Here is a 126,154-nt window from a genome sequence, read left to right as displayed (position 1 = left end):
ACACACAAAGTTCACCATCAGCTCGCACACAAAGTTCACAATCAGCTCACACACAAACTTCACCATCAGCTCGCACACAAAGTTCACCATCAGCACACACACAAAGTTCACCATCAGCACACACACAAAGTTCACCATCAGCTCACACACAAAGTTCACCATCAGCTCGCACACAAAGTTCACCATCAGCTCGCACACAAAGTTCACCATCAGCTCACACACAAAGTTCACCATAAGCTCGCACACAAAGTTCACCATCAGCTCGCACACAAAGTTCACCATCAGCTCACACACAAAGTTCACCATCAGCACACACACAAAGTTCACCATCAGCTCGCACACAACGTTCACTATCAGCACACAAAGTTCACCATCAGCTCACACAAAGTTCATCATCAGCTCGCACACATTCACCATCAGCTCACACACAAAGTTCATCATCAGCTCGCACACAAACTTCACCATCAGCTCGCACACAAAGTTCACCATCAGCTCGCACACATTCACCATCAGCTCACACACAAAGTTCATCATCAGCTCGCACACAAACTTCACCATCAGCACGCCGCGACAAAGTCAGGCGGCGAGGAGAGGGGGCAATGACCTCCCTTGAGTAAACAACACAGAGGCCCGACTGATGATGAACTCTGTTGTTCATCAGACTGACGAAGAGCTCTGTTGTTCATCAGACTGATGATGATGAGCTGTGTTGTTCATAAGACTGAAGATGATGAACTCTGTTGTTCATCAGACTGATGATGATGAACTCTGTTGTTCATCAGACTGATGATGAAATATGTTGTTCATCAGACTGATGATGACGTCACTCCACATGGCGTCAACTTACAACCCTCACTACAAAGGCAGAACCCTCACGTCACGCGATCTCCGTCACGCTGTTGAGACATCGAAGTAAAAAGGACGTCATGATGAACAAGGGATAATAACCCTTTAAATGATATCAGTCTGTGTCACCGCGCCCTTACAAATTGCACACGAATTGATGCAATGCTTATTCGCTTGCAAGTTTCAGATTTACTGCAATACACCCGTCCTTGGATGGGCAAAAGGCGAGGATACTAAGGGTTAGCCCGAACGCTGTTGTTCTCCACTTGGTATTTTCTAAAAGCACAACCATCCGACTCTGTAGCCACGACTAACTCAAAAGTCTGCGTTGGGATCATCGCTCGAGTCAAATGTATTTAGCCCACTCACGAAGATTGAAACATTAATTTTGTTTTATCAGTGTAATTTTGTGAGAGAGGCCAACAGAGATTACTTTATATGTTTTGGCTGAATGCGTAAATCAACTTCAGTTCTGTGCAGCAAGGCCGTGGCCATGGATTGAACATTGGGGGTGGACCAAATCTTCCAAGGGGTACCTCCCCCAGAGGAAAAAAAAAATCTAAATTTGAAAACTCATTTCCTGCCTAAAATATTAAAAAGTTCACTAACAAGTGGCATGCACTTTATTTTTTACAATAATGTCTAATAGTGCTTTTCTCTTGTTTCATTGTATGTAATGGCAAAGATTAGGAATTGATCAAGTACAACCATAACCACAATCATATGAACAGAAATCTATGCATTGTTATATGAAGACAAGTCCAGATATTGTGGCCAAGGTTTAGCAAATTGTGTTTTTATTTACATATTTACAAGTCAACTTGGGTGCGCGGCAGGGGCGTTTGCTCTGCTCTGCTCCCCTATCTTCTCCTCTGCTCTGGTCCCATCTTCTCCTCTCTTCCCCAGTCATCTCTTTTCCTCTCCCCTGATCTGCAATAATTTCTGCTCCTTTCCTCTCCTATCCTCTCATCTCCTCTCTCCAGGCAATGACAAGTGTTGTGACTTGCCATTCTTCAAGCAAAGGATCCAAAGGCCTTTTTGTGCTTATCGTTGACACCGATGAAAGACTGGCATATTCCTTCAAAGTCCAGTCTGTCCAGTTTCTCCTGGTGCGCGTGACACATGGCCACATTATTCAGCCTTGTTTGACTCATCGAAGATCTAAGTCATATTATTTGGGTCTTTCGGTAAAGCCACGTAGATAGGAAAATAATAAAGATAATAAAATTAATCACAATATCACGACGTTTCGATCACAACACAAGCAATCGTCATCAGGTGGGTGCTGCTGAAGCAGGAAAAAAATAAATGTCGGGAGCGCTGCTAAGGCAGGGAGTTATAAAGGTTTGAGATGGGTGTAGCCCAAGGGTCATCATGAATCTGGTCACCTGAGTTGGATTCCCGGTCACGGCTTAACATCAGTGGCGAGTGGTGTCTGAACCGGGTCAATGCCCCTTTCTTCCTCTTTCACCAACCCACACTAACCAGCTCGGTGAAGTATTGTTACACAAAACTATGGTCAAACAAACCCCTCGACCGACATGGCATGGGAAGTCCCTCATCAAGCAGTGGAAGTTCCGTCACGTAACAACCAAAATCGCGATTGAGATGCAGGGCTTTGTCGTATCACTTTTCACGGCGTAAACAGTCGAGGTTCTTATACAGAGTGGAACATCTTTAAATCGGTACACTTTGTCTCCAATTCCACGCGAGTCATAAAAACGCACAACTGCCCACGTCTAAGATGTTTTGTCTGAACGATAGTCGTGTAAATAGAACAACCGACGTATGCAGAGGGATATAAAACAACACGACGTACCATAGTAAAACTAACACCAGCCCACCATAAAACAATCACCAATATGCGGCACAGGTTCACGTAAGTTAATGTTTAAGGCTCTTCTTCAAAGCAAAACTATTGGCTAAAGAGATCAAAACGACACCAACTTCATCCAATACAGCTCAGAGGCGGCCATTCACCTCCTTATCACTCTGCAACAACCTTGACTTAACTAAGTTAAAGACATAACGCGTCACACACTGTCACCTATTCGGACTTTTAACGGTGCTTTTCGTTGCTGGCCGATCCGCGTTATTTCTGTGTGTGCTTTGGGCCCGTGCTCAGCAAGTGTGTTACGAACATAATACATAATCCGCGGTATATTTCTTCAAGCTGTTCTGTGCTTCATATGGATGGATAACAGCGTGTGTTACCGAGACGGCAGTGGGGTGGGGGGGGGTAATAAAGCACATGTGCGAATGCGTGTTTCACAATCACACTCTTTCTTTAGACCACTCGAGGGGGTGGCAAATCCGATGAGCTGTCAAGCTCTGCATCACAGCAGCACAATGCAACACAACAACAAGAACACGATAGGAGTACAACATATAGGACATGGTAAGCAAGTCACGACATGTAAATAACACGTGCATCCATTATATTAGACCCTTTGATCAAGCTTGGCAGCCAAAAACAACTTAAGAGTCCCAGGCCACACCAAGATAACGCCATGGTAGTAGTCCCTCAATTAAAGTGGCACATTAACATTGAACTATAGATACACAGGTACCCACAATAAACATTCCACAAATATGCCACTCATATATTATCATAGCTGTCAACCCCTTATCAGTGTCCTACCTTATTACAGACAAATTCAGACCTCGTTTGGTCACCCCGTGCCCTTATCAATCTCAACGTTCATCCCTACAAAGTCCCATCACAAGGGAGAAACACAAACAAACAGACCAAAAAAATGTGTTTTTTTTCTCCCGCATTGAAACGGCTGCACGCAGTATGGACCCAAAAACTAAATTTTTCCTGGACAAGAATAGGCTGTCGACGGTATGGGTTGACACGGTCAGGACATGCAGGTTGGAGGGGGCCGTTGAACGTTGGACACGGCCCCACGCCCGCGCGCGTGTGGTTTTGGCGACGTGGCACGGTTCAAGTTCAAGTTCTTATATTAGGTATGGCCCTGTGAGCCATTCGGCTCTTGATTCGGGTGCAACCGCAACAAACAAAAAACAAAAACATGAACAAAAAACATCTTAAAGTGAATATGTGACTAAGTGCAAACAGAAAATCCAAGAAAAGACAGCAAAACATTGCAGAAAAAACACCGTACAAAAATCCCAGTGGGATGCAAGTCAAACAACAACAACGGTGGTCGGAGCACTGCGACTCGCCTTGAAACGATCGCTTTCATTTGTTCTCAGTGGCCAGGTCCGAGTGCAGCCGGTGCGCTCGGCGATTCGCAAGCAGGTCACTGCGGCCGTTTGCTCTCTCTGGGTAACACTGGAGCGAGAACTCCCCCAGTGAACGGGCAACGCTGTGTTGGACCAGCGGTGTTGGCGCGTGGGTTTGAACCGCTTGACCCAATACGCACTGAGCGGTGAAGTATGGTCAAACAGCAATAGATCGAGAATGGGATGTGCACGTGTATGGATAGTCACGAACTCTTACTTGTTTAACCCGGGAGAGGCCTCGTTTTTTCAGAAGGGCAATACTTAGTTCTTTACAGAAGGGGGCGACAATTGCTATCTTCTGTCCCGTATTCCCCAATTTTAGAAGTTTGCGATTAATTTATCAATTGTGGATCAAAACGCCGGCATCCAATGGTCTACTTTTCTTTCACCGTGAAGATGATTTCATGCACCTGCAGTATTAATCAAGGCCGGCCTCTTGGTTTCGGATAATAAGAAAAAAATCAAGTGTAAGTCTTCTCTCCTTCAATTAAATACTCCACTGCACTGGGTAATGTATGGGAATCGTGACATCAGCACCCCTTAGTGAGTCAACTTAAATTGCTACTAGCTTTTAAACTTGTAGTTAATTCTGCGTTGTATGTTTTCGCCGTTGTGCTGGAGTGGAAAGCTTCCCGAACCTAAATCGTTCTGAACTGCATTGTTCCTGAAGAAGCTCCCAGCACGTGGAGCGAAACGTTGGACATTAAAACATGTCGGAGAACCGTACAGCACAGACGCAAAGACCTACGGAGTAGAAATAAATGTGATACGCGCTGAACTGGTGAGTAAATATTTAGTTGCTGCCTTCCTTGAAGGCTTTCCGCTAATATGGTGTTCAATCTCACTGCGACGCTTCAGGCTTAGCTTGGTAAGTGTGCTTGTGTGTGCATCTCCCCGCCCCCACCCCATGGCTTGAAGAGCGGGCAAAATAGAGACATGATGCGGTTAAATGAATATATCCCCATTGTCAAGACAATCATCATCTTTCCCTTCTTGTCAGCTCGTTAGCGATGATGGGGCCGATATTATTTCCGCAATTAATAGGTTCAAGCTATGCTCTTTGGTTCTTTCGGTAAAGCCACGTAGGTATAAAATAAAATAATTCACGACGTTTCAAGCTAGCCTGACTCTGCTGATGATACACTGCATGTCAAATACGGTCCAGAGTTTGCTTGTGTTGAGCCAATGCTGCAGAAAATATTTTCTCCCAGAACGCTGTGTAGCTGATGGGTTGCGTACAAATTACTTCGATTTTTCTTCTTGGTTCTTTCGGTAAAGTCACGTAGAAGGGAAATAATAAAAAAATAAAAAGAAAACATAATAAAATGCAATTCTCACGACGTTTCGACCCCAACGCAAGCAGCCGTCCTCAGGTGAAGAATGAAACACCACCAAGCTTGGAGCGTATATTTAAGCTGGGTTGGATCACCAAGTATGGGAACCTGTCCGAGCTCATTCTCGTAGCATGTACAGACCATTGTAGTTCTTGTTTCCTTGTCACCGCGGTACTTACAGCATGTAGGGAAGTAACTGTCACAAAGAGAGTTGTCGTTTACTGCCACCGTCTCCGAAAATAACCCAGAAACAACCCAAATCTCTCATGTCACCACGTTCAATAGATGACATCGGTTCTTGTCAATGTTAAGCAATGAGCTCCCAAATGTGTTGTCTGATCCTGCGATGAACATCCAATACCACTGGCAGAAACAAATGAGTTAATAATAAACAGGTGATCAGGAGTGATGATAGCCACCCAGGGATCTTAATTAAAAAAATAATCGTTAGAATAATAATGTAATGCCTTTCGTCAATCCACTGCTGGACGAAGACCGCGACACACCGTGTGGATCGTGGGTGTCATTCGCCCATACTTCATCGCAGGTTGGTGATGCGTGTACATATGTATGTTGAACTTATTTCACACCGTACACAGCCAACTGTATGAATCAGAGGTGCGGGGGAAGGACCAGAAACTAAACACGAACATCAGTTCTTGAGAAATCAGTTTTCAATCTCGACTTAAAAATGCACATCTCCAGAGGCATCCTGATAGAGCATCGATGTGTACGCAGCATAGACGTGTGAACGTTGACGTACAGACCAATGGATTTTGCTGCACTGGCCTCTGATGCCCACAACGTAGCCCCGCAGCTGCCTGTAACACCGCTTTTGTCCATGGTGACTGCCCATCCAACCGCTGTCCAGGCTCGCACATGCTTAGCATCCGAGATCTGACGAGATCGGGCACAGTTAAGGTGATTCGTTCGACGTGAACCAATGTGCACATTATTGTCTCAGTTAAGAGATTATGGATAACAATCATCGCCCATGCTGGCAGACTCTTGCTCCATGTCACTCTTGCAAATGAGACTCATACTGGTCTCTTTGAGTTCTCACCTTTATCGAAACGTGTACAGGCGAATTGATAAAACAAATATCATTTGATTTCCCATGCATGTAATATACTACATTATCGATGTTGTATATAATTGCTTCAAAAGTTGATATCGATACGAGAGGGGGAAATACATTTAGACTGATGGGGGCCAGTGAAATGTCTTGCATGTTGGTGAAGTTGAAATGTATGAGGCTATCCAAATGAAACTATTTGGTGTTAATACACGAGGAATGGTGATGCAGAGGATGACGGATGTTAGGAGAGAAAATAGCTCTCTCAATTCAAATCCTGAAGAAGCTCCCAGCACGTTGAGCAAAACGTCGGACACGCGGCACGACCAGAAATGTGCATCAGGGAGTTGTACGGCGTCACGACCGTGAAGATCTACGCGGTCGTAGCGAAGGTGACCACGAATGGAGCAGGACTTGAATAGTGGATTTTAACAAAGCGCAAACAGCGCTCTGCTCCGAAAGGTATCTACAGTTGTGCGAGGCAGTGAGAAAAAAATCATCATCAGCAGCTAAACGCTGAGTGCTCGCTGAGGCAAACGAGCGGTGAGAAGGGAGTGGATTCCACACAAGGGCAGTGTGCGATGAGCTGCAGAGTGAGATGTGAGGGAGGAACTCGGCAATTGCCATGGAGGACCCTGAAAACAAAAGCGCCGTAGAACTCCTCTTTATCTGAGGCCCTCTCACCCTGCTACTAATAGTATGCCCGGGAACTATCGGGTTCGCTCAAACTCGGCCCAATTGTTACTAATCACTTACAATGCACATTTTTTGTTTCAGTTTTCTAGAACATCTTCCAATGATACCGAATTTTTCATTTGCAAAGCAACCCGATTACCAGCGATGATTATTATTGTCAGTGATATTTTGCTCTCACTGATACGTGGAGTACATTCAGCAGGAACCTTCGAACTGCGATATTCGTCCATTACTAACATTACTCAAATGAGATTGCTTATACTGTATTAAATGTATTGAGGATGAACAGGTTAATTCTGAACCAACACGCTCTGGTTTTGAATGTCCAAAACCGGAATTTTTTGCTCCAATCCAGAAGCCAATCTGCCTGTGACACAAACTGGATTCAGATGACATACTGAGATGATGTCAAACATACAACTGCCATGCCAGTGTAAACAAAAACATATATTTTCTCATTTTCGTATAGCTTATTGTAAAATCCCATATTTTAGATGTGAATGTCAAAATATGGCCCGTGCACCTCATGTGTTTAGTATATCACCTATCACTGCACATAGCGACAAAGGCAGAACGTACAAATATAATGTCTGAAATTTACGGCCAATGTTAATGGTTTGTTTGCAATCTGTACGGCAACATATTCAGTCTGTGCCGTGATGTGTTTATGAACCCAATTGCATTAAGTGTGGATTTTAATTGTGCCGTGTGGTATTTAGGTCATTATAAAAACCGCATAAATTTTGTTCCCTCTCTGTTAAATGTGTATCTTAGATTATGAACGCTGCTGAACACCCATAACTACACATTTTCGGAATTATTCTCGACTGAAACTCAATTATAATTCCCAATTTCGTTATAATTTCTGTACTGAAATGGATTATAAATATCTTATGTGTCCTCTAGTTCGTTCTAACTGCGTCCCCTTGAGATCTACATTTAATGTATTTACAGCATTTACGGTGGTATAAAAGACCGTACGTGTGTACAGTATGTGGTAAAACTTTGATTAAATAGCACATCATTCCATGTAATTATGATTATTACTGAGCGGAGCTTGAGGTTTGTGGTGGTTTTGTTCGACGTTAAGTAAATCATTTGGAATACGTGAGGTGGCAAGCACTGCATGCGTTTGATATCCAATTCTTGTCGTACCACGTCGTTGTGACGAGTGGCCATGCATTTGACGGTGTGATTATTGAGGACGTGCCATTGGGACCAAGGTGGTCCACGTTGTCACCAACAGCATTTGGGTGGCACGCTCGTGATGTGTTTCGAATGAGCGCAGTCAGATTACTTTGCATTTTAAATGTAATTATCAGATTATCCAAGGCGCGATGGGTTGTTACTAGTTACTGTAGAGCGCATTCCCCTTGGATATTCAAGCTGCCGAAAGCGATGCTCACGTGGCTATGACGCCTTCACGATACAGTGGTGCAATCGTTAACGTATGGCCTGCTGCATGGTCCATATTTTCCTCCACCAATTACATGGAACATGCAAACGAGCAGCCTGCGTATAGCGTGTGCATGCGTGTGTGCGGTGCCCCAATAGTCTGCTAAGGCTACACGAGGGATCTTTGTGTTTTGTGTGGTGCTGGCCACAGCAACCCCCTTGTGTGTTCTGCTGGCATTCCTAGGTGCTCGTTCACAGCCCTAACTCCAACAGTCTCTATGTAGGCTACACGAGGGATCTTTGTCTTTGGGTTGTAGGTGGAGCGGTGATGTCGTGGTTGGCATATTCTGCTTTGAGCCCGGTCACCTGAGTTCGATTCTTGGCTCATTATCTGAGCCAAATTGCAGCCTCCCCTGGGTCGACTCAGCCTTAAATTGTGCCATGCTTAAGCATTAGCACTGGGGAGACAAAGGCGGTCAGAAGTGGTGTTAGCCAAACAAACCCCCCTTGTGTTGCTGTGCCGGCACTTGCCCCAACAGTCTGTAGCCTGTAGGGTTTTTTTTGTCTTTTGTGTTAATGTCAAGTGGCCATTCAAATGGCAGTGAGATCACGACACCACCATCTCAGTGTTCAGATCTTAGCCACGTAGACCAGTGGCAATTAGTATTTGAATCTGGCCTGGACGCCTCCTGAAATAGATATCTTCTGAGTGTCAACATCAGCGCCGGGGAGACAAAGGCTGCGAGTTAGCCGTGATGCCAACCCCCACCCACATCACCCGTCTGTGTATATTATACCAGCTCTAATGGGTTGCTCACGGACGTAATTTAGCCGCAGAAGCCAATGAAATCCAAGCCAAATAAAGGGACCTTAGCTAATATCAAAAACAAAAGTGTGACTATATTTACCGCTCACTCACGAGTGTTGTGTCCTGGCTGCCGACGACGACGACGATGATGATGACGGGTGTGGTAGCGCGCTTTGTGAGTGTGTGGGTGGGTGGAACGCAGAGGCGTGTGCGACTGTGCAGGGGGACGAGAGGTGGGGTAGGGGATATTGCTCTTTGTCACCGCGGACTCGGCGTGAGTGATGCAAACAGTCTCATGGCGTCTACGAAGACGACAAATATAGCCCATGTCCACGACAGAAGCATATTCTCTGTCAACCCGTTGCATTAAGTGGAGCATTTGGAATTTAATAAAACCCTATTTTTTTGGGCAAGACATTTGCACCGACCAGCAGCCACCACTTATTCGAATGTTGGAGCGTTTGAAAGCATCGGGCAGATGTGTGGATAAAGCGACGTTCCCTCCCCCACCGCCACCACCCCCACCACCCCACACACAACACAGAGCTCCACTGCGCTTCCCTGGAGGGTGCGGATACAGGAGAGGAGGGGACTGCGATGCAGCGGTGAGGGACAGATTGGGGTTTAGGATGGACACCCGTGCAGTCCACTCGACGGTACAACGTCTCATGTCTTTCCGTCACATAATCCGGACGCGACCAATGAATCGCCTGTGCCCAGTGCATGCACAATGTAGCTGTCATTTAAGATCGAGATTCGCATATCCGACCTTGCCACGTGTCCGCCTATACCTCAGCGAGTCAGATACATGACAATGGGCCGTGCATGGCGTGACTAGGAGATGACACGTCATCACCAGCCATGGTCAATCCACCGCTGGATGAGGGCCTCCTTAAGCCACCGCCACCTCTCACGATCCTGCGCTGTAATCATTCACCCGGCAGATGTGACACATTTCATCTCGAAAGAGGTTTACATTCCAGTTGTGGCGTTACATATCACAACACACGTATACAGCAGCCCGATGTATGCACACACACACACACATCGTATGTATATACACAAGGTAATGAGTGAGCAGAGGCTTGGGGTGAGTGGGTGGGTGGGTGGGGAGAATGGGATTGGGAATGAATTTTACTTTGGGGAGGAGGGAGAGCGAGGGGATTTGTCGGCTGGAAGAGGACGGGGGGGAGGGAGGCTGGGACGTGGGAGGCGGGGGCTGATGAGTGGGGCAGGGTGGCGCGTGTGGGAGGAGGAGGGGGTTGAGGTTTGTGGCTTTGACATGGGATGGGTGGATGATGGATCAGAGGCACAGAACTCGCTCTCGCAGCGTTATCGAGGCGCTCGCCACCGCTACGCGCAGAACCGTGCCGCGTGGCGGAGCAGAGTGCCGCGTGTGTGCGTGTCGGGATGCCGTGGAGCGTCTCGGTGTCACAAGCCTGAGAGCCACCTCGGTGTTAATGGAAGAAGAAACGCGGACGTCGGGGAGTTAATTATCCACCGAGGGGGTCTTGTTTGATTATTTCTGTTACCTCGAGCCAAAAGCGAGTCGCACCCTCGTCACATTTTCCTCGAGTTCTCTACCCCTCTCCTTCTCTCTCTATATGTGCGCACTCAATTAAACGCGTGCGGTGTCTGCCCCGCACGTTGGGGCCATAAAGTTCACGCGGAGGCCACGCTTGTGAGTGTGTGAGAGAGAGAGAGGAAAAACAACACACACGCATTTATTTTTTAAGGCTCAGCCCATTGACATAGCAGTTGTCGGAGGACATGCATCGGAGGGGTGCGTCTCGTCTGGCTCTCATCACCGCCAGCGTCAAAGTCGGCAGCATCGCCCTCCTCGCCATCCTCGCCATGTGCGCACCCGCCCGCCTCGCCGGGCTCGCCGTGCCAGAGGCGCTCCCAGGGAATGGAAGTCTCTGCTCCTCGGAAGGTGGCCTCTGTACGGGAGGTACGTGAGTGTGAGTGTGGAGTGAGTGTGTGCGAGTGTGTGAGTGAGTGTGTCAGTGTGTAAGTGAGTGTGTGAGTGTGTGTGAGTGAGTGTGTGTGAGTGAGTGTGTGAGTGAGTGTGTGAGTGAGTGTGTGTGAGTGTGTGAGTGAATGTGTGTGTGAGTGAGTGTGTGAGTGTGTGTGTGAGTGAGTGTGTGTGAGTGTGAATGTGTGTGTGAGTGTGTGTGTATGAGAGTGAGTGTGTGAGCGTGTGTGTGTAAGTGTGTATGTGAGTGAGTGAGTGTGCATGTGAGTGAATGTGTGAGTGAGTGTATGAGTGAGTAAGTGTGTGTGTGTGTGAGTGAGTGTGTGTGAGTGTGAATGTGTGTGTGAGTGTGTGTGTATGAGAGTGAGTGTGTGAGCGTGTGTGTGTAAGTGTGTATGTGAGTGAGTGAGTGTGCATGTGAGTGAATGTGTGAGTGAGTGTATGAGTGAGTAAGTGTGTGAGTGTGTGAGTGAGTGTGTGAGTGTGTGTATGTGAGTGAGTGTGAGTGAGTGTGTGTATGTGAGTGAGTGTGAGTGAGTGTGTGAGTGAGTGTGTGTATGTGAGTGTATGTATGTGTGTATGTGTGTAAGTGTGTGGGTGAGTGAGAGTGTGTGTGAGTGAGTGAGAGTGTGTGTGAGTGAGTGTGTGTATGTGAGTGTGTGTGAGTGTGTGTGAGTGTGTGAGTGAGTGTGTGAGTGAGTGTGTGTGTGTGTATGTGAGTGTGTGAGTGAGTGTGTGAGTGAGTGTGTGAGTGTGTGAGTGAGTGTGTGGGTGAGTGTGTGAGTGTGTGTGTGAGTGTGTGTATGTGAGTGAGAGTGTGAGTGAGTGTGTGTGTGTATGTGAGTGTATGTGTGTGAGTGTGTGAGTGAGTGTATGAGTGAGTGTGTGAGTGAGTGTGTGTGTGAGTGAGTGTGTGTGAGTGTATGTATGTAAGTGTGTGTGTGAGTGAGAGAGAGAGCACATGGTGCACTCCGGGCGCCGGTGTCATGGTTGAGGCGTGAACGCTTCTTTGTTTTTGTTTTCGACGCGATGCAATTTGTCTCGTCGGGAGTGGTGGCGCACACCAAGGCTGCACTCCTCCTGCACAGTGGGGGGTGGGTGCGGGCCCATTGTCACCCCCCACACCCCCCACTATGCAATTAATTAAATCCGAGCGAGATGACAGAATAGATATATAGCGGTCATTAGACAAAGATGAAATTGAGATAATAGCAACGTAGACAAAAAAAACATATCGAAGATGTAGAGGTGGGAGAATTTAAATGCGGACAAGATAAAGTTGAGGGGGATGAATTGGCTTATTAATGTCCATCAGTTATTAGGTTTATTCGAAATTAAATTTGAGCTGATATATGATTCACACCCCGATTGTTTCCATGAATCCGAGGCCCTTTGCCTCCCCGGAGCCCTGCGCCGTCGCTTGCTTGGCTTCAGCCTCGCGCCTCCTGCCACAGTCCCACCAACTTGGAGGTGGAGTTGGTGGACGACGCTGAGATTGAGATGCAATGTGTCAGACACAATGGCCTTCGGGCATGCTGCCAAAGGGCAACAGCAGCACGTGCGCGGGTGACTTATATTTGCTCTTAAGGGTTGTCTCCTTGTTTTGGGAGGTTTTTTCCAGCCACTCCAGTCTCCTCCCATATGTAACAAAAAAAATACTCAACGATATTGGCAAACTATCACAAGCAAGGAATCCTTAAAAGTTACGAAACACAGTGACGTTGTTCTGGATAAATGAAAGAAATTTTTGTTCGTAAATTTAGAGACGATGAAAAAGTTTTAACAGCAGAGTGCAAAATGTGCCATGAGCACAATTGTGGTCTTAAATGAGTAATTATAAAAGGCCACTTAAACGCGTTTACAGGTCTACATTTTTGTGTGTGATGTTAGTTATATCGGCATTTTCCACCCACTGATTCATGACACAATCCCTTATGCATGTTCGATTCTGTTTCTCTGAAATTTCTGTTACCGCAACACTTACACGCATTGCTGTTGTGGCTCTATCTCTGCCTTGGTGGTCTTACAATGCGTCATTTATTTATTGGATGTTGATTATTGCTGTATTTACGTCTGATCGCTTTTCACCTGAGTAAGTGATGCACCTGGCTGTGCTTCGTTTGTTTTTTGACCACACTCATTTCATGGACACATTTTTAAAATCCAAATTGTTTGTCGTACACTGCATACAGATCCACGTTGACCTTCGTCAACACTAGGAACAGTGCCTATAGCTCTCGCTTAGTCGCCCAAGCCAAGGGTTCCACGCTTTAAACAAGCTCCGCCACGTTGGCCTCCTTTCACCTTTTGCGCCACCCAATCCCTTTGTCGCAGTGCCCCCGGGTTTCCTCTGCGCGTGTCACGGCTGACAATGACCGCGTCCATTGATTGAAGACGTTTCTCTCTTGACGTGTATTGCACACGCGCTCGCGTCTTTTTCTCCTTCTCAATCGCCTTCAAGGCCCACCGGGGCCGGCCTGGGGGGGGGGGGGGGCGGGCACCCCCCATCACGAAAACTTTCCTGGGGCAAGAGGCATGGAAAGAGCGACGGGGGAAGCCGCGTGAAATGTGGCGCGCGCGTGTGCCAAATGTCACGTGCGTGACGTTACGATTTACACGCATTTTGTGCGGTCCCATCGACCAGTCGTATTCATTCTCAGCCAGCTTCCCGTTGAAGCAATGACATTTCTGCAGACCCACGTAGCATGTCGCAGACCATAAATCGGCGGTGACATATTGACAATCTATGAAGAGTAAACGGGCTTGGGCACGGCAGGGCACGATGCCGGACGCCTGTTACGTGGGGGCGATGGACGAGGCTTGATGACGGAATTGCAGCCCAAGGAGAGAGAGAATGTGTCCACAAGAGGACGACCACCACGGAGACGGAGTGACGACATCAGTGCATGGCGCAGGAGTGAGACGGGTGGCAGCGCGCACTGAGGCCCGTAGAGGGGTGGCGATGGCGTGTGGGGAGGCCTTCATCTGGCAGTTGTATAGACAACAGCTGGTGGCGATGATGACGGTGACACAGCACATACACAAACATGCATGTCATAATAATGGCATTGGTCTCTCTCGAAGAAAGCCTTAACGAGTCCCAAGACTCTTATTCAGGAGGGTTCTGCAGTGGCATGTTTTTTAATCAGTGGTTTGCGTAGGGGAGGAGGAAAATGGAGTCACCAGAGAAAGCCCAGTTTAACACGTCGGCTTTCGCGACCAATATTATTCATAATAAAGGTTTTTGGGTTAGATCGCGTCATTTAAAAATGTGTCGTAACCCTCCACCACCCGACACGGCCAAACAGTAAAAAATGTGTCACGTTTGCAAAGGGCAAAATAATTCACTTCTTTAGCCCACCGGTGTCTTGAAGAGCGAATCAACATCATTTAAAATTTGAGTAGCACGACGTTTCGCTGGTAATTAGATCCAGCTTCATCGGGCGATTCACGAGAATGGTGAGGCTCTCCTCTTGCTCCCGGTCTTAAATAGAGCAGCAGCAGCAGCAGCAGCAGGGTGACGTCATCATTTAATTCAATAAGAGAAACCCCACCGTGCGTACACACACGGGTGTTAAGGGACCAGAGGTACTAACGGGCACGTCCACGACCCGCTTGCTGTGCTGCCATCGCTTGGCCACCTCGCAGGGCAGCGACGTTTCGCAGCCTCGCACGTCCGAGCGTGATCCACCAACCCTCAGCTTTCTAAAGCTCTGCAATGCGGTCGGCTGCCAACATGCCCGGCTCGCGTCGCTAATAGTCAAACACCGTTTGTGTGCGGGCTTTTACAACGCACCGCTGTTGTTAAACAGAACGCCCGGATAGCCTGCAGACACATTCAAAGACCGCCACGCATGTCACAACGCCGTGGTTTTCGTCTCAAGGTTTTTTGTTTGTTTGTTAGTTTGTTTGCTACGGCGAGATGCCCGCAACACAAAACGGGGGCTCCCTTAGCGGACTGAAACTCAGCAGATGTTGGGGCACGCAGACGAGAGGCAATTGATTCTAGCGCTCAGCAGGGACACTGTGTGTGTGCGCATCGTGGCAGAGGGAGCGAGACGCGTAGATGCCCCGTAGCATCCGTGTCCTTTGCATTCTGCTGCATTGATTGGGTCACTGAGCGCTGATGTTGATCATGGCATTATCTCTATTGGCATATTGTCTCTTCAAATCGCATCAATTGCACGTGTATATTGTACTGCAATTTGATACACAATTCCCCCAATTTAACCTGAGTTGAATTAAAACAAATATATTACATGCACTTATATACACTGATGATTACCCTCATAGACTGCCGGGGCGAATACTGGTAGTCAGCCCATATTGTTCACGAATTACGGACAAAAAATAAAATAAAAGGGATTCCGCGTACGACCTACACAGACTGAAGGCAAGTGCCGTTCACGAGCACCTCGTGAGGCTGACACGGCGCTGGAAGCGGTGGTGTGGCCAGCACCACCACGCGCGGCTGTCCTCTGTCCCCACAGTGCTGATGTTTTACACAGGCCACACCAAGGTGCTAATGTAAGGCCGAGTAAACCTAAGGGTTGCCCAGGACTCGTTCAAACATCACTTCGCCACTGATGTTAGCCGTCGTCGGGAATTGAACCAAGGTCGCTGGGTTAATAGCACACAATGCAGAGTACATGTAGCAAATACACACAAGAGATGACATACACAGCATATTACAAAGACAAAGATCACCCGTTTTAGCCTTAACTAAATGGGGCAAGTGCTGTTAGCGAGCACCTACGAAGGCCGGAAAGCCGCCCGTCTCCCCAGTGATTGTGTTTACACACCGCACCAGGTACTCATTTGAGGCTGAGTCGACCTAGATGAGGCACAGGACAGGGTTAAAATAATCCTCACTGGTGAGCGGGAATCGAACTCGTGTCGCTGGGTTCATAACGCAGTGCGCTCACCGCTAAACGGCCGCTCCCCGCTAGCATATTACAGAGTATATACCAGAGGTGTGGACTCGAGTCATGTGACTTGGACTCGAGTCAGACTCGAGTCATGAATTTGATGACTTGCGACTCGACTTGGACTTGCATAACAATGACTTTGTCCCACCTATGAGATGTGGACTCGAGTCATGTGACTTGGACTCGAGTCAGACTCGAGTCATGAATTTGATGACTTGCGACTCGACTTGGACTTGCATAACAATGACTTTGTCCCACCTCTGGTATATACATACATACACACTCGCACGCTAATTGACTTGTACACTGTAACAGGCATTACAGAGGTGTACGTGGAAATATGGTCATTGAGGCCCCTTTGTTCAATCTCAGCATTCGACATGCGAGGCTCGTGAACTAACGGTCCCAGGATGAGACAGAGAGAGACCTCACCCATCCAAGAAAGTCGAAGACAAAGATCCCCCGTATAACCTTAACAGACTGTTGGGGCAAGTGCTGTAAGCGAGTACCTATAAAGGCCTGGGACGGTACACGAGGGGGTGGATAGCGAGCACCACGCCCGGCCGCCTTTGTCTCCCTAGTGGCGACGTTTACACATAGCACAAGGTTCTGTACTAATTTGAGGCTGAGTCGACATAGGGGAGGGCCAGGACCGGTTCAGATAATCGTCACCGGCGTTGGCCGTGAGCGGGAATCGAACTCGCGTGGCCGGGTTCGTAGCGCAGCGCGCTGACCACTGCACCAGCGCTCCCCACCTCACCCATTCCACACACAGACACACAGACAGACAGACACACAGACACACACACACAGACAGACACACAGACAGACACACAGACAGATACACAGACACACACACACACACAGACAGACACACAGAGAGACACACAGACACACAGAGAGACAAACACACAGACAGACACACAGAGAGACACACAGAGAGACACACACACACAGACACACAGACAGACACACAGACACACAGACAACGCCTCAGCCCACGTTTCACGGTTTTTGTGCAATAGTAATCGGCGCATTAACGAGGCGTACAAAGCGCCGCTCGCCCTGGCACGAGCCCCCGCCGCCGCCTTCGTGGTGCTGCTGCTCTGAGTCGAGGCAGACAAAGGGGGAGGGGAGGGGAGGGATGGGGGGGGAGAAATAAAATCAATAGATTTTATTTTCAATAGACCGCTCTAGTAGAGCAGCAGATCCCGCAGAGACCTCGCCCCGTCCCAACCCCCAACACTTAACTCACGTGACGCGTGCCCTCTCCGCTGCCCGACCCCCCACGCGCCACGAGCCCGAGCAGGTACTGCCCAAGATGATGGAGCCAAAAAGAATAACCCCTCAGACTCCATCGAAATCAGCACCTCCATCCCTCCCGTCATTGAAAAAGACAAACCCCGAGCAAATCGCGCTGTGAAATCATTAATCCCTGGATTGAATGACGTGCCCGTGGGGGGGGGGGGTCACTGGCAGAGGCTACTCGTGACTTGGCCGCCAGCTAAAACAGGAGAAGAATTGAACAATAGGAATATGCAGCACATACGCGCACACGTGCAATGAACATATGTCATGGTGGGACGTTCATTCTCTTGAGATGTTCACATATCATCGGCTTCCGGTTGCCGAACGGACACATTGTGAGGTCGCACTCGCTACCGACAAGGCGCTCGCCACAAATGAACCACGACACCTCGCTGATCTCGCCAATGAGCATGCACCATCACCGCACGAACTCTGCTCATCCTCGCAGCGGATTTTTTCTCACCATCAAACAAAAGCGGTGGTCACCGCATCGCGTGGCGCTTTCAGATGCGCTTCTGTGGCCGTCTGGAACGGTCTTCCTTCCGATATTAGGAAGCCACTGGACCCATGTACTTTTACATCAAGATACAAAATGCATTTCTTTAGAACTGCTTTTTGCGCTTAGTTTATTGTCATTCTCCCGATTAGCATGCTTGACGACGTGCGGTGCGAAAGAAGTTTAGCATACATACATATCCGACCTGTTCACAGAACCGCCTACACCTCAGTCCCCAGCCCATCAGCTGTGCGACGTTGTCCTCCGTAGTACATGGCATGCCGAGGGAGATGAGACATCTTCATCAGCCATGGTCATTCCACTGCTGGATGAAGACATCCGCAAGCCGTCGCCATCTCTCACGATCTTTCGATGTAATAATCCAGCTAGCACCTACACACGACCTCATTTGTCGTTGAACACCACATGTATTACCAGCCTATACAGATACATGCAGTGTCCAGATACGCAGTATACAACTCAATGGACTCCATTCAGATTGAATAAAGGGACATCATTTGCAGGACATTTAGTTTATATACTACATGTAAATGAGTGCTCGTGTAATGAGCAATCAAAATGTTAGGCGCCCAGCATCTGTCACATGTGCCCTGGTCATTAAGGAACAATTAAAATGCAGAGCCCCTCTAACCGAAGCCCAACCGACCAGCGTGGTGAAGTATGATCAAACAAACCCCATGACCGAAATGTCGTGGGGAGGAGGCCGTAACCCAGCAGTGGCTTGACAAGAGGGGCTGTAACAAAACAAACAAAACCGTACAGACATGGACATCGCTTCTGCGATACACACGTGCCAAACCAGTCTGCAGAGAAAGCGAGAGAGAGATGCTGGACACAAAGTGGACTCGCAGCCTGACACCTGCTCCTTTTCAATACACCGTAATTCACCAGACCGCCCCCCCCCCTGTTATCACAATCATTCTCAAGCATGACCGCTGGCTCCGTTCTCGGTGAGCCATTCGCCTTTTGTCTTCGTGTGCACGGCTCAGTCACTGGCTCTGTTCACGGCTCAGCCACTCGCCGCTGCGTCAGGCCGTCGCCACGAAGCCCTCGTGGCCCCGAGCAGCCCGAGGGGGGGAGGGCCCGCATCGCATCCATGGAACAAGCAAATAGGGATGCACCAAAATATGAGCTAGAACAGCAGATCCTAATAAACACACACAGCCAATTGGCCGTCTGTAACTCGTCCACAGCTCTAACCTCTTTCTTTCTCTCTCATCTCGCGACGTCTGCCTCTCGTCTACTCCATCTCTCTCGTGGCACTTCATTGTTGTGTCATCTGTGTCGTTCTCATCTCGTGAAACCTCTATCTTTTGTCCACATTTCTCGTACATTACGACATGTTGATCTCTTATCATTATAATAATGCAAGGGCAGTATTTCACAGATATAAATGGCCGTATAGCGCGTGTCCACATCTCCACCGTCATCCCACTCGGAGTATATAAATCGAAAATGTGTGGGGCATCAAACGAATTACTGATGAAAGACGCCCAATGGGCCACCACCACTGCTGGCCAATCCCACTGCCCCCCCCCATTCCTCCTGCCACCCCCTCCCATCTATTCACCAAGCCAACATCCTCCCTCCCTCGCTCCATCGCCAGGTATTGGCTATGGCAGGCACAGCTGCCAGCGTGCGTGGGTTCATTAGCGTTCTTCAAGCAGCGATCGCGTGGCAGCTGACTCCCCTCCCTGCCTCCCTCCCTCCCCTCCCTTTCTCCCCTCCCTCCCTCCCTGCCTCCCTCCCCTCCCTCCCTCCCCTCCCTCCCTCCCCTCCCTCATCTTTACCCCATGTCCCTAGCGCCTGCAGTCTCAGCAATCCCCCCCCCGCCCCCCGCATCAAATCCTGCCCCCCTTGGGGATGCACAAACTTTGAATCCGTGCATCCGTCGATCCATCACTCACGACACACACCAATGCGGCTACACCAATGCGCGCTTCACTCGTCGCTTCAATCATCTCTGAGACCGCGTCTTTCTCCGTGCCAAAAACCAGCACCCCTATCTGCCGCGTACGATACGTTTGAGGATGTGTGCAAGGATTTTAAATTAATTCTGTACAAAATGTCAATGGTCGTCATATCTCTTCCAGCGTGTCGGCACGCATGGGCCATTAGAGGGATTCAGACACCCCCGTCCTGGCACGTGCTGCCCAATGGACGCTCTGTGTCACCTGGTGCTGTCATCAGAGACCGTGGCCTGAGTTCAATTCCCGGCCACAGCTAACAACAGTGGCGAGTAATATCGGAACCGGACCGTTCCATCCCCCAAACCCTCTTCCACCTCATCCACCTCCACCCCGCCACGGCTTCACCAACACCCTGCCGCCCAGGTGGCGAAGTATGGCCAGGAGACCCCCGCGGCATGCGGAGGCCTTTATTCTACAGTAGAGTGACAAAGCAACGTGATTTATAATGTTAGTTACGATGGTTTGTGTTCCGGGTGGTCATTACCACACTCCTAATCACCTATTTATGATTTGCACTTGGACTCGTCTCTTTCTGCCAGTGGGGCTGGATATTCGTTCCAGGATCAGACGACAGCTTGGGACGCTCATTACAGGGCAGTTGTGAATGCAAAGGCTGGAATACGGGCAGGGAAAGTTGCACAGTGCATAGTCACCAGCGAGGCTGTCTGCCCCGCAATGTATTTGAACGGGCCATGACAGGTGCCATCACCTTCTCTACCAATGTTAATAAAATAATCTCGCAAATGCGACTGCTGCACTGCAACAAACGGGGAACACATAATAAGTCTATGGGTCTCTGTGAGTCTGTGAAACTCCGTGTGAGTGTATGGGTCTCTGTGTGAGTCTGTGAAACTCCGTGTGAGTGTATGGGTCTCTGTGTGAGTAAATGGATATCTGTGAGTGTATGGGTCTCTGTGTGAGTATATGGGTCTCTGTGAGTGTATGGGTCTCTGTGTGAGTATATGGGTCTCTGTGTGAGTTTGTGGGTCTAAGTGTGAGTGTATGGGTCTCTGTGTGAGTTCGTGTGTCTCTGTGAGTGTATTGGTCTCTGTGAGTGTATGGGTCTCTGTGTGAGTTTGTGGGTCTAAGTGTGAGTCTATGGGTCTCTGTGTGAGTTTGTGTGTCTCTGTGAGTGTATTGGTCTCTGTGTGAGTTTGTGGGTATCCGTGTGAGTCTATGGGTCTCTGTATGATTGTATTGGTCTCTGTGTGAGCATATGGGTCTCTGTGTGAGTCTGTGGGTCTCCGTGTGGGCTCATGCCCACTGCGAGCATTCTCCGAAGACATGAGCAGTTCCCACTCACTTCCTCTGAAACCAGCAGCTGGATTTACAACTGAGACGTTGATTGATAGTAGCTACTTAATTCATATCCATATGATATACAGTTAGACGCCTAAAGCCAATGGCTATATGAATTTCATGAACCAGTTCTGTACAACTTGCTTAAAAGTGACTCACAAAACAATACTGCATCGATACACAATGTAACCACTCGCTTGTTATTCTGTGAATGCTGTTGTAGCCTGATTACAGTTGCTGAGCACTATTGCACCGTGAAATGGCTATCAGCATCTCCCCCAAGTCGCAGCCACTGTCAATGCCTTGTCAATCAGCAGAGTGTATCTCCTACATCTACCATTGAACTCCCTGTCTGCCCAACAAAGGCCACGTCCGTATGGAGTCGCGATCTCCCACGGGCTGATTGTATCGCTCCATCTCCTCAGTGCACGTCCCCTCGGGCGCGTTCCATTCCTTGGATGCCCACTTCACCATGATACTTGACCATCTGCCATCATCCCTTTTGTCCACGTGTCCCACCATAGCCCAATCACTCCTCTTCAGAGTCCTAATTGTCTTGCATCTGCGTTGTGTTCTCTCATCCGCGTCCTTCTCTCCCCGTCGCTCAACGCAGTAACAGAATTACCAGGCACGGGAAAGACATCGATGCGAGAATAGTCAAGTGAACACACCTTCAAAATTGTCGCTGCGATGAAAAACGTAGACAATTAATATTCCACGTTGCTTTTCTATATATTGTAAGTGTGTGTGCGTGCGTATACATAGGGTACATATATATATGGTGTTTGTGAGTATCTGTTAAGCTCCGCACAGGGAAGAATTGGTGGTGTACCGAGCACACGGAGCTGCGTTTGTCCCCCGAGGGTGAACATTCACTCATTGCACCGGTCGTTAATTTTAGGATGATTCAACCTCGGGGAGGCCTGGGTCAAAGCCACATTCCCAAAGTGTCTAATGTAAAGAACATCATTCTTGGGTGGTGACATGGCCTATCGATAAGCGTTCGCCGCTTGTTGCAGACGTTTGCAGCTCGAATCCAGCGGCCACTCTGGTTAATGCTGCGGCTGTATTAACTGTAAACACACTGCATGCCGGATGCTTTACAGTGGATGTTAAATATCCCGTGATGTGATTTTGCCGGCGTAGGTCATTGTGTGCCAGCGTCATGGTACCAATTTTTTCCACGTTTGAAAATGTACGTTGGACTGCACATAGCAATCACTGCGAGCCCACCTTAATTCGCTAAAGTCTCGCCGGCAGAAGGTCACGCTGCACACCCAAGGTGCCACGAGTGAACTTACCGAGGTGACTGTCAGCTGCACCACACCACACCGAGACTGATGTCGGAGCGTTAGGCCGCGCGTGCGTTGGCTCGTCTGCTCAGCTCGATGGGCTGCCGCGAGACCTTTACAGGCTGCCTGGGACACAAAGCCGGCGGTGTGCTGCCATCGTCATACCGTGGGCGGATTCGCTCCCAAGCCACGGCTAACATTCTTATAACAATCCTCGCCATTCACTCATTTGATTTTTTTTGGTTTGCCTTTTGTTTGGCACTGCCCCTGCGCCCCGGCGCCTCGCCGGAGAGGCGCCGTTCCCTAGCTTAAGCCGCAAAGCGCGGAAGCGGCAGCAGCAGCAGCAGGAGCAGCTGCCGGGCGAAAGACAGCGCGTTCATCGGACCGCCTGCTGCCCCTGCTAGAAGTGCTCAACGTTTGTCGAGGGGACAGAACGCGGAACCGTTTGACACATCACCCTTGATAACGCGCAAGGATGTTCAATTGGGCATGAGGGATGCTCATACGGTCGCCGTGATCGCCTGAATGCGTACGTCAATAGATGAGGCTTTGAATCCATAAGTTGATCGAGAATGGCCCATTATACATCGTTATATTTCACCGCTCGAATGAACGTGCAGTGGGCGTCGTCCTTCTGTTTTTCTAGACCTCAGCCGTTGGTGGAAACGTCCACGATTGGACAGCAGCGGAGGCTTGTATTTTTATCACGGCCGCTGTTGAGCACAGTCAATGCGTTATATGGTGATTTACACCTACACCAATCAATAGCAATTCATGGTTTCACGATGATGGAGTTCTTACACAATAGAAAAAAAAACAATCAATGGAGATGATGCTGATAATATTTTTTACAGAATATGCATATATCGGGCAGTGGTGGTTACGCACGTGGCCTGTAGTCCGGCACTGCGGAGGCAGCGAGGGTTGGTGGATCACACAAGCGTTGCGAAACTCCCTTCCCGTGGGCGCCGGCGAGCCGTAGCCCTGGCTCGCCAGAAGCAGGCGGTACAGCGCCATGGGGCTCCACCTGGTCCGGTTGTATGGGATAGCGTATTGCCCCCTCACACGCGCGGGTGTTCTCTGGGCGTACCGGGTTCCTGCCACGTGTAAATACTCAATAAATGGCTGAAAACATCTCAATATACAGAGCACCACAGAGCTTGGACATTCGTTGGCGCCGGCTCAATGCGTGGCTGCATGATCGCTCGTCTGTGGTTCCTCGTGCTTCTGAGTCGTTCTCTCTCTTTGAGAGTGACTGAGTACTGTGCGGTGTGTTACAAGTCGAAATGATATGTAGAAAAACTGCTGAATTTGGACTGTGATCAAAATTATTAAATAAGAGGTAAATAGGAGCACGGTCAATGCTTTCGGAAAACTTAATTTGGTCATGAAAAGCAACGTACGAATGTGGCTAAAGAATAATCGTTTTCAATCGGTGAGGTTACTGCCTGCTATGGTGCACGGATCAGGGAGAAATATCTTATTGGTGCGCAGAGAAACGTGGAACGGTGCAAATGGAACATGACACTGAGTGACAGATAGAGGGACACACTTATTAAGGAATACAAATGCAAATTGGAGACTTCATACTTTAATTAAGGAAAGTAAGTGCCACTTGGTCAAGACACTTTGTTGGAAGGAATGATGGCTTATGGACGAGATTGAAAGGCGGCAAGGGGTGAGAACACACCCAAGGGGATGATGACCACTGTGGAGATGGAGTGGCGAGATTAGCTAACGTTCCTAGCCAGACGGATTGTCGCATCGAAGGGCCACGAGGAATGGAATTGGCACCGGGAGGACTCCATCCAGTAGCGGATTGATCAGGGCCGATCATTCTAGATTTGAAGCTTTCGTGACTGCAAGGATTCAAATTCTTAGGTTTTTTCGGTAAAGTCACGTAGGTAAAAAATTAAAATTAATAAAAGTAAAATAAAATATAAATAAAAATCACGACGTTTCGGAGGCAACACAAGCTTCCGTCTTCAGGTGGAACCGTCACAGCACGATAGCTGTACTTGATACGATAGCTGTACTTGATACAGCAATCGTGCTGTGACGGTTCCACCTGAAGGCGGAAGCTTGTGTTGCCTCCGAAACGTCGTGATTTTTATTTTATTTTTTATTTTACTTTTATTAATTCTAATGTTTTACCTACGTGACTTTACCGAAAAAACCTAAGAATAGGGCCGATCATGGTGACCATGTTGATGATGACATCAGCTCCCCGCTGGTAAACACCGACTGTGTTGCATTAAGATGACTCGGGCATTTTGCACAAATCACGAAATGTCACTTAGTGCAGCAATGGTGTTGTACCGAGATGGGCACAGTGGCGTATGCGGTCATCCGGCGTGTTGTAGACGGGGGACGGTGGCTCACGCAGAGGTTTGCCGCACGCGTGAGTCTCGCACCTCCAGGGAGAGGGAGGTGAGGGGCTCGCGCAGGAAGCAGGCTGCTGTCTGGATGTTTCGGCATTATCTCCGAGCTTACATGGGTTGTTGTCTCTCAAGGTACTCTGGTTTCCTCCCTCATCATCATCCATGACCAATCCACTGCTAGATGAAGGCTTCCCCAAGCGTGAACCACCTCTCAGGGATTTGCTATCGAACTCATCCAACCAGCACCTGCGCACGCGCTAATTTCGTCGTTTCATCTCCTCGGTGGAGATCCTCTAAAACAGATTCCATTCTTTGGCTGCCACTCCGTAACAATTCTTGACCAAAATGCCAAAGAAAAAGCAGCCGTCAGTAGATTCTTGAGACGCAGTTGACGCTTCCTGGAGCGAGTGATCACCATCATAATTCTTAATCGCTGGCTCGTTGTGTTTAACGTGAGAGTAAGCGGTACGTCGCAGTTTGTACAGTTCCATTAATAAAGAATTTCAATCCGTGACCTTGTAGGCACCCGTCATGGTATTCAGTGCAGCCGTCCCGAAGTCAACCACGTTGCCTCTTAGGGGCCTCCAGTGGAGCCAAAACGGCCACCAAAGCCAATGGGAGCCTCCGTTGTTTGGACAACATGGAATTCCACTCCCGATGAGCAAACACATTGCATGTTTCAAATGCTAATCTTTCAGGAAGAAAAAAAAACTCCCAACAAGAGCAAGAAAAACCACGCACATATCCAAGGCCGTTTCACAGAGCAGCAGTGATTTTTGTGCATTCCAACAAAGCACGTGATCACAGAATGTTAAATGTCATTACCAGACCATTGGCTGCACCGATGAATTATACACCAAGAGCATTCGACGGTGAAATATTGGCCGTGGAAAATGTTGAATTACAGACGAATTCAAACACTAAATATATATTTTACATTTTAAAGAAATGCATTGGTGACCGAGTGGACTGGTGTCTACTTAATGTGTGAAGAGGAAGCGCATCGAGACGGGGATTTGTGTCAATAGTCTCAGCATTAAAGGCACAGTCTTGTTGAAGGAGGCCGGGTGGCTCAGCGGTCAGAGAGCTCAGCTGACACCGCTGAGAACTTGGGTTTGAATATCCGGGCAGCCACCCGTGTTTAAACCGTGTTTAAACCATTTTTAAACTGTATTCGCAAAGTGTACAAAATCGGTGGTCACATCCCGGTCACCAATGACTGCACACACACACACAAAAAAACATGTTCAACAAATATATACTTAATTTGCCTACATTTCAGCTTTGGGAATTATAAATACCAGTTTAACTGTAATGTGGTAAAATAATCTCATAAGAGAGTACATGGAAAAGTAAATACCCTTGCTAATTAAAGATAGAGAGACGCTTCGAGGGTTTCCTGTGATTCGCATGAACAATCTCTTCTGCAGACATTGTCCGACATACAGGGGGGCTGCACTACTCTGTGAGATTTACGAATGGATCATTGTTTTTTCCCCACGATTCTCATAGTATAACTGGAATACACCGGGTAGAGGGATGGGACTTTAACAAATGGGCATAGTCTTGTGAGCAATTTGACTTGCAGTCACAGTACCTGGCTTGTGTGGGAGGGAGTAAATGGGCGCGTGCCCTTTCAAGAAACATTTTCATGGAAGTATATTATTATAGATGCGACAAAGACGTCGCGTTGTTTAAAGACATTACACCACTGTATTTACTCATCATGCCGTGTGGGCGGTTTACCCGTTGGGTCATATGAACGTCTGGTCACGACTTGACTGTTGCCAACATGTAAAAAAAATATCCCCCATATAGCTTCAAATACTGTTGGGGGAGCAAGTGCCGTTAGCAAGCAGCGCCTATGAAGGCCGGAACGGCACAGCACCACACCCGACCGCCTTTGTCTCCCCCAGCGGCGATGTTTTTTACTCATTTCAGGCCCCGTCGACCTGGGGGACGGGCCCATGACCGGTCCACACGCACGCACGTGCACAGCGCATCTGTAGCAATATCTGGATGTGTGTCGCACTCCGTGTGCTTGATTGTAACGCGTTACAACACTGAGATATGCACCCGCCCGCGGCCCGTTTGTTGCACGCGAACTGATTGTTTCAACTGCAAGGCACCGGGGGGCTGGGGGGGGGGAGAGGTGGAGAGGGGGATGGAGAGGGGGGTGTAGAGGGGGGTGGAGAGGGGGGTGCAGAGGGGGGTGTAGAGGGGGGTGGAGAGGGGAGTGGAGGAGGGGGGGAGGCGGAGTTCACGACAGCTCGGCGCTTTGTGACCGAGTCGGTGTGGGCCCCGCAATGCGTTGCGCTCACATCATCGCATCTGCGCGAGCACATTCAAGTGCCAAAGCGTGGAGCGTGCTACGCTGCAAAGAAGGAAGAGAAAAAACAACTCGAGCGAGCGAACCGAACGACAGACACCCCCACCCACCACCACGCGTGAGCCCATTGACCCCTTAGGTGAAAATTCCTGCTCATTTACCATTCGGTTCGCTCGCTTTTGTGTCCCTAATAAACGTCTTTGTTCGCTCTAATGCGCCGGGCTTATACGGGGGTGGGGGTGTGGTGGGGTGGGTGGGGTGGGGGGTAGTGTGGTGGTGTGGTGGGGTGGGTAGGGTGGGGTGGTGTGGGGTGGGGGGGGTAGTGTGGTGGTGGGTGGGTGTGGTGGTGGGGGGGTAGTGTGGTAGTGTGGTGGGGTGGGGGGTAGTGTGGTGGTGGGGGGGGTAGTGTGGTGGGGTGGGGGGGTAGTGTGGTGGGTGGGGTTGTGGTAGGGGGGTAGTGTGGTGGTGGGGAGGGGTTGTGTGGTGGTGGGGTGAGGTAGTGTGGTGGTGGGTGCGGTGGTGGTGTGGTAGTGGGGTGGGGTAGTGTGGTGGTGGGTGGGTGGGGTGGTGGTGTGGTGGTGGGGTAGTGTGGTGGTGGGTGGGTGTGGTGGGTGGGTAGTGTGGTGGTGTTGTGGGTGTGGTGGGTGGTTAGTGTGGTGGTGTTGTGGTGGTAGGGGGAGGGGTGTGGTGGTGTTGTGGGTGTGGTGGGTGGTTAGTGTGGTGGTGGTGGTGTTGTGGTGGTGGGGGGGGGCTTCGCGCGTGGTGCGCGCCAGCTCCGCATTGTGCGCTTCTAACGGGGGGGGGGGGGGTCCGCGGGGACGTCGGCTGATGAGCACTTCCAGAGGCGACCCCCAATCCGCGGCGCTGAGGGGGGGGGGAGGGTCGAGGCGAGGGAAGTCGTCGTGGTGCTGCGCGGCTGCTTGTCTCGCCGTGTGCCCTCGCCAGATGGGCACGTGCACGCAGAACAAAGGCAAAGATACACTCCCCACCCCCACCACGTATAGCCTCAACAGACTGTTGGGGCAAGTGCCGCTAGCGAGCAGCTGTGAAGGCCGGGACGGTCTTCACAGGTTCGGGGCGCATAGCGCTAATCACTACACTACCGCTCCCCGCCACACACAAAGACACGCGCACACACACACGCGCATGTGAGTGTGTGTGCTGTCCAGCACAAAAAGATTCAAATTAGCAGCGGGTTTGACAAAGTATTGTAATCACTGCCGTTGACCAAACAGCGGGCTCTGCTGTCATTTGGCTCGGCGTTGATTTACGGCATCTGTTGCCTCGATGGGAAACTTTGCGTGCGCAAACATTTGTAATGATGTGTATTTGAGCATTAACGTTTTAATTAATGAACGTGCCGAGCTCATATTTTAAGGGCTGTCGTGCGTTGTACGTGAGTGTGTACAAGGAAGAGTTCCGATTAAATAAAGGAAAATGTAACAATGGTCGTGAAACATGTATTGGTCGGAAGGCAGATTCCCAAAACAATGTTTGGCACAAGAAACAGCCAAGTCTGTCGAAATATATAATCTGGTCAATTTCCATAACTTCTCGTCAAATATATCACATTTTTACGAGGATGAAGCCTCACGTGACCCACAATTGATACCATATTTTTTTTTTTACAAATATTGATAAAAACATTTTACAATTCGATTCTAATTATTTAAACCGATCTGTTTATACATATCAAAAAAAGTCCCTCCGGCTCAATTCTCTAAGCTACGACCTAAACCGAAAAGCTAAAAAGACGTTCCCGACACGCCGGCCATGGCAAAGGAGGGCTCCCCACTGGCTCCCCTCTCTAAGCCCAACTCGCGCGGGGGGGAATTGAAACCCAAACAGCCGTGGCGCCGGGCGGCCACCGTCCCAGACGCCTACGACGACCACGGCTTCGAGTGGGGACGTGCGAGTCGGATGGAGACTTGTTATCATTCACGACGCGTGCGGCGCTGTTACCACCACTGCCTTCATCATCCCCACCCCTCCTCTCTCTCTCGCCCTCCGCATCTCGCGCCCCGCCGCGAGACGCAGCAGCAGCAGCAGGCATGAGCGCCGGCCGGCCCGACTGCTCCCAGGCACGCTGCCCCGTGCGCTTCTCCACGCGCTGCCCGCCCGACTCGCTGCTCGTGGAGGGCACCATGCCCCCCGAGGGCTGCTGCCCGCTGCCCAGCCGCTGCGAGTGTCGCCCGCGGGAGCGCTGCCCCCCGGCCGTGTGCTCGCCGGGCGCGGCGCCCACGCGCCTCGCGCCTGCCGACGGCACCCCGGGCCGCTGCTGCGAGCTGTACGCGTGCCGAGCAGGTGGGTTCCGAGTCCACGCGGTGAGGGGGGCAGGGGGGTCTCAATGAACCCTCCGAATCGGAGTGGTCGAAATACGAGGTCAGAGGGGAAGGTCACCAGCACTGCCCGTCGCTCGCTTACGTCGCTGCCGGCGGGAGGGCCTCCGCCAGGGGAAGGTCTAGAGAGCACCTCCGTAGGGTCATTGGTCTACTCTTCCATAGGTGGGAAGTACCTGCACGTCACCCCACCACGTGCCACCTGCCACTGGGCCCAAGTGTTACTCATGTATACTACCGCGGGGTGATAGAGGCGGGGAGGGTTGACGGCAACTTGCGTCGTGTTTCAAGTGCCGCGCCGGGAGGTCGAATCGAACCGGAGACCGCTGCGTTGCAAGCCCGGTGTGCCAGACACGAGACCACGGCAGCTTCCCAACTTCATCCTCATCTTAGCGACAATGCCGTGAAAGGTGCTTTGGTCTGGAGTGGCCGTGCAGAGGCCCAGACACCACCGCACCATGAACCCGGCGACCTGAGTTTGATTTCTGGGCTACGGCGAACACGAGTGGCGAGTGATATCCGTGCTGTTCTGAGTCTCCCTTCGGCTGAATCAGCTTGAAAAAGAGTGCCTGGGACGATGTTTAAAAGCATCTAGCACGAAGGCAGCCAGGAATCGTGCTCGCCATGTCATCCCCTCGCTTGTGCCCCAGGCGAACTCCACTTTCATCAACAGTGGACAATCAACTGGGACATATGGCGAGTTGGGCAGCCCCTCCCTCCAACAGACCTGCCCACTTTTGAATATCAACGCCCATTTAATCAATAGCCACCCTTCAACAAATATAATCGATAGTCAATCAATCCTAAGGCTCTTTTTTAGGATGATCCTTAATTTGGATGTTTGGCCACCTACATTAATTGTATAGCTCTACACAGATTGATTCAGGAATCCGATACCGTACAGCCCTGCCATCTGTCATCTGATGATGAAAGGTGAACTCGGAACTCGTGCAATGACAAGTCCATCACGTGGCGTCAGAGAATTGACCCAGGAGACGGTGGCTCGTGACTGCGACCGAAACAGCCTAAAGAGGCCAACTACCCTCAACCGTTTGATGCGTTTTGAAAAGTTATTAAATTAGTTGCGCAGATTATAATGTCACAATATATTTTAGAGAATGAAAACGTCATTTGTTTTTTTGTTGATAATAACCATGAAACGATATCTTGATGGTATCGGCCTGCTCAGGGAAGAGTCACCCTCTGACGTCCCTCAACAAGTCCCCAACTCTCCCTCTACCAACACGCACGCACCAGCACGGCCAGGAACGGTCAAACAACCCCCTGACCGAAACGCATGAAGGGGGCCTTCAAGCAGCAGTGAATTGCTAAAGGGATGTACAACGTGAGCATCACCAAATACGAAAATGCAGGAGCGGGTGCTGAGAAGTGAGTGCGAAAGTAAAGAAAAAAATGCAAAAAGCCACCAAGCCTGTTGCAGGAACGGAACGCGGCCGACGAGAGGACGTCGGCCGCCGAGGAGATAGAGCGCTGAAATGAGACTCATGTGCAGCTAGGTGCTGGGTGGATCACCACCATCGTCGTCGTCGTTATATCAAGAGGAGATGGCGGTGGCTTGCGCAACACTTTCACCCAGCAATGGATTGCCCCAGAACACGAGGTCGGCAACATTTCAAAGCAGACGAAGAAGATTATTTTACTAAAATAGTTTGAGAGCAGCAGCATCACACACAGAGCTACTTGAACACAGACACGGCAGGTATACAGCGGATGACAACAACGCACATTCTGACTTAAATAGCCAAAACAGGCGATGGAATAAACTTCATCTATTTAGTTTTGTTCCCCTTCGTTATTCTTTAACGATACCTCACATTTTTGTTGTCACCGAGACATTCCACAGCTACCCATTCCCTGTCATGTTTAATAAATTGCTAAATATCTCTGCGTTAAATGACGTTCAAGATGTAAGCGTGGCGAGTGGGTGAAGCCAAAGAGGCCGCGGCGACGCGGCACCGGAGCCGCGGGTTTTGCCGACCCCTGACCCCGACGTCCGACGAGCCCACGTTGATGCGGGCCCCTGTTGCGCGCGTGCCTCCAGACGTCGGAGGCAGCGTGGAGAAGCCGGGCCCTGCCGGGTGCCTGGCGGGGGGCAAGATGCGTGCGGAGGGCTCCCGCTGGCGCGAGGACGCCTGCACCAAGTGCCGCTGCGTGGGCGGGAGCGAGCAGTGCGTCACGCAGGCGTGCGGGCAGCACTGCGAGAAGGGCGCACGCGTCCCCGGCGAGTGCTGCCTGCGCTGTCCAGGTGCGAGGGCGCACGGGCATCGCGCTCAACGCCTGTGTCACCTAACTACCGCTACCAACAGACAATGTGACGCCTGTCCCACCTAACTACCGCTACGAGCAGACACTGTGACACCTGTCCCACCTAACTACCACTACAAACAGATGTTGTGACGCCTGTGTCACCTAACTACCACTACCAGCAGACGATGTGACGCATGTCCTACCTAACTACCGCTACCAGCAGACGCTGTGACGCATGTGTCCCAACTAACTACCTCTACGAGCCATGGGCGTCCAGGAGGTGCCGTTCGCTGGCCCGTCAGGGGGATGCGGTACAGCAGAATTGGGGTTTGTTCGACTCTCATCAACAGTCACGCTTATCAAACAAAATAATACTGATGGGTTGGATTTTGTCACCGGCAAAAATATGTAGCGTTTAAATAGGCGTTCGACATTGATGCAGGAAATTACGGATAAATAGCATAAATTTAGTTATTAGCTTTTAAAAGTAAATTTCATTGAAAGTTAATCTGATTTAATCGTGTTATTTAGCCATAATCCTCCACAGCAATTCTTAACGTGCCGTGTGTTGGCAAGCACGTGTTAGCCTGTCACGTTGGATGGACCCATCGATTCATTTAACTTTTAAAAAGCTGTTAGCAGCAGGTCAGGAATTTTCATGGGGCTGACTTCCTCCTCCCAGCACTAAGAAAGCGTCTTGCGATGGAGTTTCTACACACAGAGAGCGCTGCCTGAAAATCGTTCCACTTGTTGTGGGACGTGACGGTTCTTATGGCAGGCGCGTGAAGCAAGCGTATTTGTGTTTGACTTGTAGGAGGCAACTGCTTGCTGTGAAGGACACATTGGCTTGCTCAAAGCACACGTCATAACACTCGCTGCCGCACCAAGGGCATCTTGAAGGGTAGGGTTGTCTCCCGCCCGAGCTTTCAATTATACAAGCGCGACATTGACCGATATGACGCTAGCCCGATTATAAATCTCAAATAATACAAATCTTAGATGGTTTCATTGTAACACGGCCGTGTATTACGGTCCGATCATTCAAGCGATCGATTGTGTAGGTGCAAATTTGACGTATGTTTATATTTAAAGAAAATGTCCTAAAAACGTAAATGTTGTGGTTTACTCTCCAACACACAAGCGGCGTGGTGCTGAACTGGTCACAAATTAGCACGTTTTGTTTACGTGACAAACTTTACTAATTGGCTGTGTCGGGTGGTGGCGGGTTTAACAACACATTCATATTTACGCAATCTAACCCAAAAAATGATATTCTTAAATTAAATGGAGTAAATTTCCTCATAAAGCAGTGCATAATTGGAAGAATTTCATTCTTTTGAAACCAAGAGAGAGCCCATTAGAATACAGGCCCCGTTCGCGTTATAGTCATTTCCCCGCACAAGCCAATCAAGCCGTGTTTGGCAGCCTGGCAGCAGCGGCAGGCATTGCGTATTAAATGATGCTCACTCTCCCTTTTCGACAAGAGCTTGTCAATCAACCACCGCTCCCTACACCACCCCACCCCACCACTAACTTCAATGCGCATCCTCCCAGCTCCACAATCCCACTTTGAATCAGCGGTTCAAATTACCTCTGAGCCTGGCGCCCTAACTGTCCAACATAACAAGGGCTCCACTGTCAAAAATATCATGGCAATTATGTGCTTGACAGTTTTGAAGCTGAATCTGTGTGGGCTGCACACTTGGGAGAGAGAAAGAGGAGAGAGAGAGGAGAGAGAGGAGGAGGAGGGCGGTGGGGTGTTTCCGTGAATGTTTGGTCCGAGAAAGAGTCGCGGGTCCTCGGCTCTTTCCGGCGTCGCCACATTATGGTGTGAGCATCTCGCGGGCGCACACACAGGTGCAGTGGAGGCACAGCGAGCTCGCGCAGGTGTGGGGGCGTTTCATTTGCGTCGTGCCAAGCGGCACGTCCGCGGCGCGCGTGCACTCAGATGACCCCTTTCCTTCATCGCGGACCTAACGGTGATGATGAATTGTGGGACTAATTGATCATTCGCGTATCTGGAACGTAAATAATTGTCTACGTAACCTGTTTACTATTCCACTGCTATTTTAAGAATGGCGTGATTAGAGTAACAACAAAAGGTTACCGCGATGCATAATCGTTTTGGTGAGCGCTCTGTATCGGTAACACCATCTAGTTCATGCGCGGGCACATCTGTGGTGCAGTGGTCAGTGCTGCGCTACGAACCGTACCACCTGAGTTTGATACCCGGTCATGGCTAACGTCAGCGGTGGGTGACATCTGAGCCGGTCCTGGGCTCCTCCTTCAGTAACCGACACTCACAACTGACCAGCGTGGTGAAGTATGGTCAAGCATCCTCAATATCCAACACAGGACGGGGGAAACCATGTGGCAGTGACTCGACAAAGGGCTGTGACAAAACGATGGTAAATAGGAAATGCTTAATTGACATTTGCGCCGCATTCTGATTCTGTTTTGGGTTTTTGCCCGTTTACCTAATCGTCTGTAATACAAGACGCGTCACTGTAGCCAGCGAGTGTCACGATGGCTGGGGGACGCACGATTTAACCAAATTTCACGCTCCGGCGAACGCGCCACCCACAACAAGGATTAATTAAAACCCGTCTGTGATGATAATAGCGAAAGAAAACACCGGTTCCAGATGCCCCTCTTCACTCCCACCCCCAACTCTCCCGACCGAATAACCCCCTCCCCCCCCCCCATTCAACGAGATAATTTATACAAAAAGTCACTATACGGCTAATGCATCATGAGTTTGCATGCGGCATTGCTTATCGGGTTAAACACGGGCCCGCTCTGTGTTTTTTTAATGGAGCCCTCTTCTTGCCGATGCGGTACGCTGGACCCAGCGGCAGCATTTGGTGAACAAGCATGACTCTTGCTTAAATCAATGCTGCCTGATAATACTGTGTTGGTCTGGAAGGCCAACAGGCTGATCTATTAACGATACTTTTAAAAAGTAACAATATTTTAAAAGATGTCATGTGGAGACATCGAGCGGAGTTACATATATTTAAACAAACATGTAATTGTTTAATTTTTTTCAGTGTCTATTTTTTTTCTCAGCTGGACCCCAAGGCCATTTGTCATGGGAATGGGGAGATGCAACTACGTAAACAATATCATTACATATTATAAAATGTATACAAGTGTTAAACGCATATTTAATTAATATTTATAATTAAGCAAATATTAATTATATACAATTATTAAATATTATGAACCTTATGGTGGGACCCCGGGGTCCCATAAGCCCCCGGCTCTCGCATAAACATATTACATTTAAATACACTTTCGAAAAAATAATTTACACCCTTCTGTCAATCATCGTGTTTCTCAGTGTGGATTTGTGAGCACACTTTGTAAATAGTACATAAAATAGTACGCGCTTTCAATGCGCTGTTCATATTGTAACAAGCGTTTATACCAATGTTACTCTACAGAATAGTGGGTCGCCGCTCCTCTTATCCACATTGATACGAGCGGTATGTGGGGACTAGCTTAACCGCAAAAACAACCTATCTGCACAGATGCATACGGACAAGAGAAGTATTATCAAACAGGATGAATTAACGGTGCAACGCATCTCATCTGTTCAATATCTGCAGGCAATATGATTGTCATCGATTGGTCCTGGCTGCAGACATTGATAGGTCACAAGTAATAATGAAGATAAGAGAGCAGTTTCACTGTATGATGCATATCATTATGACAAATGAAGGACTTAAGTCGTGTAGGCAGTTTGAGAAGCTTTGGATAAGACTCATGATCCTGCCCATACCCAAGGATGGAGTGCAGCATTCGCTTATTCAGCTCTTCTGCGCATTCGTCCTCGCTGCTGCGCTTTGACGACACGACAACAGGCGGGTCGCGGCGTTTGTGTGCGCGGTGGGACGGAGTCGCCATAAATACATAAATTAATTACGAGTTAGACTTCCGTTTATTCGGGACCCCGGGGTCCCGCCATAAGTTTCATATATGCGATAAGCATAATAATTATATACAGTCGCATCTCCCCATTCCCATGACAAATGGCCTTGGGGACAAGCAAAAGAAAGGAGAATAAAAAAACAACATATAACAACAGTGCAGATTGCTGTCTTTCTCACGGGAAATGTTGTGTCTCACTGACATAAGGAAAGTGACTCATTAGGGGAGAGGGTTGGAGCTGGCACCCAACGTTGCTTGTCACGCCATGGGGTGACGCTTCGCTCGGAGATTAGTTGAACAAAAAAAATCAAGGTTATTATTTTTCCAAGCATTTTAGTGTTTTTTTAAAGCATTTTGGCAAATATCTCCACAGCGTTCCTTGGCCAGTGTTATTTTTTCTTTCTCAGCTGAGTCTTGTACAGGGGAAAAAACCGTCCACACACACAAGGGTAAATAATTAATAGTAATGATAAGTGCTGTTTAAACAAAAAAAATGTCGTGAGGGGCCTATTGCGGGTTTATTGCCTGCCTGGTAATGACTTGTTTTAATAACAGATATTTAGTGTTAATCACGCGGTGTAAAATAAAAAATATATCAGCATCATGCCAGTAATTCATTCCTTTTTATTTAGTGATTAATTACAAATATATATTTACGTTGATACCCACGTAAACAGGGACACCACTTACTGTATCTGTAAGCAAGCTGTGACCCTTAATCCAGCAGTCAATTTCGAGCTGTTGTTTTTTGTTTGGCAAAATGAGTGGGTGCATTTGGCTGTGACACCAGCAAGCGGCTGCCAAGGCAAGTGTTGTCAGCGAAAACCAAGCCAAACACACAGCCTCCAACGCAGTCCGCGAAAAGTAACCCGCCGGAGTCAATGGAATGAGCATCAGGCAACGAAATGGAATACAAATAGAGTTTTTGTCCCCCGTTTGCATTAGTTTATTTAAATATATAATTTGTGGGGGAAAAATATTCCCCCAACCAATTTTATTCCGCTGTGTTATCAGCTCGACGTCGTTAGACGCACGATCCATTCGGATCTCTCACACAGCAGGGCAACCCTTCGTTTGAGAGAACGGTCCGTGTAAGCGGATATCACAGAGATACCTCTGCGATCGCTTAAAGTGACTTCTGGTCCACACAGCAGAGGGCAGCACTTCCCCACCCACGCTGCATATGACAGTGATTTTCACCACGTGACAGTCAAAAATAATGTTTTAATTCTCAGATCTGGAATTAGCCATTCTAAGTCTAGAACCAAATTTAATGCGGCGGTTTTTCAACGCTGTCATTGGCGACCGCGCTTCGACCATCAGCTGTCATTTGTATTCTTAAACACAATCGTTATTCCAACCTAAGCTGGTTGCATTTAACCCTGACTAGCGACTCGGGGGTTAGAGGTCAACACAGAAGATATTTCCCAAGCTCCACAGCAAGGTTGGCTGCGCAAAGATTACCAGGCACAGGAGGTGTGTCCCCAGAGCCCGGCCGCTCGAGGTGACCCACCCTGAACACCTGCACTCATTAACCGCACACTACTGCCTTAAGCACGGCCATGGAAACACATCTTTCCCATTAAACTGCCTGACAATGTGGTTTGTTTTGTAAAGCCCTTATATACCGTGGCTTCACGGGGCACAGCTTGCCGTGGGGAGTTTTGACTATTTACTGCGGGCAGATAATTTCCCAGGGGCCAATTGGCTTTAGATGGGGTACTCCTTTTCAAAAAATGAACCTTAAAAAAGCCCCTATTTTCCTCAATTATGGATAAATATACTGATTTCTACATTCTCTCCTCAACAGCTTAGCCTGCGACGGTATGTGTGTTATTATGTGTCTCGCAAATGGAAGGCTGAACTTTATTAAAGCATCTATTGATTTTGTGTGACTGAAAACATTTGAGCTGAAAATCATGTTATTACTTTTAAAATATGTATTTTTATTCAGCCACCCGGTAAATACTGGGTTGCATTGGCTTTATATTTCTGATTTGCCACACTGTCATTTTTTTTCTTCCCAAGATAATACCCGCTTAACCAAACCTCCGATTTATTCAGCATGTTTAGTTTAGCATTGCCAATTTTTTGTTGTCAACCGACCAGCCGAATGAAGGCCTCCTTCTGCTTTGCTGGTCGTGAGCGTTGCTCTGAGCACACTTTACCTCGCTGGTCTGCCACCAGTTGGTGAAGGGGGTGGTCCAGAACTGGTTCACATTTACTCGCCGCTGAGATTAAAACTAAAAACGTGTTTATTTTGCTAGGTAACGCCCACTGACCTGGCTATCACAAATGATAGCTCAACGAAGTGGCTCATCATGTGGAGAAGTATAACAGCCAAATACTCTAAACACGTGATGTTGATTCTAAATGTGGTGGGAAAAAACCGGAGGACCCGGAGAAAAATCCACACGACCACGGGGAGAACATCTAAACTCCAAATATACAGGCGTCAGGTTCGGGATCGAACCCACAACCTCCTGCATACCAGGCGAGGAAGTTAACATCTCCTAGCCACCGTGGCGCCATTAGTCATGGCCGGAAATCGAATTTGCCAGTCGAATTGGCAGCCTCCCAGCACAGTGCATTACCAATTGCGGCACTACTTCACCACGACAATTAAACATAGGGGCCATAATAACATCGGTGATGACACGGTTATGATGGGGAGGGTTTAACTGCTTAGGTTATCTCGCCGTCGTGCAGTATGCTTCTCTGCTCGGCACGCTGTCCGACGTTTTGCTCTGCGTGTTTCAGCCGAACAATACGCGGCACATCCCGAAAACACGTCGGAGAGCGGTGGAGGTGAACGATTTGTTTTTCGTGTGTTCAGGGCCAGAGGAGTCATCATCGGTGACCGCTTTGCCCCTGACCTGCGACCCTCTGACCTGTAACCTCACGGAGGAGAGCTGCCCCTACGGCTTCCAGCTGGACGAGAAAGGCTGCCGCTCGTGCGGCTGCAAGACGAGTGAGTGCCTCTCCGCGTGCCGGAGAGAATTGCTCGATTTCCCGAGCCCACAGTCGTACACAGGGGCCAGATTACGTTTGATGGGTGCGGGGGGCTGGCTGTGTACATTTTGGGGGCCCCTTTTTGTCCACGATATCCAATTCTTCCCCTTTGCTCTTTGACCGCCGTACTTTATTGTTATTCACATTGGTGATTTCAGTTCAGATGCTCATTTGTGAAATGCGAATTGCAAAGCTAATGCAATGTTAAAACGAACGAAACTATGAACAAATATTTCGGCCCATAACTGGTGGTAGTCGTCAAGTACACACAGTAATGCCTATGGTGTTAATTGCCAAATAACATATGCTACGGTATTGCATTTTACCTATTTTCAATCTGTGATATATTTTTTTGGAGGGGAGGGGCTCTCGAAATCCGAGGCCCCTGACTGCCGCCTCTAAAGCCCCCGCATGTATCCGGCCCTGCTCATGCAAAAACATCCTAACAGAGGACCACAGAACTCGGGCAATTGTTGGCGCCAGTTCCAGCTGCCTTCCCTTTTGTCTGCGGTTTTCCTGCACCTTCGTGCAAAAAACATGCGAACGTCGTAAACTCTTCAGCGTTTAGAGATGCAATTTGTGTGAATGACGTTATATAATATTCCAAAAGTATTAAGTGATTATCATTATTCCACTTGAACCCATAGTAGTATCTGTATTAACTGGCTAGACCAGCCTTACTCTTCGCGCGTCATAGTTTTATTCAAATATATTTAGATATTGTATGACCCAGTCGTATGCATAATGTATTATTATGCATCTGTACAATATAATCCCATTATTTTAAGACCAAGTAAGGGCATGTTGAGGGCAGCCGCATATTTCAAGGGAGACGTGGGTACAATACATACAGCAAAATGGCATAAAACATTCCAGTGCAACAAATTTGAGAGTGAAAGTCATAACAGCGTACATAAACACAGAAACAGATTTTTCATGGCCAAAATAAAATTGAGAGTTAAACACCATGACAGATAAACATTGGCTAAGTGCTCTAATTTAAACTCCAAATCAAATATATACAGTTATGTTTAAAGTGAAACACATTTAAATGCAATCAAGTTAAATAATACATACACATAAAAAAATCTATATTGTCTACACACTTACACCGATCAGGTAGCTAAACCATAGAGCGAGCGGTTTGCAATCACAAGGTGTGCGAGTTCAAATCCTGGTTGGGGGCGTTGACTCAGTCCATCATCTCTTTGGGATCGGTAAAATTAGTACCTGCTCTGTGGGCAAGTCAACAGTGGTTGTCCGATGAACTCGTCCCAGCCATAGGGATGTGGAGTTTTCATCAACCGGCTCAGGGCTGTAAACATATGAGCACCAATGCCTCAAATGCTCATTTGAGCAGGAAATCACTTTGACTTTGCTTTCAAAGGCTGTCCCACCGATGCATCTGAGAGCTACAACTGACTTTGATCCGTCTATATACCTACGAACTGCATGGTAAATTACACAATTGGTTATGCTATTTCATGTGGGGTAATGGTCATGTTACTCCTCTAACCCAATTGTGGAGCATCCTGAGATACGTCACACATTGAGAGGGCCTACGAATCAATTTGAGCGGCTCAATGCAATTTGATGAGGGGGTGACCACAAGTAGCTTTATACACGTGGGCAATGATTCACGGGGGAGACTATAGTACAACCTGCGATGAATCGGATGGGATTGAGGTCGTCGCAAGCTGCTGCGAAGAGGTTAAGCGGCTTAAAATTGGATCGTGGACTTGCGCTACGTGAACGCCACGTTACCCTCGCAATTGCGAGAGACGTGTTCACACGGCGCGTTACATGAACTTTCCGAACTTCGACCGAGCGAATATATAGTGACGCGTGAGCTTCACACCCCCCCCCCCTCCCCCCCCCGTGTGATGCTTCCACGTGCACATTGGCACGCACGGGCCCGCGGGGCGTCACGCGCGCGCGCAGGGCACGAGTTCTGCAAGGTGCTGCTGGCGGGCTGCTCCCTCGAGTGCCCGTTTGGCCGCCGCCTGGGCCCCCACGGCTGTGAGATGTGCCGCTGTCGCCCCAAGCCCAAGCGCTGCCGCCCACTCGTGTGCTCCAAGGCCTGTCCCCACGGATACATGTACGTGCGGCGGCGGCGACGATGAGTAACGGGTCACTCGTGATAAATGTTTCGTCACGAGCCTTTGAAACGTAATTTTTGTGTTTCTTGTGTATCCGGCGCTGTCGCTGTGTGAAGATCACGCGCAAAAGCATTCGCTGAGTTTATAACAATCTCAAGGCGCTGTAGAATGTGTAAGGCGCAAGGTTTTTGCAAGGTGCAGGAAACCGCCGACAAACGGGAAGGCAGCCAGAATTGACCACAACACCAATTGCCCAAGTTCTGTGGTCCTATATTGGTATGTGTTTGCCATCGCTATTACTGAGCGTTTATACATGTGGGAGGAAAACTGAGTTCCCGGAGATTTAAAACAACATAATGGATTGTTTGTGTTCCAGTTGAGTTTCCCAGATATGTGGTAACCTTAGTCATAAAAGAGTTCTAAAACCAACTGTGTTTGTTACGCGTGTAACAGAGCTTTTAATTCATCGTTTATTTTGCTCAAACACATCGAATAGTGTGCATTAGTTACGCTAATGGGATGTCAATGTTACATTCAGGCTAATGGAGCAAACAAATCTGTCTAAATGAGACAAAATAAATGAGAATCAATGCAAACAAGAAGGTAAAAATGAGAGGAAATGGAATCCACTCTAGGATCGAATTTGCTACCCAAAATATTACCAATTCACCAAATCTTCGGGATCAATGGTTACATGCCGAATGTGTACCATATGTTTTGAAAAAAAATGTTAAATTGACAAATTTATTTTCAAATGCGCCACTGTCCGATACCGAAATCTGCAAATATCAGCGTGTCTGATGGCCCTTGTAACCGACTGCTTGTACGTTTTTCCGAGTGTTTATCTGGCATTTCCCATTGGCCCCACCTGCCGCTCATGTGCCAGTCACCTCAGTCAGTCAGAATGATAATCTTTGATTAATCCTGGAGGAATCCGATGAGCTATGAAGCTCTTTTTCACAGATGCCCAGTAGGGGCGGGCCAAAAAGTGACAATCGGAGCGCAAAGTCAGTGAACCCATAACGCCAGGGCCCTGTCGCGTGATCTTCTGCCGGCAAGCCTTCAATGGCTCGCGTGACCTGAAAGTGCACCTAGCTTGGCACAATCGCCGTGGTGACGTCGCCGGTTATCTGCCGGTTCCCGTTGTGGGCGCAGACGGACCCGGCACGGCTGCGAGACGTGCCGCTGTGTGCGCTGCGCGGCGCTTTCCTGCGACAAGAAGTGTGCCCACGGCTACGAGGTCAACGGCAAGGGCTGCCCCACCTGCAAGTGCCGAGGCAAGGCTCGCCGGTCCATTCGTTCGTCCTTCACCGGTTCATTCGCTCATCCTTCACCAGTTCATTCGTTCATCCTTCACTGTTTCATTCGTTCATCCTTCACCGGTTTATTCATTCATCCTTCACCGGTTCATTCGCTCATCCTTCACTGGTTCATTCGTTCATCCTTCACTGGTTCATTCGTTCATCCTTCACCAGTTCATTCGTTCGTCTTTCACCGGTTCATTCGCTCGTCCGCTCAGTAATTTTCCACGCGTGTCGCACTCCGAACCCGCGCTCGCGTTCACCAGCGGCGTGTTAACTTCCACGCTTAATTAAATAGACTTTTTAAAGTTTTCTTCTACAACATCAGAGTGCAGCTGCACATTAAATATGCACTACAATGACAATAGATTTGAAGCATGTTTTTTGGGAGGGGGGGGCAGAGCTTTGTGACGTCATATTTAAGGGGGGATCTGACTTTTTGTGACGCCGTGTGACGAAGAAGGGGGGGGGGAATTCAAAAATCGTCAAAAATCGCGTGACGTCATTTATGGACGGCCCCAAACTCCCGCGACTGCTCCCGGCGCGGTTGCCTTGCTCGCCTCAACGTGAAACTTGTGGCCGTTGCCTCCGGCATCTTCGTCGGCCCTACGAAAGGGAGAAGACGCCTTAACGAAGGTCGTTCGCTGTATCGCACCTGCCCCAACACGAACCCCCCCCCCCACCAATCCCACCACCGCCCCCTCCCCAGCGCTGTCCTCCGAGGGCCCCGTGGCTCCGTTCTGCCTCTCGGGCGACGGGCGGCGCTACCGGGACGGCGACGATTGGCACGACGGCTGCCGCTCGTGCACGTGCCTGGCGGGGCGCGAGATGTGCACGCTGCTCACCTGCGCGCTGCCCCGCTGCGCTGCCCCCACGATGCCCGCGGGAGCCTGCTGCCCCACCTGCCCCGGTACGCGTGCCCGCTTCTCCCTCCAGCGCAGTTGCACGGCTCGCAAGACTGTGACCGCAGCTGTCTCTCTCGATGCGTGCATCTTGACATCACCGCATTTGCAAGGAATATACAATTACTATGCAGTGGAACCTCGGTATACAACCGCTTTGGAATACGTCGAATTTGGTATACGTCGTGTTTTTTCGAGAGAAAAAACGCCTTGGGATACGACGTCTTGTTTGGGATACGACGCGTTTGCTAGAACTTGTGTGGGTCGGGATGAGTCACCGCGTACCCGCGTGTGCCCCGTTCACGACTGAAACAAAGCGAGAGGGGCGGGGTGGCGGGGGGGAGAGGGGCGGGGGGGGGGGAGAGGGGCGGGGGGGAGGGGGCGTGGGGGGCTGCCCCCATGGAGGGTGGAGCCCCGGGTCGAGGCGCGCGCGACGTGCGGGGTTGAAGCACACCTCGTGACCAGCGCAGCTGGCAGCAGTGCGGTCACGTGGCTTCTGTATGCATTTTAGTAATAATTAGTGTCTAAATTATTTCATACGACCCCATTAATGTATAATATGCCATATAAAATATAATTTATTTTCCTCTGGAACGGATTATTTCCTTTCCCTTTATTTCTTATGGGGAAAAAATCGTTTGGTATACGTCATTTTCGGTATAAGTCCTACCTTCTGGAACGAATTAACGACATATACCGAGGTTCCACTGTATACACAGTACTGTAGTACTGGCATGGAATGGTGGCACAATGGACGTGTGAAAAAGAGCTTTACAGCTCATCGGATTCCTCCAGTATAAATATTCTGATTCTATAAACACACTATGCCGTGAATCGGGCAAACCCGAGTTTTGATTCCTCCACCACGACCAACAGCGGCGGCGAGTGGATACCACTCACCAACAAGCAACATTGACAAGCGGTTACAGGTACAAGGGCTGCACCTTTACCCTTTGACCTACAACAACCGCCACCAAGTGGCGGTGACGTCACCACAACGCTTGTGCCAGGCTAGGTGCACGTTGAGGCCACGTGAAGTGTCGAACGCCCCCTGGCAGGTCACGGTGCAGACCCAGTAGGTGCCACGGGTCGACTGAGATGACTGGCCGATGCTATAACACACCTATCACACACACACAGGCCAGAGGATGGTGGCTGACCTGGCACCGCAGCCCAAGGACCCCGCGGTGTGCGTCACCCCTGCGGGGCTGCTCGTGTCGGGCGGGGAGACGTTCCGTCTCGACGGCTGCACGCGCTGCCTGTGCCGAGCCGGCCGGGTTCTGTGCGACGCCGAGGTGTGCCCCCCGCTGCCCTGCCAGGACGCCGTGAGGACACCCGGATCCTGCTGCCCAATGTGCCCCCGTGAGTGGCCATGCAACAAGTCCGTCTATCCATCAATGACTCCAGCCATCACAATCGGCCATTCCATCCTGAGATGAATCCATCGGTTTATTCATTCATCCATCCAACCACCCACACATATATCCGTACGTTAAATGATTTACTTATTCACACATTAACCCATCCTTCCATCCATCGATTAATCCATTCATTTATCAATCACTTAATGCATCCATCCATCTATCAATTTATCCACCCATTCATCCATCCACCCATTAATCCAGTTATCATTCCTTCAACAAGTAATTTGATGTGATAATAAAGCCATCAATGTGCAGTTGCAGCATTGAAATATAATTTAAAATTGATCCAAAACCTCGACGCATATCTGTACAATACGGCTATGTACAGTAGAAGTTACATTTTGATTAAAGACTTTAGTCTGAAGTGATTGATCGAGAACATACTCTCATTTCTGACTGATTTCGAAACAAAACCAGTGGCATTTACCTTCAAATTTCCTTCCCTGGAATGACAGTTGGGAGAAGAGTATCGTCACCCACAATGTAAATCAACACCAGTGGCGTTTCAGATGTACACTGTCAAGTGATTGCATTCACAATAGGCGCCCATTACGCACTTTTGCCTTTTTGAACATTTTGTCCCCGATTGCGCTTGAGGGGTCATCTCACGAGATGAAGTGAAACCCTTCGTGTTAGAGAACGGTCCACGGAAGCGGATATCACAGAGCTACCTCTGAGATCCCTTGAAAGTGACCCCGAGTCCACACAGCAGGGGGCAGCTTCTTGGCTACCACACCGAAGCAGATAAATGTTCATCACGTGACACCAAAACCAATATTGATCATTCTCAGAGCTGGCATTTATCAAACTCAAGTGCGGAATCAAATGTAATGAGATGCAAATATTTGTGAAGCGATTGGTGACCGGGCTGAGGGTATCAGCTTGAGAGTTCGTTTTAGTCAGAGGGGTCCGCGTGGATTTTAAGGATCTCAGCGGTGCCAGCTCAAAGCGATTGCCACTTAGTGGATGGCCACCGAGTGGATTTTACCCCAAATATCTCAAAACGGTGCCAGCTCAAAGCGATGACCACTGAGTCACATGAGCCCCCTCTCATGAACACCGTGGATCGGGCCACTGTGCTCATTGTTTAACACGTAGCAGCAGGCTGTCGCGAACAATATCATCCATAGTAGAGGTGTTCTTGGGTTAGAGCGGGTAAATGTATGTGTCGTTAAACCCGCCACCACCCGACACAGCCAACTAGTAAGGGTCGTCACGTAAACAGAACGTAGCCTATTCATCACTAGCACAGCACTAGTGTGTAGTGTATAGTGTAGTGTATAGTAGTGTAGTGTATAGTGTAGTGTATAGTAGTGGTGTATAGTGCAGTGTATAGTAGTGTAGTGTATAGTGTAGTATACTAGTACAGCACACCGGTGTGTTGTAGAGCCAAGCCACGACATTTACTCACATTGTAAACGTTACGGCTTGGCTCTGCAACACACACACCGCGTGTTGCTGTGCTCGTGACGAATTGGCCACGTTCTACTAATAGGGGTTTCCCCCTTTTTTCTGGCAACAAAACTGACACCTTTTGCAAGGAATCATGCTTCCATTTGTTCGCATTTGACTGCAAGTATTGTGGTTAATGTAAGCATGATTCCTTGCAAAAGGTGTCAGTTTTGTTGCCAGAAAAAAGGGGAAAACCCCTATTAGTACATTTTGGTACTGGCAAAGGAGGTCCCATGACGTGGCCACGTTCTGTTCACGTGACGGCTTTTTTTCGCCACCAGCAGCGGCCACCGCCGCCGCCGCAGCGACTCCCACGAGCAACGCGTCGCACGGGGCAGTCAACAACAACAACAACAGCGACGAGTCTCACGGGGCAGTCAACAACAACAACAACAGCGACGAGTCGCCGCCGGCAATGTGCCGCTCCGCCTCGGGCGCCATGTTCCTGGCGGGAGAGGCGTGGAAGCGAGACGCGTGCACGAGCTGCGCATGCGCCGCGGGCGAGGTCACGTGCCACGCGCCGCGCTGCCCGCCCGCCACGTGCGCGCGCCCCGTGCTGCGCAAGGGGCAATGCTGCCCCTACTGCCCCCGTGAGACTCACAGCCCACCACCACCACCCCCCCTACTGCCCCCGTGAGATACACACACAGACCACCACCACCACCCCCTACTGCCCCCGTGAGATACACACACAGACCACCACCACCACCCCCTACTGCCTCCGTGAGATACACACACACAGACCACCACCACCCCTACCACCACCACCCCCTACTGCCCCCGTGAGATACACACACACAGACCACCACCACCCCTACCACCACCACCCCCTACTGCCCCCGTGAGATACACACACACAGACCACCACCACCCCTACCACCACCACCCCCTACTGCCCCCGTGAGATACACACACACAGACCACCACCACCCCTACCACCACCACCCCCTACTGCCCCCGTGAGATACACACACAGACCACCCCCACCACCCCCTACTGCCCGCGTGAGAACATCCACAGACCACCACCTACAGCTGCCCCTACAGTTCCCCCGCTTCGTTAGGGCGTTCGCTCGCTGTGCAGGCAGGAGGGGTGAGCAGTCGCAGCCCTGCAATTGCTCGTTCGCGCCACTGCTGCCGGAAAGACCTCCACTAAAGGGAGATTTTCAAAGCCCTTCTGCTAGTGTGTGTGTGTGACCTACTGCTAGTGTGTGTGTGTGATCTACTCCACTGCTAGTGTGTGTGGTCTACCCTTCTGCGCTGGCCAGATGTTTTGGAAGACGTGGGAGTCCCCACGCTTTCCGTTTACAAACGTGCACGTCATTGATATCTCTGGAACGAGATCTATTTCGGCAAAATGAATGCTCATGCGCAAAGGTGAAGGTAGTGGTTGGTGGTGGTGGTGATGATGATGATGGCAAAGAAGATGCTACCCCCCCCCCTCAAGACGTCAGCAGCTCAGGTTAAAATGAGTATCTGGTGTGATTTGTAAAACAATAGCACTGGGGAGGCAAAGCAGGGTGGGTGTGATATTGGCCAGACCACTCAGCCGAACGTCTGCGCCTTGCCAATACTAAGAGGTGTCCGATCACATTTGTCTCTAGAGTAGGACGCTCCACAGGGGATCTTTGTCTTCTGTATATTTGTTTTCGTAGTTGTCTACATGGGGAGCGGTGGTGCAGCGGTTAGCGCACTGTGCCACAAACCTGGCTCCACGATTCCTGCTTAAGGCCAACGCCAGTGACGATGATCTAAACTGGTCCTGGGCCTCCCATAGGTCGACTCAGCCACAAATTAGTACCTGGTGAGGTGTGTAAACATCGCCACTGGGGAGACAAAGGCGTGGTGCTGGCCACCCACCCCCTCGTGTACCGTGCCGGCCATTCATAGCTACTCGCTAACAGCACTTGCCCCAACAGTATGTTGAGGCTATTATGGGGATCTATAGCTCTGCATGTGCATGAGTGGATTCACAATTGTGTGAGATGGGCTGGTCTGTTGGAGGGGCTAGCATCATTGTCAGGATGTCCTCAGCTGATTTCCCTTCGCACCTGTGGCACAATCTTGCATATATGGAGTAGGTAATAGGACTCGGATTGTAATAGTGAGTGATGGAACAATCACGTTCGCTCGGTAGAACTGGAAATAATATTCATTATTAAAGTGCACTGAAGAATTCAGTTACATCCATTGTTTTCCAGGTGGCGATTGGCTGAGCAGGGTCCTAACCCTAACCCATAGCGCCTGGCGAATTGGTGCCGTGCATTCAACATGAATTAGGGTGAAATATCTTCCGAGAAATTCTGCCCGCCGGCTTTTCCAGAGAGTCATAAAACAAAGTTTGCATGAACCGGGCCACCGTGTTGTCTTGCAATGCCATTTGCCTTTTTACAAACACTGCAAGTTAGTTTGAAAACAAACTAAACTGGTTTACATATATACTATCATGTGAAAGGAAATACTGTCACGAAGCGGCATGCATAGGGGCACAGGAGAATTGGATGTAAAGAATACAAGTTAATTATTATTTGGTTCTTTCGGTTAAGTCACGTCTAAAGATAAAATAATAAATTAAATTACAGCTTACGACGTTTCGATTGCAACACAAGCAATCATCATCAGGTATAATGAAATAACGACATAAAATCTAACCAGAAAACTATAGACAGACATATTAGCAGACAGATATCACCAAGATACATAGCGAGAGCAACACAGGTAACAGATTTTATGTCGCTATTTCATTATACCTGATGATGATTGCTTGTGTTGCAATCGAAACGTCGTATGCTGTAATTTAATTTATTATTTTATCTTTAGACGTGACTTAACCGAAAGAACCAAATAATAATTCCTGCAGTCACGAAAGTTCTAAAATTAATACAAGTTAAACCCACCGGAATGACATTTAAGCGAAACATCATTCAGGAAAGGAACACAGTGGGCAATAACAACCACCGTTCACCACTAAGCGTCAGTGACGTCTCCACAGTGCTCGTGCCAGGCTAGGTGCACAATACGCAGCAGCACAATTTTGACAAAAACCTGAGCACACTGAAAGCTGTTACTTTCAACGAACCCATTGATATTTGATATAAACCAATGCAAACAGGGACAAAGCCGATCGTGCTTCGTAGGTATGCGTGTGCGCGTAGAACGTATGTCACTTCGCGTCGCATTTACAAATACCGTTATGAGTAATTTCATTTAAGCTTGGAGGCACTGTTTCAATCAATCAGACGTGACACCTTCCCTCCCTAGCTGAGGGTGCTTGTTCACAAAACTGTCAACGTCTTTATGACACTGGGACAAATAACTTGGGGCATTTTGTGCCTTTTTCTTATTTCGAGGGATTTTGCATGCGTGCGTGTGCGTGTGTCTTGACAAACGTACGAGTCTCGATGTGTTGTTGTTTATTCGCTGGCAAGCTTCTGCTCACGTTAATAAAAGCGAACGCGGTCTTTCGGCTTTGCTGAATGATTCATATCTCCCACCCCGGCATTGCGTCTGACCTCAGGAAACCCCTCGCTGAGCAACGTTCCGAGAATCCCCGGCACCAAATTGGACAATGAGATTGAAGTTCGCGCCCCTCTAGGAGAGCAGAACGAGAGGACGCAAGGTAATGAGTCCCAGTCCTGGATTTAGAGGCTCCTACATTTTGCGCAAACCGATTTGTATTGCTTAGACATATACACACGCACGTTGACACTCGCGTAGGCATGCTCGCGATGGGAGCATTTTGTAAATTGACATCGCAATCACCTTACACCAGTTGCTTATCTGTTTTATTTTCTCAAATTAAAACATTTCATTTTCTCGGGAGGTAGAGACGTCGCTCGCGTTAGCAATCTGGTTTTACACGTGGGCCGAAATAAGTCAATTTAATTACAGGCGTGACCGTACTAAACTTCATTCTGTGCATTACAAATAAAAATACATCTAGTTACTACCATGGCAGTGGTGCACAAGTGCAAATAACATCAACAATTCGACAGATTTGTCAATAGCACTGCCCTAAAAGGAAAACTAAAAATGTATAAATAATAATGTGATGTGTTGGGCAATGCCCCTTCATCGCAGCAGAGAAATGTCAACCTATTATACGTCGATTTGTTTCCCTTACAGGGCAGTGTTATTGACGAATGTGTAGTCTTGTAATACGGTACAATGCAGCGCAGAGGTTATCAAAACGGACACTGCTGAACATTCCATGAAAGACCTCGGCTCTTTTATTTACAGCGATAAGAGGGTAAAAAGGTGTTATTTTCTAGGCAACAGTGCAATGAAATGTACAAAGGAAACGTGCCTTTTGCTTTGTACATTTCCCATCTCCATTTCCGAGCGGTGAACAAGAGGCCTGAATGTGTTTCCACGATCTATTAGGGCTGCTCTGAATTGTCGAGTCCAGCGAGCGGGGCAACACAACATGAATAAGTGACGTTAACAAAGGAAAAGCCAGCGCAATTGACTGATAAGGCCATGCAGGGCAGCATGTTCCAACCACGGGCAGGCTGCTGTTGATTCAATATAAATACTCACTTCTCATTATTTGATTTTGTTGACTGTTGTTTGTGCTCTTAACAAGCCCCTAGGGGTCTCCAGAAGACAAATTGATTTTCGTCCCCTCAATTTCTATATTTACCGAAGGTGAAACGCAAAGGGATTTAGAGCAAACCGCGTTCGTTTGTAAAATAAATAAATATAAATCCACTGCTGCGTGTTTTTTTTGTTCCTTCGCTGTAATTTTACAACGAAAAGCACAATTCGGGAGAAAGAAATAGAACAAAAATCTCAACAAACGTGCACCGTCAATTGTTTTATTTATAAGGAGGAGGGTTGACACGTGCTACGCTTGTGGACAGGTAACAAGGCCGTGTTTAGGAAAGTCGACAACAATTCCTGGGCCGGTCAATCAGCCGGGCGCGCACACAACTTGCGGCCCCTTTGTTTACTGCCGGGCTCGAGCTAATGGCCAAGGCGCCTATTGGGACTTCCGTTTCCATCGAAACGGAGCTCATCGCTTCGATCGCCTCCTCTCGCTGCGCAAATTACACATTACTTCAATTGGCTCGGGTCGCCACGACGTGTCACCCTGAGCTGTGGTCAGCTTTAAATGAGTCTAAGGTCAGGTGTTTGTAAACCTGAAAAAACTATAGATTTAGGTGCCAACTCCGCTGTTGTTTATTCCCTGCTTTCAAGGCATTGCATTGGCAAGAAACGATTGCAATCCTAGCAGCATTTTTCTGTTTTTGCTAACGGGGAGAATTTTAATAGAGCACCAAATTTTTTTTTATGTTGCGGCTTTGGGTAAGGGCTCCCCAAGCCACCATCACCTATCTCGACCCTGCAAACATAGTGTGCATCGTAATAAAATATAAGTTCACGAAAAAACAGCTGTGACAACACCGATATAATTAAATGTAAGAAAAAAATCATTATGAATTTCATCACACCACATAATATGATGCAATTAAAAGCTCTGTTTTCCCAATGTAATTGAATGTACACACTCAGTTGCCAAGGCACTGCAGCGCTGGCAAATCTTCACTTGTGAAAAGTCATTACACATTTGGAAAGCAGTTGACAGGACCGAAGCGAACACTCCCTTGGGATACAAATGTTTAGGAGCATACCCGCCCAGTATTAAGAAGAGTTGAGCTGGTGGTTTAAACCTCAGTATGGGTTGTTGGGAGGATATCTTGACAGCGATAGGGCACCCTGCCACGCTTTTTCACTAATCTACGTGAGATGTCCAAGGGGATGATGGGACCCCGCACACGAGGCTCAACTGGCAGCGTAGGTTGCAGTGCAATTAACACTGCGGCATACTCTCCGATGTGTTTTTTTGGGCTTGCCGCGTTGTTGATGGGCAGGATATTCCGACTGTTCGCTCGCTCCACACGCTGGGAGCTGCTCCAGGAACTGAATTCCTGCGCGTAACAATTCATACTCTTAGATTTTTCGGTAAAGTCACGTAGGTAAAAAATTAAAATAAAATTAATAAAAATAAAATCGTAACAATTCAGTTCCCGAAGAAGCTCCCAGCACGAGAGCGATCGACATCATCCCGAACGCACGGCACAATCATCCCGAACGCACACACGAGAGAGAGAGTTATACCGCCACAACCGATGCAACAGTGTGGTTATGACCAGGGCTTGATTTCTCGTGGAATATTTTCTAGCCAGGGCCCTCTGCCAACTCCTTTCACTACCCCCCGTTTCTAGCTTGGGGGGGAATTATTTCCGCAGCTCGACTCCCAAAAGCAGCTGGGGCTGAAATGAATCTCCAAGAATATAACCCTCACCCCATCTTCCTCCCCCCCCCTGCATTGTCCGTGGCAGAGGCCGAGCAAAACCACATCCCAGAAGCGAGGCGCAAGGGGGCTGCTGCTGCCGCTGCCGCTGCCCTGGGCGATGGCTCCGTCTCTGCGGGCGGCTCACGTGACGGTCCAGCCACCTCCAGCGGCGGTAGCGGCGTGGCCGGCGGAGTCGCCTGGGGGCTGGCCGTGTCCGCCGTCTCGTCGGCCGCCCTCGCCGTCCTCCTCTACCTCAACCGCAAGAACCGCTGGCTCAACCTGCCCTGCTCCTTGGCCAAGGTGAAACGCGCGGCCACGAAATACGAGCGTTGGGGGGGGGGGGTCAGAAATGCCACGCGGTACTCAAGTGCTCGTGGCACGGCGGCGTTTGTCCGGGAAGCCCCAAGTGTCGTCGTGACGGTGGCTTCAACCTGAGCTGCGTTACGAGACGGCGCCACGAGTAAAATGGTTGTCCCCTTCCCCCTCCACCACTCTCACCTCCGATTAGCACGGTTGGCTACGTACGGTGCGAAAGAAGTTCAACACGCACGACATACGTACCTAGGCGGCACGCATGGAGTGTCATGTCATTGCCTTGGCCGAAAAGGCTTTCTCAGTTACTGCCGGTGCTTTGCCAGCACATTTTGGGCATCCCTGTTGGTCAATTTGCCTAGATAGACGGACAGAGCTCATGACCTGAGTTGTAAAGCGATTATCAACATTATAATGCAGCAGCATCATAAAACTGACTTTCATTCCCTGTCACGGCTACTTGAGTGGGGAGTGGCCTCCAAATCGGATCTTGGGCGGCTCTGCGAGTGGTGAAACCGGACACATTTTACTACCTCCATGCCTACAATCCATAAAGGACATTTTGTACAATTTTTGCTGTACTGCATCGATGAGCCGCAGCCTGTTTTTGTGTGTGGAGTGCTCTTGCCTACAAGGAAACCCACAAGGATGTTGCACAGGCCACTCTGCGAATGAGTCTCAGAGAAGTGAAAGCCAGCCCAGAGTTGGACTGCTTAAGGGCATGCTGCTGGAAAAAAAAAGTCGAGGAGACTCATGGGCAGATGGCCCACGTGTGATTTTATTTGGCTGTTAAACAAAGCTTTGATTTATTACTTCACCACAATCCACCAAGGTAGTGCATAATACATTTTGTGCCGTTTTGAGAAAGCTATAGTTTTATATCGTGTATATATGATCAATTATGTTAACTGGGGAATGCATTTGTCTAAATGCATCTAATGCAATTGTTTCCTTTGAAAAGTTTCAATCATCCTTGCATTTTTACGTACATTTACAGACCTTTTATCAATGACCTGTTAGTCTCCCACACTTTGCTGGTCAGCTTGGATTGAAGGTGGGGGAATAGTTGTTGGCAGCATAGACCAGTACAGGAAGATATTTTACTGAACTGGCCCCTGCTGACAATGCAGCAGCCCACATCACCTGTTTTAAGCACTGCGGTCACTCATCTACGCGCTATCCAGGCTCACACCTGCTTAGCTTCCGAGTTCTGACGAGGTCGTGCGTACTTGCACCATAAACCCTACTGAAAGCATACTCCTGGCTTACCGCTGCACCCAGACAACGATCAATTCGCTACCCGTGGCATTGACCTTTCCCCTTCTCCTCCCAGGAGGTTCAGGAGCAGTCGGTGTCTCTGGGCGCGTGCTCCGGCGGCGGCGCCAAGGTGCAGGAGGGCGGCGCGCACGCGGCCACGGAGGCGCTGGCCGACGCACGCCCCAACAAGCGCTCGCCCAACGCTGTCGTCGCCTCGGCCAGCATCGTGCTGGAGAGCACCGAGACGATGGATCAGCCCTAGCTTCGCTGCGGAGAGAGCACGGCGCGTTGCGCACTCCGACACTCGCCCCGTCCACAGGAAGCGAGGTCTCCGATGTGTTTTTGTTGGTTGTTACCCAGGGCCGGCGCTAGGAAGCGTGCTGGGGGCTGGGGCACTGCACCACCAATCGTTACCGTTGGCCTTCCAGACAAGTTGATTCTCCTTAGCGGTGTATCTCTGTCATGCCCCCCCCCAACACACACAACAGTACTACTGCCTCCCCCCTGTCTAAGGAGCTGGAGTCCGACAGGCCTGGCCGTAACGCGTGTTGTTCGGCATGGTGCCCGATGTGTCAGCTCCGTGAACCGGAAGACGAAGTTTCTGAATTCACTCATGCAATTGCAGCAATTGATAGAAAAAAATAGATTGAGTTCCTGAAATGTACGTGATACACTTTCGCTGTGCTGCATTACCCGTGCCCCTGGGTGTTTGTGGAGAGATTTCTTACGTAGACTGTCATGCAACCCAGAAGCATTTGTGTAGTGTGCCAAACTCTGCTGATGAGTCTTGGAGACGTTGAAACCGGTTCCTGAATTCGGGAGCTTCTTCGGGATATAAATGCAGTTCATGAATTCCGTTTCTGTAGAAGCTCCCAGCACGTGGAGTGAAACATCAGGGGTCGTGACATAGATGCAGTGCAACACCAAGTACACATTGGAGAGTTATACAGGGCAGCTGTTAAAACCTACGCACGGAGGCTAACATTCACAGAAATGTTCAATTGTGCCATGAAAAAATAACTTGCAGTTGTAATGTTCTTTTTTTATATAAGACAAAATAAAATAAATGGACCAACATACAAAATAAAACCTTAAGCAAGAACTAAACCTAGTATATCACTGCATTCCGTAACGACTAACCACGTTTCATTTAGGCTACAACTTTACAAATGGGACAAGAAAAGGATAACAAATGAGACGATGAACACACCAGTCAAAAAATATAACAGATTCGTGAATGAAATCACAATTCATCGAATCGCCGAGGCACGATTCGTTACAACTAGTTACCCACGGCTCGCATTCTCAATCAAAATAAAAACAATCCCCATCGTTTAGAACAGACCCTGTCATCTCCCCTCCTACCCTGACAGACGCGCCAGCTGCAACCAGCTTTGGGTGTTTAGCCAGATGAATTTTCACAATCATTCGTGGCAATCATTCACGCTGCTGAAATTCAAACTTGGCGATCGATGTCAGGCTTGAGGGATGCTGTAAACAATACCGTTCCACCTGTTGGTGTCGGCAGATGACATTCTTTATGAGCAGATGTTAAAAAAACCCTAATGTTGTATTTAACGTCAATACATTGTAAAAAAAATATCATCTGATAGGGCTTTTAGAACATTTGCATGTTTACAAATTAGTCATTCCCCCTGATCCTATTGTCTCCACCGTATGCTTGCCCTCCCAGGAAACGATCGACCATGCAATGTGTCCCATACTAATCTGGTACTGATTGTCCATTGGTGGTTGTTTTTTTTATACACGAGGCAGAATATATTTAGGTATTAGGTCGAGTTTAAAACGCAGTTGTCTTTACCGTTGAGCAACCTAAAATGAAAAAAATAAGTCGCACGAGAATTTATGAGTTTTTTAAATTAATAAATGATGCCGTTTGTAATGTGTACCTTACTTCTCATAGGCTACGTGAAATACTACCGATTTTTTTCCCTTCCCAGCAAATTGGTAGTGAGAAATTGGCAATAAAACTGTTAGCAATTGCAGTGGCCTTGGTGGTCAAACGCATCAACGGGCTATCGCACAAAATTGGTGGGCACCTGAAAGAAGCCATCGCAAGAAAAGCGACTTCCTCTCTCCCACGCCATCTGTCACGAGCGCCGCATTCAAGGAATGTCTCGCACGACAAAACGAGTCAGAGGGCCCACGACCGATTTGTCCTCTGAAGACTGCCGATAGTCAGAAAGTTATTCCAGGGTGATTGGTGCGAGTTTAATAGAACTGGCCGATAATATATAATTTTAAGGAAAAAGTTAAGATTCGGTGCGATTAAAAAACATGCAATTACAGAATGTCGGGTTAGCCATCCGCAAACTCAGCTTGCACTTGTAAAATTAGTAAGTTATAAACAAAAGCTGTAGTGTTAAAATGTAATATTTGTACTTACTCGACTTTTTAATGACATGTAAACGTCGGCATCTACAGCACACTTACATTTGTGAAAAGCCAAATTCCTAACAAGTACGAAATCACACGGACCCTTTTCTCTCGCCAAAGCCCCCACTCTCTTAACCATTAGAGCACTCGCCCCGATCTTAACCTCTAACCTTTAACCCTCTGACCACGATTGCCCCCGTATTGCATTTCGTGTTGAGAAAGCCATCACTGATTGACGAAAACACTTCCACGGATATGGTGATGACAGATGGAAGGTGGGGAAAAACATGCAGAAATGCATTAACGTTCAGCCCTTGCCAAAACAGGCGGGCAGAGGTGATGTTTATATTTATACCGGATCATAGCTTTCCACAGTAGGCTTGTGTTTGCATATATTGCTTCATCCCAACATGGAAAATACAGGGTTGTTTACAGAAAGGCACATCCGACGATAACTTGGAATGCTTTAGAAAAGGTTTCAGTTGTTTAGAAAGAACCCTATATTATGGATGATCTGGATAATTCTCTTGTTTTAATAACTGTAATGAAATCTCATCACAACGAATTACAACATTGCAGTATAAAAAGTCGCGTAGAGGCGAGCCATTACCATCAGATTAATCAATTTGTTCCATGCTTTAGGCTACAAATGATTGCCCTGCACATACCATTTGGGCCACGACTAAGATTGGGTCCCAAACCTTTTAAGTTCGGTGTTTAGACCGAGTATAAATTGAAACAAGGACAAACATGCAAGTGCATGCACCCAAACGGTCTACACACCGATGTCATGTCAACGTCATCGACGAGGGTGAATGCCCGACAGATGTTTTCCATCTTTCATGATCATGATCATCTCTCATGGCCTCCTGTTCCCTCCCAAATGTGACCTCAGGATTTGTCGCACATATGCCACATTCCTTCTCATCACTTCTCAGCGACTCTTGCTTGTCGCCTCTCTGTTAACGCCTCTTCATTCCTCCTGTCATACATGATTATGTGCACACCACACTACAATGTGCACTGTGTGCAGACACCAATTCGTCCACAACTTTCAAACACGTCGCACTCTACAGCAAATATAGTTTTGTTGAAATAATTTAATCAGACGAGAGTCGAAGGTTAACAAATTAACAAATTTTTTTTTTACTATATTTGTACAATTCAAGAAGGAAGCTCCCCGATTCCACCCACGTTAAAAGTTTGCAATGACTCGACGAAAAGAAAAATGTATATTTGGCTTTTGCTTAAGAATGAAAACAAAACGTGAGGGTGTAAACGGGTTACTTACGAACACGTGACTGCATTTACCATTGGGTTGCTGCCAGGAATTAGAAGCCCTAAGTTATTACAAGGTCCTGGGTGTTTACACATTCGTGTTGTTCTCAACATAACCTTTACTAGAGAGTGCTGTCGGCAGTAGTGTGATGTGGGTGAGTGTAATTTATTTTCCGAGCGGTGGTGTTGTGTCTGCGGGAGGCTCTCCCAGGGGTTCAGTGTTGCGCAAGTAATTAAGGGAGGGGGGGTCATTCAAGGTCACAGACCGCTTCATCCACCCGGCACAAGCATTTTAATCTCGATCGTTCGTGCAACGGCTGTTCCAACCTAACTTTGGTATTCGAAGACACGACTCGAAAAACACTCGGTTCTTTACTTTGTAGGCAAGTACCTTGGTTGCGAGTTGAGCTCTCCGATACAACTTTGAAGCTTTGTCGACGAGAAAGACACTTTTAAAGTGACACGAAGGAGCATGCACGAGTGGTGTCGTGTCGCAGTGATGTCGACAGTGCTGGCATTGCAGAACGAGGCAGATTGCTCGCTAACAAATCTTCAAAATCGTGTCAGGTAGCACAACAGCCACCGCCTAAGGTGCGTACTAACAACAGCCACTTGGTTTGTTGTAGTTTCATTTGGAACATGGTGCCCAATATAGCAATATTTAGTCTCAAGTACAATGAAACGATACGTTCTATTAATTATCGAACGTGCTTCCGTGTCATCGTTTGAGAAGCAGTGCGCAGGGCAGCTCTCAGATTGGTTTTCGCGATGTACCACGGTCTAGTTGGGTACAGTGCCTGACGTGTTTCTCTTCAGGAACTCAATATTTACGTCGCCAAACTGAAAACCCATCGAAGGGCTAGGCTGCAGGATTGACAAAACCTACACACTAGTACGGTTCACTGGACATTTATAATACGTTTTGTAGACTCTGGTATAAATACCTCTACTGTAACTAAAAGCCAAAGCTAAGCTGGAACAGAGGACAATTGGTACAAATAAAGGGGTGGGAACCCAACCAGAAGATGGGGAGGCAGGGTCACACATTTTCCGAGCCTCCGAGCGATATGAGTGCCACCCGACACTGCAAGGTCCCAAGCTGCTCCGACAAGGATCACTTGGTCTTTTATGTTTTTAGCAGACACGTGTTTATGTTGTAGCGTTTCTAGTAGGCGTCGTGTTTTTTGTGGTAGCCCCGACAGATGTAACATCCGAATAATCGTTGCATACGGAACGCACTTGCATCGTTGTAGGAAGGCTTTAAGCGTGTTCTTAATAAATTTACTTATCAATAAATCAAAGCACAATGTTGTCGTCTGTGCCTCTAGCTGAATAAAGTGGGGGAAATCTTGCCTGTTTTACTGCTGTAGTTAATTTATTATCTTAAATAATACATTTCTCATACGTTGAGATTAAAAAAAAAAATTTCAGCCAAGTTCACTCTTTGTTGGCAGGAACATTCCTGCAGGGAAACACATCGGTAACGTTCGCACGGTGAACAAAACTCGCCGGGAAGGGCATTTCTATTAGAATTACTCCAGGGCCAGCGACATGTACCCTCGTGTAAGATCTTACCTCGGGCACCCCGGGTCCAATTTCTCCTGTATTTGTAGTGGGGCTTCTGGGCTCCTCTGGCCTGGGGGCCCTTGGTGCATTTCCGCCACCTGCACCACACTCTATAGCAGTTCTTCTTAACCTATACTGCAGACTTGCACCCCTTTCAGTTCTCAATCGTATTTTTTATGTTAATACATATAGGTTTGAAGAAACAACGTAGTTGTACTTACATGCCCGTGCTTAATTTGTGTTTTCATGATTTACCTTCCAAAAAAATCCAGCATGCCTCGCACCCCTAGGCGGGTGCGTGCACCCCCAGGTTAAGAACGACTGCTCTATAGCTACCCCACTGCCGTACCTAATGTCCACACCTGGTACAAAGCAACACAATGGTCCCGAATTCCCATGCTCGTGGCTCGGAGCTGGCGAATTCCGCATCGTCGCACCGTCGAGCTCGCTCGCACACGAGCTTTAAACGCCCCGGCACCTCCCCCCACCGGACGTCACTGTCGCGGTCTCGCTGGCTCCTGCCACCGGTGCGTGGCACTTGCAGGCGGCTCAGTCGTCCTTGGCCGGTCTCCTGCGGTTAGTGCCGATGTACTGCAGCGGGGTGCTCGCCGGCTTCCCGATCACCTCCGCCTCCAGTAGGGGCTGCAGCGCTGGCGGCACCCGGACGCGGCCGTCCTGTGGAGCGGAGCGGAGCGGTGAGATGCCGACGGCGGTGGGGGGGGGGGTGGCAATTGATGGGGCCCGGCCGTTAACGGCGTTAAGCCGCTTGTTGCAGAGGTCCTCGGTGTGAATCCGGCAGGCCGTCCGTGGTTATCGCTGCCGATGGATTAACCGTAACGTTATGCATCGTCTGCATCACGAGTGGATGTTGTCGACTGTTGGACAAAGTGTGGTTCTAGGTAAAAATATAAAGTAGATTAATGTTCAATTCAGTAAGGGACAGCATTCAAATTCATTTTCAGCCAGAAGTGATTAAAATTATACACTCCTATGGTGGGGGCGAGTCTTTCTATAGGATAACCACTGGTGATGTTCCACGGCAGGTTCAGTTACTACTCGTCACCGATGTTGTGCATCATGGCTGGGAAATTGAACTGAGGTGGCCACGTTCGTGTGCACGAATCACTGTGCCACTACTCCCCAGAAACATATAGCTTTTGGGACTGCTAAGAGATGAAATTACATCTTACACACGCACACTCAAGCGTCCACACGGCGCACAAGCTATCTACGGAGACTGAAATAAATTTACATTGAAGCCTTTGACATCTTCGATCAAAGCTCATTTATATTGAATTCTACAAGTAATTTACTCGGGGATTACTTTTAACGCATGAATCATCCAGTGCATAATGCCTTAGTAAATAACCTAACACTACAAAAAAAAGCTCTATCAGCCATTCTCACACCATGACCAAACAAGAACAACAGTCCAGCTTTCAAGGTTAATCAGGCGGACAATACACACAAAACAAGCAGTGGCTAATCCACTCACAGATGGTGATGTTGTAACAAAGAACAGCTGTATTGGTCAGGTAAAAGTCAAGGGGTCCTCACGGAGAGTTTAACCGATGCCAAGGCACACTGCCGCTCCTGTTAAGTCAGCATCCAACCTTCAAGATCTGCGATTATAGTGTCTCACCGCATAGATATAGCTTCCCCCTTGGTCTTATGTAGGTATGTTGAACTTCTTTCGCACAGTACGTAACCAACCGTGCTAATCGGGGGTGCAGGGAATTGGGAGGTCAATAACCTCTGGGTGCCTATTGCATTTCCGTCACAATCACCCACCCTCCTTCACCCTGCACACATACCACCCATCACCTCTATCTCCTTTTCCGTAACACCTGCAACACTTTCTCGCCACATTCCATTACAAATGTCCCAAGTTATTTACCCCATCCTTGCGTGAAATTCCCATCATCCTTTGCGTGTACTTGTACTCAATTTCCAGAAGCTTCTTCGCCAGTTGCTTTAATGTTAAACAACTAGCCTCTAAACTAATGCCCCGGAGGCTGAGGAATAGTTTGACAAGTGTTTGGCAAGAGCAGACTGAATGTCATTATGCCCAAGTATAGTCTAATGTGTATATTCTTCATGGCCTTAAATACTAATTTTGCCTTCATGTGTGTGGCAGGGTAGCTCATAGGTAAGATCGCCAAGTTCGTTATCATGAATACTGTTTTCAAATACAGTCAGCTGCCTGTGGTTAGACTGGGTTCAGTGAATTTATGGACTCGGGTTACCAAAGACTGCACATTAAAAACATTGCATTGAATTTGATTTTACACAAAATTTGGCTAATTTAAAATAAAAAGTAAAGATTGGACGAACATGAGCATAACATTTATCTCCGTTGTTGAGTGTGGGTGAGGAAGTGCCGCTCCTCCTAGTGCGGAAAAGACATCGGAGCTCAGCAGCAGTTCCGTGAGACTCCCTTCTGCGGGACGTTCTCTAAGAGTGGGCGATGGACTTGTCTGTGAGAGCTCGTCAATGATTATTCATCTCAGGACACGATGCCGATAGCACAATGGTGATAACCCTTCTCTTTTTAAAGGCAAACATTATAAATGTTACCTTCATTTGGTATGTCTCAAGGATAGCGATGAGTAATCGTGGCACTGCGCATGCCGTCCCGTTCACCTGCCAAAGGTAAAAAAACCAAAACAATAATTCACACTAAAAACCGGATATATTTTTTGTAATCACTTTGCAAAAATTCTCAAATGAGCAATAGAATCCACCGCATTAACAGTCAGATTAACAGTTGGTACTGGTGCATCAATAAACACGAGTGCAATGACAAAGGCATGCTTTGTTTACCGTGTGGGCATATTTAAGATTCCTTGACGAATCAAAGTACTTGATATGAAGTCTCCGACTCTGGTAGTCTGTGCAGTTGGAGGCACTTGATATCTGCAACAGCCAGAGGAAATATAATTATCAAATGAGCATACATTACCAACTAAATTAATCATAATTTGATTCTTATTTTTGTTGCTGTAATTTCCCCTGATTGTGCTGTTGGTGTCATGTCATGAGACACATAATCAATTCACGCCCACCTTTAAACTGAGAGTAATGATTGTAGGATGACAGTCAAACCAATATTTTCAATCTGCAGGGCTGGATTTTATCCAAATTAATGCAAAACCAAATTTAATGGAATGTTTTTATTTTGTGTATGTGCAGTCATTGATGCTTAGAACAGCAACTCACACTAAGACTTGAGAGCCCGGTTTAAACAAAGGTGGTTACCTGGATTTAAACCCAAGATCTCAGTGGTACTAGCTCAGCGTTGGCCTCTCAGTCACCCAGCCATCTCCCAGGAAATACATAATGAAGCTATGCAATATTTACGGGTGGTTCTTAGAAGGGTAGTTCATTACAACAGTACGGGAACACACGGGGGAACCTTGCTCCAATCCCTAAGGTAACCACACTATAGCGTCAAATTCAATTTGACAATACTATCTTCAGATTCTTTGGAAGTTATTCAATTATATTTTTGAAAGTGTAGCAAGTGTTGTGACACCCTCTGATGGAATACTGCTTATGTGAAAGATACGCAGGTGTAAGGATCCACCACTTTAGGGAACTGCACACACATGACTGTTTAGGTGTGAACTCATTACGTACTCTTTATATAGTCTCAAAATATGAACAGTTTGTACTCTACACACATCACTGTTGTCACTTTAGAGGCCCATTGTTTTTACATTTGTTACATCTTCTGTTGGGAGACTCCACAAACCTCGCCAAACTTTTCACGGCCTGGCATCCAGGCCTCAATGTCGTATTTACGGTAAGCGGGAAGGCCCAACTCCTCTGTCGGCATATCCAAAACCCTGAAACGAACCAACAAGGACACTCATGCAGCAAACGTCGTTGAAATCAAACTGAGTGAAGGTGGCCGGGGTGGCTCAATGCTGAGAGCGCTTCCGAAGCACGACTCAAAAACCCCCGAGTTCAACTGTGGGCAGCTATCGGTGACAATTCTCTAGTTTAGCAAATTGATGTTTTAAGACCAGTTAAACAGTGCCTGGACAAAAACAAAAATGCCAGATATTATAATTCATATTTTCATTAATTTACCTAAGTTGGAGCTATGAATGAAACATGTACTTTAAGCGATATATGATAAACACTTTTCTAGGCCATGTAAAATGTGTCTCCTGAGTGTGGATACAATAAAAGATGCCACTTGAATTGGCTCTAGGATCACTCCTCCTTGCCAATAGCACAGCATGGTGTCATTATACGCAGACAGTGCGAGGCACACCTTAGCTATGTAAACATTCATTAGGGAGTTGGCCAAACATCTCTGAACAATTTGTTTTATATATATAAATCCACGTGACCACAGGGAGAACATGCAAACTCCAAATATACAGGATCGAACCCACGACCTCCTGTATACCAGGCGAGGTAGTCAACATCTCCTAGCCACTGCGAGATAGGACCACAGCACTTTGGCAATTGCTGTCCTAAAACCGTGCACACTACAAATTATAAGACGTTTTAAGTTTCAGTTTGCATAACAAATAATATTTTATATTTATGCTAAACACGATCACACGACGATCAGCCCTTGCCACAAGCGGCCTCACTTGTAGTGCAGGCCCAGGTCAGAGTAGATCTCCTTCTGGATGGAGAGGAACTCATCTAGGAGAGCATTGCTTTCGTTTCCACTTTCGGCAGCCGTCACCCCGAACATCTCCACCTGCAGACACACGCCACCCGGCAGGTTCACAGGGAAGTCCAACAAGACACCAGCAGTTCGCAGTGCGGTGTGTTGATTGATTTACACCGGGGGTGACGGAGTTTATGTGCAACCCCTTCCTGTGAATCTACTGCTAGATGAGGGTCTCCCAATGCTCTGTGGGTCTTGGGGGATATTTGATTTTAATTTACTACTCAACAAAGGTGTGAAGCGTCGATATGGAAGCACAGAATTATAGTAAACAATGGATTTTGCTGCATTGCCATCTGCTGCCCAACGCATATCCCACAGCAACCAATAATAAAGAACCTGCTGTGCATGGTGGTCATGCATCCAAGCACTCTGCACACTCCATCCGGCCTAGCTTCCGAAATCTGATGAGGTTGGGCATACATGTTTGGTGATTTGGTCATAGTCGTCACTAAAAAGACGACTGCAAAACAAAAATGCGTTTTTGCCAAGCTCGGCTTTCTAAATTGAAAGAAGCAGAATGCTGAACTGTGCAGGCTAGGAGAGGGTTAGCGTGTTAGTTTAACACATAGCCTCACATAAATATTAATAATAAAGATTTTAAGTTAGATCGGGTAAATATAAACGTGTTCAAACCCATCATCAATTCTGGCAAATCGTCTGATGAAGCTGGTTGTCATCACCAGTGAAACGTCATACTCAAATTGTAAATGTTGTGCGTTTACTCTCCAACACACAAGCGGTGGGCTCAACTCGTAACTAAATGGCACGTTTTGTTTACGTGACAAACCTTACTAATTGGCTGTCTCGGGTGGTGGGTTAACGAAACATGTATGTATACGCGCTCTAACCGAAAAGCCTTTATTATGAATTGTCAGTGGGCTGCACTGAAACTCAGGCACGCCTTCATCAGGTGTGCAGATAGGGAGAGGGTTCGTGTGTTAGTTGGTGGATCGTTAGCGTTGTCAGTGGGCTGCAATGAAACTCGGGCACGCCTTCATCAGGTGTGCAGATAGGGAGAGGGTTCGTGTGTTAGTTGGTGGATCGTTAGCGTTGTCAGTGGGCTGCAATGAAACTCGGGCACGCCTTCATCAGGTGTGCAGATAGGGAGAGGGTTCGTGTGTTAGTTGGTGGATCGTTAGCGTTGTCAGTGGGCTGCAATGAAACTCGGGCACACCTTCATCAGGTGTGCAGATAGGGAGAGGGTTCGTGTGTTAGTTGGTGGATCGTTAGCATTGTCAGTGGGCTGCAATGAAACTCGGGCACGCCTTCATCAGGTGTGCAGATAGGGAGAGGGTTCGTGTGTTAGTTGGTGGATCGTTAGCGTTGTCAGTGGGCTGCAATGAAACTCGGGCACGCCTTCATCAGGTGTGCAGATAGGGAGAGGGTTCGTGTGTTAGTTGGTGGATCGTTAGCGTTGTCAGTGGGCTGCAATGAAACTCGGGCACACCTTCATCAGGTGTGCAGATAGGGAGAGAGTTCGTGTGTTAGTTGGTGGATCGTTAGCGTTGTCAGTGGGCTGCAATGAAACTCGGGCACGCCTTCATCAGGTGTGCAGATAGGGAGAGGGTTCGTGTGTTAGTTGGTGGATCGTTAGCGTTGTCAGTGGGCTGCAATGAAACTCGGGCACGCCTTCATCAGGTGTGCAGATAGGGAGAGGGTTCGTGTGTTAGTTGGTGGATCGTTAGCGTTGTCAGTGGGCTGCAATGAAACTCGGGCACACCTTCATCAGGTGTGCAGATAGGGAGAGGGTTCGTGTGTTAGTTGGTGGATCGTTAGCGTTGTCAGTGGGCTGCAATGAAACTCGGGCACACCTTCATCAGGTGTGCAGATAGGGAGAGGGTTCGTGTGTTAGTTGGTGGATCGTTAGCGTTGTCAGTGGGCTGCAATGAAACTCGGGCACGCCTTCATCAGGTGTGCAGATAGGGAGAGGGTTCGTGTGTTAGTTGGTGGATCGTTAGCGTTGTCAGTGGGCTGCAATGAAACTCGGGCACACCTTGGTAAAGTGATGCACGCGGTAGAGGCCCCACGTCTCCTTGCCAGTCTCTGTCTCGGCTCTGTAGCACGTGCTGCGGCAAACTATCCTGCAGAAGGAGCAGCGTCCACACAACCACCACGTCATGAAATATCCAGCCTTCCAAACCCCACGCAGACAAAGGTGTTCCCGTAAAATGCATTGCCAAGGTGGAGCACTTAAAGCAGGACGACCGTGCAGCGATGTCACGGATAAACAGGAAAGTAGAATGCAGTCTAAATGTATGTTTAACATTAGATTTGAAGCTTTCGTGACTGCAAGGATTCATACTCTTAGGTTTTTTCGGTAAAGTCTCGTAGGTAAAAAGAAATAATCCAAAAATAAATAATAAAAATAGTAGAAAAAATAATATAAGTAAAATAATTATTTTAATTCTATTATTATTTCTATTATTTATTATTTGATTATTTATTTTTACCTACGTGACTTTACAGAAAAAACCTAAGAGTATGTTTAACATGTCAAGGAAGGAATATCCACCTCAAGGGCAGGTCCTTCAATTCCACTGCATGATCCATGAAGTAACCTGCAAGAGGCAGAAAATGACACAGGAGAACCGAACTACACTTGCTTAACAAAACACACTCTCACGCGTTTACATCACCATCACACCACGTCTCTCAAGGGGATAACGGCCGGTGGTCAAAACTAGCGGTGGAGTGGCAGCCAAAGGATGAAACACGCTCGATGGAGCGCTGAAATAAGTGTGTGTGCAGGTGCTCGATATAGTTACATGACGGGACTGTGATGAATGGTGATGGGTTGGAGAGGCCTAAATCTGCCAGTGGATTATGTCACAGCTGACGATGATGATAGGGACATGGGTTAAGAGCTAAACTGATCCCACACTTGAAACCCTCTGATTGTGAACCGTGTGCTCTAACCACATTGCCAACTGGAAAAATGTATTTAGAATATGGCTTAGGGATAGTTCTGGAAGCCTCACCGGCGATGCCAACCTCGGAGGTACCGGCCAGGTTAAGGTCCTTGAATTTGGCAGGGTCCAGCGAGTAAAGCTGAGACGTCTTGGCACTGGGACACATTCCACAGCCTTCCTAGGGGTGACACGTGGAGAGAAGAGACCCATGCAATATGACAAGGCACATCAGTGCTATTATAGCAAGCATCCATGGGATTTAAGCAAAACAGGGACATGCATTTACGTTCCGTGCGTACTTCTTAATTGTAGTGCTAAAAGGTAGGTAAAGCTGCAGCTCTGCAATGTCTTGCTCATGCCACTGCTGGTAGAAGGGCCTCCACTCGAGAACGCTCCGGACAGCCGCTCTGGAGGGTACTTTTGGCCTACTCTTTCACGGTGGCTCGACTTCTTGGAAGAGGGAGAAGTGCTCACGTGTTATCCCACCACACGCAATCTGACAATTGACTGTGGTGTTCCCAGTTATACTGCTGGGTGGACAGAATCTTCAAGAAGACTGAAGAAATTTTCAACACTTTTTTAACTGCCATGCTGGGAGATCGAACCGGCGACCTTTGGATTTCAAATCCAGCTCGATGACTTCAATCAATCTTTATTTTACGTGCCAATATCGCCCTCAATAAAGCAGGCATCAGTGCACATTATAGCGGAACGGGAACGGTACAGAGGGCACGGAGCAACAGGAATGAGAAAAGAAACTCGTCACGGCGTCAGCGACTAACACCGACTGAGCAGGCTAAATTGCAACCATGCGCAAGGAATCACTTAAGAAAGTTCAGTAGAAAATAAAAATAATGAACCTGAAAGAGACAGTTTTTTACTTAACATTTGAGATTTTATGGAAAGGCAAGTCTGAATAGGTGTGTATTTCACAAAATGGGTGTGTGACCTATACATACCACGACAACATCCCATATTTGTCATGGAATGTGGTTTCATTCGAATACCTCTGTTAAAAGGTTGTATGAACAGCACCTAGTTGTGTAAAATTCCTTATAACTAAGCTTGCGAGAGCAGATACAAGCAAAAATATAACGAAGATTTCTAAATCATGAGATCGATTCAATTTGATTACAATTATTTGTTAAGCCCTATGTGGTTTCATTTCAATTTCACGGTAGCTTGGCAGTGATGTTTTTGAGGACTATTACACCAAGGAATTGCAGATCATCAAAAACACATTTGTTGTTCAGTATGATGTAACTAATTATTTGTCCGTAACCACGTAAATGTTCCGACTTACAAAAACAACGCCTTTGAGCATGTCGGGCACGGACATGGCGACGAAACCCTGAAATACACACACACATTCATACACGAGAGACATTAGTATAACAACATGCTCATGATTTTGCCATTCATTGAAAATCTAGTGTTCATACGTTCGTAATAAAATAAGGCATTACAAATAGAATTCAAGGATTTATCAAGAGATAAAGTCAGGTGCAGGTTGTGGGCAGGTAGTAATATAGAACGTAAACAAAAAATAATAATAGAATACTGTGTTTGATTCATTTGTACAGCGGCTTAAGATGCAGATGCATTTAGATTCACAATGAATCTAGGCCAAACTCAGAAGAACTCTTACCCAACTTCCATCGTCACATCCAAGCCGAGCCACCCGTACCCTCAAGGTGGCTTTCCACTGGCTACTTTGTGAGCTGCGCCAGAACCAAACTGTGATGCGTTGTCCTCACAAGACATTTGAATCTGGCTCTGGTCCTGACAGAGCCAGGGGAAGGAATGATGACGCTTTTAGTGTGCGTGACATCAATCAGTACAATGTGAGGACACCGCGTCATCTACTTCAGTTTCGACATGTTCATCGCGTGGAGTGACTCAGGTTCTGTGGTAGAAAAATAAAGTGGCGCTTCCCGAGCCGCTGCATCGAGCTCGCTTGCCATTGCCGTGGGCACTGCTCAGTTGTACAGAGCAAAAGTAGCGTCTCTTTTTCTTCTGAGGTGTGCCTAAACTCCGTGTGAAAATCTAAACGAGGTATGGTTTCGTTGTTACGCTCGAGATTTCCTGTAAAGATTAGCTTCGGGGTTAGAGTTGGTAGCTCCAAACAAGGTGAACGGGCAAGTGTAAGCACTCCACGCGATGGGCATCCAGCAAGTACCCTCACAGCATCCTCACCCGTCGCTTGAGCTTCTTGAGGGCAAAGTGGGCGAGCGCGTGTTCCAGCTCCGCGCCCGCGCCTCGCAGATAATACGAGCGATGCCCCGACACGTGTGACAGGTGCCTGCGTCAGAGGCGGGAGGGGACGCGCCGGGAGGGGGGACGTCAAGGCAGGGGGGAAGTGGGGTGAGTGGAGGGTGGAGAATGACGATTTTGTTTCAATGTGAAGAGTGATCAGAGATGGCTGGCGTGTTTGCTGGATGTTGGGCACGTGACAATGCACCCCCCGAAACCCAGGGGTCAGCAACCTGCGGCTCCGGAGCCGCGTGTGGCTCTTTAAGGACTGCTTCGTGACATTATTTATTTAGGACCACCGCCTCTTGTATCCACATGCATTGCAGCTCTAGAAATATTTAGGTTTTTTAACCGAATTAAAAAAAATGTCTCTTCTTGTTATTTTGGGTGTCGATCCCTGCCCCGACCTCCTGTCTGTGGTGAATGAATCGATTCCACACTGCATACCAAATGGACACATCAGGTGGTCATGGACAAAATTTGTGTGGAGATTGCTAACATTGCTAACACAGCTATGTATGGCAATGTGAGTATTTGCTTCAGATAAACACAAATACTAAACAATATCATGCCCTCGGAGTAACCCTTCCCAGTACTTACTTCTGTCGTATTATGTCCAACTTCTCCCCGATGTCTAAATGTACACGTGGTTTAAAATCAAATTCTGCAACAACAAAGATATTTCAATAGCCAGTAGTCTTAATATATTTAAAATACAAAATACTGAAATACATAATTTATAAATATGCCCATTTTACATTTATATACATAGATTGTTTAATCAGTCGCTGATCTATGACTGATGAAATGCAGGGCCTAGCTTTGATGGGTAATGTGTTATTAGTTCACGAATGAAAGCTGTCTCGAAGGAATTAACTTTTAATAATTTTACCTGGCTTTTGGCCTACAGTTTCCAGCACCCTGGCTTGGCTCTCATCACCAACGGGCTGTCATAGAAACAAAAATAAATCAACAGTCCCAGTGCACCTGTCTCCAACCCCAGTGAAATAGACCAAATGCGCAATGATAATTACAACTGTGGTTGCATGTTTTGCAGCCTCATCATTTTGTATACATCAGCAAAAATAATGTGTGTGTGTGTATATACATGGAGAGGAATAGCAAACACAGGCTTACTCAAAAGACACAATGCAAGGTGCAGCCCTGCAATGTCTTGCTCAGGCCACTGCTTGTGGAAGGGCCTTCAAGAGAGTTCCACTAGCAGGCAGTGTAGTCTATCCTTCCATAATGGCTAGTTCTCTTGGACGAGGTGAGAGTAACCACACGTTATCCCACAACACATGACGTACGCATCGGCTAACTGTATATATCAGCTAATTATAGTTCACTTCCTCGACTAGTTAATGAAATATTCTTTGGGTCTTACAGTAAAAAAAGAAAAATTAAAATAAACAGAAAACTACAAATGAAATATCACAATCGTGGGTGAAGATCTGATCGACAAATTGATTACTTTTCTACCACTGTGAAGCATAAATGAACACTATAGATGCTGCAGGGTTTGGCTGCTTATAGTGCAACTACTTAGAGCTCCAGTAGCTTCCACCTCCAGTTGCTGAGCACAGGCCCAAACACCCAGAAAGCCGAGCGGCCAGCATAAAACAGCACGATGTAAGTTGTAATATATGAGAGTTAATACGTTCCTTCAATTGAACAAGGCTTTAAGAAGTTGGGCAAACAGATGATGGGTGGGAATTCCAAAGCAGAGCAATGCAAGGAAAAAAGCAGAAAAAAAAGTGGTTTGACCCGCAAAGATGTGACCGAGTTAGTGAGTGGGTGGGTGGGTGAATACGCTTGTGGGTGCGTGAGCGAGTAAATGAATGAGTGAATGTATTTGGTGTGATCTGCGGTATGGTGGCTGAACAGTCTGAGACTAAAATGTCAGTCGGCAGCGAGGCAAACGGAGACATACCACGCTGGGGTGCGTGCGGTTGGGCAACTGCAGAGCTTTGAGGTAGAATTTCTCATCCAGCTCAGTCATCCGGTCGTAAAGGACGTTGAGTTTCACACGGATCTCCCGACCTTCTGTGCGTAGGCGCTGGTAGTCTGGGATCTGAAAAAGGAGAACAAATCAATAACTTCCGTTTATTTCCCGTCATTGCCAATGCGTATGGATGCAAAGCACAATGATTTCTGCATTGTTTGCTGAATTATAATTAATTATTTTCGTGTTAAAATGACGGCAGAGATGTCTATGACAAAATCACCCAGAATAAACGTACTATCTCGTCAAATCTCAGAAGCTAGGGGGGGGATTTTGAGCCTGTTAAGTATTTGGATGGGCCATTACCATGACCAACAGGTTGTCAAAGATGCCTGCGAAGCTGTGCTAGGCTGCAAGCAACGAAGACATTGCAGAAAAAGCCGCTGTTGTACTGTGCTTTAATATTCTCACGTCTACGCACCCCAGCCCTCATCCACCCGCACCAGCAAGTGCGGTAACGTATGGCTACATAAAGCCAATAACCATCGTGGCGTGGAGAGGCCTTCATCCAGCAGTGGACTGACAGAGCCTTCATGTACACCATGAAACGATGAAAACAATTTGGTCGATACAAACTTAAAACACTTTTCTGTTTGACAACTTGAACAGGAAACTACCTTAAACTGACATCCATTTGCCTTCCGGGAACAATAACGAGCCCGACAGCCCTATCAAGCATGACATGAGCCTGAAAAGCAAAAAAGGTCTTTGGTTCCAAAAGTAAGAAGCCATAGCAGTGTTTTAATAAAGACGGTATATTTTGATGCTGCAACTCTGTATTCCAGACGTAGATGTTGGTATATGGCACAATGAGGTGCAAAGCTAAACAACAAGTCGAAGTAAACCGTCTTTAAAAGCCTTCGACATTAATGCTAGGGGGTACAGTTTATGCCCTTGTGATTCAATTATATTCTTTGTGATTTAAGGGTCACGATTCAACTCAAGAGTCAAGTCGTTTTTGTAACATGACATACAATTTACATAAATCGAAGAACAGGGATTGTTACACATACAATTAAATGCGCATATCATGAGCTTAATAATCGATCTGAATCAATTAAATAATGCATCATTACACCCCTTGCAGTTGGTGTTAAAACTGCTCATGCTAAAAATACTAAACTACCGTCTACAAGAATACACACCCAATGAAACTGTTATACTCACAATACCCGACATGTTAGTTGCAATGTACATGTTCATACGGTTATGAAAATGTAGCACTGTATTGCACAATGGAAGAAATGTTTCAGTAACGTACACTAAATGTAATGACAATGAAGCCACTTTACTAAACACTTACCGAAGGGACGGAAGATCTCTCATTGTTTTCCTGCAAAAACAATAAAACATTAACGCTGAAAATTCTACTTTAAAAAACAATACAAATGATTGTAAACGGAAACATGTATATTTATGTTATACGTATCATTATGTCCACAAAGCAATATAATCCTGAATGCCCTTCAAATATGGTACTAGAGTACATTCAAAACGCAAATTGCCACATACTGTCTTTAAACCTGGAACAGGGAGGCACAATATCACTGGAAGCAGTGAGCCTAACTGTCATATTCGACTCACCACAATGTGTTTGATTTGCGAAGCGACCAGAGACTTTTCATCCTCCAGCAATGCCACTTGAGCTTTCACGTCCTCCAATTGCTTCCATGTCGAAATCTGTAACGTCCCCGCATGAGAAAAACAACCGACGTTCCATTTCTCGACTCCCACCTAACTGCTCCCAGCACAAAAAACATCAACGTTTAATGCGTCCCAATTCGTGGCGAAGTTACACTGATTAGGCTCCATGAGAATACAAATACAGCATTGGTTTTGTATTCTTTGGTTTTCGGTAAAGTCACGTAGATAGAAAAATAATAAAAATTAAATAAAAAAACTAATGTAGCCTGGTTCTAAATCGGTGTGTACTGGCAGTCTATAATCTAGACTGTAGCCTGGTTATTAAGCTGCGTGAGTGTACTGGCAGTCTATAATGTAGACTGTAGCCTGGTTCGAACCTGAATAAAATAAAAATAGCAGTCACGAAAGCTGTAAGTCATTGGTCTTGTGTCAGGCAGAGCGGGTGGAAAAGTGTCAGCGGATGGGGAGGTGCTGCCCTCTGCTGCATGGGGCAGATGTCACGAAGAGTTGAAGGGATCTCAAGAGGAAAGCGAATGTGAAATATACTTTCGCAGCCGTGCCCTCATAGTAAATGTTACACTTGCCTCTCTACGAGATGTGGTTTATTAATCTCAAGGCAAGACACCGACGGTAAAATTCGGTATAAATTGAGAGAAAATAATCCAGACACCACTCATGCTTCGATTTAAAGCTTTCGTGACTGCAGGGGATCATCTTCTTGGTTCTTTGGGTAAAGTCACGTAGAATGGAGATAATAAAATAATAAAAATAAGATTTTATTTAATTGTTTTATTTTCATTATTTTATTATCTCCATTCTACGTGACTTTACCGAAAGAACCAAGACCACTCATGTTCTTCACATCCTGTCAGCAGCTCCTCCACAATCGCCTATGCTTCCTGATCCACGCCTGGCTGCTGTTCATGTAACATTGCATTGTGATCGCATTCCAATGCAATGTGATGCATGCCATGCCATGTCCCCGTGGCCCTTGGGCTGCCCGACGTTCCGCTCAACACGACTCTGACTCGCTGTTTCCTGTCTCTACTCCGCTGCTGTCGACCGTTTTGTATTCTAAATAGCAGCCAGATTGATGTCAGCTTAAGAGTTTTCCTGTTCAAGTTGTCAAACAGAAAAGTGCCTCCACTCTCGTCATCACTTCTCTGCCCGTGTCTCCTCTCGTCTTTTAATGCATTATATTGGGAGTCGTATCATGGCAAAACTCAAAACATTTTGTTAATCACACCGCCTTGTGAAGGCAATAAGCGACGCTTTGGGCCATGGGCTTTCTTCGTCGCACCAGATGCGGTGTTGAACTTCTTTCGCACCGTACGTAGCCAAACGTGGGAATCGGTGCGGGGGAAATAACAAACTAAACACAACAATCAGTTGGAAAGTAATTCGTTTTCTATTTAAAACTCGGGAGATGTAGCTCATGATGTGACACGAAGAGCCATTGCTGAAACACCGTGTATTGTTTCCCCGTGTGTTTTAGCTCGTGCTATGAAGGGCCATTGACCGAAACGTCGCATACAGTATTATAAATGTATCCTGTTAAGTTTCGATCCTGTTAAGGTCACGGTGTGATTGACGAATCCGTTGAGTCTTGTTATTTGTGCACCGCTGCCAACGCATCACCACCACCAAATCATCCGTTTCGCATGGCAATCAACAGGCGTCTGTCTGTCTCTCACGATGTCCTGCACGTCCCGTGCCGCCAGCTCGCCCTTGCGCGCCTCCACGTCGCTCGCCCACGCCTCGCCGTGGCTGCACACGTGCGCCATGTCCAGCTCCGGCTTCTCCGAGTAGCCGTCTCTCACGTGGCTGTACAAGCTGCTGATAGCGCTGCTGCTGCTGCGGTAGCACCCGCGGCGGATCCTGCCCGTCGTCGTGGCCGGGAGACGCAGCGAGGAGGAGGAGAAGGCGAGACGGCCACACAGCGAGGGCGAAAGCCGGAGCACCAAGGGCGCCGCCATTGGGGCGACTCTCATCCGGAAGTGGTGGCGGGCACAAGGCGGCCGATTTGGCAGCAGCCTCATTCACCAACGCCGCTGCAGATTCGCGTGACTAGATCTTGACTTAAAGCTTTAGTGACTGCAGGAATTAATATTATTTGGGTCTTTCGGTAAGTCACGTAGATAAATTCAAATAAAATTATAAAAATAACCAAAAAATACGACGTTTCGATCGTCGTAGTTTTTTGTTATTATTACACGCTTTCATTACACGCTTTTATTTAACTCTGTTGTTGTCGTAATCTCAAATCTTGTAACTCAGTTTTAACCCACTTCCCAATGTGGTATCGACTGCAAACTTGGTATACTTATGTCGTACTGATGACAATACTATATTCTATCATAAAAATATCATTTTTAAACATTCTTTCTTACATGTTATGTTTCGGCTTGGGTCTTATTGTCCACGCTCAACTCACGTTGGCTGTGAATCACCACGGGCCCCTTACTTTGTGGCAAGCTTCGGGGCTACTTGCTGGAGTCGTGGAGTTCTGCCATTACTAGCACGGTACATTTCATTAAAGCGTTTTAAAAAATATTTTTTTCTTTGAGCCTATCTACGTGACTTTACCAAAAACCCAAAGAATATGAATTCCTGCAGTCACGAAAGCTTTAAGTCAAGATTTATAAACTTTTGTTAAGATTATTATTTGGTTCTTTCGGTTAAGTCACGTTTAAAGATAAAATAATAAATTAAATTAAATAATAGAATACGACGTTTCGATTGCAACACAAGCAATCATCATCAGGTATAATGAAATAGCGACATAAAATCTAACCAGAAAACTATAGACAGACATATTAGCAGACAGATATCACCAAGATACATAGCGAGAGCAACACAGGTAACAGAGAGGGGTGGTCGTCTCTGTGGGGTGGCCTTAAATAGACAGAGGGGGGGCGGAGGCAGAGAGAGGGAGGAGGGTTAGAGAAAAATGTCTATTTAAGGCCACCCCACAGAGACGATCACCCCTCTCTGTTACCTGTGTTGCTCTCGCTATGTATCTTGGTGATATCTGTCTGCTAATATGTCTGTCTATAGTTTTCTGGTTAGATTTTATGTCGCTATTTCATTATACCTGATGATGATTGCTTGTGTTGCAATCGAAACGTCGTATTCTATTATTTAATTTAATTTATTATTTTATCTTTAGACGTGACTTAACCGAAAGAACCAAATAATAATTCCTGCAGTCACGAAAGTTCTAAAATTAATTTTTGTTAAGATGTTCAAACAGCAAATAGAAACATTGTCCAATGAATCTTGTGTGCATTAACCACACGTACTTGTGGCGAACATGAAAACGTGCTCTGATCATACATCATACAGCATTGTCTTTGAAACGTATTGGTAGAGACAAAGTAGCCTTATACTGGTAGGAACCTCCTGGTTACACCAGCCCACAGGGGATTATTGTGTCCGTCGTGCCGGGAGGGGCTGGGTGGGGAGGGGCTGGGTGGGGAGGGTGGGGCTGGGAGGGTGGGGAGGGGCTGGGTGGGGAGGGACGGGCTGGGTGGGGAGGGGCTGGGTGGGGAGGGGCAGGGAGGGGAGGGTGGAGAAGGGCTGGGTGGGGAGGGGCTAGTCACCCCGTGGTGCCCTTATAAAACTCAACGTTTAACCTACTCACGCCGGCTTGTGCCCGCCCTCTCAGTCGGGCATATTTGCGGAATACACCACGCCGCCGTTGACCCTGGCCATTGACCGAGCAACCCAACGTTCCTACCAGCTCCCTCCGCAGGAGGAATGTGTTTTAGGACCTCGTCTAACCGGTGTCAGACCAGAGGATGTCAAAATGGAACAACACAAGGACAATTGAATAAAGTCAATAGTTTTTTGCAGAAAAAAAATATTTTAGGAGTCGTGTCTTATCGTAGATACAAATTACAAAAAATTGTAATATCAGGATAATTATACACGTATACTTTCACGACTAATATTATTCATAAGGGTCCGTCCATAAATGACGTCACGCACCTGGGGGGGGGTGAGAAATGTGACGTCACATCAAAATGCGCAACTTTAAATAAATATAGACAACACGTTCTACTTAATTAAATAGACTTTTAAGAATGTTTTCTCCTACAACATCAGAGTGCAGCGCTACATTAAATACACACTACAATGATAATAGTTTAAAGCGATTTGAAGCATGTTGTATTTTTTTGGGGGGGGGGGGGCAACGCTTTGTGACGCCGTGTGACGAGGGGGGGGGGTCAAAAATCGTCCAAAATCGCGTGACGTCATTTATGGACGGCCCCTAAGCACAATGACTGCCATGCCCATTGTGTGACTGTCGCTGGCCTGAACGTGTTACTGGCCCTTCACGTGCACACAACCTGGCACAGCGCCGTGGTGACGTCACCGCCACGGTTGTTGTTGCTGTCGCGCGCTCCCCTTGCTAACATGGGGCTCAAGTCAGCGCGATATGCTATGACGTCATATAGCGCAGTGACGAGTGGCGCAATGACGTCATGTCACGGCGCGAAGTGGCCACGTTTTACATGGGGGGGGGGGGGTGGTGATGAACCGCGTGTTTTTCTTGTGTTATGAAACGTCCCAAACGTTCAATGTTTATTGTGATGATGATCCACACAAAGGGTGAAATCTGTCATACCCTGCCTTTAATTAAAGGGCCACCGACAGGACCTACCATACGCTTGCGGCTTCAATTAAAGGAGCACTGTCGATATCCATTTCCCGTGTGCATGCGCTACGCCTTTAATTAAAGGGACGCTGACAAGATCCCCCCCATACCCTGCGCCTTTAATTAAAGGGACACTCATAAACAACCCCTTCACCATGGCCACCTTGTCCGGTACCCTGCGCCTTTAATTAAAGGGACACTCATAAACAACCCCTTCACCATGGCCACCTTATCCGGTACCCTGCGCCTTTAATTAAAGGGACCCCCTCCCCTCCGTGTCCCATACAAAGAGGGCGGCCGCTCTGCCGCCACTCGGCCATTCGCGTCACGGCTGAATCCTCGAGCAGCGAGGAAGGGGGCGAGCGAGCGAGGGAGGCTACCGAGAGAGAGAAAATAAAAAACAGCAGCCGCGTCGACTGAGAGCAGTGACACGGCGACGGGGAGACGCCGGCCGACACACACACACGAGCAGAGAGCGAGAGATCTAAACTCACGGGCGAAGATGGACAACAGCGGTAAGGAGAAGGAGGCCATGCAGCTGATGGCGGACGCGGAGAAGAAGCTGCGTTCTTCGCAGTCGTTCTTTGGGGGCCTCTTCGGGTAAATCTGCCTCTTCATCATCATCATCTTGGCGATCGCGGCACGGGCCCCCTCGTCGTCGCGGGTTTCCCCCGGCCCAGCGAGCCGGTCTGGGTGCCCTATCGCCGCCACTACCCATTTAATTATCTCCCCGCGTCCACCCTCGTTGGGATCCTCCTGCCTTGGGGTGGCTTCGGCTGTCGGTGTTGTTCGTTTTCCATCGAGGTGGAATCGATGAATTCATTTGGCAACAACAAAGCTGTCACTGGGTTAATGTCGCAGTGGCGCACCGTGATAAACGAGCACGTACCGGACATGTAATTGTACAGAGATGAGCGCTGTTAAATGTCAGTGTTTTTACACCGCCTCTTCCTGGCCCGTTTCGAGTAAATATAAAAACATTAGACCAACGCTGGCCGAATGTTCCATGTTTACTGGCTTGCAAAGGTCATGTGAGAATGGACCGAGTTGGCCCAACATTGGCTCAGTGGTGCCCAAATTTTCGTGGGGGCCCAAGATTGACGTTGGCAGTGGCCCATCATTGAGGTCGGTGATGGGTCAATCTTGGGGCCCCAATGTCGGTGATTCTGCGTGTCTGCACCAACGAAGCGTTTCGTGTCAGAATCGTCATCTTAATTTATACTGGAGGAATCCGACGAACTATAAAGCTCTTTTTTTCACAGATGTCCAGCGCCTATCGCGGTGGCATCACGATCGGGTGACGGTGTCATTGTGTTTATGTGGATCTGTCGTTTAGATGGAAGCCAGCGGAGAGAGATGCTAAGTCCAGATGTCCGTATGAAATGCTGCATTGAGAGCGAGGGGTCTCTTGTTCGTTGGTAGCAGTGGATTCTAAAGCCTTTGGGTTAATGCGGTGAAGGCTTTTTCAGACATGCACTCCAAAGAGGCTTAAAACTATATTTAACTGGAGGGTTTTGTATATGTTCACATGTTTTATACATTTGAATATGTAATGATCAAATGGGACTCTCTTGGCTTTACGTATATGGGCTATGATAAACACACAATCTCGAGTTAACATTAATATTTTGAAGGACAGCGTATCACTTTTTTGGTTTGGGTCACTCCAGTTTGAATAAAGTACAGAGTGCCAACGTTTTGTGCTTTGTTCGTAAGATGCTCGGTGGACAGGAAGTTAATTGACATCAGCTGACTTGGTGTTACGCCTATAAATGCCTAGTGGCGTGCAAACACAGTCACACTTGCCTTGTCTTAATCACGTGGCCTTCTCCGAGTCACATTGAAAATATTGCTCAATCGGCGCACATTCTCATTCACTCTGGAGTCGTATAAATAATATATTCTTTCTGAATTGTTTGCACAAATGACCAAGGTGTTATTCCTGTGTCAGAACAAAAACATGTTTAGCCTTAGGTTTTCTTTAAAAAAAACTGCCTATGTCATACAGTATTTGCCACAAAAAACACTTCAAATTCTCTACATTTTAACTATCTGTTTTAAGCATTTAAGTAAATATTCTGCGAGAAAGTATTTTTTGTCGTGTGAACCGTTGGCCACATTGTTAACATTCGGTCAATCATTGTGCACGGTCGGGTCATATTGGTGTGTGATGTTGCTTCTCATTAACGTGTACTGTGTAGGGGCGGATCGTCAAAGCAGGAGGATGCTTGTGAAATGTATGCCCGCGCTGCCAACATGTTTAAAATGGCAAAGAACTGGAGCGGTGAGTGTGCATCGCACATTTCCCAGAATAAGTCGCATGATGCATGTTTGAGCAGCTTACAGTCCTTGGTTTTAGTGTGGATGACACGAGCATCTTTGTATTAATACAAACCACTGAAAGCAAAGCCATTTCCTCATTTAATCTTGGTGTGTTGCTTTTCTAATTTCCAGCTGCTGGAAATGCATTTTGTCAGGCAGCCAAGCTGCACCTACAGTTGCAGAGCAAACATGATGCAGCTACCAACTTTGTGGATGCGGGAAACGCTTTCAAGAAGGCTGATCCACAAGGTAAAAAGGATCCTCCATTGAAATAGTATTCCTACTTTGTTGCAGATTACTTATAGATGTTTCCAACCAGCCAATGACTGCATTAAAATGAGTGGAGAGAATTGCCTGTCAAATTACTCCTGTATATCACTAAAAGTGAATCTTACCTTTTCAAATATTGTTCTTCTAGAGGCCATCAACTGTATGAATCGGGCAATTGAGATCTACACTGACATGGTAAATGTATCCACTCGACAGTACTCTGCAAAACAAACCTTGGTTCGCACATTCGCTTATAAGCACCTGCAACTTGAGCAATTCATTTGAGAAATCATCTCTTCCTTCAGGGACGTTTTACCATTGCGGCAAAACATCACATTACCATCGCTGAGATTTACGAGACCGAACTGGTGGACATTGAAAAGGTGTGTCGCTTTAAAACATCTCTTACTTTCATATCGACAATTTCAGTTACATTGCAAAACATACAAACTTAGATCACTTTATACAATACCATATTGCCAGCACATATCAAAGTGGAAAATAGAAATATGGTCCCTAAAAATGTTAGTTTGTGGAATATATTTCTGGGCCACAATTGTATCTGTCAATGCTATTTTAAAAGTTATAATTATTTTTGTGACAGTCAGTGATGTATATTGTCTTGCAGGCGATAGCGCATTATGAACAGGCTGCAGATTATTACAAGGGGGAGGAATCCAACAGGTAATATTTGCAGTTCCAATCCCATACACTTGCTGATTTGTTAAACGTTTCCAATGCTTGTGATCCACATCGCCTGACAGCGATTACTTTTATCGTTTTGCAGCTCAGCCAACAAATGCTTACTAAAGGTGGCTGCATATGCAGCACAACTAGAACAATACCAAAGAGCTATCGAGATATACGAGCAGGTAAGACATTTACATCACATTAGACCAGGGGTGGGGACAACCTTTTACTTACTGAGGGCTGAATGGAACTTGAGAAAACAAATGACAAACCACACCTCAACGCACACCTTGGCGTATTCCTATAATGCAACACATAATTAGTAGTCACCCTTGGCCGCAGTGGCAGAAGTAACTTGGAGCGCTAAAATTAGAAACGCTATTGTTTCCAAGTCGAATGTATTTCAGGTACTTCATTAATGCAGTTTCCAAGTGATCGGCCTGATGTGGCGATGGCTCATATAAAATGAAGTGACGAGCTGTATCTGGCCTGCGAGCAATCGGTTACTCACCCATATGTTACACGTACTATCTATGGGTAGTGACTCAACACACTATACTAACAACAGCTAGCTGTGTGACTGGAATAGGGTTTTAAATAACAAAATGTCCACTCATGTGTCACATGAGTTAGTGTTGGTCTTTATCCGCTTGAATAAAGATCGGCAAACAGTGGGGGATTTTGTTAAATATCCCAGCCTTCACAATTTGACTGTTAATCGTTTGAATAGGCTAATCGTGCCAGCCATAACATTGGGATGTATAAATGTTGAACTTATTTCACACCGTACGTAGCCAACCATGTTAATCGGAGGGCTGGGGGAAGGACAACAAACTAAACACAAAAAGCAGCTCTAAAGAAATGTCATCTTGTGAATGCTGATGATCTGACAGTCATGTCATGTCATGCATTGCTTTGCAAAAAAGCACACGAACCAATGGAAAGTAATTTATGTAATGAGATAATGAGAGCAATGTACAGGCAGTCCCTGACTTTCGAACGGGTTCCATTCCTGGGACTCGTCCGTAAGTCAAACGGTTCGCAATTCAGGACAAAATAATGTACTGTATTTGATTACACATACGGTCAGTGTTATATAATGTGTTGCGGTTCAACAAAAAAAGGGAAGCATTGTTAAACTCTTAAATATCTGTAATTGTCTCACAGAATGTTATGGTCTATTATTGTTGTCTTCACCAACCGTGCATTTGCTTTTGGTCTGACGCTGTTGACATGTAGGTCGCTACCAATGCTATGGACAGCACCCTGCTCAAGTACAGTGCAAAAGAGTACTTCTTCAAAGCAGCGCTCTGCCATTTCTGCATCGACATGCTGAACACTAAGGTGGGACGCCACGAGTCACAAATCCTCACCGTCACCCAATGAGTCGCGAATTAAGTCTTATACATGGCAGGGATTAATTGCCTACTCTTCAGCTAATGGGCTTTAAATGGTTGACTGAAAGATGTCACTTAAAGATGTAACAAACTAAATTGTCAGTTTTCCAGAGAACTGTGAAATGTATAATTGTTCGTATGCCATTCAGCGAGAAGCTTGTGCAATTTTTTCATGAGAAAATGGTGGTATGTGTGACTACAGAACAGGTTAAACACATAAATAACCTAACTTCTGCAATCATGCAATAGAAGGGATGGAATAAACGTATTTGATTCTAAATGTTAAGAGTTTGTTTTCAAAATAGAAATAACCAACACTAAAGAAAGCATGTTTAAACACCTTTGGGTACAATGCTTTATTAACCCACATGACCAACTACCGTCAGTCATTTTATGTTTTATTTACACTCAGAAAGTTGAATCGCATGCAGGTTATTTGCCCGCTTGGTTTAAGCAACTCATTGGACAGAGAACTTGAAAGGGAACTCAAGCAAAGCCACACCACATCCGTGGGCAAATCCGGGCAGTGGCTACATTTATTAAACTTGGGTCTCAGTGGGAGCTGCCCCCCCCCCCCGACACCGGCTTTAGAAGATCTCTTAGTGGGGAGCGTCTTGCTGCATCAATACAGGAATTGATGTCGTGACCTGTTGCAGTGGGGCACTAGCATCGTCAGTGGTCTGCAGAAGGGTACTGTGGCAGTGGGGCACGAAGCTGTCTGCAAACACCAAGTTACGTCTTGCTGGATACCCCATCAGAGATGGTCTCTTGGATCCTGAAAATGTGGCTTAATTGAAGGTCATTGACGACAAACTTGGCAATGATTAGAAAGTGAGCCAGACGGTTTATTCAAAAGATATTAAAGGGCAGCATGTAAGCAAACCAGTCCCTGTAACGGAAGTGTTGAACTCTTCCCCTTTATAGCAGAGGAAGAGGCAAGGGGGGGATATTGTACTTTGAAGCCAGTGCTCGGTCAACAAAAGCTTTTGGGGTTCCCCCTCCAGCCACCCTCTGCTCCGAAGAAATTCCCAACCATCACCACCCCAAATGACGGAACAATCTCTCTCTCACAGCCTCACCCCCCCCCCCCCTCTTAATTCCAGTGGGAGAGTGATTGGGACACTTGATGAGAGAATGGTCTTGAACAGTATCACACAGATGGACCCTCTTAATTTACCCTCTGACCATCTTGTGTTCTCCACCAGCCCCATGTAACATGATTGCTGCAACACTTTGATTTAAGGAGTGGACAGATTGTTGTTTAGTTCCCCCTGCTGAGAGTCCAAAGCCTGTATACGACACGATATGGCCCAAAATAAAGCAGGGGTTTCTATCCCATTGTCGACCTTTGGTTAGTGAACAAGTTTGTCAAGCCCCGCACCTTCAAAATGCAGACCGGAGCCTTCATCATTTGAGCTTTGCGCCCATGGGAATACTTGAATGGTAAAGGGGAAGAGATGGAGGCATATGGATTTCATCAGTTCTATTATTAAGCAAAGAAAGGTGGATAATCTGACAATTTTGGTGCTTAATATCAAGTCAAGACAGCAGCTTCAAAGATGAGGATTGTTTCCTGTTTAAATAATCGAGTTTGCTTATGCTGTGAGATCAAGAAGTACAGAATTTTGACTTTCATGTGACCCAATCGACCAGAGCAGTGGCTGTCTTTGGCACCTTATCGTTCACACCTGTAGGGCATGCACATTCCCAAACACCTTTTTGACGTGTTGCAGGCTGTATTGAGTCGCAACAGCAGATGGCTTTTTGGTAAAGCTGTACTCACAGCTGGTCCCATACTTAGTGTTCCATGTAGCATAGTTTGTTGTCCTTCGACCGCACCTTCGAAAAGCACGGTTAACTACATATGGTGTGAAAGAAGTTCACCTTACATACATCCTTATGGGTTCGTTTTTTTGGTCACACTCAAGTTTATTTGGTAAGATTTTGTCATGGTCTCCCTCCAGTGTTTCACCTTTGGAAAGGTAGTTTTGTATGGTAGCATGTGTGTTGCATAACGTTAAAGGGACTCTATGCACAGAAGCCACAATACATGTTTGCCTTCTGTCATCCCCACGTGGGCAACAATTTGTTTTGAACTTTCCAATGTAGGAAAGTAAAGAAGTTGTTTTGTGGGTTTTCGCGAAACATTGCTCAGTTTGTTCACATGATTCCATGTTGAGCTCAATTTGTTTTTTACCGATGCATGTGCCCTCGGCAGTTGGTCAAGTGGGTTGGTCACGTGGCGACTTCTGTATGCAAGGGTGATTAAACCATGCCTTCTTTAGTTTAGTGTGTTTTTTCTCTTGTAAATGAATTTAGCATTTATAATAAAACCCGATTTAAATTGTGGCATCTGTTAACTCTTTTCTGTATTCACAATTCACTAATTAAAAAATATCAACTTATTCTGGGTCCCTTTAAAATCACAATGAGATATTAATCTACATATACAAAAGGGAAATGTGTGAATGTGTGTCTATTCGAAATGTTTAGCGTACTTCCCAACATGCAACAAACTTGAAATTTGGCATGTGGGCAGCTTCCAGACTGTACACAATGCAAAAAGTATAAAGAGATACTTTTGTATTTTTTTTTGGGGGGGAGGCGCAATAATGGTTATATTTTGTACGGCAAGTGAGTGGCGACATCACATCTGTGATGGCACCCGCATGCGGAAGCGTGACGCAGTATGCCTGCTGACGTCACCCCCCCCAACCCTCCGCGTAGGCCGTGTGTTAATCCAAGACGTGAAGCTGGGTAGTGAAGCTAGTAATTTATATAGTACAGATTGTGGAGGTTAAGTTAGTTCTGTTTGGTAGCATGCGTTATTTAGCCCAATTAATAATGTATTAGCTCAGTGCTATTGTTTTGTTTATTTTAGCTCATATCATGTTTTCTAATGATTGCTCCCACAGTACCCCATATTGACTGCTCTAAAATGTCTGTTCCAGCTGGCCCTGGATAAGTATGAAGAAATGTTCCCAGTCTTCTCGGACTCCCGAGAATGCAAGCTGCTTAAGGTAAGCTTTTCTTGCCCAAAGAGTTCCCGTCTACCTTTTTCATTAAACGTCAACCATTGTACATATACATGCATTAACAAGGCAATGTTCTGTGCTTCAATAGAAACTGCTCGACGCCCATGAAGAACAGAATTTGGAAAACTATACGGACGCGGTAAGCAACAAAACATGACTGCTTTGAGGCAGCTGACGAAGCAGACTTACAATGCAAACTTTCTTCTCATTTGCTGACAACACAGCATTTTGTGGTGTGTGAGAGTGTAAACATGTTGGCAAAGCGTGGTCGGGGCATGTGTGTACAATGACAGGTCAAAGAGTACGACTCCATCTCGCGCCTGGATCAGTGGCTCACGACGATGCTACTGCGCATCAAGAAGACCATCCAAGGCGACGGCGATGGAGACCTGCGATAGGTGGAATGGCAAGGAAACTCTACTTCATTGACAGCACGCATGCAAACCCGCCACGTAGCTATGGCAAAACACACACACACGACACGACCATTTACCACACGAGGATCGGTTGGATTGACATACAATGAATTCGCCATTTGAAGAATGTTTTATTATGTGTATATTTTCTTTTCCTAATAGGAATTTGGTCTGTGCCAATCCAGATGCAGTGATTGAAAATTAATAACTTGACCTTGGTGATTAAAATTGAACACCTTTAGCAATGCTACAAACACATTCACAACAAGTTAAAGTAATTGGTCACGTTTGTAAGAAGCAAAGTAGTATGCTGCTTTAATCCAAACCAAATGTTAGCACTTGTGTTTATGAAAGTACATCCGTTCTTTGTGTTTGTATATAAGTGGGCTGTGGTAATGGTTTCACAACTTGCAATGATTTGGATTGTCATGTTCACCAATTTTTTGTTTGAAGTTGAGGGCACGTGCAGTTATCACATCTGCGGTTCAGTATTTCTCTTCCCATTAATTTACAGTGTTCCACTTGTACCATTGCAATGCTTCCATATCAGAGAAGTAGGGGATGTACAAGAAATGCCATTTATTTTTGCATGTCTGGAGACGGCAGACGTTTAAAAAAAAAAATCTAATGCAGGTATGGACATTGGGGCTCATGTTCACCGGGGAAAAAAAAGCATGCAATTAGTCTTTGACGGGGCCTTATGTTGTGAGCATAAACAATTGTGACCAATTAATATTTGCAGATCTTACCGAGTGTAAATGCTGTATAATTTGAGATGGTAGAGCCGATTTTAAAAAATCTTACAATTACATTTCTTTGAAATATTGCTTTTTTTTCCTGCCTGGCCTAGCACTGTTTAATTCAGATGTTGTGCTTGCTGTGTTACCACGTTGCGTATGTACAGTGCTCGTTGTACTTGTAGTGCAGCCGTGTCTATTGTGCTTGAATGTCACCGCTCCTTGCAAATTGTTCCGTAGCAACAGCACAGTTTTACATTCTCACGATGCTAACTAGAGATGTCATACAATGAAACTGCTTACTGTTGAATCCGAATAAAAATTGTGAAAAGGAAAATTTGCATTGTATATTTTTTTCTGGATGCTGTCATGGTTAAAATGCACTTGCAAGCCAGGTTAAGACCTCCCAACGTGATAAATGGGCACATTTTTTTAAATCCCACATGCCTCGATCCACCTAGCGATGGACGTGGTGCTGGGGTTGTGTGGATATTCCCACTTTTCCCAAGTTGTCTGTCCAGCACAAAGGCCACATTCAGCGGCTCTAGAGCTCCCTCTAGTGGAGGCCCTTCCACCAGCAGTGGTGCAAATAAGCAATTGCAGGGCTGCACTTTTACATTCATTTCAAGATCTGAAAAACAAGTTTTATTTAACACGAGCCTGTCACATTTCAAAACGGAAAGTTTAAAATGACTGTTAATTCAAATAATCATTATTTGTGCCATTTGAATCATGTTTTTGCGTGTACCCATAATTTACAGGTTTGTTATAAGGAACATTAAGCATGACAAACTTTGGACCCTGTAATCAATTATCGTCAGAATACTGTTACTAGACAAGTAGTCATAGCAAGTATGTGTGCACAAAGTCATGTCACCACCATCATTGAAGCTGAAAATTTGCAAACTGCCCAAGTGAGATTAATTGCAAACGGTGTTGCGTCAGCTGCAAGACCCACACTGCTGTGTCGATTCCCAAACAATTCCCTTACTGGGATTTATAGTGCAGTCAATTCACACAATATACCTTTCTTTCCTCCAAATGTGCTCGCAGTGTCATGTCAAATCAGAATATCCATTTGCAACTGCGGGCAGCGCTTGTAAGAAGACAGTAGGAGAAAGTTACAGGGACTCGCCTCTACTTGCAAACATTCAGAGACACGAACAAATATGTCCAGTTGCCTGGACGGACCGAGAGTCGTAAGTTCAACCGCCGCGCAATAGATAGTGGTGATGGCATTACATCTGCAGACATGAAGAACCAGTGGCATCTACATCTACAGGAGATTATACAACTTTTAAAGCCATTCACCATGTTTAGCGTACATGCCGTACAACACGTTTGGAATCGACAAAAGTAAAGTTGGTCTTAAGAACACTTACAAAAACACCTCTCGAAACTAACTCGTTTGTAAGTACAGGAGTCCCTGTACATGAAACTACAAGGGTGGTTTATTTCAGTAAGATAATTCTGTAACCGCTGTGGATTCAGTAAATGAATAGTGAATGAGGTATAATCCTGATACTCAATGCCGTTTGCAGGTTTTACTCCCAGGCTGCATCCATTTACTATGATCAAATATGATAATGCCCATGCACAACTGCACATACGAGCAGTGCGCCAATATTCGTTTTTTTTCATGATAGTTTAAAGTGAAACTGAACCACCCTTGCACTTTTCAAGTTCTTTCCATAGGCTTTATCCACACTAGGGACAAACCTATTATAAATAGGGTTAAATATCAGGCACCTGATATGTTTAATTTTCAACAACTGGAAACAACTAATTCAAGCAAAGTCCAACTCGTAGGTATGTCATCATTCATGATCATAATTAGACCATTAAGTCACTACACCAATGGACCTGGTTTAAAAACAGACGGTTGGATTCAAACCCATGATCTCTGTTGTGAATGTTCATTGTTTTGATGTGGCATTTGGCTCAAACTACCCAGCCACCTCCAAAGTAGATGTTCTGAATGAATGATGCTCACATCGATACGTTTTCATTACGACCTTTCCTCCACAGATGAAACTGAATAAAGTCACAAAACAGAATGCATAACACAAGATTTTCACACAACGATGACCTCATTAAAACTCATTTGTAAACATCGCAGCACTTCAACGAAGCTTTTGTCCAAAGAAATACAATAGACATGTGCAGGTCAGTACGTTGTTTAGTGTTTTCTTTAGCCAACATAACCTGCTATGAGTTTTACTTTAAGCATTCAACAGTGCACAGTTCATGTTATACATACTTTTACCACCATTGTTATTGTTATTCATTTCTTTTGGGTTCGATCGCGTAGGTATAATGCATTATATATCTTTTTTTTAATAACCCGCCACGACCCGACATAGCCAATTAATCAAGTTGTCACGTGGACAAATACATCAATTGGTTTGGTATTTCAGCAAAATAGGATGTTGAAAAGCAAGCTAACTTTTAAAAATAATTGAACATGATGTTGAGGAAAATTACACCCAGGATCACCAGGCATAAACACAAGGTGACCTTCTACTTTTCAACATTCTGGTTTGTTGTGAAACAAAATCAATTGGCACATTTACCCACGTGACAACTTCATTTCATTGGCTCTGGGGGGCGGTGTCGGGTTGTTAAAATGATGATGTAACCCAAAATAAACTATACATCGATGTACTGTACAGTTAACAATGTGTCCAATAGCTTTTAGGATGGTCTATTTATGAACTAGCTTGATACATAGCTGACAAAGTATATAAATTAATGGGTACGATGAGTATGCTGTACACGGTCATGTAAAGTAGTCATATTTACTCACAGCTACCATTCTTATGCCTGGGTCAAGAGAGTTGGGACCTGATGACTTTATTCATCTAACATTGCCTGTAAAGTGTTGGGTACGGAAGTGGGCACGAGTTGTAGGGAAAACCTTTATATTTAATATATCCCTTTGAAATGTCAAAAATCATTGGATTTTTTTACGGTGACAACTTCAGATGTGGTAGGCCAGATGGATAAGGATCCCGTTCACAATAAGTAGTTGAATGAAATTCAAAACATGCTTACCTTTGCTACGTTATCTTGGTTACTATGATGAATATAGCTAACTACAGACAATACATTAACACATTATTTTCTTTTAAGACTTGATATTTTCAACAGGGCAGTTTTTTTTTTACAATTTTCAAAATCCAAACAAGTAACATTTTTGTAATAGACAGATGATTTCACATATACACAATGAGCCATAGAACTGAAAGAAAATTAGTTCTGAAAGTTTTTAGATTAATGGGGCAGCATTGATTGGGTATGTAATCGATTACCTCCATCCTGGTATTTTAAAAAAATCACAGAAACATGGTGGTGAGATTTAATGGTCTAATTTTTACCTAACACTTGGGTTTAAAGTTTGCTTGCGAGAATTGATTTTAAACTTACACGAGACGAAAAAATTATACTAAGTGTTAAAAGTTTATTACACTTAACTGTTTAATTAGTTTGACTGTGCGTGGTGGTGGAGGTGGGCCTTAACGACATAAATTTGGTCAGATCATGAGATGGCCTTCATCCAAATTCTATTGACTTATTTATTGTTACTGTACCACTTGTATTATCTTGTTTGGCCTTGTTTGCTCCATTCGCCCAAATGTAACATTTGCTCAAATGTAAATACTTGATTTTTCAGTGCATGATCGCAAATGTAAATACTTGCTTTTTCAGCGTATGATTCGGTGCACGTCGAGAAAAGATTCAATTTAAATCGATACATTGTTACATACCTCGTTAATAAAGCCATGTTCCTTGAACGTATACACGTGCACCGTTATATGAACGCCCAAATGAGTTCTTTAGCTGCAGAGTGATGTTTAAAAGGCAGCCGTGTGAGAATGAATGTGAAACATAGAAGGCCAAATCTGGGTCGGCTCACATTTCTTGAAGTCACATCCCGTTTGCAAGCAAGTGCAACGGAATGAACAAGTTAATGTCTACGAGTGACGAGTTTTTTTCAACAGCACGAGGAATATGGTTGGTATTTGTTGTTTGACATCAGGAGTAGTTACGATAATTATTCCCTATCTGTTCTGAGTCATCAGCAGTGAGGGAACGGCATAAATGTTTTTGAAATAATAATAGTTTCCTGTGGTTATTGCAATACACACTGTTTCTTCTTTTACATCACCATGATCTTCCTGCTTATATTTGTAATTTGCCTTAAAGGCACTATAAGAACATGGTTTTTAACCTCTCCCGAAAAGGTTTGATATCTTTATTGTGGAATGCGTATTACACGTGTATATATTATTGCCAGATATATTAAATCTGCACGTACTTATCCCATGCGCACACCTGTGTCATGCCTTGCTAGTTTGTAAAGAATCATGGAGAGGTGCATGCTTGGAATACACCAAGAGACAGTAAGCAAACACATGGATCAGAGACTGAGAACGAGGCGGCAGTTGGAAGAACACACCCAAAAGTACGTCCAAGGCGGAGATGGAGATAAGAACAGCTCATGTGCGGGAGCTAAATGGATTGTTGCAACGCCTGACTGAGGTATGATGACTTGCGGTGGTCTTCATCCAGCAGTTTATAGACCAACGGTTATTAGAATCCATTTTGTTGCTTCAATACTGCTACGTATGTATTCTCAAATATCATTCCAGTACAGCATGTATGAGGTTCAAGAGAAATTAAGACATTAAAATGCCTTAAGTGATAACATTTGTTGAGTACACCCATTGACTGCTGGACATTATATAAAATTTTAAATGCATACCAACTTAAATTGCTTAAATATTCCGAATAGTGAACTGCACTACAGTATATGTCCAGAATAGCTGTTATATCTTGAGCAACATTATTGTACTTGTCAGCTAACATGGTACACTGCAGCCATCACTTTCAACCTCAACAAGATTGCTGCTTTGTATGATGAGCATGTGGCCAGCCTTACATCGGCAAAGACTGGTTTATCACCTCAGTGCCACTGCCCTGCAGCACCGCCATGTCCATCACTTGGATGATGGGAATGGCAGCCGAGCCTGCATCCGCAACGGCCGTCACCTGTCCGGCCGCTGTAATTTCCAGAATTCTGGCCTCTGTGGGCGGCTCCGTTTCAGTCACGACGTTTGTTTGCATCGGCTCGATCGGCAGGCTCTCCCCGTCGGTGCCCACCACCGTCACAATCTGCCATGTGCTGCAGTCATCGCGCTGGCCATCGTCACCGGGCATCGCGGTCGCAATAGTCTCGATGTAGACCGACTCTTCGGACTTGGGGATGCCCAGCTGTGCTGGCGAAGTGTGCTCGCCACACTGCGTGCCCACGTCCTCGCCTGCGAGTGGCGTGAGGATTTCCAAGCCGCCGTCTGTGCTGTTGCTACGCAGCACACGACCCGATATTTTGTCCTTGCTGTCCACCACCATCAGGAAGGTCTGCCAAGGGGCATTCTTGTCGTGTACCTGTGAGGTTTGGATGTCAAAATATATACGTCATCCACTGGGTGAAGACGATGGTGTGGTGTAATGGTTAGGATACAACAGTATACGTTGGTATATCGCAATTTTTTACATCGGTAGGTCACGAGTGGTGGGGTAAATTGTGTGTACCCCCCACATATTTTAAGATGTCTGGCCAAAGTGGAAGAGTAGGCCAAAATAGCTACTAAAAGGGGATCTCTAGAGCTCCGACAAATGAAGGCCCTTTGGCCAGCAATGTCGTGAGCAAGCAATTTCAGGGCTGCACCATCACCGTGACAACTGTGCAAATATTGTCACGTGCCCATTTTGGCAAAAGGGAATCCCCACGAGATTTAGTCCTAACATGCGAATAATACAGTTCGGATTGCCACAATTGCGAATTTTATTTCAAAAAAATCCATGAGATATACTGTGATATACTGTATCTTGAAGCTTTCGTGACTGCAGGAATCCAGACTCTTTGGGTCTTTCGGTAAAGGGACGTAGGTAGGGATACATCTCCTAACACTAAATGGTAGAGCCAAATATGATGACGAGGCAGATAGCTATATTCATGCATTTACGACGTCATGAAAGAATTGGTATTCATATTTTCGAACACTTTACACAAATAAAACGCCGAAACCTTAGCTACATAACATTTACGAACTCATCTAAAATGCACGATCATTCCAAATGGAAATAAAATCAAGCATCAATTAAAAATGCAAAACATATCCACATGTATTTATTTTACACGCTTGCTGTGCGAAGTGTGATCGAGTCGGTCTCCCCATCTGCTGACCAGAGTGTGGCGCCGCAGCGTCGACTTGTCCGTAAACGTGCGTCCGCAGAAGTTGCACATGTAGGGCTTCTCGCCCGTGTGAATGCGGTGGTGGCGGTTCAGCGCATTGAGCTGTGTGAATTGCTTCCCACACATGTCGCAGCAGTACGGCCGCTCTCCTGTTCGCACACAACACAGCATCCAAGTAACAACTCGCCCATTACGTTAATTCGAACCTGTACGTGTGTACACGTGTATAGCCCTCTTTGTCAATACGATGCCAGGTGAAGGCCTTCCCTCTACATTGTGTGGCTCATATGGATTATTTTACTGCTGTATATTTCTCTACGCTGACAAGTGCTAGCTGGTGAAGGTGGGGAGCATAGATGGAGCATAGCACAGTGCAATGGATGTTTGTGCAATGTCCTTTTCTGACAATATAGCGCGCCTCAGTAGCCAACACCTGACGTATGCATGGCGGTCGCTCATCCAAGCACTGTACAAGCTCATCTCTACTTCGCTCCTGAGATCTGATGAGAGCAGGTGCATTCTGTGCAATTCGATCATCAGATACAATATTGATTTGGACACAGTCCGTTTTAACATTTGTTTTAGAACACTGGCTATCAGTGAAGAATGAAACTTGCACTGGATAAGGACCCTAACTCTCAAGAACAAAAGATATGGAAAACAAAACGACTCGTACTTTTTGTCTTTACAGCCATTCAGTTACCACAATAAAATTTGTGGTGCAGATACAAAGATATGTTGAATTTCGATTTAAAGCTTTCGTGACTGCAGGGATTCACATTCTTGGTTCTTTTAGTAAAGTCACGTAGTTAGGGTTAGGATGATTGCTTGTGTTGCAATCGAAACGTCGTGAGAATTTTATTGTTTAATTTTTATTATTTTATTATTTCCCTTCTACGTGACTTTACCGAAAGAACCAAGAATACAGAATGCAATGTGTCAGTAACTTTAGGCAATTTTAATTTAATATGAATGAGCTTATGCTGACATATCCTGACGTTTGAAAAGTGTCTATTACTATATATCTACTCACTGTTAACTGTTCTTACGCATTTTTCTGACTGCTCAAGTGACAATTTCAAGTGTAATTTTTGTTTAACCAGGTGCGAACTTAAAAGACCAATATAATCTCACTTGCAATAATGAGCTGGGGTATTAGTCTGCCAGTAAGGGGTGATAATTGCTATGTATAGTTCAAATTGAGACATTTTGCAGGTAACTTAAAAATGTGGGAAATTTCGACCCCGATTCGCAGGAGTGTCTGCTCTTGCGAACGACATCAGAGGACCTTCAAGTGTCCACCGTGACGCAGACAGGTATTGTTATGGTTGTTACACCCACAGTAATAATAAGAGTGGCCGCTGGATTTGAAAAGTAAACGTTGGCAATGTCACGGGTCATCTAGAAACTCTTACATTTCTATTAGGGCCCCATGTTGGATAGTGCAGTCTCCAAATATTCACGCCGTGTCTATGGCCTCTGCATCTGTCTGCTATGAAGAATGGCCAACGCCTAAAACGTTGCCTACTGTAATTTTGGTTCCTGCTTCAGGGCAGCGTTGCTGACAAATGTGTTGAGTTTCAGCGAGTGAGTTTCTGATGTAGATGTGTTCGTACCCGTGTGGATCTTGGCATGCTGGTACAGGGAATTTCGTTGCGCAAAGGCGCGGCCACACACGTTGCACAGGAAGGGCTTGGAGCCCGAGTGGATGCGGTTGTGGTGCTTCAGGTACTCCTTGGAGGCGAAGCTCTTGCCGCAAGTCTCGCACATGAATGGGCGCTCGCCTGCAACATTGAGAAGCAGTGTCTGGCAGTGCGGCTTCAAGCAACAGAAAACCTAGCTTTTTCAATGCGTACATTTTACAGACAAGTGAAAATTGCATGAAATATGTATTTAAATAAGCATGCAAATGAACATTCATGGTAATGGTTGTGTATTTCAGTGGTTTATGTTCAACTCCAATGACTACTTATAAATGGTGTACATGATACATCTTAAAAACATATTTTAAAAACTGTATTATATTGTGAAAAAAAATCAATGAAAATCTATGGATGCATACATACTCTAAAGTGGTAAAAAAATTATACGTTTGAAAAATCTCAATATTTCATTGGTTGATATTACTACAATCAATAAAATGTAATGCCATTTAATTACACAAACCATAACAAATCCAAATTGGTGGGGCAGTTAACTTAATATGGGCACTTTACCAAATATACGTTCAAATAAATCTAGCCCTTGTGCAGTGACGTGCAACTGTGACTGCCTACCCGTATGAATGCGCTTGTGGTAAATCAGCATATGATTCTGAGTAAAGCGTGCACCACAATCCTCACACACAAACGGCTTCTCCCCTGTGTGTGTCCTGTTGGGAGAAAATGGACACCAAAGAATCAGCATGACGCCGCGCTAAAAACAAACCAGCCATGAAAATCAATTCCATGTTACCCGTACAGAAACCGTATGAAACATGAAACAAAAAATGTTAAACACTACGATAAAATGCGCATTTAAAACCCCCACTAAAATATGGAATGGGCTCAAGAGGTTTAACTTAGGTGGGAGGTGTAAGAAATAAATGTAACGTTTATGGAATATACTAGATAACAATTACATGGATGTGCTAATAAATCAATCTCCCGTGTTTATGAGACAGCACAGTAAGAATGTGTTGAAATTAAATATTTAATAATGTGTCCAGGGCAATGACATAAATGCAACTGCAGTTTTGCGCCCAGTCAACAGCTGTGTTCCAAATGCAGCAACCCAATTCGGTGTACATTGTGCAAGCAAACGGTTTAGCAATGCCGATGAATATAGCCAACCAGACATTAAAACTACAGTAATGGTGTCAACAGAGGACATAATAGCAATCTATACTTCACAAAGAACATCCATGGTACCATACAAAGCAAATCATTTACTATAAAAAGATAAGCTTGTAAGCGGTTTTCAACTGTAGTATCTGTCTACTACCAGTTCTGTTATAACTCTCCACTGATATTCGTGGCTAGCAATCCAACTCGGTTCACCAGATTCATAGCGTGGTGCAAAAACTAAGGCACCACGACTCCTCCCAGGCCAGCATCGTTACATTGAATCGTCAGTGATATTCAGAATCCATTCAGGGAGAGAAATAGAAACACACGGATCAGACAACATACGCAGATTAAAGACATCACTGTAACTGTTACTAAAAGTGGGCTTGGGGAAGTTGCGTCGCTAAAAGGGATCGTGCCAGATGGTCAGCAATAATAATGAAGTGGTAGTCAAGGGAATAAATGCTTCGAAGAGGACATCCAAGCAAGAAGATGAAACTTTGAAATAAGCGTCCGCTAGGTGGACAGTTGTATCACAGGATTGTGAGAGGGTTACAGCTTGGGGAGGGGCCTTCGCCCACCAATGGATCGACCACGACCCCTGCTGATAAATGACAAGGAATAAGAACCCACCTCTGGTGCACCTTGAGGGAGGAGACCTGCGAGAAGCGAGCAGCGCACTCGGTGCAGTGGTAGGGCCTGTCTCCCGTGTGCGTGCGCTCGTGCAAGCGCAAGGCGGTGCGGGAGCTCAGGCCCTTGCCACACTCGGGACACGTGTGACGCTCCGCACCACCCTCGTGCACCTGAATCGTGTGTCTGCGCACATCCTTTTTACGCTGCGGAGATGTAAATGGACAGGTGCGAGCATGTTCAAGGCATTAGTCTCAGACCAGCAGGCAAGGGCTATTTCAGCAACTCAATTGTAATTGTACTACAGTCTAAAAATAATCAGCCCGAGACGATTACATGGTATAAGAAATGTATTATTTAGCGTAAATTTATGTTCGTGCAATTTTTTTTACTTTTCTTGTGACTGCTGTATTTGATCTAATTTCTATATGCCTCATTGCAGAACTTTCTTGTATGTTTTTATTTTGCCATCTTGGTTAGCCAGGTCAATCTTGCAAATTAGACTGTCCTGGTGTGATGAGTTCTCAACTGGTTAAAACATCAACTTGACTTAATGTTTGGTATTGTTAAGTCCCAAAAGCAGGGATTGTACTAATTTTGGCCCAAAGGGTTGTGACATTTGCATTGATTATATCTTACAATTGAGAGACAACACTGCTACTAGTCTGCCTATGCAGATCCAAATTACCCACACATTAGGAACATAAGTGCAATACAATTTACCTTGGCCTTATTTTGTTTGCAAAATTGACCAAAAAGGAATATTATTTCTCGTACCTCCGATAAACCTTTGTTTTAGTGCATCACACCATATTCGGACTTAATAATATTAAACATACAACTGTCAGACTAACTAAGCCATATTTGTACATGCCAAAACTATTTTCATAATAATTTCACGGATAAACTAGCTCACTCTGAAGATTTGCAAGATTGTAACAATAAAAGCCTGAAACATTAAAATCACTACTTAAAGGGCATTTAAAATATCTGACTTAAAAGAAAGTCAAAAGTTCTACCAAATGCCACATTTATTAGCCTAAGACTGATGAGTAAACAAAAGCATGTACACAATCACAACACACAGGCCACACCTTAAAGCGCTTCCCACAGATGCCACACACAAACTGACGGTCCTCGTTGTGCACATGCCGGAGGTGTGCGCGCAGGTTGCAACGGTTAGTAAACGTCTGCCCGCACTCCCTGCAGCAGTACACAATGTCTGGCTCCATGCCATGGGCCTGCAAGGCATGCTTCATGTAACTCTTCTCGTACTGAAACTCTTTGTCACAGTTGGTGCACTCGATCACCTTTCCTGCGCACTGGCCTGCGTCGCTACCTTCCTGTTCTGTTTTCTTCCCCCGTTTGATTTTCTTTCCGTCAATTGAAATTTCAAAATCACTGGCATCCTCCTCCACCTCACAAGGTTCTTCTCCAGTGCTAGTACACTCTTCTGCTGCTCCGGCGTCAGCCGTAGACTCGTGTTTAGTGACGCTCTTCATTGCTCCTTTTAACTCGACTGCAACTGAGGGAGCCGCTTCCTGGAGTGCTCCCTGAGTGAGATGGACTGGAAGTTCTGTGGCCATCTTGCTGCCACCCTGCTTGAGCCGAGTTTTCTTTGCCAGTGCTGCTTCAGCTGCCTTCATGGCCCTGGCCATCAGTCGATTGCTGCGGATATTCGGCTCACTCACAGCTTTCCCAGTGTCCTTTTTCAGGTGCAAACCAATTTGGTCGCTGGAGCTTCCTTCCGTCACCGATGACCCAACCTGGAATGACAGGATTTCCAGCGATGGTGATGATGCACCGGCCTCTGCCAATTCGGGGTGTCTGTTGCTGCTGTCCTCCGGGGAATGATGTTGCGCATTGCCGAGTGGTCCGACACCGGCTCGCAGGCATGCTTCTGCTAGCTCTGCGCACTGCATCAGCCCCGACAGGCTCAGCAGCCTGCCGACTTGCTCAAAGCACACTTCGACACGACCCGTGTATACAAACTCAAGGAAGGCGGCCAAGTCAGTGGCGGCAGCATCGTGCAACTTCACGTTGCACGATGTGGGCGACACGCTTTTGCTGTCGACTTCTTCGTCAGCCACCCCACCAGCTTCTGTGGTTGTCAGCACATTGACTGGAAGCAGAATGCTGTAGAAGTAGGTGCTGGCAGCTGCCAGCACAGCTTTGTGAGCGGGAAAGCAAGTTTCCTCGGCTTGAACAGTCAGGTCGCACAGATGGCTGTGAATCCGCAGCTCATTGAGACCTCGGAGCACAGTGCTGGCCATGGCGGGACCTTCCAAAACCGCGGTAGCAGCGCCACTCGCCATGCCTGGCGACCAACTGCTGTACACGAATAATCCACAGAGTGCACAAAAAGTGGGTTAGTTAAAAAAATAACATTATAAGACATTTTCTTTATTGCCCTGCACGTCTATTTATATTGATAATGAACGGTCAAGAGCAGTAGTCACAAAAACCGATGAACTGGAAGTGGATGAGTAATTCACGATGCTAAGACCATGCCACAGTATTAAATCGGTACGACCAAGATCCTGCATTTGAATACACAGCCACCCATGATTAAATATGGTTCTTAAGTCGAATAAGGTGACGGTCTCAACTGTGTTACCAAATGAGAATAATTATAGTTTGACTTATTTTTGCATTTGCCAGCTCTAAAATGTTAGATTTGCCCTATGCAAGGCATGATGGAAGTTGCACCACGTACTTTGAAGAAAGGTTAACTGAAGTAATCTCAGAATTAGTTACGTTAATATCTTCCAGGGGCTCTTTTCTGACACATGAACTGTTTGCTGTCATAGTTCTGAATGGAATTATTCTCATATCATAGTATGGGAGAAAATAAACACTAAACATTTTGACCTGCTGCAGAGGCTGATTATGCCTGTCTGGTGTTTGTAATTAGCCAATATTTTAAACCAGACGGGTGCACATTGAACACTGCATGCATGGTAAAGCCACCACATTCGGTAGTCGTTTGTACGTGATGACGCCATGATGCAGGATTACCTCGGAATGTCTCTTAAGTCCCCAATTACTTAAAGATGATGATGGATTACAATGTGTTTTTTTATTCTGGATAACTTTTTCTTAATTTTACACATTTCACACTCATTTTGCATTTACTTTCGTAGTACCTGTACTATATTTTACCGTACACATTTAGATGTACACGTTTTATGCCATGCCCTCTGCACGTACGCTGCATTTATCGTATTATCCAGGACACCATTTAAACAAAAGATTGTAACAATGTGCTTTAAACTGTATCAATACCTTTTAATACCTATTATTGATACATAGGTATAGTATGCTTAATCTACCAACCTGCCTATGACGAATAACGCATTGCAGCATTCCAAATGCAAATGATAGCCACACACACCTTAAAAATGAATAAAACATCACAAAAAACTACAAGGACAATGCTGTTTTACCACTCATGACGGTCGTAATTATGCTTGAATATAATGGACACCCAATCTTTCCCAACAAATTGCTTGTAACTTTAGATTTGGGACAGTTAAATGAGCATTAATAAATTATTTTGGTTCTTTCAGCTTGCGTACTTTACTACCACGTGTCTCCGTACCCATTGACATGTTAATTTTTTCTCTAACCCCTCCATCCCTCTGCCTCCGCCCCCCTCTGTCTATTTAAGGCCTCGCCACAGAGACGATCTCCCTCTCTGTGCCTGTGTTACTCTCTCTCTATGTATCTTGGTGATATCTGTCTCCTTATATGTCTGTCTATAGTCTTCTGGTTAGATTTTTTGTTTCTATTTCATTTATACCTGATGATGATTGCTTGTGTTGCAATCGAAACGTCGTATGCTATTATTTAATTTCTTTCATCTTTATACGTGACTTTACCGAAAGAACCAAAAGAGTAATTCCTGCAGTCACGAAAGGTCGAAATTTAAGATAGCATTAATAAATGTCAACTTTTAATGCCAATAACGAAACGTCTGCTCCGGTATGGACGGCAACATCGAACAATTTGCTCCTGGTTCTTCCATTGATTTGCAACGCATTAAACCGCTCTTGTCGAGTAACTCCAACACCCAGGTCATCATGAGTGTGTCCCACGTGGGCAGTGCCATCAGAATGTCAAGCTTCGTTAATGAGAACAATCTCCCAAATATGACGTCATGTCGCTTATTAAAGCAACTGCGTCATGACGTCACCCCGGCGCTATGGCGGCACGCCTGAGCGTAACTTTAAAGTCACATTTTTTTTGTTACCCTCAGTAAAACATTTTTTTTCTCAATGTCTTTGTGCGGTGGTCTCATTAGTGTCTATCTGCCAAGATTTTTTTTTTATTCTTCAATGGTCACATCTTCCTTGGGGCGCGCACAAAAGCCAATAACAGCCAGAATTCGTGCGATTCGTTTTACGGTCTTACGTCCACCACCGCCGTGAACGCGACTCGTCTTGACCAAAAGCCACAACGCAATTACAATCGGTAACAAATACAATACGAGGCGAGCATTCGTTAATTAACTCGCCCTCGTACGAAGACGACCGCCGAGTCGCCGCCTTACCGTGCGCCTGGGAGTAAATGGCGACTCTCGGAAATGCGTCGCTCAAATCCCTACAGCGCATAGGCGACGCCCCGCCCATCGCGCGCGCCCATTGGCCGAAACCCGCAGCGCCGGACAATCGGAGCTCGAGGCGGGCGGCGCGAGGGGGCCGCGCGGCAACCCGCCAGCCAATGAGCGCGCGCGGAAGCGTCTCGGCGGGGCTTGTATGCGCTGGGGAATGTAAGTGGGGGCAGCTGCGCGTCTGCTCGTAGGTTTACAGTAAAGGGAGGCGAGGACCTCCCCAACCCCTCCCCCCCACCCCCCAACTCCTCCCCCACCACCCCCCAACTCCTCCCCCACCACCCCCACCCCAACCCCTCCCCACCACCCCCACCCCAACCCCTCCCCCCCACCCCACCCCCCAACTCCTCCCCCACCACCCCTACCCCAACCCCTCCCCCCCACCCCACCCCCCAACTCCTCCCCCACCACCCCCACCCCAACCCCTCCCCCACCACCCCCACCCCAACCCCTCCCCCACCACCCCCCGGTCACCTCCATCCCATTCGTTCGCTCAACACAGAATGAGGCAGCGAGCGAGGTTCCTCTATCACGAGATGTATTGATCCGAGAGAAACCCCAGGAGCTACTGGAGATCTTCCCCGCCCCAAGGCCCCACAGACGTCCCAGCAGGGGCGGCTCATCGAGTTTGTGAATCATACATCTGTATTTAGGCTACAGGAGGAATCCGATGAGCTGTGTACAGTTAATTTCCCACAGATGGCCAGTAGGGACAGGGCATGATGTTACAATAACAACGATACGAAAACACTATCGGAGTGTAAAGTATAGGAAAGGTTAAACAAAATCACTTTTAAAAAGTATGCAAATAAAACTCAACACATTTTTTTTTTATCTTACCAGGTAATGCCCACTGAACTATTAGCTTCTCTTTCGGAAGCGATTTGGCCATAAATGACATCTCAACGAAGTGGCTTGTCAGTGTAGAAATTAAAAGCGGTAAAACATTTATAAATAATCGACTATTGACCATCAAGTCTAAAAAGCAAACCTCCGACTATGTTTAAATTTTCCCGGGTCTCATCAAGCAAGAGTCAGGCGTGTTTTACAAACGCTGCTGGGCTTTCAGATGTTCAGACGTTATTGCCAAGCGCACTCCAAATACATTATTGGGATCCAGTTGAACATGAAATGAGGGGTCATGTATTTCCACGTACAAATAAAATGCAAACCAGTCTGTTGAAGTTCTAATATTGTCCGGCAGGATTTCTTTCAGAAAGAAAAACTATACTGGGTTTATATACTCTTTGGTTCTTTCGGTAAAGTCACGTAGGTAACAAAATAAAATAAATTATATATCCATACACCCATCCATCAAATTCACTATGGAAGTGGAAAATGATGGCAAGCTACCATTGCTGGATGTTTTGATCAAGAAGAGGCCTGATGGCTCGTTGGGACATTCCGTTTACAGGAAAGCCACCCACACGGATTCCTATCTAAAGCCTGACTCCCACCACCATCCGGCCCAGAAGAATTCACTCATCAAAACACCATAGGGCCTGCTGCATCTCCGACCAGCATCGCCTAGCCAGTGAACTGGAGCACGTACACCAAGCCCTCAAGATGAATGGAAACTGAGACCGCACAATCCGCAAAGCTGTATCCCCAACCATGGGGAGACAACCATCTGAGGACCCAATCAAAACCATCACCTTGCCATACATAGCAGGTGTTACCAAAACGATTTCCAAAATCTTAAACAAACACAAGGTCCAGGTCCGATTCAATACAGTACACAAAATTCGTTATTTGATCCCATCTGTGAAGGATATCATTCCTGACATGCAATACCCTGGTGTCTACAAAGTAAGTTGTGTCTGCGGCAGCAGTTACATTGGGGAAACGAAACGACATGTCTTGGACTTGTCCATATGTCACAGTAGGTAATATATGGAGATAAAAAAACTCTTCTCTTCTGCCACATTACCATTTTCGTTTGTCATTATCAAGGTCAGTTTTCCAAAATCACCCCAAACCACTCTCATTTACTTCTGTAATTCATAATTTAGATATTTATGTAATGTGCGGTAATGTGTTTATTGCAAGTGTGCATGGCAGATATACTCATTACCAGCTTGCATTAAAGTATTTCTTTCATTTCACCATTTCCCGATTACAACATTAAACACATTCATTTCAGATACAGCTCTAATTTGTTCCTGTGGTCGGGTTTGAAAGAGCCATAAAATGATGAATGTAAATGTATTATGTAAGATTTCTTGTTTTTATTATCCCTTCATATCATAAGCTATGATATGGCCTATAATAAATAAGGTCATACAAAAGTCTGTAACTAAGGATGATGCTGGCTCTCTTTATCCCAGGGCTGCATTGTATATGGTTATTAAAGATGTCACTTTTTTGAGGGTCAATTTCCTGCAAATTTATCACCATCCTGTTATCGGTGTCATGCCACCTCTGACCTTTAGACCACACCGTATATGGAAGCACTTTCCTACCCTCTGTGCAAATGAGAATAATTTTTGTCTCAGTCAAGCCAATATTTAATTATCAGAAGTACAATTCCACAAAAAGTATGTGTGTTTAAGTTCACTCGAGCTGACTTTAACACGACATTTTTGCAGTCGACCGCCTCTCCGGAGCATTATCTCCCTTGGCCTCCACTTCCCTGATCACTGGCCATCATCGATACTATGGAAGTACTGTACAGTATGGGATATCGTTGGCTATACCTTTTGATTTTGAAAGGTTGCCAAAAGTCTGGAGGTCCCAAGAGACAGCATCCTATCTCTTTAAACTCAAATAAGTGAGATAATTAAGGACTGTTACTTTCACCTTTTGAGAATAGCCAGGGTGTCGTGCTGCCTACCTCAATTGTTTGTAAAGAATGGTAATTATTGTACGGTCTTATCTCAAATTGTTTACGTGAACACACTCCATGCTGGTTTACCTACATCCCAATTGAAACTCTTACAATTGGCGCAAAACGCAGCAGTCCAAATTAATATTTATTTAAGTGTACAATGCAGTATCATGTCAGAACCACTTTTTAATGATTTGCATTCACTTCCCATCTCTATGAGATGTGAATTGCAGGTTCTCTCGTGAACCAATAAAGCTCTCAAATAACATGGCACTCGATTAGATAACTGATTTGTTTCACATTTACATTCTGGTAAGGGCTCTAAGATGAGCAAATAGAAAGCATACACCTTGCAGCTTCAACATAGGCGTTTCAGAATCACTGATAGAGCTCTAGAAGTCAATAATCGAGTAGTTTTGTTTTGTTGAATGCGACCCTATGATGCAGCTCTGGGATAAAGAGTGCCAGCATAATCTTCAGTTACAGACTAGTAACGAATGGGCATCCGTTGTTTCTTTGACAACCGTTAATAATTGGCTGTGCCAGGTAGTGGCGGGTTTAACGACACGTTTATATTCACGCGGTCTCGCAAAAGCCCCCTCTATTCTGGATAATATTGGTTGCGAAAGCCGACTGTGTGTTAAGCTCTCGAAGTGTTTTGTTCCCGATGGAACACATCTGCCAGAATATGTGGTTTCTGGCTTAAGAATATCAAATGATCAATTTAAATTATATTACAATCGTGTTTTTTTCTTCTTCTTCTCCTGCTACGAATTGGAAACCCAGCGGGCGATAGAGAGTGACGCTTTCAATTGGCAAGTCCTGATCTCTATTTGGGATGAAACCACCAGATGGGGCACGCGAGACGCCATGCGGCTTGTCGCTTGAGTGACTGCACGGCCCTTTTTGTGTAATAGACGAAACAATGAAAACAAAGATACGACATAAATGTTTATTTATAAACCACATTTCACATAAAGGCATATCGAGAACAACTTACATGAAATAAAAATATACAATGCAAATATGCAATGCCCAACACGATCGTTATTACACACCCTAAACATTCAAAGCTTTGTGTAAGGCAAGGGTGGGGAACCTTTGTTCTGCCAAGGGCCATTTGGATATTTATAACATCATTCGCGGGCCATACAAAATTATCCACTTAATATATTTGGTCAAACATTTAATTAACTCGCCCCTAATGCGATGGCTGGAACTGCTTCTCTTTGGCGAGGCGTGCGATGTTAGCCGGTGTTGTTGATGTTGCTACTCGCAAATGCTTTTCCAGGTTTGCTCCTAGATTTATTGAATTTCGAGTTCCGCCTGCGGTTGCCTTGGCAGGGCCAGAGACCAAATGATATCGCGTGACTTATACGGCCCGCGGGCCGGACGTTCCCCACCCCTGGTGTAAGGGGTAAGCAACAAGCAGCGTGTGGTTTACCGCCCGCGGCAAGTGTGACCTTGGCAGACCGTAGCAGGAACCGGGTTGAATCCGAGATATGATACCGCCACCGTATTGCGTTGAACTTTATTGCAGTACACTGCGCAGGTTTGATGGGCCTTTTGGCGTCATCTCGTCCAACACCATGTGAGACTAGGCTCTAAGGAAAGCTGTCTCGGGTGTGGACCAATCAACTTCAAGGACAGTGCATACATTATAAGCGTTATGTTTTTTTGTTTGCATTCTGACTGCAGGTATTGTGGTCGATGCAAACATGACTCCTTGTAAAAAAGGTGTCAGTTTTGTTGCCAGATAAAAGGGTAAAAAACAATTATCAGGTTTGATAAACTTAAGCTGACCCATAAGTACATCCGGAATTGGTATGTAGTATTTGTTTATGGCCGAGTAATGCAGCATGTTGACTTGACGCCATCTAAACATATACCGTAATGGGTTGTTGTTGTTGTTGTTGCACTGGGCAGGAAGTCATGCTCTATGAGCAACACTGGCTAGCCAAGCGTTGGGTGTTGCCCTTCCCCGACGCATTCTGATCACAGGAAGCCACTCCAGCGCTACGTGAACGAACATGCTCCTCTATAGCCTCACCCTGATTGTCTCGCCCAACAATCTATCGGTCATCATGAGTCATTGCAATTGTTCAGCAAGATAATTAACCACGTTTAGACCCTCGTGTGGAAATTGTGGCCGTGTCTTTTATTGAAGCCGGACTGACCGTTGCTTTGCAAAGCAATCCACACCGCCGATTAGCAGGGTTGGCTACGTGCGAAATAAGTTCAACATACATATTCTGGTTAAAATAAACTACACAAATAAAGTCTTCGCATTATTGTTTAATGTTAACATAAGATCGTCAGGGCGCAAACATATCCTTTATACTATGTCTAATAGCATATCCTATCTGGATACTGGAGATCATTCATAACGGACATTTGTGCACAAGCTATAGGGTGATTGATTTCTAGATATTTTACTGATTTATAGAGTTACTCTTATCAATATTTGACTGATGATTGTGAAAGCGATGGCTTCCTCTCTTATCTCGGATAGTGTATGAGTATTGAATGAGTGTACACGCATATTGAGATTGGTGGGAGACTTGTAGAGGCTTTGAAATAAAGGTTTCTCTAATTTCTCACTATTTTGTGGGGCCTCTATGAATGGAGCAACCTGTAAACCCCTTTACACACTGGGGGAAATGGAAACAGGCTTACGTAGTCATGTAAACAACGCTAAACAGGCAAGAGAAATATGATCTAAAGCTTTCACTTTTGTGTGACATACACATCACTGACAACTAACAATGTTTACTTCAACAACATGCATGTTTATGATACATTTTCGTGTTGCACACGTGGTTATGAAGACGTGCCTTTTTCAGATTTGTCATCATCTCCCAGGGGCTCTTTCGCGGTCACGCAGCAGCACAAGAGGCCTCGAACCTTCAGACGGAAGGGCTTGGAGATCGTGTAATAGACGAAAGAGTCCAGGCAGGTGTTAAGGCTCGCCAGAGCCAAGCAGATCTTGTAGACCTTGTAGAGGGACGTGTTGCCTTTCAGCAGTATGCGCAGGACGTGCGTGAACAAAGTGGCGTTGGTGGGCACGAAGCACAGGCAGAAGGCCGTGAGAACCGTGGCGCATAGGAAGATGGACTTCCTCATCTCGACCCTGAGATGGGCACCTTCGCGCGTGCGCCGCCTCAATGAGAGCACGATGGCCACGTAGCAAAACGCCGTGACAGCAAACGGCACGAGGAAGGCCAAGAAGAAGAACCCCAGCGAATACTTGGCCAGAAACAGTCCGTCCTGCTTTGTGAAAACATCCAAGCAGGTGGTGACCGGTCCGAAGTTCGGACCCTTGACGCACGTCACCAGCTGCACGGTGACGGCCGGCACGATGGAAAGGACCATCAGCGCCCACATGACGGCGCTCAGCGCGGCCGCGTACCTCGGGGTCCTCCACGGGCGCGACTTGACCGGATGCACCAGGGCGAGGTAGCGGTCCACGCTGATGCAGGTGAGCAGGAAGATGGAGCAGTGCGCGTTGAGGTAGGTGAGCGACACCACGACGTGGCACAGGACGGTGCCGAAGCGCCAGTCGTTGCCGTTGAAGTTGTAGGCGATGGCGAGCGGGAGGAAGAGCAGGTAGAGGAGGTCAACGGCGGCCAGGTTCTTGGTGAACACGGTGGAGGGCGTGCGCTTCACGTTCACCGTGGGGTTCACGAGGAACCACAGGGCAGCAGCGTTGACCGGCAGGCTGACGATGATGACGATGATGTAGATTATCGGCTGCACTATTTGAGAGCTGTCCCCCTGAAGCCACTGCAGCGTGCTGTTGTCTGTCAGAGTAATACATTTATGGTCGTTGCTCGCGTTAGTGCTGGTGTTGGCGTACCGCAGAACTGCCTCGCTTGCCATGGTGGTGTCAAGTGGCACCCTTAACTTCCACTTATTACACAGGGCTCCTTCTTATGTGGGAGAATAACCCAGATCACTTATCTTGGCCACAATGCTTGCTCTTCCCACCCACTCGATTTGGCAGTGCGAGTTTCGTGGAATTTTCCTTCCTAAAATTCGATTGGTCTCCAACGGCCCATGAATTCTCAATAATTATCGGGGGTATCTTGACTCAAATAAGGACCGCCCGTGTGTGAGGCAAAACTCAATCAAACTTCTTGTAAATGTTCGTGGTGATGGTGCGATGTTCAGAGACGCTTCTCAGAATTGGTTCCAATCTTCAAATAAGGAGGGAACAGGGCGTTGTACTCCTACGTAGGCAGCTGATGGGGCTGACGAGCAGTGACGCTTCGGAGGCTGGGCTTGTCTCAATCCTGACTCATAAAGCGAATCCAAATCGTGACCAGTAGAGTGGGAGGAGACTGGCAGGTGCGGTCTTTCGCTATGTAGGGAAGATCATGTTTCAACGGAATGTTGAACGGTAAGAAGCTGTCGTGGCTTCAGGCATTAGCAAACCAAGTCAAAGCTTAGTAGCCTAAGTGGATCAAGGGGCCTTAGATTAATGATATCAATAGAAATTCATAAAAAATCTGCCAAAATTCAAATGCGAATAAGCATAGCAAGCTAACACTAAGCTCCATATTTGTTTGTTGGTTGGTTCATGAAGTAGCCTTATACAAACTCTCCACCACCTGACAAGATTTTCACTTTTTCAATAATATTATTTATATTTGCCAATGTAATGATCTGATTCTGACCAATAACGCTCACCGGTTGCTTAAGAATTTTCACGACTGAGTTTAACACCAAATTATAACGTTTCGCTCAAGCTGCATCAGCTGACTGTATTTTAAATTCCCGCCAGGATGTCACCTACTGCCAATGGATGAGTACTTGGTCTAAATGGGTTATGACTCATTACCCACCTGATCTAAATGGGTCATTAGTAATGACCTATTTAGACCCATTTAGACATGTTTAGACCAAGGTGCCCATTATTTGGCAGTTGGTGACATCATGGCGGGTATTTGAAGTGCAGATTCAGCTGATGCAGCGCACTGAATTTCCAGGTGCACAAAGATGGTTAAAATTAATATGGTTAATAACAAGCTAATTACATAATCTCTATATTGTATACAATTCTTATCTCATCTCACCACCTCTCTACAATGTGTCTACATTTCTCTTATCTCCCTCCATATCTTAATCGTGTCCCCATCTGCTCTGTCAACTCACTCGGAATGTATGCAATTAAAGGGAGTCTTATCACCAGAGTGGGTCACAGTCCAAAAGTTGCGTGTTTATATCCAGTTTTTTCGGTAAAGTCACGTAGGTAAAAAATTAAAATTAATAAAAGTAAAATAAAAATCACGACGATTGTTATTTTATTTTACTGTTATAATTTTTTTATTTTTTACCTACGTGACTTTACCGAAAAAACCCAAGAATATGAATCCTTGCAGTCACGAAAGCTTCAAATCTAGAAATATATCTAGTTTGGAGATTAACTCAGCCCATAAACCCTCTGGGGTCGATAAAATGTCTACCACATAATGGGAAAGTCAACAGTTGGTTGTCCGATAGAGAGACATGCGTCCCTGGCAGAGTCCCGTGGCATTACTACCACTGGCTCAGAGCTGTCAACGGGAGACAACAAGCATTGCCTCAATGCTCATTTATCAGGAAAGAACTTTGACATTTTTTTTTCACTCAGGGTATGAAGCAATAATATGCGTGATGACAAGCACGCCTTGGAATGAATGCGGTTTCCTGTTCAATTGTATCTGGTAAAAGTTTGTTCACATCCTGAATCTGTATTAACTACTGAGGGCAAGTGTTCATATTTAAAATATATAACCCATATGTAAGAATAAAATAACATTAAAATATTTTCTGATGAATATTGACTGATGTAAATCCTAAATATGTTCTAGACGGTAAAGTAAGAGAGCTTCAATTTCGTAAATTGAATGTGCAGCCTTGCAAATTATATTAGAGTCCATGCTTATAATTATAAACTGAAATCCAAAATGTTGATGTCGCCAAAGTTAACAACAATTTACAGTCCTTTGTCGATTGTCAGTTCTGGGTGTTGCTTGACCATACTTCACCACGTTTGTGAGCGCAAATTGGTGAAGGGGGAACGTTGGCCTGGTTCCGATTTCACTTTGTTGATGATGTCATCCGGTGGTCGGAAATTGACCTCAGGTCGCCACCACTTCCTCCAACAGCGCCATCACTTCCCCCCCCCCCCCCGTGTACAGGGTGGTCCGGTTGTCTTGTGACCCCCATTTAATTCTCTATAACTTAAATGTTAAAGTACGGTCGTGAGGTCGTTAGAGACTGAAGGAGCGTCAGTGAGTGGCTCTTTCCCCGCTGTCCCACGTGGGCTGGCACAGCAACGTACAGCAGCCCACGCACAGCGCCCCCGCCGTCTGGGCATGGATAGACACGGTGGTGACCTTCGTATTCCACATTCCGTGAATGAGGAGTTGGAGCTCTGCACGAGACGCTTCTTCTTCGTGTGTTCCCCCTTCTCCTCGACGAGGGACGGATGCAGCAAGCCTCTGGCGAGAGGCATGGCGGCGTCGTGACACGGTCCACGGAAGACGAATGGAATATGCTATCGTAGTCAAGGAATGCCGTCGTGCGTGTTTATGTTTTTATGTTTTGTTCACGGCCATGCATTTGCAGCGTGAGTGGGAGCATCGCGTAAAACCTCACGCGTTTCCGACAAATACGCATTGAGCACACGTGGCGATATTTACGCGACCAAAACAAATTTCCCACGCGGTCTCCATCCACAGCCTCACCGCGCCACTTGTGTCGATGAGCCACAGTGTACAGCAGTGTTCACAATGCAAACTGCAGCATCTGCCTTGTTACGTAGAATTAGATCAGTGCATTTGAACATCAACATTAAAATACATCGGATGTGCAATAACCCGTCTTGTTCGTCGGGAATATCACGCGAACATGAATTCTGATCATAGAACGGCCGTCCAACTTCTCACTCAATTCAAAGCCCAATTACAGCCACGGCCGCCTGTATCGACACCAACCAACTTCATCAATAACATCACGCAAACACAGCCATCTCACATTCAGCCCTGGCTGCCTGCGTCAACAACAAGTCACTTTTAGCAATGACAAAACGTAAATGCAGCCTCCTCTCTCTCTCGCTGTCACTCGTCCGTCCCCAGCCTGGCACCGCCCTTGTCCTCCTCACTCACGTGGACCTCTCCACCCCCAGCCCACGTGACCGGCCTGCTCCCCCCCCCCACTGGAACCCTCTCCACGGCTACTCTGCCTCATCCCTTTACCCCCCCCTCCATTCTCGGTCATTACAGATGGTTGGAGGTCACATTCAGTAAACGGACCTATACTGAGTACAGATTGTATTATGCACATGCATTGTTTTCTGAATGGCAGCAACGAGTATTTTCTGATAACAAAAAACATTTTAACATTTTTTATGTTGTACAGTATACAGCAGAACCACTATGTATATACGAAAGCCTCACACAACTGTCGATTCACACCATTTAAGGTTGTCAACACTCTTGACCCCATAGTCGCGCCACTCCAAATAATGAGCGATTCATTCACTCACATTGTGTTTACATCACGGGGAAACCAGTGACGTGCGGTGAGGTCAATGGCTGGGGAGGCACTGGCTATGCTCTCTGGTTCTTTCGGTAAAGTCACGAAGATAGAAAAAAATAATAAAAGAAAACCCACGACGTTTCGGTCGCAACACAAGCGTCCGTCTTTAGGTGAGAATACATGATCTGCTGTTGTGGCTTTATATAGGCACGGGAGGGAAGGGGGGGGGAGTTTGGCTGTAGGAGTTAGGCACAGGAGGGGAGAGGGAGGGGGGAGTTTGGCTGGAGGAGTTCACAGGGAGAGAGGAGGGGAGGGTTTGTGGCGTGCAGGGACGGGTGGGGCTGGAGAAATTAGCAAGTAAATGGACTTGCACAACAAGACACACGGGTGGGTGAGTGAAAATCATAGCAGTCAAAACTTGACGCGGTTTATCACATCCTTCCAATGATTGCTCAATCTGAATCCATCTTCTCGATTAAAGTTTTGTCTGTGTTTGTATATCTGGATGGCTTCATGAAGAAATCTCTGATGGTGGCCCGAGGGTTTGCAGAGCACCTTGGTCTCTCATTGCTTGTGCCCACAGCGTTGAAACAATGATCCGCCACCGCCGAGGTGTTGGTTCTGCTGTGTTTCAAATCCGCTTTGTGTTCGCGAACCCGGTCTGAGACACGTCGCTTCGTGTCACTAATGTGACTGCTGCCGCAGACACAACTCAGCTTATAGACACCAGGACATTGCATGTTCGGAATGGCATCCTTCACCGATAGGGTCAATCACGGATTTTGTGTACTGTATTGAACCGAACTTGGATCTTGAGTTTAAGATTTGTGCAATCCTTTGACTCCCACCACCATCCAGCCCAGAAGAATTCCCTCATCAAAACACGACACCATATGGCCCGTTGCATCTCCGACCAGCACCACCTAGCCAGTGAGCTTGAACACGTATGCCAGGCTCTCAGGAGGAATGGATATTCTGACCGCACAATCCGCAAAGCTGCATCCCCAACCATGGGTAGAGAACCATCTGAGGACCCAATCAAAACTATCACCTTACCATACAGGGTTGCCAATAAGAAATATTGCACATTTGCATGTAATGTAATAGATATTGTATAGCAAATATAACATCAAATAAAGTCACATAAATCGTAATAAAACGGTTGTATTTTCACTTACCTTGAGTCCTGATGCTGTTTAGTAGTCGGAAGGGGGGCAATGAGTGGCCACAATTGCACACACGCACACGTGGCACGCGCGCACAGACACGCACACACCTCAACGATCCTCGTGAAACCTGTAACAGACTGTAGGAGCCAGTGATGTTAGCGAGCAGCACCTATGAAGGCCAGAACGGCACACACTGTACGTACATGCACACATACACGCAAATACTCACTCCAAGCGCGAGGCCGACTCATTATACTTCGCAGAGGATCGCTCCTCTCGTGGTGATGAGGGTAAACATTTACAGTGATAACATACAGGATTTATTTTCCGTTTGATACAATGCAGTACTTAAATGTTTCCTTCAGAATGAATCTGAGTGGCCCCTTATTTTATGTTGTTGTTAGTTAGTGTAAACTTACCTTTTTCAAAATATTAATTTCTGGAGATTAATTGTTCACATATCTTGTTCTGTTTCCCAGGGAGTTGTTCAATCCCTCGCCTGAGACAATCTTGTTCATTTGGCACCAGCTCTCAAACTTCCAAACAACAGTTTGTGGCCGGAAAGAGTAAACCCCGACCCATGGAGCTGATTTGGGGTTAAAGCAAACAGGAAACCGGTATTTAATCATTCACACGATATAAATGCTAAACAACGGGTTTTTGTTTGGGCTATGGCAGTGGCACAGGAGTGAGCACACCACTATTATCCCTGACGTCTGAGTTAGATTACTGCCACAGTCGTCGTGCGATGTTAACTACCTCGCCTGGTATACATGAGGTCGTGAGTTCGATCTCGACCCTGACACCTGTAAATTTGGAGTTTGCGTGTTCTCCCCGTGGTCGCGTGGATTTTTCTCCAGGTCCTCCGGTCTTTCCCTCCACATTTAGAAACATGCGTTTCGAGTATTTGGCTGCTATAAATTTCCACGTGATAAGCCACTTCGTTGGGCTATCATTTGTCCTCAGGTCGCCTCTGAAAAAAAGCTATACTGTATATCTCAGTGGGCCTTACACGGTAAAATAAAAACATATGTTGTTGAATAGATTCCTGGTCATGGCTGGCATCAGCGATTAGTTATTATCTGGAACCTGAATCTTGGCTCGCTTTCGCCAACCGCCATGCATACAAATCACGAGTTGCAGGCTGCTGTGAGGGTATATAGTGAGGAAGGGCAGTGCAAAAAAGTATATTGTTGTATACAATACTCTACTATACTGCTATGCTTCTTTATTTCTATTCGTCACCTCCACTAGCTTGCACTGACAAGCATGGTGAAGTGTGTTCAAATGCCTCCCATCACTCGCATGGCATGGGCGGCCTTCAACTAGCAGTAGATTAGTAAATGGCCATGAATTATGTTTCCATTGGGTACTCTTTGTATAGAAGGCCTGTCTGCGTAAACTGTGATATTGATGCGCATGATGTTTATTAAGGATGAGCAAAAATCATAAGCCAAGTATATTTTTTGCTGCTACATCTATTAAGGGGTCCAGTTATGTTCATCCATCACAACGTTAAACAATTCTTGTCAACAATGTAATAATCTGTTGAGGATGTGGCTAAGAAATACATTGTTATTGTCAAGGACATGCGTTTCCCGTCTTTGTCTTCCAGAATTTATCTCGTTATCCCGTAAACACACAAACACACGTTACATAACTATTAATCATCAGTCACTGATCACCGGATTTCCGTTGACATTAACAACTTAGCGCAGATAAATAAAAATGTACTACAGCAGGTTATGCATGTCGCTCCTGTTTTCTACCACGAGATTGCCTCTATTTAACAGCCGCTACTGGCCTTGGTTACCGTGCTGAACGCGTTGTGGTGTTTACAGTTCACTCAAGATTATAGCTGGACGAAATTGTATTGGATCTGTCACGCCTAGCTTATTTTGACCTCAAACACATTCACCGGATCCTAAGTGCATTAATTCGATAAAATATAATGTGCATACGCATTTAAAGTATATCCTCATTTTGAGGATAATATTTTTGTGAAGACCTATTCTTTATTTTAATCCACCCTGTAAATGTTACGCACAATGTCTATTCATATAAACAACACGCATTCAATACAGAGGTGAATTGGAACCATATGTTTTAATGCATTCTTTGATTCTCCATGCATACTTCGCTGTATTATTTTCTAAAGATCTAAACTGCTCATATTTCTAAATGATGATAGTGATGAAGATTCATCTCCCTATGGATGATATTGGTCGTGAAAGCCTACGTGTTAAGTTGTGATTCTATTCAATAATTCCAAACGTGTGTTTTTGTGTTCGCTTGTGCTGAATGGTAGCAACGTTCTTGGCTGCAGGAGTGACGGGAACCCGCATCTGTTCGTACAACAAAAATCCGTCAGATTATTTCACACAATGAGATGCATCGATGCATCATTCCACCCCCAGTGGTGATAGACGCACCTTCCCAATTTTCGGAGAGGTCAATGAGATTTCCTACTCAAGATGACCATCGAAGCGACGCTCATCTCCCGTTTACAGCCTTGAACCGGTGGAGGAAATTCATCAGTCCTATGGCGGGGGCGAGTCTATCCATTGGATAACTACCGTTGACTTCCCCCAACGATGGTGCGTACTCATGTGATTGTACCTATGTATGTACGTTTGAGCTTGCTTCGCAGGGGAAGGACAACGAAGTGGACACGAAGGGTCGATGGGCTGAGTCGACCCCCAACCACGACTGTGGATTCGCGACAAGCCATATGGCATACCCCCAAAGTAGCCTTCACAGGCCCCTCACCTACCCGACATGCATTGGCCCCCAGGACTACCTGCCTCCTCACGTAAACATTATTCTCAGTTTGTCCGTAAGTTGGCACGGTACACACGATAACAGCTACGTTATTGACACCAATAATCATGCATAACCGTATTGCATTATATGCACTGCTTCACATTGCTGATGTGTCAGATTTATTGGAAATACGAATTACAAAAGGGAGTATTTTACAAGGGAAACTATTTTTCTGCGGTATTTGTAGCAGATGTTACAGTGTGACATTGGTGAAGGTTAGTTTTAAGCGTGCGTGTATCATCTCCCATCGTTTACTGTATTTCACAATGACAGTACGTGCATAAGATTTGGACATTTTGCTCAAAATTTCATTCCAATATGAAACACGAGAACGCGTCCAGAACCGGAGGATGCCTTCCTGATAACACATTGTAAATAGAGCAGAGCTCCTCTTGTCTGCGGTATTATGGGGGAACCAAAAACCAGAGATCCTATTATCTGCAACATTATTCACAATTTCACTGCTCTTATTCACAGGGCAAAAACAATGCAGATAACCTTGCAGATACTAGAAAGAAATAGGTCCACAGATCATAAGAGTTTCCGTGGACTATGCAGCTGCCACAGACTATTATCGGAGTCGCGGGTGAGTGGGCCGTGGGGAAATTCGTTCTCCTCTACCAAGTGTACGATAGCCACCAGAGGCAGATGACTGAAGAAATTACACTGGTCAACACACTTTTTCTGGCACAAGGTATTCCAACGGTTTCAATATAATTTTGGGGTGCTGATTCCAAATATGGCATCAGTTTTTGTCTATCACATCAGGTTTTTGAGATATCAAATATTGCATTTTCAATAAAAAACTGCAGAAGAAAAATATTAAATAAATGTGGATATCTACATAAAATGATATTATAAACACACTATCCTAAAAATGCAGCACCATATTTTAACACTAAAGCAGTCACTGACTCGCAACAACTTGCAATCATAAGTGACAGAGTTAATTTCGGGTGAAATCAATGAAAATGGGGTATGCCGATGGCATAAAAATGAGATGTGATAGAGCAAATCTGAGATCAGATTTGGAATCAGCACCCTGAAATTAGTCTAAAACAGCTGCAAAAGTCCAGGCCAGAATTTGTTTTTGTTGACCAGTGTTATGAGACTCAATGAGTGGAGGAGACACCGTAGAGCAGAGAGGGATGTCACGGGAGAAAAATACAACAAACCGATGACTGCCAACAGTGGACTTGTGAGAGAAGACGTTCGTAAACCCAGCGACCTCGGTAAAGGGGATGGGCGGTGGAAGAAAATGGCCTTATTTAGAAGCTGCAGATATGTACTTAAAGGGATACATATGTTTTCATAAAGATAGCATTTTTTTTTGAATAAATATATTTTTGTACGTGTTTTGTTCTAGTTCATAACGAGTTATTCAAAGTGAATTGATCAATTTGCACCATTTCACGTGAAAATGGATTAAAACAAATTAAAATACTGTATTGAGACAAACGTTAATGCGTGCACATTTGCTGGTAGGTTTTTTTTTATCGGTTTTGCTAAAACAAAAGCTTACGTTCCGTTTGGAAACCGCAGACAGTACCGCATTCCAAACTCATTCCCATGAAACATGTCAACGTTGGGCCAACGTTAGCATGTCGTCTGCTGAGGCTGGTTGCAATTCCCAGCGTAACGTCGGACTCGAATGATATATGTTGCGGGTGAACTCTCCAACACAGCGGCCCCCACCTTTTTGGCACCTGGGACCGGTTTCGTGGAAGGCTATTTCTTCACGGACCGGGGAGGGTGGTGGGGGAGGGGGTCATCATTGGGTCTTTCCCCCTTTTCAAAGAAGCTCTCCAGAGACGTTTGTTTTTTAACTCATGTTGGCTACTCGGGGTGAGAGCTTGTGGGCTTACCAAGCAGAGGTGGGACAAAGTCATTGTTATGCAAGTCCAAGTCGAGTCGCAAGTCATCAAATTCATGACTCGAGTCTGACTCGAGTCCAAGTCACATGACTCGAGTCCACACCTCATAGGTGGGACAAAGTCATTGTTATGCAAGTCCAAGTCGAGTCGCAAGTCATCAAATTCATGACTCGAGTCTGACTCGAGTCCAAGTCACATGACTCGAGTCCACATCTCATAGGTGGGACAAAGTCATTGTTATGCAAGTCCAAGTCGAGTCGCAAGTCATCAAATTCATGACTCGAGTCTGACTCGAGTCCAAGTCACATGACTCGAGTCCACATCTCATAGGTGGGACAAAGTCATTGTTATGCAAGTCCAAGTCGAGTCGCAAGTCATCAAATTCATGACTCGAGTCTGACTCGAGTCCAAGTCACATGACTCGAGTCCACATCTCATAGGTGGGACAAAGTCATTGTTATGCAAGTCCAAGTCGAGTCGCAAGTCATCAAATTCATGACTCGAGTCTGACTCGAGTCCAAGTCACATGACTCGAGTCCACACCTCTGTTACCAAGACTGTGACTGAAACAAGTTCGCAGTGCGGGAAAGAGGCGCGGACGGAAGTGGTCAACAATAAAACAATGGGGGGGGGCGGGGCCACGCGCGGACTCACCGCCCTCACCTCCTGCTGCCGTGCGGCCCGGTTCCTAACAGGCCACGAACCGCCTGTGGGTTGGGGACCCCTGCCCCAACACAGCGGTGTGCTAAATTAGCATGTTTCGCTCACGTGACATTGGCTGTGTCGGGTGGTGGCGGGTTTGACGACGCGTTTATTTTTACGCGATCTAACCCACAACCACAACCTCTCGTTAGAACCGTTGGACCGACAATTAACTACAGACACGGAATTACATTGCAGGGTGAAATTAATTCCAAGACAACATCTCTTGTTCATTTAAAATGTAAACATTGCCCAATATCAAGTTTGTTTTTTTTTATAATCATATACTGTATGACAATTATATGTGATTCGTAAAAGAACGAAGATTGAAAAATTCACATTTAGAAACAAGAATATTTCGACTGTTGTTGGCACAATTTCTTTATCAAACACATTGTTTTCATAATTCGGTGTTGCGATGTCACGAGATCTAAGCAAACGCGATTTGAACGTTTTCAATGGGAAACGGATTTGAGGACATTTATGTATAATAGTTTATTTTACCTCAGATGCAGTATGCCACTTATAGTGCACTGGCAATACAGGAAAGGTACATTTGAAGTCTGCAAACTATCTCAGAGACTAACCTACGTGTGTTTACAATTAATGGATATTTAAATTCCTTTGCAACTTTGGCACCTGACAGAAATACAGCATCAACACTCTTAGCGTACGTAAATTACACCAAACAGTTTTCGGACGTGGATGTGATGAGGCACTGTTTGCATGATACCTGTATAAGATGAATATTTTCGACCGGAGTGAGAAATTGCACAATCTGGACTTTAGAAATCAACTGGTCTGACTTGACACGAACTTCACTGAACCCTTTAGGTCGCACTGTCTACAATAAGCGTATCTCTGGTGTTAGCCATACACATACCAAAGGGTGGGCAAGCCTCGCCAGAATAAAAACATGCAACGTTGAGCTCACGTTCGTATGCGGTTTAAAACCATTGGACCGAACAGGTTCAACGCTCCGTTTTTTACTGGGTCCTGATCGCAATGCAGAATCTACACAAAGGGCTCAGAGCCACATGGCAATACGGGGCACTTCGATTTAAAGCACAAGCGAATATTGCCCCACTTTTGGGCTGATTGGTTTGCTGAGTTGTGTTTTTTTGAGCTTTGGACTTGGAATTCCACGTCCGCTTTCAATGCCATGGATGAGTGCCCAGGGGCTTCTCACGCCTCAGCAGATTTGTTTCAATTAAAGTTACAGGACATTGATTAGTTACAAATTAGCTTCGTCTCTAATGAGCCGAACTTGAAACCTGCCCGGGACGCTTACACGGGGCAGTGTTTTGCCCAACAACAACAACAACCGCCATTCGCCACTAAGTAGCGGTGACGGCACCACGGCGCTTGTGCCAGGCTATGTGCACGTTGAGGCCACGTGAAGTTTCGAACGCCCGCTGGCAGGAGGTCACGGGGCAGACTCAGCAGGTGCCACGGGTCGACCGACTGAGATGACTGGCCGATGCACCACCTGTGGCCCCTACTGTGCCAACTTGTGTTTGGCCCATGCACTCTGGCACATGTAACATGTCAGTACGTAACGAAAGTACACATCCCACGAGACAAAGACTCAGAGACACCAGAAAACATTGCCATCGAGTGTTGAAAACTACCGCTGAACGAAGAGTGATAATAGGGGATGTTCAAGCACGGATCTGAAGTGCCCAAGCATGTCTGTGCGTGTATGCGCTGGGCTATCTGCAGTCATTCTGCAGTCATTGTGTGCATGGACACAAACCAAAATAACCAGAAGGCCCTTGTTAACCTTTACGTTCGAGTCGAGACAGTTTTTCGAGCCGTACTGCACCACAATCCAGCTGACTCTTAAAGTGTTCGCAGCAGCGCTGCCAAGTAATTGTATAACACAGAAAAGTAGACTGCACAATATCTAGACTGTACCGTACTACATACAGATGTGTGTGTGTGTGGCGAAAGCACGTGTGTGGAGTTTTGAGAGTGGATTAGGGTTTCTTGTTTTTTTTAACACTACGTGTCTGAAAATGATGAATGAAACTTAAAATGACGCTAAATATTTTTTTTTTATAAATTCTGTCACCACATTTAGTTCTATTTGGGCTTGGGGATTCTTTGGCAACGGTCTCCTACCGGGCTCGGCAAACTTTTGGCTCTGAGGCCGCATGAGGCGTAGCTCTTTAAGGACTGCTGCTGCTGCTGCTTTGTGACAGTTGTTTATTAATGGCCCACCACCGTCTCGTATTCACAACGTGCACTGTGCGGATCTTGAAATATTGAGTTGTTTTTTTTAGCGAATTCGAAAAAAAAGGTCGCTTCTTGTTATTTTGCTTTGCCGACGCCATGCTCTTCTGCAACCGCTTAATCCACAATCCGCTTAATCCACGATTAAACTTCGTGATACTTCAAGTGCACTCACAAATTAGTTTAGTTTTTTGGTAGATCGTCAATGTGTTTTTTTTAACCATAACCCTCCACCACCCGACAAAGACAAGCAAATCAAGTGAGCAAATGAGCCACTTGTTTTGGTTGATCAGCAAAAAATGGAATGTTGAAAAGCTAAATCTTTTCACAATTTTGTCTGACGTTTCGCTGGTCGTTACAACCAGCATCCCGAGGTGTTTATAAAGTTCCTGCTCTCATGTTCAATAATCTGTGATATTTTGTAAGTTGATGTTAAGAGACGTCCCCTATGAGCAATACTAAACCGTGGTGCGCTCTGCTTGTTTGAATGTGCATGACCATATAACTAGACACAGAGCCGAATAAAACATGCCTCGGAGCACTTGGTACTTGGCTTGTGGTTTGTTTTTTATTAGGCTCTGTATCGACAACTTCATACTCTTATGATTATAGTGCCCTGGTAATACAGGAAAGGTACATTTGAACTCTGCAAACTATCTAAGAGACTGCCTTACGTGTGTTTACATTTAATGGATATTAAAATTCCTTTGCAACTTTGGCACCTGACAGACATACAGCATCAACACTCGTTGGTGTCGGCAATGCTGTGGTTGAATAAAAACATGGAGCAGAAGGCAACGTCTTTAAATATTGGGCCAAAAAAACAGGAAGTTTGTGTTTCCAAACTCCAACATTTTTCTGCTTAGAATTGTATAAACGTAAGCACCGTTAATGAATTACGGTATACACAGTTGGTGATTTAGTTGGGTAAGTTTGGATGGGTATACCGTGGTACGTTTGGCGAATTATTTTTTCCTGGTTATTATTTCACGTGGAAGGAAACTTGGGGTAGAGTGTGTGACCTCACAAACGCCAAAACACATGGTCAGAGCAGTTACTCTCACCGCTCACCGCCTGCTTGATGCTGCAGAGCTATCTACAGGCACCGCCTTGATTCGCAACTTAACTGTCTCGTCCAGAAGCCACCAACCCAGCCGATAAGATCACACACATTTGTTTCCACCGCTGACAATGGAGGTTCCAGGAGCGTCATAAGGGTTGGAGTTGCACGGTTGAAAATATCCCAAAGAAACGCAGTAGCATGTACACTGTAATGTCACAACGGCCGTAATGAATCTTCTCTCTTTGACTTTACAGACGGAGACAGAGACAATGACACGGACTCCTTGCGCCGAAACGCAGCTGAGAAGCAGCAGAGAAGGCTGCGGACCTTCTGTCGGAAGGGCTTAGAGACGGCATAATAAACGAAAGAGTCCAGGCAGGTGTTAAGACTCGCCAGCGCCAGGCAGATCTTGTAGACCCCATAGAGGGACGTGTCCCGATACAACCATATGCGCAGTGCGTGCACCAGCAACGTGACGTTCGTGGGAACGAAGCACAGGACGAAGGCTCCGAGCACCGTGACGCACAGATGCACGGCCTTCTTCTTCTCCCGGTCCATCTGTTCCCCTCGTCGAGAGGAGCGCCTCAGTGAGCGCATGATGGCCACGTAGCAGAACGTCGTGGTGGCGAACGGAGCCAGGAAGGCGATGACGAAGAAGACCATGGAGTAGATGACCAGGAATTGGCCGCCCCGTCTGGTGAACACGTCGAAGCAGGTGGTGAGGGTGACGTCCGCTGTGTCCAGACCGGCGCCGGGGCCATTGACGCACGTCACCAGCTGCACGGTGTTAATCGGCACGATGGAGAGGACCATCAGCGCCCACATGACGCAGCTGAGCACGGCCGCGTACCTCGGGGTCCTCCACGGGCGCGACTTGACCGGATGCACCAGGGCGAGGTAGCGGTCCACGCTGATGCAGGTGAGCAGGAAGATGGAGCAGTGCGCGTTGAGGTAGGTGAGCGACACCACGACGTGGCACAGGACGGTGCCGAAGCGCCAGTCGTTGCCGTTGAAGTTGTAGGCGATGGCGAGCGGGAGGAAGAGCAGGTAGAGGAGGTCAACGGCGGCCAGGTTCTTGGTGAACACGGTGGAGGGCGTGCGCTTCACGTTCACCGTGGGGTTCACGAGGAACCACAGGGCAGCAGCGTTGGCCGGCAGGCTGACGATGATGACGACGATGTAGATTATCGGCTGCACTATTTGAGAGCTGTCCCCTTGAAGCCACTGCAGCGTGCTGTTTGTCAGATTTAGGCATTCCGTCTTACTTGTCGAGGGAATACTAGATGACGAAATGTTCGGCAAGAAATAATTCCACTGCGCCTCTGAATTGTTCATCTTGATAGCATGCGTGTTACACACACGCGGCTGCCTGGCCCTCTTTGAGTCTGCTACGGAGATGCGTTCATAGCAAAGTCCAGCAGAGCGAGCGCGTGTGGCTTATCTTTAAGTAAGTGCACGCCCGCCTCATGCCACTCCGCCCATTTACACAAACTGTGAGCAATGCATACAAACAAAAATAGCACTTCCTCTTCCGCGTCACCTTACAGCCTCTCGTGCCATTGGTGGAATGTTATCTGCAAATTTGGAATAGCCCAAATCGCAGGTGAAATGCAATGAAGCAGTTTTTTTTAGAAGATCATCTATAGGCACTCCATAGGAGGTGCAAAGGTAAAGCCCGCTGAGCTGAGCTGTCTTTTATAGGCGACCTGGTCACACGTGGTAGGTCGTGGTCTAGATCATGACACGTGGTAGGTCGTGGTCGTGGTCTAGATCATGACACGTGGTAGGTCGTGGTCTAGATCATGACACGTGGTAGGTCGTGGTCGTGGTCTAGATCATGACACGTGGTAGGTCGTGGTCTAGATCATGACACGTGGTAGGTCGTGGTCGTGGTCTAGATCATGACACGTGGTAGGTCGTGGTCTAGATCATGACACGTGGTAGGTCGTGGTCGTGGTCTAGATCATGACACGTGGTAGGTCGTGGTCGTGGTCTAGATCATGACACGTGGTAGGTCGTGGTCTAGATCATGACACGTGGTAGGTCGTGGTCGTGGTCTAGATCATGACACGTGGTTGTTGGTCTTAACTCGCGTGTGAGTTGAAGATATGACAACTCTTAACTTATGGAATTTGTAGAATCTGCAAGTTGTTCTGTGCTGCCGCTCCAAATGTTGAACTGATGGCTCACCCATGATAAAGTACTTAAGGCAGCACTGGGCTAAGTCATTACTCTGAAGAAATATCAAAAACAATAAATTGGAACAAAAAAGGTGAAGACAAATCTAGGAAACAGACGTATTGGCTCCTTGCCATACTTATCTCTCCAGTTTAACACGTATGAGGCGCCTTTCGCGACCAATAGCATCCATACTACAGGTTTTTTTTTATTAGATCGCGTAAATATATAAATGTGTCATTAAACCCGCCACCACCCGACACAGCCAACTAGCAAGGTTTGTCACGTAAACAGAACGTGCCAATTCGTTACTAGTACAGCACACCGGTGTGTTAGAGAGCCAAGCCACAACATTTACAATCTGAGTACGACGTTTTGCCAGTAATTACAACGAACTTATATCTCTCCATATAAAACATAACAAATATGTTTTAACTTTTCATCGGCTACACAAACCTTCTGGGAGTGGATATCGGTTTAGTACAAGCAAACCGTAGACGACTTTGCTTCATTTAAACATGCAAACATTGCTTTGTTTAAACAAGATATATGAAGAATATAAGTAACCATCTTAAAGAGCATACGACATTTACCCTTGCCATAATTGTCTCACCCTGGAATAGTTTGCTTGTATGATGAGTTTGTATTACACCAACACTGCTGAACATATTTCCCGCACTTCCAGAAAGACAATGATCAGGAAAATGGAGCAAAATCTGAAAAGTCTACAAAGAGGCAGGGAGAGGTGCATACTTTGGATCATACTGAGAGACGATAGGAACGCAAACATGAAACAACCTTTGCAGGATCACGGAGTAGCAGGAAAAGAGGCTGTCCACCGTGATGATCGGGCGATTAAATCATCTCGTATGCAGAAGCATGCCTCGCAAAAGATCGCAAGGTAGGTTGATGACTTGTGGAGGTCTTCATCCAGCAGTGGAGAAACCAGGGCTGCTGATGATGACGATGTGATTATAATGCGTCCCCAATCACGAACTCAAAAGCTCTGAATTAATCACAGTAATACATCACTTAATGTCTCACTGTACACAGAATCATTGTCGCAACCACAACTGATTGACTGAAATGACCCCACGGTGTTTGATCCGTAGGGCCAACTGGAATGCACACACGTCAATGCAGAACCATTGCGCCTGCTGTTAAATGCGTGTCTGTCAAACAAGAACCTTCATTTGGGCCATACGCATCAGTATGCGCTCCCCCCCCCCCAACAACATAGTACAGAGCAATTATGTTCAGATGCAAAGAAGAAAACTACATCCGTCAAGGTTAGCTTGTTCACGAGAGTGGTGGTGAAGGGATTTCTTTCTTTCCGTAATGTGAAGCGTGCGAGAGACAGACGGATACCATTCACGACGCCGCCCGCTGGCTATACGCTACAACTTTGCTTTACCAAAACAAGCACGTTCATCTAAAACCAGGCGATGTGGGAGTCCAATGTCCATGTTGGAAGGGAGACTGAAGTGAAACAACACAAGTGAGCGAAGCTTAAGCACAGAACGAGGGTGGCGTTGTACAGTGATGGTTATTTTATTTTATTATGTTTTATTTTTATTATTTTATTACTTCCCTTCTACGTGACTTTACCGAAAAAACCAAGAAGATGAATCCCTGCAGTCACGAAAGCTTTAAATCGAAATGATGGTTAGTGCTTTGTAAATAATGCTCCAGATGTCGTGTGACCCCCAATTAATTTACCCCTCCAATTTTGCTGTTGTCGTCCTTTGCATTTTCAGTTCCGTTTTGCTTAACAAAAATATTATTACGTTTTAGAAGTTATTAAATTGGGGTCACAGGACATGTGGCCCACCCTGCACTATACACCCAGCGAGCTGAGACACATCGTTGACAACGCCCGTTGTCAACGGTGAGTGACGCCTGAATCAGCCCCCTATCACCCCCTCCACCCTGCCGATCACTAAGTGCTGCCTCCTTGCTCGGACTTGTAGCAAGTAGACAAAACATGGAGACGCGTGTTTGAAATGAGACTTAATAAGAGACACGTGGGTAGGAGAACACATGGCGAGGCATCTTAGTAACTCTTCACTTAAAGCTGTCGTGACTGCAGGAATTCATATTGTTGGGTCTTTCGGTAAAGCCACGTAGAAAATTCCTGATGACGAACGCTTGTGTTGCGATCGAAACGTCGTAGTTTTTTTGTAATTTTTTGTAAACAAATTTTAACCATCTACGTGACTTTACCGAAAGACCCAACAATATCTTAGGGGCCGTCCATAAATGACGTCACGCGATTTTGGACGATTTTTGACCCTCCCCCCCTCGTCACGCGGCGTCACAAAAAGTCAGACCCCCCCTCAAATATAACGTCACAAAGCTCTGCCCCCCCCCCCCAAATAAAACATGCTTCAAATCGCTTTAAACTATTGTCATTGTAGTGCGTATTTAATGTGGCGCTGCACTCTGATGTTGTAGGAGAAAACATTTATTAAAAAGTCTATTTAATTGAGTAGAACGTGTCGTCTATATTTATTTAAAGTTGCGCATTTTAATGTGACGTGACTTTAAGAGTGTGCTCCTAATCTCAGCTCGTTACCTGTATAAAAGACCCCTGGGAGCCAGACATCTTTCTGATTGAGAGGGAGTCAAATACTTATTTCCCTCATTAAAATGCAAATCAATTTATAACATTTTTGACATGCGTTTTTCTGGATTTTTTTGTTATTCTGTCTCTCACTGTTCAAATAAACCTACCATTAAAATTATAGACTGATCATTTCTTTGTCAGTGGGCAAACGTACAAAATCAGCAGGGGATAAAATATTTTTTCCCTCCCTGTACATCAGGTTCTAAGATGTGTTAAGATGGCTAATAGGTCGACGATTCTTCAACGTAAGTAGTTTTGTCTTCCTTAATGGAAAGGAAGAATGGCCGAGGCAGTATTACATGCGTGACGTTGTTCATCCGCATGTAGTGTTGTAAATACGGACGAATACACTTCTTTATGAGGTACACTCTTCTTCTTGGTTCTTTCGGTAAAGTCACGTAGAAGGGAAATAATAAAAATAAAACATAATAAAATACAATTCTCACGACGTTTCGGCCACAACGCAAGCAGCCGTCCTCAGGTGAAGAACAGGTCTGTCGGAAAGACAGCGTCTGAATGACAGACCTGTTCTTC

General features: G+C 46.3%; 6 protein-coding genes across 11 annotated transcripts; 2 read left to right on the top strand and 4 right to left on the bottom strand.

Moving 5' to 3' along the window:
- Positions 1-10,677: 10,677 nt before the first annotated feature.
- Positions 10,678-57,511, top strand: LOC144941820 (cysteine-rich motor neuron 1 protein-like). Of its 4 annotated transcripts, none has more exons than XM_078868290.1 (12): positions 10,678-11,354; positions 29,443-29,706; positions 31,804-32,007; positions 38,779-38,913; positions 40,896-41,052; positions 42,209-42,330; positions 43,064-43,264; positions 44,397-44,618; positions 46,414-46,722; positions 49,649-49,750; positions 52,476-52,729; positions 54,075-57,511. In XM_078868290.1, exons 1-12 carry the CDS (start codon positions 11,174-11,176, stop codon positions 54,258-54,260), a joined length of 2,337 nt encoding a protein of 778 aa, XP_078724416.1. In that variant the 5' UTR covers positions 10,678-11,173; the 3' UTR covers positions 54,261-57,511. The 4 variants fall into 4 exon arrangements, with proteins under 4 accessions (XP_078724416.1, XP_078724417.1, XP_078724415.1 ...); XM_078868291.1 differs by having other exon boundaries at positions 29,440-29,706; positions 46,417-46,722; XM_078868289.1 differs by having other exon boundaries at positions 29,440-29,706.
- Positions 57,512-59,077: 1,566 nt separating this feature from the next.
- SARS2 (seryl-tRNA synthetase 2, mitochondrial) lies at positions 59,078-74,785 on the bottom strand. Its single transcript, XM_078868293.1, has 16 exons — positions 74,441-74,785; positions 72,687-72,782; positions 72,406-72,435; positions 71,031-71,171; positions 69,990-70,044; positions 69,698-69,761; positions 69,041-69,146; positions 68,148-68,195; positions 66,914-67,022; positions 66,448-66,493; positions 65,929-66,016; positions 63,850-63,962; positions 62,994-63,087; positions 62,063-62,155; positions 61,817-61,882; positions 59,078-59,914 (listed from the first exon to the last, which is right to left on the bottom strand). The coding sequence occupies exons 1-16, from the start codon at positions 74,783-74,785 to the stop codon at positions 59,789-59,791; spliced, it is 1,620 nt and encodes a 539-aa protein (XP_078724419.1). The 3' UTR covers positions 59,078-59,788.
- A 2,935-nt stretch (positions 74,786-77,720) lies between these two features.
- Positions 77,721-86,610, top strand: LOC144941819 (alpha-soluble NSF attachment protein). Of its 2 annotated transcripts, XM_078868286.1 has the most exons (11): positions 77,721-78,006; positions 79,608-79,690; positions 79,861-79,977; positions 80,147-80,193; positions 80,304-80,381; positions 80,627-80,682; positions 80,786-80,870; positions 81,928-82,032; positions 85,037-85,105; positions 85,209-85,259; positions 85,414-86,610. In XM_078868286.1, the coding sequence occupies exons 1-11, from the start codon at positions 77,909-77,911 to the stop codon at positions 85,516-85,518; spliced, it is 894 nt and encodes a 297-aa protein (XP_078724412.1). In that variant the 5' UTR covers positions 77,721-77,908; the 3' UTR covers positions 85,519-86,610. The 2 variants fall into 2 exon arrangements, with proteins under 2 accessions (XP_078724412.1, XP_078724414.1); XM_078868288.1 differs by lacking the exons at positions 77,721-78,006; positions 79,608-79,690; positions 80,147-80,193 and having other exon boundaries at positions 79,918-79,977.
- Positions 86,365-100,619, bottom strand: LOC144941818 (GDNF-inducible zinc finger protein 1-like). 2 transcript variants are annotated; one of them, XM_078868284.1, is made up of 7 exons: positions 100,540-100,619; positions 97,082-98,315; positions 95,991-96,193; positions 94,809-94,903; positions 94,149-94,316; positions 92,524-92,681; positions 86,365-91,721 (listed from the first exon to the last, which is right to left on the bottom strand). In XM_078868284.1, exons 2-7 carry the CDS (start codon positions 98,300-98,302, stop codon positions 91,212-91,214), a joined length of 2,355 nt encoding a protein of 784 aa, XP_078724410.1. In that variant the 5' UTR covers positions 98,303-98,315; positions 100,540-100,619; the 3' UTR covers positions 86,365-91,211. The 2 variants fall into 2 exon arrangements, with proteins under 2 accessions (XP_078724410.1, XP_078724411.1); XM_078868285.1 differs by lacking the exon at positions 100,540-100,619 and adding an exon at positions 100,504-100,527.
- Positions 100,620-105,211: 4,592 nt separating this feature from the next.
- Positions 105,212-107,493, bottom strand: LOC144941917 (S-geranylgeranyl-glutathione receptor P2RY8-like). Its single transcript, XM_078868418.1, has one exon. It carries the CDS (start codon positions 107,303-107,305, stop codon positions 106,247-106,249), a length of 1,059 nt encoding a protein of 352 aa, XP_078724544.1. The 5' UTR covers positions 107,306-107,493; the 3' UTR covers positions 105,212-106,246.
- Positions 107,494-121,029: 13,536 nt separating this feature from the next.
- Positions 121,030-122,151, bottom strand: LOC144941916 (P2Y purinoceptor 8-like). Its single transcript, XM_078868417.1, has one exon. The coding sequence runs from the start codon at positions 122,149-122,151 to the stop codon at positions 121,030-121,032; it is 1,122 nt and encodes a 373-aa protein (XP_078724543.1).
- Positions 122,152-126,154: the final 4,003 nt, after the last annotated feature.

Source organism: Lampetra fluviatilis, chromosome 25 (genome assembly GCF_964198595.1).
Source record: "Lampetra fluviatilis chromosome 25, kcLamFluv1.1, whole genome shotgun sequence".
Classification (NCBI taxonomy): Eukaryota; Metazoa; Chordata; class Hyperoartia; order Petromyzontiformes; family Petromyzontidae; genus Lampetra; species Lampetra fluviatilis.
The sequence above is the reverse complement of the archived record's forward strand: the minus strand, read 5'-3'. Positions and strand labels throughout refer to the sequence as shown.

Excerpts from the sequence above, each read along its gene's own strand:
- LOC144941820 (XM_078868289.1), top strand. The coding sequence starts at position 11,174 with ATGCATCGGAGGGGTGCGTCTCGTCTGGCTCTCATCACCGCCAGCGTC. Across the intron at positions 32,008-38,778 it reads GTGCTGCCTGCGCTGTCCAG|GGCCAGAGGAGTCATCATCG; the intron begins GTGCGAGGGCGC and ends TCGTGTGTTCAG. Across the intron at positions 46,723-49,648 it reads ATGCTGCCCCTACTGCCCCC|GAAACCCCTCGCTGAGCAAC; the intron begins GTGAGACTCACA and ends GTCTGACCTCAG.
- SARS2 (XM_078868293.1), bottom strand. The coding sequence starts at position 74,785 with ATGAGGCTGCTGCCAAATCGGCCGCCTTGTGCCCGCCACCACTTCCGG. Across the intron at positions 67,023-68,147 it reads TGCTCAAAGGCGTTGTTTTT|GAAGGCTGTGGAATGTGTCC; the intron begins GTAAGTCGGAAC and ends TGTCACCCCTAG. Across the intron at positions 66,017-66,447 it reads TTGAAGGACCTGCCCTTGAG|GATAGTTTGCCGCAGCACGT; the intron begins GTGGATATTCCT and ends CTCCTTCTGCAG.
- LOC144941819 (XM_078868286.1), top strand. The coding sequence starts at position 77,909 with ATGGACAACAGCGGTAAGGAGAAGGAGGCCATGCAGCTGATGGCGGAC. Across the intron at positions 79,691-79,860 it reads AATGGCAAAGAACTGGAGCG|CTGCTGGAAATGCATTTTGT; the intron begins GTGAGTGTGCAT and ends TCTAATTTCCAG. Across the intron at positions 80,382-80,626 it reads AACTGGTGGACATTGAAAAG|GCGATAGCGCATTATGAACA; the intron begins GTGTGTCGCTTT and ends ATTGTCTTGCAG.
- LOC144941818 (XM_078868284.1), bottom strand. The coding sequence starts at position 98,302 with ATGGCGAGTGGCGCTGCTACCGCGGTTTTGGAAGGTCCCGCCATGGCC. Across the intron at positions 94,904-95,990 it reads TCCCTCAAGGTGCACCAGAG|GACACACACAGGGGAGAAGC; the intron begins GTGGGTTCTTAT and ends TTCTCCCAACAG. Across the intron at positions 91,722-92,523 it reads CGCTGCGGCGCCACACTCTG|GTACACGACAAGAATGCCCC; the intron begins GTCAGCAGATGG and ends CAAACCTCACAG.
- LOC144941917 (XM_078868418.1), bottom strand. The coding sequence starts at position 107,305 with ATGGCAAGCGAGGCAGTTCTGCGGTACGCCAACACCAGCACTAACGCG.
- LOC144941916 (XM_078868417.1), bottom strand. The coding sequence starts at position 122,151 with ATGAACAATTCAGAGGCGCAGTGGAATTATTTCTTGCCGAACATTTCG.